The sequence below is a fragment of the Megalobrama amblycephala genome, linkage group LG3, assembly GCF_018812025.1.
Source record: "Megalobrama amblycephala isolate DHTTF-2021 linkage group LG3, ASM1881202v1, whole genome shotgun sequence".
Taxonomy (NCBI): domain Eukaryota; kingdom Metazoa; phylum Chordata; class Actinopteri; order Cypriniformes; family Xenocyprididae; genus Megalobrama; species Megalobrama amblycephala.
The window spans coordinates 59,693,764-59,803,212 of record NC_063046.1 but is presented as its reverse complement, the minus strand read 5'-3'; the positions used below and the strand labels follow the sequence as shown (position 1 = coordinate 59,803,212).

The 109,449-nt window shown below is 36.9% G+C and overlaps 8 protein-coding genes across 15 annotated transcripts; 4 read left to right on the top strand and 4 right to left on the bottom strand.

Annotated features, from left to right (window-relative positions):
• Positions 1-1,449: 1,449 nt before the first annotated feature.
• sirt3 (sirtuin 3) lies at positions 1,450-10,682 on the bottom strand. 4 transcript variants are annotated; one of them, XM_048186322.1, is made up of 8 exons: positions 10,545-10,682; positions 10,119-10,215; positions 9,867-10,025; positions 7,472-7,704; positions 7,291-7,391; positions 4,078-4,239; positions 2,087-2,299; positions 1,450-1,747 (listed from the first exon to the last, which is right to left on the bottom strand). In XM_048186322.1, exons 3-8 carry the CDS (start codon positions 9,911-9,913, stop codon positions 1,727-1,729), a joined length of 777 nt encoding a protein of 258 aa, XP_048042279.1. In that variant the 5' UTR covers positions 9,914-10,025; positions 10,119-10,215; positions 10,545-10,682; the 3' UTR covers positions 1,450-1,726. The 4 variants fall into 4 exon arrangements, with proteins under 4 accessions (XP_048042279.1, XP_048042277.1, XP_048042278.1 ...); XM_048186320.1 differs by having other exon boundaries at positions 10,429-10,666; XM_048186321.1 differs by having other exon boundaries at positions 10,119-10,241; positions 10,429-10,637.
• Positions 10,683-11,391: 709 nt separating this feature from the next.
• LOC125265820 (gastrula zinc finger protein XlCGF8.2DB-like) lies at positions 11,392-23,946 on the top strand. 3 transcript variants are annotated; one of them, XM_048186326.1, is made up of 3 exons: positions 11,392-11,607; positions 15,815-16,079; positions 17,024-23,946. In XM_048186326.1, exons 2-3 carry the CDS (start codon positions 15,998-16,000, stop codon positions 17,905-17,907), a joined length of 966 nt encoding a protein of 321 aa, XP_048042283.1. In that variant the 5' UTR covers positions 11,392-11,607; positions 15,815-15,997; the 3' UTR covers positions 17,908-23,946. The 3 variants fall into 3 exon arrangements, with proteins under 3 accessions (XP_048042283.1, XP_048042282.1, XP_048042281.1); XM_048186325.1 differs by having other exon boundaries at positions 14,704-16,079; XM_048186324.1 differs by lacking the exon at positions 11,392-11,607 and adding an exon at positions 14,516-15,674.
• A 1,483-nt stretch (positions 23,947-25,429) lies between these two features.
• Positions 25,430-38,230, top strand: jph3a (junctophilin 3a). Its single transcript, XM_048186319.1, has 5 exons — positions 25,430-26,860; positions 31,182-31,944; positions 32,123-32,247; positions 33,890-35,175; positions 36,708-38,230. Exons 1-5 carry the CDS (start codon positions 26,479-26,481, stop codon positions 36,786-36,788), a joined length of 2,637 nt encoding a protein of 878 aa, XP_048042276.1. The 5' UTR covers positions 25,430-26,478; the 3' UTR covers positions 36,789-38,230.
• Positions 38,231-42,913: 4,683 nt separating this feature from the next.
• LOC125265815 (zinc finger protein 319) lies at positions 42,914-50,880 on the top strand. 2 transcript variants are annotated; one of them, XM_048186314.1, is made up of 2 exons: positions 42,914-43,250; positions 47,302-50,880. In XM_048186314.1, the coding sequence occupies exon 2, from the start codon at positions 47,545-47,547 to the stop codon at positions 49,315-49,317; it is 1,773 nt and encodes a 590-aa protein (XP_048042271.1). In that variant the 5' UTR covers positions 42,914-43,250; positions 47,302-47,544; the 3' UTR covers positions 49,318-50,880. The 2 variants fall into 2 exon arrangements, with proteins under 2 accessions (XP_048042271.1, XP_048042270.1); XM_048186313.1 differs by having other exon boundaries at positions 42,914-43,276.
• Positions 50,881-52,164: 1,284 nt separating this feature from the next.
• csnk2a2a (casein kinase 2, alpha prime polypeptide a) lies at positions 52,165-67,719 on the top strand. The gene is made up of 13 exons (XM_048186317.1): positions 52,165-52,590; positions 52,993-53,171; positions 54,702-54,813; positions 58,408-58,509; positions 58,686-58,736; positions 60,413-60,472; positions 60,555-60,638; positions 63,148-63,258; positions 63,413-63,514; positions 63,601-63,701; positions 64,235-64,383; positions 67,036-67,123; positions 67,227-67,719. The coding sequence occupies exons 2-12, from the start codon at positions 53,071-53,073 to the stop codon at positions 67,107-67,109; spliced, it is 1,047 nt and encodes a 348-aa protein (XP_048042274.1). The 5' UTR covers positions 52,165-52,590; positions 52,993-53,070; the 3' UTR covers positions 67,110-67,123; positions 67,227-67,719.
• Positions 67,720-70,290: 2,571 nt separating this feature from the next.
• Positions 70,291-85,835, bottom strand: kiaa0895l (uncharacterized protein KIAA0895-like). 2 transcript variants are annotated; one of them, XM_048186315.1, is made up of 7 exons: positions 85,647-85,835; positions 81,389-82,151; positions 78,427-78,570; positions 78,209-78,341; positions 75,474-75,779; positions 72,619-72,716; positions 70,291-72,525 (listed from the first exon to the last, which is right to left on the bottom strand). In XM_048186315.1, the coding sequence occupies exons 2-7, from the start codon at positions 82,112-82,114 to the stop codon at positions 72,364-72,366; spliced, it is 1,569 nt and encodes a 522-aa protein (XP_048042272.1). In that variant the 5' UTR covers positions 82,115-82,151; positions 85,647-85,835; the 3' UTR covers positions 70,291-72,363. The 2 variants fall into 2 exon arrangements, with proteins under 2 accessions (XP_048042272.1, XP_048042273.1); XM_048186316.1 differs by lacking the exon at positions 85,647-85,835 and having other exon boundaries at positions 81,389-82,305.
• A 6,386-nt stretch (positions 85,836-92,221) lies between these two features.
• On the bottom strand, positions 92,222-101,180 carry nqo1 (NAD(P)H dehydrogenase, quinone 1). Its single transcript, XM_048186312.1, has 7 exons — positions 100,934-101,180; positions 99,086-99,238; positions 96,719-96,886; positions 95,147-95,277; positions 94,955-95,068; positions 94,705-94,806; positions 92,222-92,733 (listed from the first exon to the last, which is right to left on the bottom strand). Exons 2-7 carry the CDS (start codon positions 99,099-99,101, stop codon positions 92,425-92,427), a joined length of 840 nt encoding a protein of 279 aa, XP_048042269.1. The 5' UTR covers positions 99,102-99,238; positions 100,934-101,180; the 3' UTR covers positions 92,222-92,424.
• A 5,332-nt stretch (positions 101,181-106,512) lies between these two features.
• On the bottom strand, positions 106,513-108,584 carry LOC125265813 (beta-1,3-galactosyltransferase 2). The gene is made up of 2 exons (XM_048186311.1): positions 108,373-108,584; positions 106,513-108,032 (listed from the first exon to the last, which is right to left on the bottom strand). The coding sequence occupies exons 1-2, from the start codon at positions 108,396-108,398 to the stop codon at positions 106,970-106,972; spliced, it is 1,089 nt and encodes a 362-aa protein (XP_048042268.1). The 5' UTR covers positions 108,399-108,584; the 3' UTR covers positions 106,513-106,969.
• Between the last annotated feature and the right edge of the window lie 865 nt (positions 108,585-109,449).

Here is a 109,449-nt window from a genome sequence, read left to right as displayed (position 1 = left end):
AAAGGGGTCATGCATCAACAGCGTTTTTTTTTTTTTGTTTGTTTGTTTTATAATGTTTCCTGTAGTGCACTTTTACATCAAAAATTGTCATAATTTAGAAATACAGGGCATTTTGCCTACCCTGATTTTAGCCCTCTGGTTTGAACGCTCTGTTTTAAGGGGCGTGTCTGCTGTGACTTCAGTGTAAACACCCACTGCTGTGATTGGCTAACATGTTCACATATGAAATAGATAAGTATTACATGTGGAACTCTCTCGAAAACTTTTAGCAAGTTTTTCCTATTACAGCTCTCAAGGTTAACTAATCATGAAAAGTGTTTATTATATTTAGATCGTGGCATGAAAGGTTGCAGTGATGAACATTGTAGTCAATCACAGACATGTTGTTGAGCTCATGAAAGCAGTGATCTCGTCATTGCAACTCAATTTCTGCACACTAATGAATGCTTTCATCATAACTAACAGTGCAAACATGATGTGACTAAGAGATTCGTTAAATAAAACGTGAGTTTTGGTGCAAGTCCAGAACTCGCTGTTTGATTGACAGCTCCAGCGATTGTAAAGGGAGCGTTCTTTGATCACTTTCTATATATAATTTAATCACTGTTTAAATAACAGATTATTTTCATCCTCCTAAGAGAAACAATGTGAAGTTGAGCGTTTAGTCGCTGGTTTGATTTACTGACACATAGACAAAGAACATCTGACTGTACATGAATCATTAATATCAGATCAGGCATTAGAATGAACACAGTTACTGACATGTTGTTGCATTACTGTCGAGTCCATATCGTAAAAGTCTGTTTGCAAAGCCTGCGCTGAAATGCAATTGATTTCCTGTATCACTCTTCTCATCTCACTAACACGCCAGTGGGTGGGGCTAATGCTGCAATGATGAAGTAGGCATTGATTTCTTCTGCGGAGGCGGGGTTTCACCTATCTATGGCATAGATAGGCACATTCCAGGATCAGTTATTCGCTTGACCTGGTGTCAATAAAAGCTTTTATTGGACTGACAAGGAAGTTTTCAGAAATTTACAAGATAATCTTATAGTATGACCTCTTATATATCAAAAGCTCAAGGAAAAGTTGATTTTCTCAATTCATGACCCCTTTAAACAGTGCTTGTGAATTCTTACATTGTAGAGCACAGTATGTACTTAACCCTTAAATGCATATTTCGGGTCTTTATCGACCCGGGACATCATTCAGTACTCTCCTAAAGTTAGATATCAACTTTCTTAGTTTTCCTCAATCAAATCATTATAAACAGTATGATAAGAAAAAAATAATAAAATTTAAAAAGAATGTCTGTTTCCTAATTTTTGGTAAATAATGACCCAAGGTATGTGATAGTGTAAGTATATATATATATATATATATATATATATATATATATATATATATATATGTATTTTTTTTTTTTTTGCGCAACAATAATTGACTCAATAAGTGCAATTCACCTTTATTCCTCAAGGTGGCAATGTCTGATACACAATGATGAGCCAGATGCTGAATGTCAGATACACATACAGTATCTTGCATATTTATGAAACATTCGTGCATTTACAGTTTAATTAGTACACCTTATCAACAAAGGAAGCTCACTCCCACTTGTGCATGCTCACTACTGAGAAAGAGCTCAATGATTGGGCCAGCGGGGGGTAACCAACAATCAATCCCATTCTGGGTCTCCAGATCTCATGTCAAGATGAAATTGGGTTGTTCACTCCTTGTTAATTGAAGCCTGTAGAGAAGGACAGAAAAAACTTTAAATGTCTCAAGTTTTTGGGGCTTTGAAGCGAGATTAAAAATGTATGACTGTTTCCTAACAAAGAAAGAAACAGTTAAAGTTAAGCTTCAAGCTGTTTTGTCAACTGGACTAGTCTTTAAAATAAAGGTCATGAAGAACATTCTGGCAAATGAGATATATGAAAAATGATAGATGCTGCTGTAAGAGGAGCATAAAAAATGTATTTCTCCATAACTCTTATAGAATACAAAATTTCATGAGTACAGCAGACTAATCTGCATGCATCTACTGTATGATTTATATATGTAAGAACAGAGATTGATTATAACTCACCTCGTCTCCGCCAGCATTCATCAGGGCTTCTAATTCCTGCTTCCAGCCAAGAAGCTCCACCAGCTTTTTTACCCCACTAACTACGTCACCCAGCTCAGCCACGTCATTGTGACGTTGGGACCCCCAGGCGAACGGCCCCACAAGGTCTCGATTTATCAGGAGCCGTGACACAGAGCCACGCACGGCACCGGCCAGGCTGGCGAACGGCTCCACCTGACAATTCAAATACACAGGCCTGTGTAAAAGCAGTAACCAGAAGACTCAACAGTGACATCTGCTGGTCATATGGCTCCTTAAAACAATGACTATTTCTGAAAATGGTCTGCAGATGGTATACTGCTAGACGTAGAACAAATATAGTGAATGTATCTATGCTATGCATTGTGTAAAAAAGGGTTAGAATATATAGATAAGGATACGACCATAAAAACATGTTGAATGCATTAAACAGCACACACGGGCATGTCTGTCAAAGCTTTAAACTATGTGCATTTGTTTGAAGTGCTTAATGTAAAAGATCCTCACGTTTAGGACAACTTGTCCTGCAGCAGCTCAGTCTGCGTCCTCTGCTTTTTTCCAGAAGCGTTTTGTCCATAGAAATGGGTTAAAGTGACATGATTGGCAGAGGTTTTCTGCGCACGGCGCGCAGACACAATTCAACGATACTCAAATTTGCTGTTGATTATTTTCTTCTATCAATTATTAATGATTTTATCGATTAGTGGTTGCAATACTGTTAACTACCCAAGGACTACGTCAATACAGGCAAACCTACGGAAGCCCATTTCTGCCACATAAGGAGGAAAAAAAAAACATGCTCTCCTAATTATAACATAAAAAGTCAGATTGTGACATACTAAATTGAAATTATTAGATTAAAAAATCAAAATTGTGAGATTAAAGAGCTAAAATTACAATTTAAAAAAAAAGTCGAAATAATGACATAAATCGAAATTATGATATACTAGGTAAATTATGAGATTATGACATACTAGGTCATAATTATGAGATGAAAAGTCAAGATTATGACTTAAAAAGACAAAATTTTGACTTAAAACAAAACTATGACTTAAAAAGTCAAAATTATAAAATGAAAAGTGAAAATTATGGTGTAAATTATGATGAAAAGTCGAGATTATGACTTCAGACAAAATTTTGACTTAAAAAAGTCAAAAATTAAAAAGTCAAAATTATAAGATTAAAAAATTAAAATTATGAATTTTGACAAACTAAGTCAATTGTGAGATGAAAAGTCAAAATTATGACTTAAAAAGTGAAAATTAGGACCCAAGACAAAATTATGACTTAAAAAGCCATTATTATCAAATGAAAAGTGAAAATTATGACATACTATGTCAATTATGATATGAAAAGTTATGAATTTAAAATCAAATTTATGACTTAAGACAAAATTATGACAAAACATAAAAATAAGATTTAAAATGAAAATTATGACTTAAAAAGAAATCAAAATTATGACATACTAAGTCAGTTGTGACTTAAACAGAAATTAGGACATACTAAGTCAATTAAGAGATGAAAAGTCATAATTATGACTTAAAAAGTGAAAATTATGACCCAAGACAAAATTATGACTTAAAATTTCAAAATTATGACATATTAAGTCAATTATGAGATGAAAAGTCATAATTATGAGATTTAAAAAAATTGAAATCATGACTTAAAATTCTGTAAAATGATGACAGAATTTTCATTTTTGGGTGAATTATCCTTTTAAAAAGTCAAAATTGTGACAAAAAGTCATGATTATGAGATAAAAGTCAAAACTGGCATGTAATGATTTTAACTTTTATTTCATAATTATGACTTAGCAGAACATGATTTTTTCTTATGTGGCAGAAACGGGCTTCCATGCGAACCAGACACGGCCCGCAGACACATGAAATACGGAGAGTTAAAATGTAGAATATGGTCTTGTCTGACACTGTTCATTGAGCACAGATCTTCACAACGCAGCAGCTTTTCCTCACCTCTAGAGATGTTCCCATGACAATGAGTAAGTCGGCTACAGGGAAGTCTGTGAGGTAGCTGAAGAACTGCTGAGGAAGCTCCTCACCAAAGAACACGATGTCAGGCTTGACGATTCCTTTACAAGTCGGGCATTTGGGTATTTTTCCTTCCATGATATCATTCTGTTGGGAGACAAACACTTCATGAGCTTCACTCATTCACAGCCATACCATAATCAAAGATCCACGATCACATCACAGCGAAATATTTAAGAAGTATTTAACCTACATCCACTATCTATCTATCTATCTATCTATCTATCTATCTATCTATCTATCTATCTATCTATCTACATGCAGAAATATGCTTGCAATGTGCTGCTAGCAACATGTTAAAATGTTAGCAATGTGTTAAATCATGTTACCAACATGCTAGCAACATGCTAAATCATGTTAGCAAAACATGTTAAAACATGAGCAATAATTTAAATAATGTAAGAAACATGGTAGCAATGTGTTAAATAATGCTAGCAACATGCTAAAACAGCAAATGTGCTAATTCATGCTAGAAACATGCTAGCAATGTGCTAATCATGTTAAATCATGTTAACAACATGTTAAAACATGATCAATGAGCTAAACTATGATAGAAACATGGTAGCAATTAGTTAAATCATGCTAGCAACATGTTAAAACATGTTAGAAAACATGCTAACATTTTAACAAGTTGATGGCATTGTTTTAACACATTGCTAACATAACAATGTGTTAAAATGTTATCAACTTTTTGCTAAAACATGGTAGCAATGTGTTAAATCATGTTAGCAAAATGATAAAACATGTTAGAAACATGGAAGAAATGTGTTAATGCTTGCAACTAGAAAACATGCTAGCAACATGTTAAAACATGCTAGCAATGTGCAAATAATGCTAAATCATGTTAGCAATATATGCTGAAACATGAGCAATGAGCTAAATCATGATAGGAACATGGTAGTAATTTGTTAAATCATGCTAGAAACATGCTACCAAAGTGTGTTAAATCATGCTAACATGTTAAAAAATGCTAACAATGTTTTAAATTATACTAAAACATGCTAACAATGTGTTAATTATGCTAAATCATGTTAACAACATGCTACAACATGAGCAATGAGCTAAATCATGATAGAAACATGATAGTAATTAGTTAAATCATGCTAGCAACAAATGCTAAACCACCAAAGTTCTAATCATGCTAAATCAGGTTAGCAAAATGCTAAAACATGAGCTAAATCATGATAGGAACATGTTTTGCTAAATCATGCTATCAACTTGTAAAACATGTTAACAATGTGCTAAATCATGATAGAAACATGCTATCAGAATGCAAGAACATGCCTACAATATGTTAAATCATTTTAGAAACATGGTAACAATGTGTTAAATAATGCAAGCAACATGATAAAACATTCCATTAATGTGCTAAAACATACTAACAACATGTTAAATTATGCTACCAACATGCTAAAACAGCAATGTGTGCTAATTCATGCTATAAAAATGCTAACAATGTGTTAAATCATGGTAACATGTTAAAACACGATAGCAATGTGCTAAATAATGCTAAAACATTGTAGCAATGTGCTAATAATGCTAAATCATGTTGGCAACATGTTAAAACATGATCAATGAGCTAAACTATGATAGAAACACGATAACAATTTGTTAAATCATGCTAGCAAAATGCTAAAACATGTTAGCAACATGCTTACATTTTAACAAGTTGATGGCATATTTTAACATAATGTTAACGTAACATGTCAAAATGCTATCAACTTGCTAAAACGTGTTAGCATGTGCTAATGTTTTAACAAGTTGATGGCATATTTTAACACATTGCTAATGTAACAATGTGTTAAAATGTTATCAACCATTTGCTAAAACATGGTAGCAATGTGTTAAATCATGCTATAAACGTGCTATCAAAAATGATAAAATGTTAGCAATGAGCTAAATCATAATAGAAACATGACAGTAATTTGTTAAATAATGCTAAAAACATGCTAGCAATGTGCTAAATCATGATAACATGTTAAAACATGAGCAATGAGCTAAATCATGAAAGGAACATGGTAGTAATTTGCTACATCATGCTATCAACTTGTAAAACATGTTAAAAATGTGTTAAATCGTGCTAGAAACATGCTAGCAAACATGTTAAAACAGCAATGTGCTAAATCATGCTAGAAACATGCTAGCATTGTGATAAATCATGCTAACATTTTAAAACATGCTAGTAATGTTTTAAATAATGCTAAACATGCTAGCAATGTGCTAATAATGCTAAATCATGTTAGCAACATGTTAAAACATGATCAATGAGCTAAACTATGATAGAAACATGGTAGCAATTTGTTAAATCATGCTAGAAAAATGCTAGCAATGAGCTAAATCATGAAAGGAACATGTTAGTAATTTGTTAAATAATGCTAAAAATATGCTAGCAATGTGCTAAATCATGCTAACATGTTAAAACATGAGCAATGAGCTAATTGTAATTTGTTAAATCATGCTATCAACTTGTAAAACATGTTAGAAATGCGTTAAATCATGCTAGAAACATGCTAGCAAAATGATAAAACATGTTAGATACATGGTAGGAATGTGTTAAATAATGCTAGCAAAAAACTAAAACAGCAATGTGCTAAATCAAGCTAGAAACATGCTAGCATTGTGATAAATCATGCTAACATTTTAAAACATGCTAGTAATGCTTTAAATTATGCTAAAACATGCTAATCATGCTAGAAACATGTTAACAAACATGCTAAAAACGTGCTAAAAATGTAACGTGTTAAAAAATATGCTAGCAACTAGCTGAGATGTTAGCAACGTGCTAGAACATTTGAGTAAAATCTTCAAACTTAAAGCTTTTTAAACTTAGTTCAAACTTTCAGACAAGGCTTTGTCAAGCCAACATCACAATTAGTCATCAACAGGCTTCTCTTTGTGTGTGCGATGTAAGATTATTTTGTTTTTTGAAAGTCTTCTGCTCACCAAGGCTGCATTTATTAAAAATACATTAAACGCAATAATATTCTGGAGTATTTCAATTTAAAATAACTGTTTTCCATGTGAATATATAATAAAAAGGAATTTATTCCTGTGATTAAAAGTTGAATTTTCAGCATCATTACTCCAGTCTTCAGTGTGTCACATGATCCTTCAGAAATCATTTGCTGCCATAATTACCCTGAGTTCCTCTCCCTGGTAATCCCTCCGGCAAACCGTGCATGTGGCCGTGGCAAATGTTCCATGTGCCTCCACCAGCCTTTCTGGAGGAATGCCAGCCACTGAAATCAATGAAAGGTAAATGACATTTATAAATGATTTACACAGACGCCCGGCATGTGCATGTGGAGAGCGGACTCACTTCGTTCCAGTCCGTCAATGTTTTGGGTGTACATCCTGAGCAGCTGCCCCTTATCGTGAAGCAGGCGAATGAAGTAGTGTGTCAGATTGGGTCGGTAATTACCAGGATAAAGTTCTTTGGCGAGAGCGAAAAAGGGGTTTGGATTGTGATGGAAGTAATTTATTTCAAATATGGCCTCGGCGTAGGGCAGATTGTACTGTTGAAGGTTGTCATAAAGACCGCTGCCAGGTGATCTGTGGGAGAAATCAGATTGGAGGAAAGTCTCACAGCAGTGGCGAGGCTACAGAAGGGCCAGGGCGGCACTGGCCCACCCAATCAAAGGTGCCCGAATATTTTGTTTTATTTCCAGACACTACTTTGGTCTGGAAATAACTCTCCAAACACTAAATAGCTTTGAAGAGCTCTGCTTTCAACACAAGCTTTTCCAGTAAAAAGCTACTATTCCCCAAAGATTAGCTGTGAAAAATCAGATTCATTCTAGCGAATCGGTTCATCTAAACGGTCCTGTCTCTCATATGTAGCTTTGGAAAGTCTGATTCATTCTAGTGAATCATTCCAGTTAAATATTTAATCTAAATGTTTCTTGTTTAGGCTTAATCAAAATATAAATCAATAAAATCACAGAAAGTCTTTTCAACATTATTTCTGTCTAACAAACATTCAAATTATTGGGTATAATATAGAACAATATATTGGATAAAAGTTTATATTTCAGATATAAACTGATGTCTGCAGTAACACTGAGTAGGCCTCAATCTTTTGAAAGTAACGCTTCAAATAAAGACTGTATCAATTATATTGTTACCCAGTTGGTGGCGACAAGTGACTGTTACATTTTTTTTATTTAATTTAATCATTTATTCAAGAGATTCATTCAAAAATGCTTATTCGTCCAGTAATTAAACAATAAAAGTCTTTATGAGTGAATCCTTGAATCGTTCATTCTAACATATTTTTATTTTACAAATTTTATATTTTTAAATAGACTGCAGCAATTATCATTATATATATATATATATATATATATATATATATATATATATATATATATATATATAGTTAGTTGCAAGAAAAAGTATGTGAACCACTTGCAGAATCTGTGAAAATGTGCAAAATTTTAACAAAATAAGAGAGATCATACAAAATGCATGATATTTTTTATTTAGTACTGTCCTGAGTAAGATATTTTACATAAAAGATGTTTGCATTTAGTTCACAAGACAAAAAATAGCTGAATTTATTAAAATAACCCCATTCATAAGTATGTGAACCATTGATTCTCAATACTGTGTGTGGTTACCTGATGATCCACGACTGTTTTTATGTTTTGTGATGGTTGTTCATGAGTCTCTTGTTTGTCCTGAACAGTTAAACTGAGCTCTGTTCTTCAGAAAAATCCTCCAGGTCCTGCAGATTCTTCAGTTTTCCAGCATCTTTTGCATATTTGAACCCTTTCCAGCAGTGACTGTGGGATTTTCAGATCCATCTTTTCATACTGAGGACAACTGAGGGATTCAAACACAACGATTAAAAAAAGGTTCAAACATTCACTGATGCTCCAAAAGGAAACATGATGCATTAAGAGTCGAGGGGTGAAAAGTTTTGAACAGGATGAAGATGTCCAAATTTTTCTTATTTTGTTTAAATATACATTTTTTTTCATTTAGTACTGCCCTTCTGAAGCAACAGAAGATACTTGCATGTTTCCTGGCAGAAAAAATAAATACAATTTACCTTGAACTTCAAATTCCAAATGTTTTAACCTCAGTCTATTAATGCATCGTGTTTCCTACTGGAGCATCGGTGAATGTTTGAACCTTTTTTAATAGTTGTGTTTGAGTCCCTCAGTTATCCTCAGTGTGAAAAGACGGATCTCAAAATCCCACAGTCACTGCTGGAAAGGGTTCAAATATGCAAAAGATGCTGGAAAACTGAAGAATCTGCAGGAGCTGGAGGATTTTTCTGAATAACAGAGCTCAGTATAACTGCTCAGGACAAACAAGAGACTCATGAACAACCATCACAAAACACACAAACAGTCGTAGATCATCAGGTAACCACACACAGTATTGAGAATCAATGGTTCACATACTTATGAATGGGGTCATTTTAATAAATTCAGCTATTTTTTTGTCTTGTGGATTATATGTAAACATCTTTTATGTAAAATATCTTACTCAGGACAGTACTAAATAAAAAATATCATGCATTTTGTATGATCTCTCTTATTTTGTTAACATTTTCACAGATTCTGCAAGTGGTTCACATACTTTTTCTGACAACTGTATATATATATATATATATATATATTAGACAAAAAATAAAGGTCCACCCACTTAAAGATTTCTGGCCTCGCCACTGTCTCACAGGTGCATTAGAGGACAACAGTGTTTACCTGAAGTCTGGGATTCCACTGGGAGTGCTGATGCCGGCTCCGGCCATCACCACGATCCTTCTGAACTTGCGTTCTCTGATGTTTTCTGCAATGTCCTTCAGGGTGTGCTGGTGAACACTGCCACGGCCTCCTCCAAACAGCCCTCTTGTGAATGCAGCTCTATCAGGTCAAAATGTTTCAAAAATTCACTTTCACTGAGAAATTTCTGTAAAACAAGGAAGAAAGAAAAAAAGAAAGAAAAACAATACTCACGGACAGTAAACAAATTGTGAAAGAAATACAGCATTCTTCTTTGCATGAGGGAAATGTGACAAAATGTTTTGATGGGAAAGGTTTGTCCATGATAGATCTGAGGAAAAGCATCATTGTGAGATTCTGGGTAAAAAAAATAACAGCATTAAATACTGTGTACACTTCAAAAACAGCTGGTAAATGTAACTCGTTTTAATGATGTTTTTACTCCAAGACAAAGACAGAAACAGTCATTAATCACAATATTTGCTATCAGTGTGCAGAACGACATGTGTAACATGATTGTACAGCAGAAATAACAAGAAAATACTTTGTGTAGTAGACAGTCCTCTTCTCCATAATAATTTATCTGTGAAACAGCGTCTGCACACAGTTAGCATGGAGGTTTTTATGTACAGCATAATGGACTCTCGGCGAAGCTCGTACTTTGTCAAAAGGCGTACATTATTTCGGCGACTTTGTAGTAGTAAATAAAAACATGCCGGAATGGATGGTTGCCAGGTCTGCACAATAAAATCCCCCCTCCGCCTAGGGCAGCAGACGAGCTCAAAGTAGCTGAATTCCCCGGGACTAGGCAACATTGAGCGTCAGACTGGTGACACACTTATTACCGTAACTGATATATCGCGTTTCCATAAAATATTGTGGCGGTTTAATAACACCTAATGTGTATTCATTGTCATTTATGTTCGCACTAAATAAATTATATCGATAATTGGCCGTTACTGCAGCCATTTAAATAAGCTTAATGTTTGACTGATTTAGGTAAATATTTAAAATTCGTAATTACTACAGTACTTACGGTTAGAAGTCGTTCGTTTTTTTTTTAATTCTTATATATATATATATATATATATATATATATATATATATATATATATATATATATATATATATCAAATAAAATTTAAATAGATGACTGGTCAGTAATTTGTCGAAAAAATGCATTTGTAGACTAGTATGTTTTTTTTTCCACATGAAAAAATAATAATTTTAAACCATACAATAATAAAGTAATTGAATTGAATTCTAGTTGCTGTGGTAAAATAACAACTATAATAATATAAACAAATTACTTTACCTTAAACTGTACTACTTTTTCTACAAACAGTTTACTGTAATAAAAACTAAAGTATAACGTTACCATACTATTACAGTTTGTCAGTTTACTATAGTTAATACTACAGTATGCTGAAGCATTCATTAACAAAGTGCTGTAAATACTATAATATATACATTATGGTTCAAAAACACTAGTGTTTACATAGTAGTAGGTCATGGTCCATAATAGTTAAATATTTGTTTTTTATCCAAAACATACGCCTTTTGGTGACTTTGTCGTTGTAGATTGTAGATAATTATGATTTTGGCTATATTATAAGATGAGTGAAAGCGGGACTTTAATTTTGCTTTTTGGGCCGATCGTGATGTGACGTCACTACGGATGCTCCGCGGACGGTTGGTTCATCAGTCTGAGGAAGAAAGCGAGGTGAGTGTTTTGCATTGTTTTCATGTGAATAAATCGATAGAAAACGTTTAAACGTGGTTTATTTATTTATTTATTTATTTTTTTTACAAATGTGCGCCAGTATCATGGCACTATTATTAAAGCTGTTTTTCGTTAGTAATGTATAATGAATGTGTAAGTAATATTGTATTGCTCTTTGTGCAGTGCTTATAGTTGTTCCTTTTTTAAATCGCTTAAACTTTGATAATATAGTAAAGTACATTCATACATAAGGGACAGAGATAGCTACTTTGTAATTATCATTTCGGTGCATTTTCTAAAAGTTTTTAATGTTGTGAGTTTATTCTACATGTTTTTAAATGTTCTCACAGCGCATTTTCCTTAGAATGGCAATTCTTAAACGCAGGCTGTTAAAAAAGACAATACTATGAACGTAGTCCATGCGAGTCATCTCGTTAATTTAAGAAACAGTCTGAATTTATAGCAAGGGTGCCGCCATCTTGCAGTACTACAACCTGGTTGGCTCTATTGGTTTAATGGAGATTATTATTTTGATTCATGCCGTTGATTTTGCATGGTGTGGTGCACAAGTTGTATGGACTACTTTTAACTTTTTTATGGCTTGTTTCCACCTGGTGTTAAAGGGTTAGTTCACCCAAAAATGAAAATTCTGTAATTTATTACTTACCCTCATGCCGTTCCACACCCGTAAGACCTTCGTTAATCTTCGGAACACAAATTAAGATATTTTAGTTGAAATCTGATGGCTCAGTGAGGCCTGCATAGCCAGCGATGACATTTCCTCTCTCAAGATCAATAAAGGTACTAAAAACATATTTAAATCAGTTCATGTGAGTACAGTGGTTCAATATTAATATTATGAAGCTACAAGAATATTTTTGGTGCGCCAAAAAACAAAATAATGACTTATTTAGTGATGGCCGATTTCAAAACACTGCTTCAGGAAGCTTCGGAGCGATATGTATCAGTGTATCGAATCATGATTCGAATCGCATGTCAAACTGCCAACGGCTGAAATCATGTGACTTTGGCGCTTCAAACAGCAGATTCTATACACTGATTCATTTATGATCCGAAGCTTCATGAAGCAGTGTTTTGAAATCGGCCATCACTAAATAAGTCTTTTTTTTTTTTTTTTGGCACACCAAAAATATTCTCATCGCTTTATAATATTAATACTGAACCACTGTACTCACATGAACTGATTTAAATATGTTTTTAGTACATTAATGGATCTTGATAGAGGAAATGTCATTGCTGGCTATGCAGGCCTCACTGAGCCATCAGATTACGAAGATAACGAAGGTCTTATGGGTGTGGAACGGCATGAGCGTGAGTAATAAATGACAGAATTTTCAGTTTTGGGTGAACTAACCCTTTAATTTGACTCGAACACATACACAGCCGTTCGATGCATTCGCAGTTACAAGAAATCTTTCGCCACATGTTACAACCCATGTAAACATCTTTGTACTCTTTCATGCTAGAGTGAGTGGGCAGCAAGAAGGCAGTGCTTTACTGTGGTTTAGGATGTATTCAGGACGGATAAAGTTTCCACTACAAAAATTTGAAGTGGTCACATGCATTTTTGACTTCCTCCGTAGATGGTTTCAGTGATCCAATCACAATACTTTTTAGATCCCTTTCCATCTGTATTTAGCGCTGACCACTTGTAACCAGATCACCTAAAAGCATCTTAATACCAGGTTGAAACATGGCCTTAATGTTCTACAAGTACAAGTGAAAAATTACATTAAACCCACATACAGTTGAGCTCAAAAGTTTACATACCCCTTGCAGAATCTGCAAAAATGTTAATCATTTTAACAAAATAAGAAGGATCATGAACATTGCATGTTATTTTTTATTTAGTACTGTCCTGAATAAACTATTTCACGTAACAGTTGTTTACATAAAGTCCACAAGAGAAAAAAAATAGCAGAATTTATAAAAATGACCCCATTCAAAAGTTACATACCCTTGATTCTCAATACTGTGTGTGGTTACCTGATGATCCACAACTGTTTTTAGTCTCTTGTTTGTCCTGAACAGTTAAACTGAGCTCTGTTCTTCAGAAAAATCCTCCAGATCCTGCAGATTCTTTGGTTTTCCAGCATCTTATGCATATTTAAACCCTTTACAGCAGTGACTGTATGATTTTGAGATCCATCTTTTCACACTGAGGACAATTGAGGGACTCAAACACAACTATTACAAAAGCTGCAAACATTCACTGATGCTCCAGAAGGAAACACTATGCGTTAAGAGTTGGGGGTGAAAAGTTTTGAATAAGAAGTTGAGTTTTTTAAAAAATTTTGTTTAAAGAACATATTTTTTCATTTAGTTCTGCCCTACTAAAGTATCTAAAGATACTTGCATGTTTCCCAGAAGACAAAAAAAGTACAATTTATTCTGTTCATCCAATTCAAAAAGTTTACATCCCCGTCTCTTAATGCGCCGTGTTTCCTTCTGGAGCATCAGTGAATGTTTTTTAATAGTTGTTAATAGTTAATAGTGTTTGAGTCCCTCAATTGTCCTCAGTGTGAAAAGATGGATATCAGAATTATACAGTCACTGCTGGAAAGGGTTCAAATATGCAAAAGATGCTGGAAAACCAAAGAATCTGCAGGACCTGGAGGATTTTTCTGAAGAACAGAGCTCAGTTTAACTGCTCAGAACAAACAAGAGACTCATGAACAACCATCTCAAAACAAAAAAACAGTTGTGGATCACCAGGTAACCACACAGTATTAAGAATCAAGGGTATGTAAACTTTTGAACGGGGTCATTTTTATAAATTCAGCTATTTTTTTGTCTTGTGGACTTTATGTAAACAACTGTTATGTGAAATAGTTTATTCAGGACAGTACTAAAAAAATATAATGCAATTTTCATGATCCTTCTTATTTTGTTAAAATGATTAACATTTTTCTAGATTCTGCAAGGGGTATGTAAACTTTTGAGCTCAACTGTAAACAACACATTTTAATATAATGCCCTTTTTAAAATTTATTTTGGTATTCATGATGTAATATGGTCAAGTTCAATTTTGACTAAAACACTTTCTCTTCTGACCATTTCCCCCCACCGCCACAGAAATTTTATTTCCTATTGCCATATTACATTTTTTTTTAAATAATACTTGCTCTGCAGCTTGGTGCTGATGCAGGAAAGTTGGGTGCGACTGCACCAAATGCAAATTTGAAAATGGGAGTAACATACTCACAAATTTACATTACCAACTGCTGTTAGACCTCTGAATGATGAGAAGCACAAGTGCTTGGATTTCATGTCATTGGTCGATTTTCTACCATCATGCCAAATGGTTCTTATTGCAAAACTACATTGAGCTGGCCCAGCTAGTGTTGTGAAATCAGAATAAAGGGGCAGTCGCACTACACTTTTCGATCCATTGACTTAAGCTTTGAATTTCGGTCTCAAATCCCACGGAGGACCTTCGGAAGTATTAAAGGAGGAGTGATGATGAGAGGACCAGGGTCTCGTATCCTTCTACCTTGAACTTAAACCTTGTAAAAGTGGTGCCGAAACCCAGAAAGATTGAGGTGGGTACCGGCGAACGTTCAACATAATTTTAATCACAAAATAACATAAACAATAAAATGAAAGTAAAGTGGAAGCTCCTCACGGACAACTGCCGCATGTACTAAAACAAAAGGACAACATAAAGATCAAGCATGGTCCTCTCTTGTCTTCCACTGTCATCAGTCCTCCTTTTATCCTTCCGGAGCTCCTTCGTGGGACTCGAGACCGGTGTGGAGCACAGGTGATGCTCATTAACACTCGCGCCACCGAACTCGCTCCATTCCCACTGCTCTCGGCCCTGCCCTGCTTGCCACAATTTCTATGACATACAAGCTGGCAAGGACGCTACCTGCAGACGTGGACCAAGGAGATGCAAGTGTAAAGACAGTAACATCTGCGCTCCCTCTGAATAACACAATGCTAGGCCTCATAAACACAGATAACTTCCTCAGGTGGGGAGAATCCACCCACAGGTATTGCAGCAGATCTGGGAGAAATTAGGAAGGATTGACGAAGTTGGTAAGGTAAGGGTACGGTACATCCATTAGTGATTCATGAGGGGGGTACACAGCATTCACCCTAAGTGCCATAAGTAACAATGTCATTTGGCTGCATGTTAACAGGTGGCGGAATAAAAAAAGGATTTGGTTATTTATTTTTACAGGTTTGGTCCTGTAGTCCTCCATGCCACACAGCAAATCATACAACACAATATGGAGTGAAGCCACTCCCACAGCAGTTCACCAATAATTGTTGGAAGCATTCCCATCAAAGGGGCCAATTTGGTTCAAGCCAGCAAGAATCAAGTCTGCTGTAACAACACATTCTACGTGACACTGTCGTAAAGATGGAATTTGTCGAAGAGAGTGGAGACATCAGTGATGCTGAATCATGCAGAATGAATGATGAAGATGTGGAAGAACAAAGAGGTTGGTGTCAATTTATAATTGCTTGGTAATCACTACTGAGAAACCATTAAGGCACAATTTCTGGAGGGCCACTGCTCTGCACAGTTTAGCTCCAATCAGTTCCAACCTCACACCTGCTTGGAAGTTTCTAGTAATCCTAAAGACCTTGATTAGCTGGAACAGGTGTGTTTGATTAGGGTTGGAGCAAAACTGTGCAGAGCACAATTCCTGGCCCTCCAGGAAATTAGTTTGAGACCACTGCATTAGGGTAACAAAGTTTCTGGCAGTTTACCAGATTTGCTGGCTTTAGTTATACAACTTTAGAACCGTAGAATAACATAAAGACTTGAACTGCATCTGTTGAATTTGTGTATTTAGCCACATTTTCACCCCAGGACCTTTCTCCAGAAACTAGGGACTTTTGGGTGGTATTCGGTGTGTTTCGACTGCAGGCACCTGGGTCTAAGCTCAGCATAAAAATTTCCCCCTCAGAAAGTCCCTGCTCACAAGGTAGTACTTCTTCAAAGTTCAGGAACCTGCTGAACATGCTGATTGGTTGAGTTCACATAGCATTTCATTTCAACCACCATTTTTAAAAGTTTATTGCGGTGCGTGCAGTAAGAGATGTTTGCTATTTGAATCAGCACTGGAGTTTTAAAATATAATCGATGGACCAACGATGAGGTTCAGACTTTAATAAGCTTATATGTAGAGGACTAAATCCAGCAGGAACAGGAAAGTCGCACACAGTCCTACGTCACCGGACTAACCTTTGTGGTACTTTAGACCGCAATGGAAATGCAGATGGCAACAGGTCTGAGGGGGAAAAAGTATGCATGGGACAAATTGTTCCGGGTAATTTCAGTGGAAACGCGGCTTTTGTTTATTTTTTAATAAACTTTGTCTTTAATTTAGCATTTGTCCTTATTGAATTGATTATTAATATGCTACTATGTTTATTTTAGAACTGATGGAATCGAATGAGGAAAATCAAACACAGAATGAAATGGAGAATCAGGAATCGCCCAATTTCAAATATGGAAAAATCACTATTTCTTTACAAACAGATGGGGGTTTCAATCAAGAAGCCACAAATTCTTTCACATGCCACCATTGTGGAAAGACTTTCTCCCGAAAAGGACACCTGAAGTATCACATAAGAGTCCACACCGGTGAGAGGCCTTACAAATGTTCTCGGTGTGAGAAGACTTTCACACAAAAAGGTCACCTTGGGGCTCATATAATAACTCACACTGGTGAGAGGCCATTCACGTGCCCTCAGTGTGGAAAGGGTTTCACAAGTAAAGGAAACCTCAACGTTCACATTAAAATTCACACCCAAGATAGGCCTTTTACGTGCCCGCAGTGTGGAAAGACTTACACGTGTAATGGACACCTTAAGGACCACTTACGAAGTCACAATGGTGAGAGGCCTTTTACATGCCCTCAATGTGGAAAGAGTTTCGCACGGAAAGGAAACCTTAATATTCACATTAGAAGTCACACCAAAGAGAGGCTTTACACATGCCCCCAGTGTGGAAAGAGTTTCATATATAAAGGTCACCTTAAGGAACACATAGGAATTCACACTGGTGAGAGGCCTTTTGCATGTCCTCAATGTGGAAAGTGTTTCACACGTAAAGGAAGTCTTAATGTTCACATGAAAGTTCACACTAGAGATAGTCTTTACAATTGCCCTCAGTGTGAAAAGACTTTCCAAACTAAAGGACATCTTGATGGTCACATAAGAATTCACACTGGAGAGAAGCCGTTCACATGCCCTCAATGTGAGAGAAGCTTCACTCAACGAAGACTTCTGAAGCATCACATAAGAATTCACACAGGTTGAGAGGCCTTTCTCATGCCATCTTTGTGGTAAAGGTTTCACACAGGCGCAAATTCTCAAATTTCACCTGCAGTTTCACTCTGGAGAAAAGCCATTTGGCTGTGATGAGTGTCGTAAAACGTTTGTTTTGGAGTCACTGCTGAAAAAGCACCTGAAAAGGCATTCAAATTAGCAGCCTTATTCATGCTCTGTTTGCGGGAAAAGTTTCCTATTTCTTGACTATTGTAAACAGCACCAGAAAATTCATAGCGATGTGAAGTCCCGTGTGTGCTATGAGTGTGGAAATTCCATCATAAGAACAAGAGACTTGAAGCGGCACAAAAGAATCCATACTGGAGAAAAACCTTTTCAAGTGCTCACATTGTGGAAAGGGGTTCACTGAGTCTGGAAACCTGACAAGTCCACAATGGAGAGAAGCCGTACCACTGCCATTCATGTGGGAGGAGATTTAGACAATCACGTATCTACATCTACTGGCTGATATAGAAAAGCGCTGTCCGCAAGTGGTCACAGTGACCAACCTTCAGGATTCAGTTGCAAGCACATTGTGTAAGATTTAGATGTACCCGACAATGGAATCCGTCAAACAGTAGGATTAAGGCCTGTTCACACCAATTCAGATGTTTGGTGCGATAAACATTTTAATTAGAATGAACGGCTGTTAATGCATCTGTTCAGACCAACATGAACATTCCCAAGCTGTCAATGCAACATTTTTTTTATGGAGAGGTGTTCTTATTCTTTTTCATTGTACTGCAAAGAAGCTGGTGAAGAAACCTCCCTTTATTGCTTCACCCCCAAAATAACAAGCACGCTACGGAACACATGTAGTATCAGCTGAGATTCAACAACAGCATATCTTGGTTCTGTGAAACAGCAAAAACCAATGTTACTACCGTATCGAGTAGAAACAAAGCAACCTCAGCATTTCCCACTCTCTAACGTCTCTCCAGAACTGGAACGCTTTTCCAATATTAACATGGGTCCTAGCTCTTGCCTGATCGAAACCCTTCTTTTTCAAATTATATTCCTCTGACCTTTACTCTTTGGTAATATCTCCGCCATCTCTCTTTCTAAAGTTTTTCTACATATGTCCTGCTTGCTCACTCTTTCTCCTCCCCCATCATGAATGGACACAACCCCTATTTAAGCATCATGAGCGTTTACGTCCCCTATTTGAGCATAATGAACATATACGCCCCATTTGAGCATAATGAGCGTGTACACACCCACAATTTGAGTATCATGAATTGATATAACCCCTATTTGATTTGAGCATCATGAGTGTTTGTCCCATATTTGAGCATCATGAGCGTATACACCCCCTATTTGAGCATCATGAGCGAATATGCCCCTATTTGAGCACCATGATTGCATGCACGCCCCGATTTGACCATCATGAGTAGATACGTCTCCTATTTGAGCATCATGCGCATATACACACCCCTATTTGAGGATCATGTGTGTATACGCCCCCTATTTGAGCATCATGAGCGCATACACACTCCTATTTGAGCATCATGAGTGGATACACCCCAATTTGAGCATCATGAGCATTTACATCGCCTATTTGAGCATAATGAACATATACGCCCCATTTGAGCATAATGAGCGCGTAAACACCCACAATTTGAGTATCATGAATTGATATAACCCCTATTTGATTTGAGCATCATGAGTGTTTGTCCCATATTTGAGCATCATGAGCGAATACACCCCCTATTTGACCATCATGAGTAGATACGCCTCCTATTTGAGCATGATGAGCATATACACACCCCTATTTGAGCATCACGAGTGTATACGCCCCCTATTTGAACATCATGAGCAGATACACCCCCTATTTAAGCATCATGAGCTGATACGCCGCTATTTGAGTATCATGAGCGAATATGCCCCTATTTGAGCACCATGATCGCATACACGCCCCGATTTGACCATCATGAGTAGATACGTCTCCTATTTGAGCATCATGAGCATATACACACCCCTATTTGAGCATCATGAGCATATACACACCCCTATTTGAGCATCATGAGTGGATACGCCCCCTATTTGAGCACCATGAGCGCATACACACTCCTATTTGAGCATCATGAGCGCATACACACTCCTATTTGAGCATCATGAGTGGATACGCCCCTATTTGAGCATCATGAGTGGATACGCCCCTATTTGAGCATCATGAGCGCATACACACTCCTATTTGAGCATCATGAGTGGATACGCCCCTATTTGAGCATCATGAGTGGATACGCCCCTATTTGAGCATCATGAGCGTTTACACACTCCTATTTGAGCATCATGAGTGGATACGCCCCTATTTGAGCATCATGAGCGCATACACACTCCTATTTGAGCATCATGAGTGGATACGCCCCTATTTGAGCATCATGAGCGCATACACACTCCTATTTGAGCATCATGAGTGGATACGTCTCCTATTTGAGCATCATGAGCATATACACACCCCTATTTGAGCATCATGAGTGTATACGCCCCCTATTTGAGCACCATGAGCGCATACACACTCCTATTTGAGCATCATGAGTGGATACGCCCCTATTTGAGCATCATGAGTGGATACGCCCCTATTTGAGCATCATGAGCGCATACACACTCCTATTTGAGCATCATGAGTGGATACGCCCCTATTTGAGCATCATGAGCGCATACACACTCCTATTTGAGCATCATGAGTGGATACGCCCCTATGTGAGCATCATGAGCGCATACACACTCCTATTTGAGCATCATGACTGGATACGCCCCTATTTGAGCATCATGAGCGCATACACACTCCTATTTGAGCATCATGAGTGGATACGCCCCTATTTGAGCATCATGAGCGCATACACACTCCTATTTGAGCATCATGAGTGGATACGCCCCTATTTGAGCATAATGAGCGCGTACACACCCACTATTTGAGCATCATGAATTGATATAACCCCTGTTTGATTTGAGCATCATGAGTGTTTGTCCCATATTTGAATATCATGAGCGTATACACCCCCTATTTAAGCATCATGAGCTGATACGCCCCTATTTGAGTATCATGAGCGAATATGCCCCTATTTGAGCACCATGATCGCATACACGCCCCATTTGACCATCATGAGTAGATACGCCTCCTATTTGAGCATCATGAGCGCATATAGGCCCACTATTTGAGCACCATGAGTGCATATGGCAAGCCGTTTTAACATTTAACAGCTAGACTGGATATGCGTTGCGGATATCTGCATTTCAGTTTTGCCTCGTCGAAAAGAGCATTTCGGATGTCCGCAACTACGTTCTTCCTATCCGTAATTGTCATTTCAGATATCCACAAAGACATTCTTCCTAGGACAAATGATGTCACTTTTGCCATTCATTTGTATGGGGTTTATCATTACAGATATCTACAATTCAGTTGCAGATATCCACTATGTGAATTACGGATATCTGTAACTGGATTGTAGATATCTGTAATTCCAGTTTGAGATATCTACAATTTGATTCTGACTAGTCACAACTCCAGTTCAAGATATCTTTAATTCAACTCAATTCAAGATATCTACATGTTCCTTTTCAGATATCTCAAATTAAGTTTTGACTAGGCGAAATGACGTTGTAGATATCTGTAACCGGAGTTACGACTAGTCAAAATGACGTTGTAGATATCTCGAACTGGAGTTAGGGATAGTCATAATTTAACTGTAGATATCTATTATCAAGTTATGGATATCTTGAAATGAATTTTGATTAGAGATATCTGAAATTTGAGATATCTGTAACTTTCGTTCCGCCTAGTCAAAATGTAATTGCAGATATCTCGAATTAGAGTTTTGACTAGGCGAAATGACGTTGCAGATATCTTTATGCAAATCAGGCCGGCACTTTTAGGCGGGAGCAGAGCGTGTTGTTGTTCTAATCATTCAAATCGCACCCGTTAACTGGTAATTAGCACTGATTGGCACCATGCCATAATCACTAGTCATAATGACGTTTGAGATATCTTTAACCTTCATTCTGCCTAGGCAAAACTGAATTACGGATATCTGCAATTGTCATTTAAGATGTGTGACGAGTTGAATGTCGTTTTCAATGACGTCATTGCAGATATCTGTAATTCAGTTTTGCCTAGTCAAAACTGCATTACAGATATCTCTATCTGTCGTTTCGACTAGTCACAATTACGTTACAGATATCTCGAATGACAATTCCAACTATCCAAAATGTAATTACGACTAGTCAGAAAGACGTTGGTGATATCTACAACGTTAATTCCGAATAGTCGAACTTAACTTTTAAATGTTAAAACGGCTTGCCATACGCATACACACTCCTATTTGAGCATCATGAGCATATACACACCCCTATTTGAGCATCATGAGTGGATACGCCCCCTATTTGAGCACCATGAGCGCATACACACTCCTATTTGAGCATCATGAGTGGATACACCCCAATTTGAGCATCATGAGCGCATACACACTCCTATTTGAGCATCATGAGTGGATACGCCCCTATTTGAGCATCATGAGCGCATACACACTCCTATTTGAGCATCATGAGTGGATACGTCTCCTATTTGAGCATCATGAGCATATACACACCCCTATTTGAGCATCATGAGTGTATACGCCCCCTATTTGAGCACCATGAGCGCATACACACTCCTATTTGAGCATCATGAGTGGATACACCCCAATTTGAGCATCATGAGCGCATACACACTCCTATTTGAGCATCATGAGTGGATACGTCTCCTATTTGAGCATCATGAGTGGATACGCCCCCTATTTGAGCACCATGAGCGCATACACACTCCTATTTGAGCATCATGAGTGGATACACCCCAATTTGAGCATCATGAGCGCATACACACTCCTATTTGAGCATCATGAGTGGATACGTCTCCTATTTGAGCATCATGAGCGCATACACACTCCTATTTGAGCATCATGAGTGGATACGTCTCCTATTTGAGCATCATGAGCATATACACACCCCTATTTGAGCATCATGAGTGTATACGCCCCCTATTTGAGCACCATGAGCGCATACACACTCCTATTTGAGCATCATGAGTGGATACACCCCAATTTGAGCATCATGAGCGCATACACACTCCTATTTGAGCATCATGAGTGGATACGCCCCTATTTGAGCATCATGAGCGCATACACACTCCTATTTGAGCATCATGAGTGGATACGCCCCTATTTGAGCATCATGAGCGTTTACATCCCCTATTTGAGCATAATGAGCGCGTACACACCCACTATTTGAGCATCATGAATTGATATAACCCCTGTTTGATTTGAGCATCATGAGTGTTTGTCCCATATTTGAATATCATGAGCGTATACACCCCCTATTTAAGCATCATGAGCTGATACGCCCCTATTTGAGTATCATGAGCGAATATGCCCCTATTTGAGCACCATGATCGCATGCACGCCCCATTTGACCATCATGAGTAGATACGCCTCCTATTTGAGCATCATGAGCGCATATAGGCCCACTATTTGAGCACCATGAGTGCATACACACTCCTATTTGAGCATCACAAGTGGATACACCTCTATTTGAGCATCATGAGTGCATACGCCCCCTATTTGAGCATCATGAGTGCATACGCCCCCTATTTGAGCATCATGAGCGGATACATCCCCTTTTGATGATTAGCTACAAGAATGTTTTAGTGCTATGTGGATCATTCCGATCCAATTAGTTTTTTCTCCGATTTACACTGCCAGGACAATGTACAAACACAATATTTTTTTCAGCACACACACACACACACACACACACACACACACACACACACAACAGACATCTAGCAAATATTCACAAAATTATTTGTTTAAGTGTTGATTTAAATGTTCAGTTTCTTGGAAATTGTTTTCTGCATATTTAAAATATCTGCATTTTTGGTCACAGTTCCAGAGCAACTGCTGTTACATAAATGAATTTATTTATTTTTTATTGATGTATTTGTTTCAGTGCCGTGTACACATTTGTCCAAATAAAACACAATCCTTGAAATGTGAATGGTTGTGCTGGAAATTTTAAGTTTCTTTTTGAGTAGTTTCTGAGTCTGTGATGTATTTCATTATTGAGAAATATGTGATAAATATTTAATTATTTCACCCAACCCCCATTAGTGGCCTTAAAACCAAGGCCACTAATGTGTAGTATCAATTTACTGAGTGCAGAGAGCAAATATTTTCAATGGAGAGTTTCAATAGTATATAAACATAGTATTCAGCATGGTTGATGTAATATAGTAATATTCTTGAGGATTTCAGGGCAGTATCAAATGCTGTTCCTATTTAATCTGTACAGCATTGCAAACTGGAGCCTGAATGTTCCCTTCTACAACACCAGATGGAGCAGCTACAGATTTTCATTGTGTTTTTGCTTAAAGGGATAGATCACCTAAATTCTGTCATCATTTACTCACCCTCATGTCCATACAGTTGAAGTCAATAGTCAACCAAACTGTGTGGACATTCTTTAAGATATGTTTGAAGTCATGGAACTACATGCAGGTGAGAAAATGCTGCCATTTTAATAAACCAGATTCAAATTTGGTCTGGAAGCCTAATCCATTACAAATCAAGACTGAAAAACCATTTGTTTATTCATGTAAGGATGCAGTTGTTTTTACTTTTTTTATATATTAGCATCTTGCCAATGGCGAGACAATGGTGTAATTGGATCCAATTCTTTGTGTTGTTCACAGTGATGCTTCCAAAGCAGTAGACTGCCACTTATCAAACTACTAACAACATAAATTACCAAGCTACATAATGATATTTTCAGTTTCTAATGACAAAGGTTACTGCCAAGCCCTCTGCGTCCATCTGTCTGCATGTCAGACATTTTACTGTCAGTCATGTATATCACAGTTTCAATTGTTGGGTGTTTATTGCAAAGTCTCATCCATGTGGGAGCTCTCCCAACCATACAGAGGTCAAGTGGGGCAGGAATACATTGATTGAAAGCTCAATGTCAAATAATCCGATATTTTTTCTCACGCAAACGGTACACTCTCCGACAGTGCCAGTGAACAACAGCGTTCAGGCAGGACCCAAAATGCCATTTTAGAGGCTGTTTAATAAACTTATTTTTAGTGCTGTTTCTGCATATGCATATTGTATAACCTCTAAAGAAGGAGGTCCTTTCAACATCGGTTCCCATGAGCATAAATTTGAAACTGATCCAAGAATACATCTCATCTTTTTTGTCTGATGAAGGTGAACGTATCTTCAAAACAAAAAAGTTATCTGTCTACATCACTTAATTTGTATATATTAATTTTTCTTTTACACCCTAGAATGCATTAATACTAGTAAATGAGGTGTAAGTTATGTCACAGTTATTAGCAGTTCAGATATAAATCAGATAAAAAACAAAACAAAATTAAAAAATACGCATCTCTCTCTCTTTTGGGGTTTACTTTAACTCATGCATGTTATAACAGATCTGTTTATGCAAATTATACACTGGTTATTGCATTTTAAATGCCATGAGATTCTATAATATACTTACATGTCCAATCTAATATTTGGTGTAGGACTGAAAAACAAATTGCATTATGCTGTTATGCAGATATCATTAGAGAGTGTCATGAGGGAAGGGGTTATATGGAAATGGATAATTAGGGAAGCCATTGTATGCATATGACTTTCTTTGCCTCTATCCCTTTAAGAACAACAAGGAGAGCATGAGTGGGGGAGGGGAATGGGTTGGGGTGGAACAGTCCTGTAATGAGCATATTCTACAGACACTCAGCATCATATGGCTTCAGACCATCATGGATACACACCTTCAAATATGCACATAAACATGAAGGAGGAGAGGACCAAAGAGCAGGAATAAACTGATTTTGACCATTTTAACCAGTCTTCCAGGAGAGAAGCTTCACCTCTACACCACAGCAGGAGCGCAGAAGGGAAAAGAGAGCGAGAGGGAGCAGCGTTAGGAATGCTGTGCCAGATTGATCTTATTTAACACGTTTTTAAGCGAGGAAATGCTGTCGAAAACGTGATCTAGAGGGAGGCCGTGACGCCATCCACGCTTCGAGGCTTCAGATGCCCTCCTGTACACCTGTATTTTTGTGGTACGTTTGGGGGCCGTGTAATGTCTGATTGAGTGTATCAATGCTGCTGCTGTGTGGATCTCTTCGGCTGTGGAAAAAAACTAGGCCTTGTTTGCCTGCTGATCTCCACGCAGGGAAGGCGGAACGCGGCTGTGTGCCTCAGCCTGTTGGGACCGTGCAGAGAGGAAGGGAGAAGCTCACCATCTGCATGCCCGTTGGAAGTAGCATGCACAATAAAGACATCCATGACCAAAGGCCGTGCACAAACCGGCAGGAGCTATAACACCAGGATGGTAGCCTGGTAAATTATTTTTCACCCCTTTAAACGGCCTGGACTGCTTTTTTTTTTTTTCTATACAAACGAAATCTACTTGAAGGAATATTGCTGCAACACTTCCTGCCTAGTTTATCACAGTCTTCCTTTTTTTGCATTTTTTCCCACTTGACATTCTGAAGATTTGCCAAAACCTGTTTCATGCATGTCCACTGGAGGCAGGTTTGACTTTGATGATGGGGGGTCGTACTGTGGAGGGTGGGAACAGGGCAAGGCTCATGGCCGAGGGGTCTGCACGGGGCCCCAGGGCCAGGGGGAATACGCGGGGGCCTGGAGCCATGGATTTGAAGTTCTTGGAGTTTACACTTGGCCCAGTGGGAACAGTTATAGAGGAACCTGGGCGCAGGGCAAGAGGCATGGCATCGGTGTGGAGAGCAAAGGGAGGTGGGAGTACAAGGGGGAATGGACACAAGGGTTCAAGGGAAGGTATGGGAAGTTGGAAAGCACTAGCAGTGGCTCCCGTTATGAAGGCACCTGGAGCAATGGCTTACAGGATGGATATGGCTCGGAGACCTACTCGGATGGAGGTGAGAATCGAATGATATCCTCTATAGCAGTGGGTTAATTCACTAACTAGATATATATTTGTGCAAATAAGGGTAGCAAGGTAAATAGGCGAATACACTATGATTCCCATAAGTTGTACTTCCAATCATTCCTACAGTATTTTGGCACACAAAAACAACCCAAGTTGGGTTGAAAATGGACAAATCCAGCAATTGGGTTGTTTTAACCAATTGGTTGGGTTAAATGTTTGCCCAACCTGCTGGGTAATTTTATTTAACTCAACTATTGTTTAAGAATTACTGTATTGCTTGCTTAAAATGAACCCAAAGTATGTTAAAGTATATTAATAAATGTTCACCTTTTGACTATTATTGTTGCCCCTAGTAATTTCCAACCTATTTTGGGTTCATTTTAAGCCAGCCATATGGTAATGTTTGAACAATAGTTGGGTTAAATAAAACTGCCCGGCAGGTTTGTCAAACATTTAACCCAACCAATGGGTTAAAACAACCCAAGTTGGGATGAAAATGGATAAATCCAATGATTGGATTGTTTTAACCCATTGGTTGGGTTAAATGTTTGACAAACCTGCCGGGCAGTTTTATTTAACTATTTTTCAAAAATTATTATATGGCTGTCTTAAAATAAACCCAAATTAAGATGGAAATTAAAAATCAGACACAAAATTACTAGAGGCAACAATATTAATCAAAAGGTGAACATTTATTAATATACTTTAACATACTTTGGATTCATTTTAAGCAAGCAATTTTTAAACAATAGTTCAGTTAAATAAAACTGCCTAGCAGGTTTGTCAAACATTTAACCCAACCAATGGGTTAAAACAACCCAATCATTGGATTTGTCCATTTTCAACCCAACTTGGGTTGTTTTAACCCATTGGTTGGGTTAAATATTTGCCCAACCTACTAGGTAATTTTATTTATTGTACTCTAGATTATTATTATTGGGTTAAATAAAACTGCCTGGCAGGTTGGGCAAACATTTAACCCAACCACTGGGTTAAAACAGCCCAATCATTGGGTTTGTCCATTTTAAACCCAACTGGTGTTGTTTTTAACCCAAATTAGGCCGATGTCTGAAGCAAAACCAATGGAAAACCATTGATCTTTGCAAGTGCATGAGCAACAACACATATTACGTGATCTGTGAGTTGACAAGAAACACTTACAAAGTCAGAGGAGACAACAGCAGTTCAGTATTAGTCTATTAAATTACAGAAATAGAAAACAGAAAGCTCTCTTTCTAATTGTGTAACACTGAGTGATTCTACAACTGCTCTGCTTCAGTAATATTCTACAGCAGATTTAATTATTAGCACAGTAACATGCTCTGCAGGATAACATTTCACCATATGAACTATAATTTACAGCACAGACGCCTCTGTACAGTAAATTACCATGGAAACCGACCGACAGCAGGTCATGGTGTCACTAGAGACTCTTCGCTGTGCTCGCTGATTGGCTGTTTCACATTCTTGTGTAATCCGCTTCCTGACGTGCCACCGAGATTAATGCGGAACATAGTGGTGCTGTGATCTGGGCATGAATCACACGCGAACGGAAACATGAATAAACCTTTATGTTCGGATCACACGACAGGCGTCCTCTTTATTTGAAAGATCGGGTCAGACTTGAATCCAAAGCTGAATGAGATCGATGCTGTCCTTAACCACTCGCTCGTTAACTAACCAGGACTGTAATATTTTGCCAAAGCAGAGAACGAGTTTTTCAGCATTCGTGCATTCATTCATTTCAGCACCCTGGACAGTTACTGTCGCTGCGCAGAGTCCTTTACCTTTAAACCGTCTTTGTAACAACATACAACTTCACATTTGTTCGAAAAGACTACCTATTTCCTGCTAATAGTAATAACTTTTGCCATTTAACACACATATTTTCCTCTGATTTTAGATAGCTGTGCAATGTATATATCAAGAATGTAAATTTGCAACATTGTAACCCTCTATGGTGTGTCGTCCTTTCATTTATTAATAACACAGAGAAAATTGCATTTAAAATACAATAATAATATTTAACCAAAAAACTTAAAATTTACATTTTAGTATTATCATATGACATCTGCTTCAGCCAATAAAATTAAAATCTATGTGCCATGTGCTTGACATTTTTGGTAACCAGAGACATGTTAGGTGACATGCTGTCAAGGCACCATTGTGAGACTAGGAAATACATTTAAATTCAATTTTAAAAAATGTCATTGTACATCCAAATGTGGACATTTTTAATGCACATTTTGTAAAATCAATAACTCAAAGACCAAAAAATCTGCATAAATGACAAAGTCCTTTTAGGGGATACATATTTTCTGTGTATCTGCACTATTGTCTGCAGTGTAATAGCCTTTGTTTTAGGTTGATGTTATTAAGTTTTATAGAAGACAGAGAGGTTTTCCAGATAGTATTGACGATAGTGACGGCAGTGCATTAGAAAATACGGTTGTCATAAGAAAGGAAGAAGTTGAAGATCAAGGAGGATAGAAGCAGTGAGGATGATGGCAGAGATGAAGAATATAAGTCATATATTGTTGTGGAAGTCAGGTATTTTGGTACAATATTTGCCAGATTGGAAGATGTGATCCATACTACAGCCAGAGGTCAGGAAACATGCCACTGCCTGTTGGCCTCATGACACTGACAAACAAATGCTCCAAAATTGATGACTAAACCAGTCAAAATCGAGTTACATGTGGAAAGTGTGGACTGAAAAAGAAGAGTCTTGTTGATTTTCACTTGTGCTACAATCATTCACTCTTTTCAGCCCAATGGCTGGGTAAATATAGGACAGAACACATGTTTGGTTAATTTTACCCAGCAAATTGGGTTGTTGATTTAACCCAGCATAATGGGTTGATTAATTTTTACTCTTTTTTTTTTTTTTTTTTTTACTTTATACATAAATTAATGTTTACAGATTAAAACCTCTAAACTTTTTTAAATACTCCACACAACCACATATTGCCAGCATTTAAGCTCATTTAACAAATATTATAAGTAAAAATTAAACATTTATAAGTAACTCGAGTGTAATCAACCAGTCTCTGTTGTCCTGTTTCCACCGTAACGGCGCTGGATCTCGTGCCGGAGATGACTCGCGTTCGGCGGGGGAACTGATAACTTCAGACCGCCGCCTGTGTTTCAATCGTAGCTGAAAAATGCTGTGACTGACTCCATAACCTGTCCATAAATAATCAGTGTACAATTCTGAGAACATATTTTAACATCCTAAGTATTTATATTCTGTATCTTTTTTAATAAAATCATAAAATTTTATGCAAGGCACCAGGCATGTCCATCACACGAAAAGACAGTCGCGACACTCGTTTAGGTGACTCACATCACACCCCTTTATGTAGCTTTGCATACAATTAAATTATATAAAGCTCAATAACGAATTCATAGATACAATAAATCATACACAAATCTGTATTTTACCGAGGACATGCACCAATTTGACAGAGCTGCAATGCTCTCTCCTGAAGAGGGCGCTAAAAGCCCACGATAAATAACTCAACCCCTGGGTTGTTACGTCTATCCAGGATTTGGGTAACACAAAAACTACCCATAATTAGTCGCATAAGCCGCTTTTCCATTGAATTTACCTGGAACAGTTTGTTCCAGGACATTTTTCCCCCCGGATCTGCTGCTGTCTGCGTTTCCATTCCGGTCTGGCATATTGATGTAGGACTGCGCGCAACTTTCCAATTCCCGCTGGATTTTGTCCTCCACATATAAGCTTAATAAAGCCCGAACCTCATCATCGGTCCATCGGTCGTATTTTTTGAACTCCATTGTTGATTCGAATAATAAACAACTCTTACTGCATGCACCCCAACAGACTTTTAAAAATGGTGGTTTAAATAAAATGCTGCGTGGAGTCAACCAATCAAAATGCTGCATGAACTCAACCAATCAGCATGTTCAGCGCCCAAGTCCCACCCCCAAAAGTTCCTGAACTTTGAAAAAGTACTACCTCATGAGCAGGGACTTTCTGAGGGGAAGATTTTATCCCGGAACTTCATTTAGACCCTGGTCCCTGCGGTCGAAACACACCGAGTGCCACCCTAAAGTCCCTAGTTCCTGGGAAAAGTCCCTGCAAAGGAAACGAGGCAATAGAGGGTTAAACATGATTGCATCATTTTAGCTTTTTGCCATTGCACACAATGACCTCATGAATAAGGAAGATTTTGCATAAGTGTTTAGAAAAACTTTTTTTGTCATTTAGTGTTTTAGGATGAAACCCCCATTGTACAAGTGATACGAATAATATGATCTTTGCTCTATCCCTGTTCCTTTCGCAGGCACATACCAGGGCCAGTGGTTGAGTGGTATGCGTCACGGCTATGGAGTGCGACAGAGTGTGCCTTATGGCATGGCAGCCATCATCTTCTCCCCTATGTGCACCTCCATAAACTCCCTACGATCCGATCACAGCGAAGGGGCCCCCACTCCAGAAGATGGCTCTGGTGTCAGTGGGGTATCTGGCAGTCCGGTGGGGCGTAGCGGCTTTGTACTTTGTGCTCACAGTGAAGCGGACAGGCACAGGAAGAGGAAAGGCCGCTTCCGACAGTCCATACTGAGTGGTTTAAAGTTGCGGAGGTCTGAGTCCAAGAGCTCTCTGGCCAGCCAGTTAAGCAAGCAGAGTTCCTTCTGCAGCGAGGCAGGTATGAGCACAGTCAGCTCAGCCGCCTCAGACATCAACTCCAACGTCAGCTTAGGTGAAGCGGAGGCAGGGGGCAGCGTGGACGCCACTGTCACCGAAACATATGCTGGCGAATGGAGGAATGACATGCGATCAGGGTGGGGTGTTAGTCACCGCTCGGATGGGCTTCACTATGAAGGTGAGTGGTTTGGGAACAAGCGGCACGGCTATGGCTGCACCACCTTTCCAGATGGAACCAAGGAAGAGGGAAAATACAAGCAGAATGTTCTGGTGAGTGGCAAGCGGAAAAACCTAATACCACTCCGTACCAGCAAAATCCGTGAAAAGGTGGATCGTGCTGTGGAGGCTGCTGAGAAAGCTGCAGACATAGCCAAGCAGAAGGCAGAAATTGCATTGTCCAGGTAAGATATAAAGATTCTCTAACATGAAAGCGAAATTCTATTCAACATTTGAGAGTTGATCATTTGAGCAAGACACCACTGAATGAAACCCAGCTTGCTTATGGGTAAAAAATGTTGCTTTGGAGCATCAAAATGAAATGAAATGCTATTGAACCAAACTTTCTTCCTCTCTTTGCAGGATGAGCCATGCCAGAGGAAAGGCAGATGCTGGAGAGGGAGTCGCACAGAGAGCCCTGGAGGAGTGTCGTCTGGCCAGGGCTATAGCCAAAGAACTTTCCCCCTCTTTCCATCACTATGGGAATGGTCAGTCAAAAAATAAATAAATAAAAATAAAAGAAGAAATAATTCTGTAACATACAGTACTGCCACAGAATCATTGAGCACTATATCTGTAATGCATAGGCCTATAAGAATGTAACTCTTACTATATTACATTTATTTATATACTGAGGGCCTAAAATTAAAGGATTAGTTCACTTCAGAATTCCAATTTCCTGATAATTTACTCACCCCCATGTCCTCCAAGATGTTTATGTCTTCAGTGCAAAAGAAATGAAGGTTTTTGAGGAAAACATTCCAGGATTTTTCTCCATATAGTGGACTTCACTGGGTTCAAGAGGTTGAAGGTCCAAATGTCAGTTTCAGTGCAGCTTCAAAGAGCTCTACATGATCCCAGATGAGGAATAAGGGTCTTATCTAGTGAAATGATCAATAATTTTCAAAAAAAAATTTATACTAATACTTTTTAACCACAAATGCTCATCTTGCACTACTCTGCGATGTGCCACGCATTACGTAATCATGTTGGAAAGGTCACTCAAGATGTAGGCGGAAGTACTGCATTAGGGCGAAAAACTCCATCTCATTTTCTCCTCCAACTTCAAAATTATCCGACATCGTTGTTTTACCTTTTTTTTGTAAAGGGCGTTTGACTTAGTCTTTGCACGTTCGCTTTGTAGACACTGGGTCGGTACTTCCGCCTACGTCAAGCATGACCTTTCCAACGTGATTACGTAATGCGTGCGTGGACCTTGAACCCGTTGAACCCCAGTGAAGTTCACTATATGGAGAAAAATCCTGGAATGTTTTCCTTAAAAACCTTAATTTCTTTTCGACTGAAGAAAGAAAGAAAGAAATCAGCATTGGCGAGTATATGAAACATTGTCAATTGCCAGTCAATTTTTATGATTTCTAACAACACAATGTTGTGAGAATGTGAACGTGAACAAACATGAATGATGCTTGGGACAGTTGACGGGCCAGTTCTGCATCATCACGAAAGTTTAAACCTTGCCAATTTGAATAGTGCAAGAAGACGTGAAAGGGAACTCACTTCATTCAATTCGCAGAATGTGTGGGAAGTTTCAACATCTGAAGCGTGCACCCACAAAGCCACGTCTCAGACGTGGGAATACTAAATTGAGCTCTCTTTCATGTCTTCCTGCACTTGAATGGACAAATGCACAGAAATTATGTCAAAAATGCCCCTCTCGGCGAGTATCCTAGTAAACATAGTCGGTTATGTATTAAACGAACGTAAACAGTTGAGAAAGAAAACACACATGCATCAGTATATTGGATCCGTGCATTAGCTTTAAAGTGACAGCAGTCTAATATAGTTAAAAAAACACTCACTGCTCTTGACTGAATAACTTTTGTAACTTTAATAAGGATTAATCTATGTTCCATTTATACAGTGAAGACTATGCAGTGTTATTTAACATTTGATTAGCTTACTTTATTCAATTTCTGTACCTGAAAACTACTGTTAGACCTACCTGGAAAGCACGGCTTATTTCATTTGTATCATTGTTCTATTTTATTTATTTGTGCTATTGCTTATAATTTGACTATTTGTTCGTATTCGTCAAAACACCCTTGATTATGATAGTATTTTAGAATGCATTAACTAATATGACTATGTCTCGATATTTCCGTTTACTAGGACTGGAGTGCCAGAGACCAAAGCATCAGGATAGGAAAGAGAAAGACCTGGAGGTGGTCTCCACTGGCACAGACAGCCCTGAGCTCTGCACACCAGACACAACACCTCCAGCCCAGACGCCTGACCTGAGCCCAGTTCTGAGCATCCCCCCCTCACCCCCCTGCAGCCCACCTACTCATCGCACTAGGAACGCTTGTTTCATGCGACAGAGTGCTGTGGACGAACAAGGAGGGGCAGAGATTCAGGTACTGGTGGAAGGTAGAGGCATGGACAACATGAGAGCTGGGGCCAACAACTGGACTGCGGAGATGTATCCTCACAGAAGAGGAAGCAAAGGGGAGAGCAGTCGCTCCACAACGCCATCCCTGCTGGAAGAGGAGATTGGCCACATTAATGGCCATGAGAACTCCTCAACTCACCACCCATGGGAGAACGGCTCCTCTAATCACAAGCCCATTGAGCATATGGCTCCTGAGAAGGTGTGGGATCAAAAGCCCTGGAAACATCAAAAATCCAAGGAACATACAATTTCCAGGGAACGAGAACGTGAGCATAAACCATCCAATCACAACTCTGTTGATTGCGACTCTTCCAAGTTCAAACCACAGGTGCACATATATTCCAATCACAAGTCCACGGGTCATAATTTATCCAATCACAAGACCAATCAGCATGCTTCCTCCAATCACAAACCAAAGGACTTTATTTCTGCACATGAAAAACCACACGTTTCTTACCATTATAACCCCCAAGAGCATGTTTCCTCCTATCACAAACAACATGAGCATGTCCACTTCAACCACAAGCCAAGAAAGTCCTTTACCAATCATACGATTGGTGAGTCTAGCTTAAATGCATACCAGCTGTCAGACCGTGGAGCCAACAACTCCACTCTGGAATGGACTGTTGAAAACAATCCCCAGTGGATCCCTTCCCATTCACATCTGCAGGAGAAAGAAGGGGAAAATGATTATCGGGTTGAAATGAGGTTCCAGCCCCTAGACTCCGTTTCCCAACAGAACTTTGGCTCTGGCATGAAAGGCTCGGGTCTCCAAGGGCACAATTTGCAGAGACTACGTCAGCGAAACCACGAAGGCAAAGAATGGGGTCTTGCAGCTAGGGAAGGTTCCATGGACTCTGTGCAGATGCTCGACACCTTGAATGTTGGGGTTGACGTGGAGGAATGGCCTTTGCACAGGGACATTACTCTTTCACCCCCTTTAACGTCTTCTCCAGAACCACTGGACCAAGAAGTAGAGCATCTGAACCTGATAAAGGCAAACTCAGTAAGTAAACAGTGTGACAAGGTGACAATGTTCTGTATGTCAGCGGTCTCAAACTAATCTACCCCGCAGAGTTTTGCTCCAACTCTAAATAAACACCTGATCCAGATAATCAAGGACTTCACAAGGAAGCCACAAGGAAATGTGACTTAAAGGGTTAGTTCTGCCAAAAATGAAAATTATGCAATTATTTACTCACCCTCAAGCCATTCTAGTTGTATCTTCTTTCAGATGAACACAGTTGGAGATATTTTTATAAATATCCTGGCTCTTCCAAGCTTTATAATGATAGTGAATGGGGGTTGAGATTTTGAAGCCCCAAAAAATGCATCTATCCATCATAAAAGTAATCCATACAGCTCCAGGGGGTTAATAAAGGCCTTCTGAAGTGAAGCGATGGGTTTTTGTAAGAAAAATATCCATATTTAAAGCTTTATTAACTATAATAACTAGCTTCCGGCAGATGACAATAGCGCATGGAGCTGTATGGATTACTTTTATGATGGATGGATGCATTTTTTTGGGCTTCAAAATCTCGACCCCTATTCACTACCATTATAAAGCTTGGAAGAGGTAGGATATTTATAAATATATCTCTGATTGTGTTCGTCTGAAAGAAGATAGTCATATACACCTAGGATGGCTTGAGGGTAAGTAAATCATGGGATCATTTTCATTTTTGGGTGAACATCAGTTCCTGGTGCAGGACTACACTACCCATAATGAAGAGAGAGCTCCACCAATCAGAGTCCATATTAGAAACGTAGTCACTCACAAGTGACTGTTCACGCCCTGGGTATACTTCGTTTTTTAGTGTGTACGCTAGTGTACGCGCACAGTCATAGTCATTTAACTCATACACGTACACAGACTTTCAAGGCATGCATAGTTTAGAGCAATCTCTAGCCACGAGTTACAACCCATGTAAACATCTTTGTATTCTTTCATGCTAGAGTTGTCCAAATGAAGGCACTTTCTAACCTCTTCACACAATCTCTCGTCTATGTAGGCCTCCATCGTCGCTGTTGCTTGCATGCGTTCCGCTCTGTTCTGTTTATGCAGTTTTTCTTTGATTACCTTGTGAATCGATGCCTTCAGGGCACGGTTGCCACCTTGTGGATAAACTAACTACTGTAAAAAAAAAAAATTAAATGCGCATGTGCCACCTGTGCGTAAAAAATCTAGCGGTGCACATACAGTACCCGCGTACTCTTCTGATGACGAAATTCGCATCATCGCGTACACATAAAAAGTGAAGTATACTTTGGGCTTTACTCCCCTTTTCAGAGCTGGGTGATTTCATTCAAAGCTTAGAACTCTGTATTTTTTATTTTAATTCCTATGGAGAAAATGAATTGGAAAAATACTGAAAAAAGGGTGCTCTTGGTGTCAATGTTGGGTACTATTTGCAGTATATATTTAGTGGTACAAGGAATAAATATTAATACGATACCTTTTATTGGTTGAAATACATTTAAGCTTGTGATCCGATTGAAAGCCATTTCTAATGGCAATATTTTGCTCTCTTTCTACAGGGCTCCAGCTCTATCCTGGTGGTCTTGGTGATACTACTCAACATCGGTGTAGCCATTTTGTTCATTCATTTCTTTATTTAATCATACGGCCTCTAGAATGTCAATAACAGCATTGATCATCATCAAGAGTAAGATATGCACACTTAGCACCACTTCTTAATATAAGGAACCCAAAAATTACAGTAGTAAATGTCTGTGTAAGTTGGGCAAGTCCATGTAAATTGTAAACTTCTTTTATGGTTCAATTTATTATATAAATCCATTAGTTAACTTTGCTTACTTTTTTCCTCCATTCACAATAAAGGTCCATTTACAATATTCTGTAGATCTGAAGTATTACGCACATTTAGGTTTTTAAATATACGGCTCGTCTGATATGTTTTACCACATCTTTAACAGTTACAAATTTCACTTCTTTTCTTTTCGAATGCACATCAGGACTCTGAAGATTAAAGATGGTCTTGTGGTTTTATGTACTATGATATAGTTGACGTAAGGTGCAGTTCACACTAATATATATATATATATATATAAAACCAACCAGTCTGAGACCACACATCCTCCCACTGTATTCCAGGGTACAGCCCTATATGATCGCTGCAGACACTCATTGCATCATCCATAGAAAACAACTGATTCCAACTCTTCCAACTCATCTACATACCCAGATTTGACACAACTATAGGTCTGTGGTAACAGCTATCTTCAAGGGCTTCATCATTCTCATACCGTTTTAACCAGAAAAGCCTGCAGAATTCTTTCCACACTTCTAATAATCACTGAATTTCAGCACAATCCAGTCGTGTAGTTCGTTTTGATTCACCGAATACACCATTGACACACTGCTATGCCAGAGTCACCGCTAAAGCAACTTCTGTGTTTTCTCGTACACCACATCACATCTGCTATGTGACATGAAAGTACAACAGAGGTGCAGCAGTGGTTGAGTATTCCGGCTCATACTCGATGATAAAGTTTGAGACTGTTTTCAATATATATTATTCTATACTACTGAACATATTTTAACAAGTTTGCAAGATATCATTGATATGCTGAGTGCCTTTTTTAATTGAGAAACCTTCCCAGCGAGCAGGTTATGTACAGGTGACCGCTCATACAGAGGTCACGTGAAACGGTTTGTCTCTTATCCCACCCAACCTTTGAACAAATCAAGTTGGCTTAAGAACTGAGCCTAAGCCTGTGGAGATTTTTACAGCATGTTTGTTAGCCTGTTCTCTTCCGCTGTTACTCTGTGTGATTTTCTGCCTGTCTCTCTGTCCAGCAACTTACATAACAATTGGGACTGAAAGCAGTGTAAAAAATACCAGCTTATGTTTCTCAGTGGGACCTGACTGACATTATCTAAATTAATGAATGATAAACTGCTATTGTATATTTTATACTACTCATCCAGTGATATCATGTTGTGAGATCATTGCATGCCTAAGCATGCCCTTTCTTACGCAATGATTTATGAGATTGTTTCCAAGTTATGTGGAAAATTAATAAAATGTTTGAGGTTATGTTTTGGCTCGTGGTTTTCACATAAAATGCTCATGTAAAAAAACACAATCAGCAGGTTTTCAGTTTTTATACCAACCCCACCGAAAAAAAAAAAAAAATTATATGAGGAGACGAGCCACTCGTGAGTAGCCTATATGGTCAACATGGAAGCTTCCACAATCATTAAAACTCATCTTTGATAGCCAAAATGACATAAATGTTTTTTTCCCTGTGAAAATAATTTCTTCATGACTTAAAATAGCTTGAGTGTAACTGTACACCCTTCTTCATTTAGTATACGCTGACTCATGAATATGCAAATTAGCCCCCACCTCCAGAGATCCACTTGGTCAACTGGAGTAAATGCTTCACGATGGTAAATGGAAATATTGGTTTAATGCAGCCATATTTGTTTGAACCAGAAACCGAAGAAGTGGAAGAGTGAGACAGGATCGTCTACAAGTTGATGTATCAGAATGGTAATGCATTTTATGTATCGCTCTCTACAACATCAGACGCATAACTTAATTAATATGATTAGCCTTTTTATGATTAAACAGCTGATAATGTGTTGCTGATGTCACACAAACCTTGTTACCGTTCGCCCTCTCAGAGTCGGACAGATGCCTTCTAAAAATCATTTTTAGAAAAATGTAACAGTAGGAAAGGGCGGTTTTAAACAGCATTTTTAGACGGTCTTTGGTTCACTGCAATTTTAAGGAGAAAATACTGTTGAATTTGCACATGGTTTGAATTAAAGCACTTAAAAAACAATTTTCACCACAGGGCGTCTTTAAAAGAGCCAGTCTCATGTTTGTTTATTTCATGTGCATTTGACACAATCTTGACCAACAGTTCTGGAGATTTAAATCCCTCCAACTTCAAGCAGATGAAGCTCTGACTGGAAATGTTCCAGGGGAATAATCAATACGGTCACCAAGAGGACTGACTGTATTTAACCCTTTCATGCATAGAGTTCACTACAGTGGAGAGCTATTCAAAAAGCATTTTCTTGCATATGCATGGCTTTTGATGGCATAGTTACACATCAGCCTCTACAGTAGATGCTAGTGCATCATCCTATACATTGCCACCAAGTGGCAAACCGTTGTATGTTGATTTTTTCCCCCTCAAAATCAAGATGGCTGATGGCCAGTCAGAAATGCCAAGTTGCTCCGGAATTTTCATCCATTACTTCTATCCTAGGAGACTCTTGCAGGTAAAAAAAAAAGCATTGTAGCATCAAGCAATATCTAATATGTCATATCACAGTTACATTTTCCAAGTATTGATTTTAGATTGGTGGAAAATTCTGATTAATCATTTGTCCACTTTAGTGGACATCATGCATCAATAGCTATATTTCAGATACAGTTTATACTATTACTGTGACTGTTGTTCGTGTATTTGTGTTATTAGAAAGTAATTTGCATTAACATCAAAAAGTAATCTGATTACGTAATGCACATTACTTTTAATGCCTTTACTCGTAACATCAAAACGTAATCTCATTACATAATGCACATTACTTGTGATGTATTACTTTACCTGTAACATCAAAAGGTAATCTGATTACATAATGCACATTGTTTTAATGCATTACTTTACTCGTAACATCAAAAAGTAATCTGATAACATAATGCACATTACTTGTAATGCATAACTTTACTTGTTAGATCAAAATGTAATCTGATTATGCATTGCACATTACTTGTTATGCATTACTTTACTCCTAACATCAAAAAGTAATCTGATTATGTAATGCACATTACTTTTAATGCATTACTTTACTCCTAACATCAAAAAGTAATCTGATTACATAATGCACTTTACTTGTGATGTGTTACTTTACCTGTAACATCAAAAGGTAATCTGATTACATAATGCACATTGTTTTAATGCATTACTTTACTCGTAACATCAAAAAGTAATCTGATTACATAATGCACATTACTTGTGATGTGTTACTTTACCTGTAACAACAAAAGGTAATCTGATTACATAATGCACATTGTTTTAATGCATTACTTTATTTGTTAGATCAAAAAGTAATCTGATTAAGTAATGCACATTACTTTTAATGCCTTTACTCATAACATCAAAAGGTAATCTCATTACATAATGCAGATTACTTGTGATGTGTTACTTTGCCTGTAACATCAAAAGGTAATCTGATTACGTAATGCACATTGTTTTAATGCATTACTTTACTCGTAACATCAAAAAGTAATCTGATAACATAATGCACATTACTTGTAATGCATTACTTTACTTGTTAGATCAAAATGTAATCTGATTATGTATTGCACATTACTTGTTATGCATTACTCCTAACATCAAAAAGTAATCTGATTATGTAATGCACATTACTTTTAATGCATTACTTTACTCGTAACATCAAAAAGTAATCTGATTACATAATGCACTTTACTTGTGATGTGTTACTTTACCTGTAACATCAAAAGGTAATCTGATTACATAATGCACATTGTTTTAATGCATTACTTTACTCGTAACATCAAAAAGTAATCTGATAACATAATGCACATTACTTGTAATGCATTACTTTACTTGTTAGATCAAAATGTAATCTGATTATGCATTGCACATTACTTGTTATGCATTACTTTACTCCTAACATCAAAAAGTAATCTGATTATGTAATGCACATTACTTTTAATGCATTACTTTACTCCTAACATCAAAAAGTAATCTGATTACATAATGCACTTTACTTGTGATGTGTTACTTTACCTGTAACATCAAAAGGTAATCTGATTACATAATGCACATTGTTTTAATGCATTACTTTACTCGTAACATCAAAAAGTAATCTGATTACATAATGCACATTACTTGTGATGTGTTACTTTACCTGTAACAACAAAAGGTAATCTGATTACATAATGCACATTGTTTTAATGCATTACTTTATTTGTTAGATCAAAAAGTAATCTGATTAAGTAATGCACATTACTTTTAATGCCTTTACTCATAACATCAAAAGGTAATCTCATTACATAATGCAGATTACTTGTGATGTGTTACTTTGCCTGTAACATCAAAAGGTAATCTGATTACGTAATGCACATTGTTTTAATGCATTACTTTACTCGTAACATCAAAAAGTAATCTGATAACATAATGCACATTACTTGTAATGCATTACTTTACTTGTTAGATCAAAATGTAATCTGATTATGTATTGCACATTACTTGTTATGCATTACTCCTAACATCAAAAAGTAATCTGATTATGTAATGCACATTACTTTTAATGCATTACTTTACTCGTAACATCAAAAAGTAATCTGATTACATAATGCACTTTACTTGTGATGTGTTACTTTACCTGTAACATCAAAAGGTAATCTGATTACATAATGCACATTGTTTTAATGCATTACTTTACTCGTAACATCAAAAAGTAATCTGATAACATAATGCACATAACTTGTAATGCATTACTTTACTTGTTAGATCAAAATGTAATCTGATTATGTATTGCACATTACTTGTTATGCATTACTCCTAATATCAAAAAGTAATCTGATTACATAATGCACTTTACTTGTGATGTGTTACTTTACCTGTAACATCAAAAGGTAATCTGATTACATAATGCACATTGTTTTAATGCATTACCTTACTCGTAACATCAAAAAGTAATCTGATGACATAATGCATGTTACTTGTAATGCATTACTTTGCCTGTAACATCAAAAAGTAATCTGATTGTGTTATGCATGTGACTTGTAATGCGTTACTTTACCTGTAACAACAAAAAGTAATCTGATTACATAATGCATGTTATTTGTAATGCATTACTTTACTTGTAACTTCTAAAGGTAATCTGATTATGTAATGCACATTACTTGTAAAGGTAAACTGACATACTCCGATTACCTTGGCAGGTTATAGAGATCTCTGAAATCAGAACATGAGGATGTGATTCCATCAAACATACGCAAATATTTTTTTTGCATATATTTTATAGTTTTCACATGATTTTATATAATTGTATTGATTGGTTTTGTTAAATACACGCAATATTGCTGTGTTATTACTGTATTATGTTTAATACACTATCTCTTCAGTTTAAACCATAAACGCATGCTGGACATCTGGAAATCTCTGTGAAAAATATGTAAATAATTACATTTCAAATCTTGCTTTTCATGCCCTAAGAACAATAAAAACATATAGTGGAAAAAATGACTGAGGTTATCATAATTCATGCATGAAATTCACACAGCTAACAAAAATACGATTTAAGAATGTTTTGCTAACATTCTCATTAAGTTATGAAAATGTTATTTCTGAATGTTCTCAAAACGTCTACTTTTTTAATGTTTTAAAAACGTTTTTTCTTGGTTATGTGAACGTTAAAGAAAACATTAATGGAATGTTTTCTCTAATTTATCCTTTTGTAAATGTTATGGGAACTTTTGAATGTTCTCTGAACCATCTGAAAAAGTATTAGTCTATGTAGTAACATTTAAAAAACATCCAGCATAGATAGATAGATAGATAGATAGATAGATAGATAGCTCCTCAAGGGCATATAAGAATCCAATTCCTTTAGGAGTAACACACATGTAACGCTAATATAGATACAAGTATAATGGGAGTCGAACAAAAATATTTCATGTGTTTTCAGAATACACAATATCTAAATTGCACATGCTGGTGACTCTAAACCAGTCCATGTCTGCACGTTGCAACGCCATTGTGAGGACGCACACTTACTTCATTATTTGATCATTTTTAACATTATTACTTTGCATGGTCGGACAGAACGAGCTGTTTGACAGTTTCGCTCACATATATAAGAAAATCAGTGATTTTCCATCGCCTTGATTCCGCCCATATCATCGGGGTGTCCGCCTTGTTCGAGGGGCTGGTCGTAGAGGTCCGATGCGTCACGTTTATTTGGGCCTTCTGCATCCCACTGGCAGGGAAGCGCCCGATTTTTTTTCCTCCCTGCCTTAAAACGTCCTGCATACATTTATTACAAGCGTGGATCTTCGGGATAACAAGGTATCGAAGGGAAAACGCGACGCAAAGTAGGTTAAAGCCAGTGAGGTGGCGGCTGCTGCCTCTTTTAACGCTATAGCTACAGTTTAGCGCACTGGTAAACACACTTGCATGGGGCTTTGCGTATCATTTGCATGCAGATCTGCAGACGCGTTATGAATTGTTGCAGATTATGTCTTTATTGCATGTGTTGTTTGTGAGTCACATGAAATGTAGCGATTGCAGAAGGGCAGATTGATAGAGGAGGGCATTAGCAGCGCTGGCTAGCTCTGGCTGCAAGTGTGCATCGGTCAAAAGCTAGCTGAAGTTTTCTTGAACACAAACTGCGAATAAAAAGCGAGGATAGTGTTTAATGGCATGCCTTACGATATGGCTTTGCATATGGATCTCTGATATGCAAAGCATGGCTTATATTCTGCACCGGGCAAAAGATTAAGACGATCAAAGGAAATTCCGGATTTCTCCCATTTTATTTCCAGGCTAGCATGCAGTCGGCTCTACTATTCGTGTATTTTAACTTCAGATTCACATTGCATGGCATGATTATTTGTGTTGTATTAATAATGCTTTTCCAAACCACACATCAGTTGTTCTTGTTTTGTGTGTGTGTGAGCATGTTGTAACGGGAATGCTGGTTTTCTGTTTGAAGTCAATTACAGATTGAGTCATATCAGTGATGTGCATGTGATTGGTGTAGTAAATACTAGTAAGGGCGCCTTTCCTCCTGAGTTTACTCCAGAATCATTATTAACGGTATTCAGGGTTCCCAGAGTCACGAAAAAACCTGGAAATGTCATAGAAATGACTACAAACGTAAAAAGTAATGGAAAATGTCTCTTTCTAGTTGTGCTTGGCTCATAATTTTATCAGCTAGAATGATAAAAAAGGGGGAGAGGTGGGAGAAAGCACACACACATATATATGTATATGTGTTTATATATATATATATATATATATATATATATATATATATATATATATATATATATATATATATATATATATATTGCAATTGACAGCAAACTGCATGCTGCTATTTCAATGTTAAGTTGTGGATATTTTCAGCAAACACTTTGCTTGGTAATTTCGGTTCAGTTGCATTAAAGAGGACAAATGTTATCATTCAGCTGAACTGTATGCATTTTTAACGCATTATGTTCTTCGTCCATGCAATAAATGCACGTCTCTGAGCGTATTTAAAGGAATGGTTCACCCCAAAATGGAAATTCTGTCATTTACTCACCCTCAAGTTGTTCCAAACCTGTATGAGTTTCTTTTTTCTGCTGAACACAAAAGAAGATATTTTGAAGAATATGAGTAACCAAAAAGTTGATGGGGAACCCATTGACTTCCATAGTATACAACTTGAGTGTGTGTGTATATATATATATATATATATATATATGTGTGTGTGTAATATATATATATATATATATATATATATATATATATATATATATATATATATATATATATATATATTTCTTAAAAAAAATTCATCCAGGTTTGGAACAACTTGAGGGTGAGTAAATGACAGAGTTTCCATTTTTAGGTGAACTATCCCTTTAAAGGTGCAATATGTAAGAATTTTGCAGTAAAATATCCAAAAACCACTAGGCCAGTGTTATATATTTTGTTCACTTGAGTACTTATAATATCCCAAATGTTTCCAACTATTTGTAAATCGTGAGAAAATTGCAGTTTTATCCAAGGCTCCGGGACATGTGAGGAGTCGCCTGTCAATGGCGTCATACCCGCGTTACCCTCGGTTTCCGGTTTGATTTTGTAGAAACCATGGAAACACCAAAGACGCTTTAATATATTACATGTTTTAATAGACAAGAGAACAACTGTTTTGATATATTTATAGACAGAAAACTAATTGTTGTTATATAGCTCAACACTTTTAGTCTTATTGTTTAAATCAATTTTCTTTGGCAACCATTTTCTGTTTCTACCATGCTTTACCATGTCTCAGAGAAAAACACTATTTTGTCAAGTAGCTAACATAGCATAATCAGATGCAGCTTTATTTTTAGTAACAGTAATACAGCATTTTCTCCATCATACAATACGTTTTAAAAATTAATTGCATGCCATTTATCAACAGAAGCCATCCAGCATTTAATATGATATTGTAAAATCGATCTATCTTACTGCAGTGTGTAACAGTGTCTCACAACAGCTGCCGAGCAAACGCACAGAATAACGTTATAACAATTTTCAACACACTCAAATGTATCTAATATGATAAACAGAGCTGCGTTACCTCATACTCATGACCGAAAAAGCGGAAATGGCACCGGCGACTGGCATAATAAAAGTCCCGCTGCTCGTGAGGCGTGTGTTGCTCAATCGCTCCAGCTCCTCGTTCAGCTCCACAACACTCGCTCCTGCTCTGCTTCATACTACAGTAACGTTAATATTCGCATTCTTGAGCATGATTTCTTCCAGAGTCCTATCCCTATTCTTTTGCACTGTCCGTTGAGGTGAAGACCACATGTCCTAAGTTTCCGCACTCAAACTTGCCGTTGTCAAGCTATGCCTTTGTTTTGAATAGGCCTCTAGCGACCTCTAGCGGACAGAAAATATTACATATTGCACCTTTAATTCAGCTGCTTAGGTAATGGTATGACCCATTTTATGGTGGCCAAAATTACAATTTAAAATCGGCAGGTAAAGCTTCATATTATGGGTAGATTATTTTTTGAGCCTCCCCTTTTTCATCTTCAGTGAAGTCAGTTTTAATTCATTTTTGAAAAGATTTTATTTCAAATTCACCTTTGGCGTTTTCCACTGCATGGTACGGCTCTGTACGGCTCACTTTTGGAGGTTTTTCCACTGTGTGCAGTACCTAGTACTTGGTACTTCTTTTTAGTACCACCTCGGTTGAGGTTCCAAGCGAGCCGTACCAATACTAAAATGTGATGTGTAAACACTGCAGGTCACTGATTGGTCAGAGAGAATCGTCACTACCAGTGTTATTGGATTTTACACCATGAGCCACCAAACCCACTAGATTTAAATGGTCAGCAACAGCCATCATTTGTATCATTTGTTCGCACAACTTTTTTAAATGACTTGCTTTAAACGAACTTTGAAAAAAGAAATGGCTGTATCATGGTCAGTAGACAAGGTGGTGGTGCAAGTATAACGTCAGTCTATAATCCCACCCACTTTGAAGCAGTACTAAACTGCAGTGGAAAAGCAAACCGAGCCAATTGCCCAGTCCAAATACCCACACTTGCGGTCTTTGCACTTGACCACTTGTCTACTTACATGACATATTTCCTGTATTTGGCCCAAGTGTTCAAGTGAGCGTGAAGACTGCAAGTGGGTGTAGAACTTTTGATTACCTGATGGGACACAATTATCTTGCAAAAAATGCAAGTTTACAGAGCTTTTTTATTTTCAATAATTTGCATTTTAAATGTCTATTCAGTAGTCGCTATGTAACTAACAGAAGTATAACAGTTCTAATTAAGTGATAAATGCAGTTGCAAATGTACAAAATACACATACCCTGCCCATATTTGCACCAATAAAAATGTGCAACACTTTGTTTTACTACCAAATTATATGTAAAATATAATTAATTTAACTTAAAGATTTTGATTTTGGAGCTCTTGAGGTCCCGAACACAATGCATGATGGGATATGCTTAGCCTTGAATACTGCTCCGAAGTGGTATTCAAGAGAGTGTGGGTTTAGTGTGCATTAAGGGCACTGCACTTGGGCATTTTTAAGACATGGGACAGTCTTGTGCACTTACTTCCTGTCGCGTGCACAAGCTCTCAAGTGGCCAAGATCGCAAGTGGGGGTATTTGGACAGGGCAAAAGTAAAGGAAGCCAAGTCATACCACACAGTTGAAAAGGGCCCCTTGGAAGTTTGCTGAGGCCCACTGGTTGATAACCACTGATGTTACGATTTATAAAATTCTCATCCAGTAATTGAACAATGCATGGAAATTCAAAGATATGGGAGCCCTGAGTAATTCTTGCTTGAATGAGCTGCTTTTGTGTAATGACACACTGTTTTTTTTCTCATTTGCAGGTATGCATTTGGAGACAATTCTGTGTAGTTTGCTGGAGAAAATTACAGACGTTCCCCCTGGATTGGTATTTACCATAAAACAATCACCTTGTCAAACTTTCACACGATGAACAAGTCTTGAATCCCTCCACAAGACTATTTTAGCATCATTCATGACTTTTCCAATGAACTGACCATCACTCGTTGGAACATTTTTGCGCAATCAGGTCCCAAAGTGCTGATTCCTGAAAGCAGAATTCATACATGTACAGTGGAAGAATGACAGAAGCATGGCAACAGCAACATGCAGTGGCCCCTCCTCCCGTTGGGCACCCCCTTCTTCAAGGTGCTGAGAATGCTTTGGGAACTGCCGCGTATGGCATTGTCCTACAGGCAGACCCTGCTTTGCAACAGGCTCAGCATGGCCAACATGCACAGCAGCACCCGCTGCCGGCTCAGCAGCCTCAGCTGCAGGTGGGGAGCGAAGGTGGCCACAAATGTGGCGCATGTGGCCACGATATTTCGCACTTGGCCAATCCCCACGAGCACCAGTGCATGGTTAACCAGGACCGTTCGTTCCAATGCACACAGTGCATGAAGATCTTCAACCAAGCCACGGATCTTCTAGAGCATCAGTGTGTCCAGGTCGAGCAGAAGCCGTTTGTGTGTGGCGTGTGCAAAATGGGCTTCTCGCTTCTCACGTCTTTGGCGCAACATCACAACGAGCACAGCACTGGAAACAATCCAATGAAGTGCTCTATTTGTGAAAAAACATACCGCCCAGATTCCACGTCTTCTAACCCTCAGCAGCCTTCTACTGCCGAGACATCCAGTGATGGAGCAGCCATGGGTTCCTCTTCCACTACGGCTTTTCAGAGCTCCGACCGTCCGTATAAGTGCTCCGTGTGCAATAAGGCGTTCCGTCACCTTTCGGAACTCTCGCGTCACGAAAGAGTGCACACGGGTGAGAAACCCTACAAGTGCGACACGTGCGAGAAGAGCTTTAGCCAGGCTTCCCACCTGGCACACCACCAGCGCACTCACAGCGCCGATCGCCCTTATAAATGCGCCGTCTGCGAGAAGACCTTCAAGCACCGGCAGCACCTCGTACGGCACATGTACGCTCACTCCGGCGAGCACCTTTTCAAGTGCAATCTGTGCGAGCTGCATTTCAAGGAGTCATCCGAACTGCTGCACCACCAGTGCCAGCCAGCAGGAGAGCGTCCGTTTCGCTGCGCAGCCTGCGGGAAGAGCTTCAAACGGCCCTCGGACCTCAGGCAGCACGAGCGGACCCACTCGGAAGAGCGGCCTTTCCAGTGCGAGGAGTGTCAGATGAGCTTCAAACAGCAGTACGCGCTCGTTCGCCACCGCCGTACGCACAAAAACCCGGCCGATCGGCCTTTCAAGTGCAATCAGTGCGACAAGGGTTTCCTGCAACCTTCCCACCTGCTGTACCACCAGCACGTCCACGGCATCGAGAGCCTGTTCAAATGTGCCGCTTGCCAAAAGGGCTTCAGACAATCCGGGGAGCTGCTAAGGCACAAGTGCACGGAATCGAACTCCGGATCGAACGCCGTAGAGAAGCCCTACAAGTGCGACGTGTGCGGGAAGGGCTACAAAAAGTCGTCGACGCTACAGCGGCACCAGAACTCGCATTGCACCGAAAAGCCGCTCAAGTGCTCGCTCTGCGGCCGCCGCTTCCAGTCCTCGTCGGATTTCGTGCAGCACCGCTGCGACCCGGCTCGAGAGAAGCCGATGAAGTGCGCGGACTGCGAGAGGCGCTTTAAATATTCGTCCGAGTTGCAGAGACACCGGAGAGTCCATACAGGAGAGAAACCCTTCAAGTGTCCCACCTGCGACAAGGGATTCAAACAGCGCGAACACTTGGCCAAACATGGCATCGTGCACTCCCGTGAAGCCCAGTTCAAGTGCGTCTGGTGTGGGGAGTGTTTTGGAGAGCTTGGGGCTCTTCAAGAACATACAGTTCAACACACTGCAGAAGGAGGGGGTTATCCAGCGTCCTCGTGCATAGAGTAGTCACCGTCTGCTGTTGCTCCTTGCCAAGCGAAAATACCCTCTGCGCGCAATAGTAACACTGCGATTTTTCTAACATATATTTAGTGAAAGTGTACGTTTTACATATCCCCAAAAGTTTCCTATTGGAACTGCGTGAAGTGTCAGCTTGTAAAAGTCTTGACGTACCTCTGGGTAGATATTGTCAACATTGCATCTTCTCCACTTGCCTCAGTTCTTCATAAATGGTCTCTATTCAAAAATAAGCTTGTAAATTCATGTGCAACTCATTATACTTGAGACTGGTGTTTCCAACAAAGAAATGCTGAAGCTAAAGGTTTAGTTTGAGTTCTGCTTAGTATCTAAAATTAAAAGTAAACCAAGAAGAGAATGCAGTGCTCTTAAATTGGTACGCCACCCTGGATCTGCTTTTTGGTCTTCATACGATTGACCACAACTAGATGTTTCATTGCATTGGTTTTCTTTCTAATTATTTGGCCTTGTAACTCTCAAATTAACTGCCTTTCTTCCAGTGCTCTCCATTTCGTGTTAGTTATGGAACACTGTATGGCCATCCGGACAATATACAGTAGTGATTGTATGTATTCGTAATGTATAACTCCCATCACCTAACCCATGATGTAACAGGGTATATGTATGCATGATTAGCCTAAATAATTTATAGAGTTTGTTGTAATCTGTCATGTTAACTTTGTAGGCAAATGACTACACACACAAAAAAAAAAAAAAAAAAAAAAATAGCCATTCTTTTTTCTCTAGTGCATTTCGATTCATCTCTAACAATAGGTTGCAAGCAGTTAAATTTACAGTAGCACAAAGATTTACAGTTACTTATTAACTGCCAGGCAACAGAGAACAACGACAAAGTATTTTTGTTTGCAGATTGCAAACGGATGGTGTTGCGTTAGATAAACAATGCTGTAGAATTTGTAAAGTTATCTGTACATGGATGTTTTGTATCGCTTCGACATGAGTACAGTGCTAGGATTTAGTATATGTTTGTGTTTCATCATACTGTGCATATGTGATTGTTTCCTCTTGTGAGGATACACTGTTTCTGTTTTAGTGGATTATTGTTTTGCCACAGATAACTTGTTCAGTTTCTCTGCCACAAATTCTGTGTTTGCTTTCTGCTTTAGAAACAATATTGCCATAAATCAGTTAGCGTTTCGTTTTATAATTGCCTAATTGGATCAGCACCTCTTTTTTTTGTTTTAAACCACAGATAGATGTTCAGATTTGGATGCAAAATTGCACTGCAGGCAATCAGAAGCAACTTCAAGAGTATATAATATGTCGCAGTATTAACTACTAGTAGTAGAGTGTTTTTAAAACGTCAAAAACCTCTTACAATGCAGTGTCTAAATAGTGAATCCATATTAATGATACGTTGTATGATGATCCTAACAGCTTGAATGTAAACATTGCAGACATTTCTGTTTCCCTTTCGATGCCTCTGAAAGCCTTATTAACATTAACGGCTTATGTGTCAGTATTGTTTGTTCTGTTACAGATTTGTGTACTCTTATGTTCATGTGCATTAAATGCAGAGACTGAATGTTGTCATTGCTTGTGAAGCAATATTCTTGATTTTGAATCAAATAATTTATTTCTTTTTTTGTATTGGAGCAAAAACAGGTTTTCCCACCACCATCTAGCACCTCCTGTGTGTCCCTTCAAACGTCTGTTTCTAGTTAACAAGTTGTAAATATGCCATAATGTGTTGGTTTTTTTCACCCCATAATCGCAAAGGTGTGGCATGCCATAACTACGAGGCATTTACAAATTAAATGTTTGTAAACATAGATAATCGTTGTAATTATTTCTGAACCAAACGATGGAATTTACTACAGGCCATGTTGAAAATGATAGTGAGAATAATAATAATAATACAGCTTAATTTCTAATATACTCTTGTTATTGTTACACCAATAATATAATTTAAAGTATTAGTTCACTTTCAAATTAAAATTTCCTGATAATTTCCTCACCTCCATGTCATCCAAGATGTCCATGTCTTTCTTTCTTCAGTCGAAAAGAAATTAAGGTTTTTGATGAAAACATTACAGGATTATTCTCCTTATAGTGGACTTCAATGGACTCCAAACGGTTAAAGGGCAAAATTACAGTTTCAGTGCAGCTTCAAAGGACTTTAAACGATACCAGGCGAGGAATAAGGGTCTCATCTAGCGAAACGATCGGAAAAATGATATACTGTATTATTAAATTATAACTAATTGTTATATACTTGCACTAGCATATTGTATAATGCAATTTAGTTCAAACTTTGACCTGTGGAGGGCAGTAATAGCAGCGTCTACACTGCTGGAATTCTAATAGAGAAGAAGAAGAAGAGAGCTAGTTCAAGATGAGCATTTATGGTTAAAACGTATATACTTTTTAATTTTTTTTTTAGAAAATGACTGATCATTTCGCTAGATAAGACTCTTATTCCTCATCTGGGATCGTGTAGAGCTCTTTGAACCGTTTGGAGTCCATTGAAGTCCACTATAAGGAGAATAATCCTGGAATGTTTTCATCAAAAACCTTAATTTCTTTTCGACTGAAGAAAGAAAGACATGGACATCTTGGATGACATGGGGGTGAGTAAATTATCAGGAATTTTTTATTTGAAATTGAACTAATCCTTTAAACTTTCTGGTATCCAATGACATACAGTACAATATGTAGTATAACTGGTGTAATATTTGGCACAATCAATACAAACAAATTATAGAAATAAAATATAATTGTTAAAGCAAAACTGCTGTTTAGAATTCCACATTTAAAACATCCACTCGCATGTCAAGCGCCACCGCTAGCTACAATTCGGGGGCTTTTATTTTGAAAAAGACACCGGAAGTCCACACTGTATTTCCTGTGACTCCATCTAAGCGATAGCAAAAATCGACAGGACTGCTATCCTAGGGGTGATATCCGCCTACCTGTCAGCGGATCCCTCGATCACTTACTAGATGTAATTGGTGGATATCTGGGAGGAATTGAAACACTCCATTTGATGATTAATCGGAAGTCTGGAGACGTGCGTGTCGAGTTTGTAGCGGCCAATGAAACCCTTCCATCGACATCGCTAGCTTAGCACCGTTATCCAGAGGAAACGATATTAAAGTGAAACTGCTGTAATGAATATTTTAATAAACAGTGATGATCAAACGCTGTTCGCTCCTCGAGACAATCGATCAACTCGACATTTCGTCTGCTTCACGTTGTTTATGTTCCGTTTTACCGCGTAGCTACATTCAGCGGGCTTGACAGGTCTGTGCTTCAATTAAATATTTTCTTAATTTCTCCATCTGTTTATTTATATGCAAAACACAAGGAGTGTGTGCACACGCATATTACGATCCTTTTAAAACCGTTTATTTTTTATAAATATTTTTATTAACAATCGCGCACATCTGATTAGGTTTGTCATGAAATCCTCACTTATGTTTTTTTAATAAACTGGCGGTCCATCAGAAAATAAACTATTTTCTGCACCGTTTCGGACACTCTCTGCTCTTAGCTTTGGCTTTTAGTGGCGCGAGCGTCAGCGCGAGGTCATGCGCGCCGCTGCTGAGCAGCTGTCAATCACAATTGCTCGTGAGAGAACGCATTGAAGCGGCTTGCTACAGTGTTTTACGCTTCCACAATACTTTCTGCGGTATTTCACAACAGAGGCGGTCGACTTGCTGTCGCTTGGAGAGTCTCGTAGTAGTAGGTGGAGGGAAGGCGGATCGACTGGCCAAGCCCGCCATGCCCGGTCCGGTGAGCAGCAAAGCACGGGTGTATGCTGATGCCAACACTGTGAAGAGCAAGGAGTACTGGGACTATGAAGCACATGTGCCTAGCTGGAGGTATAAAGATGTCAGGATGAATGCCGTTTTGAAAAAGTACTGTGGAAATTGCATGGTGTTTGTGTACCATAGTACATAAATATAGCCAAGGCTGTCATTTGAATGTATTTAGTGCATACTCTAACAAATATTTAGTCCAATGCATTAGTCCATTGCCACCTGTTCAAAAAAACAAACAAAAAAAACAAGGTAGTTCTATATGTCCAAAACACAATGGTACTATGTCAAAAAACATGGTAGACAAAAACATGAATGTGGTAATTGTACTGGTGTAATGTGTTTATATATATATATATATATATATATATATATATATATATATATATATTTATATAGTATTAGGGCTGGGTATCAACACAATTTTCACGATTCGATTACTATTCACATGCTTTTGATTCAATTACGATTTCGATTCGATATCGATTATTTTGGATGTAGTATTTCAGTTACAGTACATGGCAAATTTTCTAGAGGGGAAAAAATCTCTCAACTGATGCTGTAAACTACACATGTAAGTCTATAATAATATTGAAGGTTAACCTTATTTATATTCAAACACTTAAATTACACTCAATGTTTTTATTATAAACAAAGTTCAGAATTACATAATCATATTTCTACTCCAGTTCGTTTTTTTGTAATATAAACATTTAAATCGCTGCTGTCATAACTGATTTATTCAAACATGCATTAAATATTGAAGAACATTAAAAATGATAATGAATATGTAACGGTGCATAGCTATATTTATCAGAATGTTGCTTTCTAGAGTTCACTTTTCTAGCTGACTAATGAGTTTACGGTCACTGAATATGTTTTTCTGAGGTAAATGTGACGTTACGTGACATTGTTTGCAAGCTTTTATTGACGTCTTTCCGAGTTTGAAACACTGATTGAGCGATTACACGAGACATAATACGGATTTCAGTAAGTTGTACTGTATATTTTAACATACCTTCAGATGTTCATGCATGTTATTTCGTGCTGTAACTGGTATTAAAGCGGAGGAGAGGATGATCACATGCTTCTCTTTAACTGAGGCGCTAAAGCGATCTGTCACGCCACATTAAACAGCGCCAAAACGGTATTTATTTTTTGAATCTCATAATAAGATGGACGTCATTTGAAATCTGAGACTTTGCTTCATATCAAAAGTAACAAAGCACAAAGATTATTGTGATTTATTGGATGGGAGGCGCTACATATTCTGCTCATTCATCAACTGAAAACAGACTAGACTAATCGATTTGTGGGATTTAAGAATCGATATCGGTTCATAAAAATGAGAATCTATTAAAATCGAGAAATCGATTATATATATATATATATTTTTTTTTTTTTTACCCAGCCCTACAAAACACCATTGTAGTTCCATGTTGACAAAAACATGAATACTTGTGTAATGTTTATATATATATATATATATATATATATATATATATATATATATATATATATATATATATATATATATATATATATAAAATATGTTTGCATAGTTTTACTTACTACTTTCTTACTCCGATTCAGCAATCAGGATGACTACCAGCTTGTACGAAAGCTCGGAAGAGGCAAATACAGTGAAGTGTTTGAGGCCATCAACATCAACAGCAATGACCGAGTAGTTGTTAAAATACTGAAGGTAAGAATGCCTGCTCTCTCGTTATGTCTGGAAGAAGCTTTTTCTTAAAGGATTAGTTCACTTTCAAATGAAAATGACAAAATCCCCAGAGTTAAATTGACTCTGCTCAGAGTACATATGGTCCCTCTTTACATAGTTAAAATAACACTGAAGCAGAGTTAATGAGATAACATGCTGTTTGTGGAGTTGTTTAATCAGATCTTGAGAGAGTTTATGTCTTTTATCTTCAGTTGATTTAATCTAAGGCTGTGGTTGATGTCAGTTGTAGTTCTTGTGTTTCTCTTCAGTGATTCTGCTTGTTCACAGCAGGTGTTCATCACTAATGCTCAATCTTAACTTAATTATCTCATTATCTTTAACTCTGCTTCAGAGTTACTTTAACACTAAGTAGAGGGGGACCATAAGTACTCTGAGCCGAGTTGATTTAACTCTGGGGATTTTGCTGTGCAAGCTTTACTAACCCTTAAGCCATCCGAGGTGTATATGACTTTCTTCTTTCTGATGAACACAATCTGAGATATATTAATAAATATTCTGACGCATCCGAGTTTTATAATGGCAGTGAGCGAGGATCAACAAGTATGAGCTGAAGAAAGTGCTTCCATCCACATCCATCCATTATAAACGTACTCCACACGGCTCCGGGGGGTTAATAAAGGCCTTCTGAAGTGAAGCGATGCGTTTGTGTAAAAAGACTCATGAAGAAAGCATAACACCTCACACAGTTCAAAAAGTTTACGCTACATCCTATGCCTTCCCTATTCAACTTACGGAAAAAGCTTAACTGACGGGACACCAGTTCCCTTTTTTTCCGTAATTTTGAATACGGGTGGCAGTCTGGTGGAAGATAGATATTTTACTTCATAACTTGTTAAATATGGATTTTTTTTTTTTTTTTTTTTTACACAAATGCATCACTTCGCTTCAAAAGGCTTTTATTAACCCCCTGGAGACGTGTGGAGTGTGTTTATGATGAATGTGGATGGATGGAGGCATGCATAGCCGAGTTTACCCTGTTTGGTGTACTTTATGTATGTTTATGGCCCTGTTTTTGGTCAATTGGATCACAAGTTGATGATGCTTAATAAAGGTGTAAACAGGGTGTAAAACGTTTTGAGCTTGTCCACTTTCGGCAACTTTCAGCGGTAATCGAAAACGCATTTGACCGGTTTGCTTTCATAGTGTAAACACTCATGTGTTTCAATGTGTTCAAACAGCCATTAAAGACTGCCTACTCTCCTCCTACTGACCTAACGGGTAAACCTTTTGGGAAACGCGCTAGTCAGACAGGATTTAAACTCTGGAGTGTCTATATGCATTGTCTTTAATGTACCTTTTGAAGCTTAAAGATAGTGTAGGGTGATATGGCAACAAATATGGTCGCAATATTTTTTTCCATATTAATCAATATCGTTATTAATCACAATATGTAATTTGATAATATTGACAGCTTGGAGAGTATCCTAAAAAATGACTGAACAGGGTTCCCACGGGTCATGGAATTTCTGGAATATCATGGAATTTCAAAAGGTCTATTCCAGACATTGAAAGTCAGGGAATTTTATATATTTTTTGTTCAAGTCATGGAATATCAGGGATTTTTGTTTGTCCCTTTAAATTTTACTTTCCATTTATCAAAATGTAATCTTACTATACCGTTTTTTTTTATTTATTTTTTTATCACGTTGTCACGCATTTTGCATATTGTATAAGTTTCAAGAGCTTTGGCTACAAAATGACCACTTTAAAGACTGTCCTAACCAGCCGTGACATGACAAAGGATTCTATTTTTGAAATGATTTTTAATATTTCTGGTATTTTGCAGCTAATAGTTCAGGTCATAGAGAGGGAACAAGGACACAAATGCACAATGAAAAGTATTTATTGCTTACAGTTTGAACGTTCATTTCCTTTAATTTAAATGATCCATTGTTGCTCACACAGTGGCTATTAAAGTCATGCAAAATTATATTCAAGCTCAAACAAGTGTGTTTCATGACAAAGATTGTCAGTCACTGAGTATGTATTTTGAATAATGTTTTATGGTTTAATTTTGTTTGATTTTCATGTTTAGCTGCAAAAATCTGTTATGCACCCGCACTCTGTTATGATTGGCTGTGATTTATGATTGACTTTGTCGTCTTGTAGCTTTGTCATGTCTGGTTAGGACCTTAGGACACGATAAGCTAAAAAAATTGTAAAAAATTTTAAAAAGCCGCCTTTTCACTGCACACGACATTAGGATACGACTATCGCATTTGGCCATTAGTGTTGTTTATTTACCATAGTAGAATGAATAAATATGAATAAATTAATATATACACGTTGGATAAATTATCAACATTACTTCTGAAGGAAAAATATTATGGGTTTTCCAGGACTTAATTAATAATTATTAAATAATTATTTCAGATTATTTCATTTATAATCATAACCATTTTACAGAAATAGCCTAGTGTCAAACAGTATAAGACAGTCTGCAAAAACTAAATGTGAAGAAATAAAAAGACTGAATGATGAACTTGATGACAAACATAAAATCTTCTTGAGCATTTAACCCCTGAAAGCATAACTATAAATTAATTTCTGTAGAAATAGTACAGAAAAATATCAGAATGCATTTAACAGGTAAAAGCACCAAAAAAAAAGGAAAACAGCGGCCAGTTTTTCCATTCATTATAGGTCATGGAAATTCAGCTTTTTAGTCAGTGAAAGTCAGGGAAAAGTCAAGGACATTTGGCTTAGAGTGGGAACCCTGACTGAAGCCTGGAGAAACCAAATGATTCATTAAATTTAATTTTTGAATATAGTTTATTAACAAAAGAAACAAACAAAAAAAAAAATAGAAAAATGTTAAGTACACTTTTAACTGAAGGAGAAGAAACAATAGAAGTTAGGTTTCTTGTAATGTATTAATATTTGACACATTTTGCAGAATATCTGGGCAAAATTTGTTTTTCATTCCACTGTGCTACTTTTACATTGTTTGTGTCAAGATGCACACCAGTAATGTTTTTTTCTTTTTTCCAGTCTGTTTATAAAAGCTACTTATCTTAAAAGATGTTCAACTTTGAAAGAATGCATCTCAAGAGTTTTTTTTTTTTCTTTTCAACTGAACTTTGTCTGGCGTTTTTAACCGCAAAAACATATTCTGTTTGAACCAGCCCTTGATCTTCACTTCGTCGCTTTTAAGAAACCCAAACCACTTCCATATGATTGATGTTACCTTTTTTTTTTTTTTTTTTTTATAAACAATTTCACTTTCGTTTCACTCTCCGGCTCCCTGCAGACTGACTGGTGGTTGTCGCGTGTATTTCTGCTGTGTAATAAAATGGTTTCACATCGAGTGAAAATGTCCAAAGCTTATCATCGTTATTAACATAGATTGTATCGCAATCTCGATATGATATCGTCGAAAATGTTGAATACATAGAATTTCAATGGATCGACAAAAATGATGAGAGAACATTAATAATAACTTAATTTGTGTTTTATAGATTAGTAAAAGTCTTAAGGGTTTGGAACAACTTTTTTTTTTTTAATCTTCATTTTCAGGTGAACTAACCCTTAAATTTGTTTTCTTTCTCTTTGCAGCCTGTTAAGAAGAAGAAGATTAAGCGTGAGATCAAAATTCTGGAGAACTTACGAGGAGGAACCAACATCATTCGTCTTGTAGACACAGTCAAGGACCCTGTGGTAAATCTTGCTCTTTTAGTATATGCCACCATTTTCTACAGAGTTCTGTTTTTACTAAATTAGTGCATACTGTTTCCATCTTAAATTTGTATTGGTTATTATTTTTTATTTTTTATCTTGTTATAATAGAATATAATATAATATATATAATATCTTCCTTTTATTGTATTCCACAGTCTAGAACGCCAGCCCTTGTGTTTGAATACATCAATAACACGGATTTCAAGGTACCAATTTTTATTACTAAAACTATATGACTTGTTAAACTGAGGATTTCTAATTTGTTTTGGCCAGCTGAACCCCTTTGACCTAAAATAGGTACTTAAAATAGAAAGAGATTTTAGGTTAATATTGCGAGAATTTTACGGCACATTCACGGATCCCTGATGTCAGTTAAAAGTCACATGACATGCAGGTAAACAAATAAAATATTAAGTTTGATAGTTTTTATTTAAAAAAAAAAAAAAAGCATATTTATTGTAATTTTTTTTTTTTAATGGTTTAATTAATTTCCGTATTTTCTGGAAAATAAGTCAGACTAGTACAGAGCCCCTAAAGGGACCTTTGCAAAAATAAAAAATATACAGAGTTTTGCGTGCACACGCATTACAATTTCCGGTTTGTGTATACTTTCATTTGTGCATCACTGCCTATGAAGAAAGCAAGAGTATGGATGCACATGAACTAATAAAAATCTATTTGCTCATCATTATGCAGAAAATGGAAGTATGGATGTGCATGAATGAATAAAGATCTTGCTTAAAATTATAAAGAAAAGGGGAGTATGGATGCACATTAATAAATAAAGATCTATTTACTTAAAATTATGAAGAAAATGTGAGTATGGATGAATTAATAAAGATATATTTGCTCAACATTATGCAGAAAATGCAAGTATGGATGTGCATTAATTAATAACGATCTGTTTGCTGAAAATGTGGCTTTCGTAGGGCAGTGTATATCACGACCTTAAGTCTGTTTTGCTGCAATGTGAAAAAAATCCTGCAAAACGCGCCGGCGCATTACCCGACTCCAGAGAGTTAAAGCATTCTCTGTGACGGCCGGAAAAACGCGACATGAATGGCTGTGTGCATTGTTCTTTTTGCCAAGTTAAAAAAAGTCTGATACAGTAAGAAGTGCTCAAACGTTAGGGCAGTGCGTCATATTTCAAGGACTTATGTCAATTTTAACGAATTTAAATTTGTGGTGGCCAAGAAATTGTGCTGGGAAATGGGCTTAGTGTGCATTGTCATAATGCCACATTTAAAGGTTCATGAAAAAACATTGGTACAGTAAAAATTATAATTTATTGCATGCGTTACAATTTCCGGTTTGTGTATACTATTTCATTATGTTTCTCGTGCACATGTGAAAGTCTGTATATTTTTATTTTTGCAAAGGTCCCTTTAGGGGTCCGTACACCAGGGCAAAATTGCTTGTTTTGAGGAAAAGAGAAACATAAGTTGCATTTTATTATTGCATTCTGAAATAATGTATAATAAACACAGCTGATGTTGTGACACTAGTGGCACCAATGCTAGGACTGATTTGTTTTTTTGCACATTTTTGTGCATACTCTCTTTTGTGTGCTTTTTTATATTATGCTTATATCCGCTCCTTTCGTTGTTTATTTTATGATCAAAGTTTTATGATTACTGTTACTACAAATAATGCTCTTTCTGATTATGCTATGTTAGCCACTTGACAAAATAGTGTTGCGTCTGAGGCATTGTACAAACATGTTACTCACGGTAAATCCTGAAAACGGGATTCGAATAATAAGACTAACCGTGTTGAGCTATATAACAATGACTAGTTTTCTGTCTGTAAAGGTATGCAAACAGTTGCTCACCTGTCTGAATGGGCCATCTAATGTCTCACATGATGTTGTTCTGATTTGTAGGATCTCTACCAGAGACTAACAGACTTTGATATCCGGTTTTACTTGTATGAACTTCTTAAGGTGAGCATGCTGAAATAAGATTACACTTTCATGTATTTTCAACAGGAGAGTGTGTTTATGCATGTGCTTTGTCTCTTTGCAGGCACTGGATTACTCTCATAGCATGGGCATCATGCATCGGGACGTCAAACCTCACAATGTCATGATAGACCACCAAATGAGAAAGGTGAAGTCCGTTACCAGCATTGTGCATTTGTTAGGGGTGTAGCGCTGAAACCTTATTGTAATCGTTAAAATTTCCAAGGATCAGCATTCTCTCCTAAATGTGATCAGGCAGACCAAACCGTAAGTCGTAGACACCTAATTTTAGTACTCACACCATCTACAACATCACCAAGGCTTGCCCCGATCGGCCTGATGGTGGCGCTACAGCGGTCAAAATGGCTCATAACTCCTAAACCGTTAGGCGTACACTCAAATGTCTTATATTGTTGGAATCCTTGGCTTTGTTATTCTGACGAAATTTTGACGAAAAACCTATGTTTACGAACTAGCTGTAGGTTTTTTTTGTTTTTTGTTTTTGTCTGATTGGAACCAAATCAGGAGTCTCTGGAGCAGTGTTAATTTCGTTGACGAATAATTTTCGTCATAATTTTTGTAAACGACTTTTTTTCACGGACGAAGAGACGATGACTAAATAAAAATGCGTATTGAATGACTAAAACTATGACTAAAATCTACTATAATTTTCGTCAACGAATAAAAATGTAACGAAACTGATAAAGAGGGACGATTTGGGAAGATATCCAGTCAGGACTGCTGTCCTGTTTGGAAGATGCGCACATTTGAAGTGTAACGTGCTGATCTAACCACGGGAAAAACGGCGCTGTTGCGCGCTCTACAGGCTCGCCCAGCAGACTACTTCACAATTAATGAATAGCGCACGTTTATGCCAAGCGATTGCTTATAAGCTAATGTTGATCAATTATGACAATGTTTACTACACAATGTTTATATGGTAGTATGTTTTAGACGGTTGTAAGAATGCATATTTTATCTCCCTCATGAGCAGCCTGCTACAGTGCAGACTGCAGACATTTCAGAATAAGAGTCACGGTGTATTTCGGTATGGTTTATAATTATAATTTTTTTCATTATTGTTATTTTGTTTACATAATAAACTGTATTTAATTTAATTTCTATTTAATTCATAGTAAACTACAGTATCTTCTGTCACAGAAAGGAAAGACTAAGAACATTGTTTGACACATTATTCAATATATTTAACCATAAAAAAATCTTCACTGCTATATATAAAAATGTAAACGTATTTTCTTCCATCTAGTTTCCAAGCTTTAGCTTAACCTCATGTATTAAACTTAAAAAAAAAAAAAAAAAAAAAACTATATTGACATTTAAAAGCAAAAACTAAAAAACATAAACAACAAAAATTACTAAAACTTTTAACTAAACTTGCTATGGCGAGTAAAGTACAGTTGGTTGTCTTAAGTGAACAGAAACAGTTTGGAGAATATCAGATTTATATCAGTGTATTGGATCTGTGTATTGTTAGAGAAATGCTTACTTAATGCATTACAGTTTAACTAAATTAGAATTTAGTCGACTAAATCTACTGTTGATTTAGTCGACTAAAATCTTTTGATATTTAGTCGACTAAAACTAGACTAAAACAATTTCCGATGACTAAAATATGACTAAAACTAAATGGCATTTTAGTCAAAAGTCTGACTAAAACTAAATAAAAATTTGCTGTCCAAATTAACACTGCTATGGAGTCAATAAATATAAAAAAAAAGTTTCGATTCACGGTCTCTAAGGGCAGCCAAACTGTTCAAGTGGGTGAAGCCATTTTTACTAAAATGGTTATAACTCGTGAACGGAATGAGATAATTTTACCAAACTTGGTACACGTATGTAAGATCTCATTCTGTGGTCGCGTAAAAAAGGATGTGGTGACTGGCCACTTGGTGGTGCTATAACAGGAAAAAAACTTGAAAATGGCTATAACTACTTCACTGTTAGTCCGATTGACTTGAAAGTTGGCATGCAGTGTCTTTGTCCAAGGTACCATGACTGTTTATGAGGACATTGCGTGTATCAAAAAACATATCCGCCATCAGCCAATGAAGTTTAACCAGCTATCAGACAAGGTTAGTGGAGAGTGATCTGAATGAAACTCGCTGTGCCTGTTTGACTCACGGCCGTAGAGGCCTGTGAGAAATTAGAAAGAAATCGGTGGGCGCCCCCATGCGTAAAAGATTATGTATCAGTTTTTTTTGCATACGCCCACGACGTTCTTACCACAACTCCTCATTCTGAGCAACTTTGCCTCTAGGACCACTGCTGTCCATCTAATCGATTGTTAAATATTGGAGATTATTTTAAAAACCAACTTTGGCGATCTAGTCATAGGTTTTTGGCTCAATCTTGATGACTGTTATAATCCATATATTTATATATTTAAGCTTTATAAACCATATATTTCCTGTGGTAAATTGGCTGTAATTGGTCTTTTCTATCTATGAGCAAAATGGTTAGAGGCTTGCTAATTAAAGCATAATACCTTTTTACGCATGTGCTTATAGGCTTTAAAGCGCTTGAACCCCAATAATTGCTGCTCGCAGCTATATTTTTGGATGTGCTGATTGTGAATGACTGCTAATCAATGTTGGTGAACTGATGCAAATTTGTGTCTTTATTTGTACACGATGTAGTTGCGACTTATAGATTGGGGTCTTGCTGAGTTCTACCACCCTGCACAGGAATACAACGTAAGGGTCGCCTCAAGGTCATATAAGGGACCAGAGCTGCTGGTTGACTATCAGGTATGTTGTGCGTTTCGCTATGTTAAATCAAAGACTTTAGATATACAAAGATGGTGCACTCATATTACCATGAATGGGAGAAAGTGTGGCGTGGGTTAACTTATTCCCACATTACCACCAGACATTGCAGTTAAATCTCCAAAATGATTTGCAGATGTATGACTACAGTCTGGACATGTGGAGCTTGGGCTGCATGTTAGCCAGTATGATCTTCCAGAAAGAGCCATTTTTCCATGGTCAAGACAACTATGACCAGGTATGACTTGTCATTCTTCTATGAAAACTATTGCAATATGTAGTCTTAAAACATGCAGCATGCTAACAGAAGAATCTTTGCTACAGTTGGTCAGAATTGCCAAGGTTCTTGGAACAGAAGAGCTATTCAGCTACCTGAACAAGTATCACATCGAGCTGGACACACGTTTCAAAGATCTGCTTGGCCAGTGAGTCTGTTAGTTATTGACAGCGATTTTCACATCAGCCTCATTTTGAGGTTCTTCGAATTTTTAGTGTTGCACATAGAAATTTTGATTTCTGCAATGACCACTAGTTTCGTTATGATGGTCGGCAATCAGTCAGATGGCTGATATTATAAACAATCTTGTTTTGCTTGCTTTAGAAAAAAATCTGTTTACGCTAAAGCTTCAATCTAGAATTTGATTAAGTGAGCTACACATAATGTTTAATGAAGTTTTGTTCATGTATCAACTGAAAACAGCATGGACTAAAAGATCTTGATTCATCAAAAGATCGAGTATAAATAGTTATATGTTGTAGCTTATCCACGTTGTGTGCTAGTTTTGACCCTTACACTGTCAAAACGTCACCATTTTGGTCAGTGATTTCACCCCTCCAAGTATTTATTTAGCTGAATATTTTTGGATGCCATCACTAATGGCAGACTGAGATACACACAGCTATATATTGACCTTTAATCGCTGGACTGTTTTAATTTTGAAATCGCCACCATCTTCAGGCAGACGCGCAAGCGCTGGGAGAACTTTGTTCAGCCAGAGAATCAGCACTTGGTGAGTCCAGAAGCTCTGGATTTGCTGGATAAACTCCTGCGTTATGATCATCAACAGAGACTGACTGCCCAAGAGGCCATGGAGCACCCCTACTTTTGTGAGCCATCTTTCTTTCTTGACTGTTATTTATTCATTTCTCAAGTTATTTCTAATTGGAGATTAAATGTGATTAATCGGTTAGTTTTTTTAATCGATTGACAGCACTAATATACATGTATCCCACAATAAGTAAAATCACACACACTAGGAAATTGTTTTTCTGCATTCATTACAGTCATATTAATCATACTGAGACCATTTTTTTTTTTTTTTTTTTTTTTTTTAAAGAAAAAGACATTTTTAAAAATGCTACCAAAATACAGGGGTTGGACAATGAAAGTAAAACACCTGGCTCTATTCGTATGGTGTAAGGCCTCCTTTTGCGGCCAATACGGCATCAATTCATCTTGGTGAATGACAGATACAAGTCACAGCGGCCAGAGGGATTCTGAGTCATTCCTCTTCCAGAACAGTTTCCAGGTCACTATGATGCTGGTGGAGGAAAACGTTTTCTAACTCACTCCTCCAAAAGTGGCTCAAAAATATTTATATCTAGTGACTGTGCAGGCCATGGGAGATGTTCAACTTCACTTTCATGATCATCAAACCATTCTGTTACAAGTCTTGCTGTGTGTATTGGTGCATTATCATGCTGATACACGACACCCCTTCAGGGTACAATGTTTGAACAATTAGGTCCTCCAGAATGGTTCGGTAGCCCTTGGCAGTGATGTGCCCGTTAAGCACAGTAGGGAATGCCATGATATTTCAGCCCAAAACCATCACTGATCCACCCTGTGCTTCACACTGGGCAGCAACTGTCCCACTGTTAAGCCTCTTTGGGGCTTCTCCACACCGTAACTCCCAAAGACAGTGAAGGTGGACTCATCAGAGAACAATACATGTTTCACATTGTCTACAGCCTAAGCACTGTCGGCAGACTCGCCACCAACATTTGGCGTGGCACGAGTGACCAAAGGTTTGGCTCTTGCAGCCCAACCATGAATATTGACTCCCGACGAACAGTTTTGGTGGAAATGTGAGAGTCGAGGTGTGTTTAATTCTGCACTGATTTGGGCAGTTGTGGTTTTTTGGATATGATCCGGGTTAGTACCTGGTCATCCCTTCAAGACAGCTTCCTCTTGCCTCGACAGTTGCAAGCTTCCTCTTGCCTCGACAGTTACACACTGTTGGAGAGATTTATAAAGAATGAAGTTGTGTTTATGAATTATACAGACTGCAAGTGTTTAAAAATGAAAATAGCGACAGCTCTTGTCTCCGTGAATACAGTAATAAACGATGGTAACTTTAACCACATTTAACAGTACATTAGCAACATGCTAACGAAACCTTTAGAAAGACAATTTACAAATATCACTAAAAATAACATGTTATCATGGATCATGTCAGTTATTATTGCTCCATCTGCCATTTTTTGCTATTGTTCTTGCTTGCTTACCTAGTCTGATGATTCAGCTGTGCACAGATCCAGACGTTAATACTGGCTGCCCTTGTCTAATGCCTTGAACATGGGCTGGCATATGCAAATATTGGGGGCGTACATATTAATGATCCCGACTGTTACGTAATAGTCGGTGTTATTTTGAGATTCGCCTGTTCTTCGGAGGTCTTTTAAACAAATGAGATTTACATAAGAAGGAGGAAACAATGGAGTTTGAGACTCACTGTTTGTCATTTCCATGTACGGAACTCTTGTTATTCAACTATGCCAAGATAAATTCAATTTTCAATTCGATGGCACCTTTAAGGCCCGTTCACCCCAAGAACAATAACTAAAACGATAACTATATTTGCATCCACACCAACGAATGATAACGGTGTGTTTATTCTAAGCTCACACGCTGCGGTTTCCAAGTGTGGACAGCATGTTTTTGCTGTTCTTGTTGCATTTACACGGCTTTAACCAGCAGATGTCCTCAGCATGCTATGTTTGGAGTGAATAGCTAGTGTAATCGATCTAATCTAACAGAGAATTTAGCCGACAAAGTCAATATAGTGGAATAAAAACAACACCTAGTCTTTTTCACTGCAACTTCAAAGGAGGCAAGACAATGTTGAAACTAGCGCTGGATACCTGAGGTAATTTTATTTTACACTGTTTGCTAGCCTGACACAATAATCTCATTGTTAATACTTCTCAAAATTTATACCGAGGGTATGACCGATTGTTTTCCATATATCCATTTTCTTTAAAGTATCTTTGAAAAGGGGGTTTGATTGTCAAACAGTGGTGGCTTTTTCTGGACCTTGGCGATTTAACTTCTCCGCAATGTCATCTGCCATTTTAAATGCATGAGCCTTTAAATTCGAATGGATTGTAATGGGCTGTCAGTGTTTTATCATTAAACAGCTGGAAAAAATTGTTCTGAAAGTGATCCCAACAATATCGTTTCTCTATATTGTTACAGCTGTGGTGTGGACAGTGCTATTCTTTTATATTTAGAACGATTTTTAGAACTATTTCTTTCTCGTTATCTTTATAGTTATATTGTTCTTGGTGTGAACGGGCCTTTACTTAACTTTACTAATCAGTGAAGACTGGCCACTAGGCCGAGCATATATAGGCGTGAAACCTCCAACACTATATTGGCCAGTGTTTCAGTTTCATCGTCCAACCCCTGTATATCACCTATATATATCCCTAGTTTTAGTATTCTAGTCTCATAAAGACGTTGACATTCTTCTATAGATCCTGTACTGAAGGGACAACCTCTGTCAAACTCAGAAGGCGCTCTGGCAATAAGCAGCTCAACCACAACATGATGGGCTAAAAGCAGGTAAGAATGATGTCACATCCAGTACGTTGTATTTTGGTACACGTTTTTTTTTTTTTATTTTATTATATAAATATCATTCATTAATTTCAAATCTTTCTTCTAGGAAAACCTTTTTACCTCAACATGTCGTGCAGAGACATGCTGCCTTTCAGGTGTGAAGCTTCAGTTTACTGGAGCAAGAAGTTATTAAGCAACACAAGACTTGTACAGAATGAACACAACGGGCTGTAGTCCTTCTCCTACATTCACTTTGTATTAGTGCTGCTTGCCATCGTTATCTAGGTACCAAACTGGTGTTTTTTCCCCCCATCTCCCCCCTTTTAAGTTGGACATCTCCATTTCATTTTTGGAACGACACTGAATTAAGCTATAATATTATGAGAGGGAAAGAATGCCTGCTCTTTCCCCATGATTCTCAGGCTGTAGATGATTGATGGAGGCTCCCGATCCTGGTTGCATTATGTACTGGAAGATTGTGTTGTTCAATGACTTGCCCTGCTGATATGAGCTCAGATTATAAACTATAGTATTGTCAGGTATGGAGGCTTTACTGCAATTTATTGAAAATAAGATATATTAAATGAAACTGTTTTTAATCAGTCTGACATGTTTTTACCCACCATTTTCATAGTATGTTTGAATTAGTGATCATCAGCTGTGAATGATTACCTGAAAGGCAATTATGCTTTTCTTCCGGGAATGAACACATCACAATATTCCTCATTTAATTGACCATATGCACGGTTAGGTTACTTCCTGGTTTTCTTAAGCCAGCTTGGGCATTTCCGGTGAACTGTTAGCTGTCATTCTGCACTCGCTGTACATTGACACAAAACCATCAATGGTTGACTTTTTAATGTTGTACTTGCCTAATTTGCCAATAATCCAGTTTTATTGATTGCAATAAAGACGAAGCTAATGGGAACGTTTGAATAAGAAACGCAGTGTCTGTAATTAGACATGCACATGCAACATTTTTCCAGCACTTCAAATGTTATTTTTAATGAATGACCAAAAACATTATTTGTTCATCCTTCTGAGACTGTCCCCATTTGTAAAACCGAATGTTTCAAGATGAAGGAAATCCAACATTTGATAGAAAATACTTTTATTTAAAAATTAAAAAGACATTAATTACCACTATAACCATCAGATGGTGGCAGAGGAGCTTTTATTGGTTCATATTAGCCATTTCCTGTAATATTTTTTCACTCAGTTTCACTTTTGAATAAATATAAAATCGCTATGTTTAAAAATACATTTTGTCAAGGTGAAGTATGAAGTACTCACAAAACATTTTATTCAATGAATCTAACTAAAGTGCACAATAAATCTTTAATTTACACTGTTGATGCTTTTTTCACACGAATGTGTGAAAACTGATGGTCAATTGAATTTTGCTGAGGAGGAACACTGAGACTCGTCATTTTTTTTAATGTCATCTTATGTTTTAATAACTACGTTAATGTTAGGCCTGACTATTTAAGTGACTATTCTGATTATAAACTAAGTATTAAACTATTGATGTTGTTAAAGCTACCTCAGGATACTCAAGATGCCAACACAACAAGTGACATTTCACCCCAAGTTTTTCAGCTGGCTTATATTATTGTGGAAGTTCTAAAGAACGTTCTGTGCATATGGTCAATTCCCGCCTAAGGCATACGCAAAATAAAAGGGGCGGGGTTTTAGTTGAAACTTGTGGTTATGGTAAGGGGCATGGCATTTTGCAAACATGCTCAAAGCACATCATGACACACTGGTCCAGCCGACCAATCAAAACACATGACAGGAACTAAACAGGGGTGTGTTTCCTAAAAGCAACTAAGGTCTTGCCAACTATGGTCGCTAGTTCCATCGTTATTTGCATAGTTCAACGAGTCTGTGTTTCCCGAAACCATAGTCCCAACAAACATTCTCAAACAGCGTCACAAAGTTGTGTGCTTGCAACTACAGCTCTCAACTTGTGGTAAGAAGCATAGTTTCTTGTTTGCATGACGTGGACTTGATGCATCTTGAGCAAAATGAGTGAGCTGACATTCAGAATTTCGAAAACATAATTTTATTTTTCTTTTAGTTTGTCAAGAGATTTAAAGCACCATTTTTGAAGAGTGTGCATGTGTAGAACGAGCCTATGATTGAATCTGGAAATAACTATGAAAAATGAGAAATAGTCCTAGGATGCCATGTTCATAATTCATAGCAAATAACTGGCATTAATTTGATCTCAGACGGATTCATTAAAAGACGTTATTACTCCAACACCTGCGTGACATCATTAACCAACATGGTTGAATGACAATTTTGCGACCAGTGTTGGGCAAAGTTACTTTTTAAAAGTAATGCATTACAATATTGAATTACTCCCTAAAAAAAAAAGTAACTAATTGCGTTACTTTTTATGGAAAGTAATGTGTTACATTACTTTTATGTTACTATCTGGGCTGTTTGTTTGTTTGTTTGTTTTAGAACAACAAAAAAGTTCTATTTTGTGGCAAATGTAAAGGCTCTTTCACTCCAAAAGTGAAGCGCATAAGCCTCAGGCTGAAGGAAATGCAAATTCACACCTGTACAGTAGAGGGCGCACCTCAAACAAACAAGCCTTTCAGGTGTGCTGCCATTCTGGAATACAGAAAAATAGGACTCAGGAAAGGTAAACGAGTAAATGTTTGCTCACATTTAGTCTAGAATAACCATCATATTTACACAGCGCACACAATGCCTCCGTACTTATTCCTGATTCTCAACATGGGGACAGAAGAGTGTCAATCAAAAAGTTTGAAAAGTAACATGTTGTAAATTTAAAAGTAATGTGTTACTACTTACTTGAAACAAGTAATCTGATTATGTAACTTGCATTACTTGTAATGCGCTACCCCCAACACTTTGCGACAATACAGTTTCGGGAAACTTGTTGATTTCTTCAATAATGCATCGTACTATGGTAGTTAAATAGCAAGTTACGTCTTTGTATGGGAAACGCAACCGTGAGCTTTACTGACACACTGGGAAGAGCTGCAACAATGTCAATTATGTGAAAAGTGTTTTTTTTTTTTTTTACATTTAAGCATGAATACCTATTCTAATAGACCTCAAAATCAAGACCTGATGAGATGGTCAAATGGAATTTTGGAATTTTTTGGAAATTTAGCACTCATAGACAATGATTCTAGGGACTTCAGTGTATAATTTTAATAACATAACAGCAACTTATTGTGAAATGTGCAATATTCGTGCAGTACTGACAATGATGATAAATACAAATGGATATGTAATTTCAAGCATAAAACATGTAGCTATGACATGACACATGAGTTTTGAACCCATATAAGGCACATCCACATGACCTCCCATTTTTCTTCCTGAGTCCGTCGCAATCTTAATATGCACAGTGAGGAAGCTGGCCAGCTGGACTGCTTTAAACAGGTACGAAAGGCAGAGTCTCCTACAAAGGTGTCACATCACATTAGCACAGGTAATGAAGACCACCAAGGGTGCTCTCAGAAGAACACTGATTATCTCTAGATACAATAGTAGCATTTCATTAGCCCTGATTAGAAATAATAACTGCCAAAGGAGGCAGTTGTGTTCGTTAATGCCATTTTTATTCAAAAGAGATTTCTAATGAAAGTTTTGTGGAACTGAGTCAGCCTTGGTGTCTTATTGCATTGCTTGCTATAGGCCTACTAAGTTGAAAAAAAAAAGAAAAAAAAAGGCATTTGCTACTGTGTATAAAGCTAATACCACAGAACATTCAGTGCTTAACGTGAATACAAGAGGTAAACAAATAATAAATACATAAATAAGAGAAATTCACTGGTAGAACCCAACAGGCTTGTAGGTTCATGTGTGAATTCCCATATAAATACTGTCGGGGAGTTTTAATTGATTTAGTGCTGATATAGTTATGCCTTGTGTGTAATAGTATCTAGCTAGCATGATAGAATGTGTCCATTACATTATGAGTGCAGTTAAAATGCTACATGACCATCTTTTAGCTTCTCACGAGTATGGCGGCGTTCGGAATGGAATACTAGTGTACTGCATACCATGTAGTATATTAAAACTGTATGCAATGCAATAGTATACTACTAGGTGTTTTGTATGACAGTCTCAACATTGTATGTTTAAATCAGCACATAACATCCCATTGACAACTCTGAAATTGATTACTTTTTTGCATTTGCATTATCCTATTTTGTTCAGTTTGATCAACTTGTGAATCAAGAACAAAATGACGGTTTAGTCATAACACTGAAAACTGAGGGTGAAGTCAAGCCCATTGCATTACAGTACTTCACACGGTGTACTATGACTGTATACTGCACATTTTGGCATAACATCCTTCATGTACTCCATGCATTCAGAAAATTTGTATACTGTGCACAGTAGAGCTGCGCAATTAATTGTCAAAAGATCTAGATTCAATTAGGCTGTGTCCATTAAACCTTTGACAACAGTCTTTTCAACCACACAGTATCATTATTTCTGTCTTACAGTAATTAAAAATATCACAGAAGTACTGGGATAAAAGTTTATAGGTCAGATATAAACACTGATGTATACGGAAGCGATCAAAATCACTTTTTGAAAGTACTGTGACTTGATTCATATAAAGATTGTATCAATTACATCATTACACCAGTAGGTGGCGATACGTGACTGTTAAAAAATGCATTTGTCATTGAATTATTCATTCAAGAGATTTGTTCAAAAACACTGATTCGTCCAGTAATGAAACAGGTCTTTATGAGCGAGTCGTTGAATCATTCATTCAACCCGATTAAAAAAATTATTTTTTTTAGTTGTCTTTTTAGAATCGTGATTATCAATTTTTTCAGAATCATGCAGGTCTAGTGCACAGTATACTACAAAAATAGTATGAGTACGGTAGTATGCTATTCCGAACATACCTTAGGTTTGCAAGAATCCAAACATGTCTTTCATGCCTGAGATTCATATGTTTTTACAAAACAGACAATCATTGTATTTGTAAACAGACTTACTGAGTAATATGGCACTTGATGTAGCAAATTACTACATCAATCATTGGACACAACCATGCTGTATGTTTTTATGGATGATGATCATCATGGATCACGTTTTCATGATGTACCATCCAAGATTATATCAATCGTTTTTTAAAAATCCCAGTTTTGCAGACACTTTTTTTTGGCTGGGAAAACCTGAAAAAAAATGATTTTGGAACAATGCGTTTAAATGGTAGCCAACCCATGTCTTCATGGAATGAGCTCTTGCAGCTCCGCGTCGCTCAGTTCATTCACCGTGACAATGTGGTCGAGGTGTTGAAGATAACGTTCTTCATCCTGCATGAAGTGAGGAATCCTGGTTCTACGTAGAACAGCCAAATGCCGAAGTCTCTCCACATCTTCATATGAAACCTAAAAAAAGAAATTACATAAAGTGGTATGTATATACATTCTTAAAAGGATAGTTTCACCAATATTCCATTAAAACGCATAAATAGGACCTGCCTTTCCAAGAGCGGTTAATGTCTTAAAATCAATGTTCCTCCTGTGGCGTAAAATCCTTAAAATTCCATCAAGGTAGACCTGATCTTTACTAAAGCAACCTGTACACACACATATGCAAAAACATAAACATTACAAATATATAGAGGCAATATGAAACTAGACGACAAGAGAAAACATTGCTATCATATTTTAGCACATTGTTAGCATGTCTCGAGCATGTTTTAACACATTGATAGCATTATGTTAATAGCATGTTTTACACATAGCTAAAATGTTTCCAACATGGTTTATCACATTGCTACGATGTTGCAGCACAATGCTAACATGTTTAATGTGTTGTTAGCATGTTGCTAACATGTTATAACACATTTTTTAGGATGTTTTAACATGTTGATAGCAAGTTTTACCAAGTTAACATGCTGCTAACATGTTTTAGCATGTTACTAGCCTGTTTTGTTACTTTGCTAACACCATTTTTAACATGTTATCATGCTGCCATAATCACATTGCATTGCACATTGCAATAAACATATTTTAACACATTGTTAGCAAATCTCTAGCATATTTTGGCACATTGATAGCATGTTTTAACATATTAATGGCATGTTTTACACATTGCTGAAAAGTTTCTACATGGTTTATCACATTGCTACATGTTTCTAACATGTTTCAGCACAATGCTAACATGTTTAATGTGTTGTCAGCATATTGCACATTGTTAACATGTTTTAACATATTTGCTAGGATGTTTTAAAACAGTGCTATCATGTATTAACATGCTGATAGCGAGTTTTACCATGTTAACACACTGCTAACATGTTTTATCAACCTACTTTGCTAACTCCAGTGTTGACATGTTTTAACATGTTATCATGTTGCTAGAATCTTTTAACGCATTGTTAGCAAGTCTCTAGAATATTTTGGCACATCGATAGCATGTTTTAACATGTTAATAGCATGTTTTACTCATTGTTAAAATGTTTTTAACATGGTTCACATGTTACAAACATGTTTTAGCACATTTGCTAGGATGTTTTAACCATGTTGTTAAAACACTGCTAACATGTTTTAACATGTTACTAGCATGTTTTATTACTTTGTTAACATTATTGTTAACGTGTTATGTTAAAATCTAACACATTGCTACCATGTTTTAACATGTTAATAGCATGTTTTACACATTATTAAAATGTTTTAACATGGTTTATCACATTGCTACCATGTTGCAGCACATTGCTAACAAGTTTAATGTGTTGTTAGCATGTTGCTAACATGTTATAACACATTTGTTTGGATGTTTTAACAGTGTTTTTATGTTTTAACATGTTGATAGCAAGTTTTACCATGTTAACATGCTGCTAACATGTTTTAGCATTTTACTAGCCTGTTTTATTACTTTGCTAACACCATTTTTAACATGTTATCATGCTGCCATAATCACATTGCTAACATATTTTAACACATTGTTAGCAAGTCTCTAGCATATTTTGGCACATTGATAGCATGTTTTAACATATTAATGGCATGTTTTACACATTGCTAAAAAGTTTCTACATGGTTTATCACATTGCTACATGTTTCTAACATGTTTCAGCACAATGCTAACATGTTTAATATGTTGTTGGGATATTGCACATTGTTAACATGTTTTAACATTTGCTAGGATGTTTTAAAACAGTGCTATCATGTATTAACATGCTGATAGTGAGTTTTACCATGTTAACACACTGCTAACATGTTTTATTAACCTACTTTGCTTACACAACTGTTGACATGTTTTAACATGTTATCATGTTGCTAGAATCTTTTAACACATTGTTAGCAAGTCTCTAGAATATTTTGGCACATCGATAGCATGTTTTAACATGTTAATAGCATGTTTTACTCATTGTTAAAATGTTTCTAACATGGTTCGCAATGCTAACATGTTTAATGTGTTGTTAACATGTTACTAACATGTTTTAGCACATTTGCTAGGATGTTTTAACATGTTACTAGTATGTTTTATTACTTTCTTAACATCATTAACATGTTGTTAGAATCTTTTAACACATTGCTACCATGTTTTAACATGTTAATAGCATGTTTACACATTGCTAAAATGTTTTTAACATGGTTTATTCACAATTTTACCATGTTTCTAATATTGCAGCACAATGCTAACATGTTTAACGTGTTGTTAGAATGTTGCTAACATGTTTTAGCACATTTGCTAAGATGTTTTAACATGATTGATAGCAAGTTTTACCATGTTGTTAAAATGTTGCTAACATGTTTTAACATGTTACTAGCATGTTTTATTAACCTACTTTGCTAGCACCATTGTTAACATGATTTAACGTTATCATGCTGCTAGAATATTTTAACACATTGCTAGCTTATTTTAGCACATTGTTAGCATGTCTCTAACATATTTTGGCACATTAATAGCATGTTTTAGCATGTTACTAGCATGTTTTATTACTTTGTTAGCACCATTGTTAACATCTTTTAATGTTATGCTGCTAGAATCTTTTAACATGTTTTAACATGTTAATACCTAACCTTAACATGTTGAACATATCGCTAATGCACAGTTTTATTGTTGCTAGCATATTTTAACACATTGCCACAATGCGTTTTGCATGTTCCTATCATGTTTCAACATGTTATTAGCATGTCTTGGCACATTGCTGGCATATGTTGCTGACATGTTTTAGCAGTTGCTAGTATGTTTCAGACAGGGTGCGCCTCAGTCAGCTCTCTAGTTCATTAGTCGATGCTATAGTTTGGTAGGCTTTGTTAGTGATGGATATATAGGTAGTAGATCAGCCAACATAATAATATTGCATTTCTATTCTTAGCGATTAGCTCACCTGGTTTTGAGGTATCTGTTTGTCCTCGTTTGGCGCGCAGGCAGTATTCCCAACGAACAGCAGGATCTTGGACAAAGCGAGCAATATGGCTGAACAGTTGGCTGAAGCTCATGTTTGTGGCATGGTATACAGTATAGTATAGCAGAGCGGCTCGCCACAGGAAGGGCTGTTTCCGTAGCAACACACTGTGAAGACTAGCAAGCCCCTCTTCAGTAGGATTAGCTGGTTTCAGTCCAAATTGCTTTCTCCCAACAGAAGTGGCCCATGGCTGCATGCTGTTGTTCACACCCCGTAAGTAATGTGTGCCTGGGAGTGAAAGTCAAAAAATTGTTGGAATGGCAGGTTTTGTAGACAAAAGACTATAAGATTGACACTGAAAAATCACTGATTACCAACTAGATCCAACCAGAAGAATGTCAATGCAGTATTTCTTGTCTAGCATGATCATCAGCTTTAGACTGTGTCCAAACTGTATGTGACCCAACAGAAACAAGAGCTTTATCTGTCTAGACTGAAGGCAAATATGCTGCTCAATGTGACACAATGACAGCCAATCAGAATATAACTGATATTTAATATACTATAGGGTGCAGCAGGTATTTTTGTAGGCCAAAAACTGGAAATGCATTTTAGCACTTCTGGTTCCATCGTCCTGAAAGTCAATGGGTTTTTACTGAAATAAGATCTGCAGTTAATACATGCCCAATATATTTTCATGTTTTATTCTACAACATAAAATACATCAGTGATACTCCCTTGCAGTGTTGCCAAGTGGGCTACTTTTACACTGTTGCCGCAGGTTGTTTTTTATGTCCGCGGGTTGAATCGACCCCAAATAACGTGATATTTACTATGGGACCCCCCCTGAAATGCGATTGGACTAGTTTTGGACTAGTTTTGAGGAGCAATTGGGCAGGTTTTGTTGTGAAAACCTGGCAACCCTGCTTCCTTGTGAGCTTTTACTTGTTTTGAACAAGGCGTTAACTACAGGTTTTGATAAAATATTAATTGCTGCAGTCTATTAAAAATGTTTAATTTATTAGAATGAAATAAATAATGAAATGATTCAATGACTCGCGTATAAAGACTTCACTTGTTTCCTTACCGGATGAATCAGTGTATTTGAATGAATCTCTTGAATCAAGGATTCAATGACTCGCTCAGAAAGATGTCACTTGTTTCGTTACTGGATGAATCAATGTTTCTGAATGAATCTCTTGAATCAATGATTCAATGACTCACTAATAAAGACGTCACTAGTTTCGTTACTAGAAGAATTAGCGTTTTTGAACAAATCTCTTGAATCAGTGATTCAATGACTCACTCCTAAAGACTTCACTTGTTTCATTACTAGATGAATCAATGTTTCTGAATGAATCTCTTAAATCAATGATTCAATGACTCACTAATAAATATGTCACTAGTTTCATTACTGAAAGAATTAGCGTTTTTGAACAAATCTCTTGAATCAATGATTCAATGACTCACTCCTAAAGACGCCACTTGTTTCATTACTGGATGAATCAATGTTTCTGAATGAATCTCTTGAATCAATGATTCAATGACTCACTAATAAAAATGTCACTAGTTTCGTTACTAGAAGAATTAGCGTTTTTGAACAAATCTCTTGAATCAATGATTCAATGACTCACTCCTAAAGACGTCACTTGTTTCATTACTGGATGAATCAATGTTTCTGAATGAATCTCTTGAATCAATGATTCAATGACTCACTAATAAAGACGTCACTAGTTTCGTTACTAGAAGAATTAGCGTTTTTGAACAAATCTCTTGAATCAATGATTCAATGACTCACTCCTAAAGACGTCACTTGTTTCATTACTGGATGAATCAATGTTTCTGAATGAATCTCTTGAATCAATGATTCAATGACTCACTAATAAAGACGTCACTTGTTTCGTAACTGGATGAATCTGCATTTTTAAACGAATCTCTTGAATCAATGATTCAATGACATACATTTTTTTAACAGTCACTTGTCGCCACCTACTGGTGTAATGATGTAATTGATACAGTATTTAACGCGTCAAGTTAAACTTTGATTTACTCTATTTTGATTGATACCATAGACATCAGTGTTTATATCCGAACTATAAACGTTTATCCCAATACTTCTGTGATAATTTGAATTATTGTAAGACAGAAATAATGATACTGTGTGGTTGAAAAGACTTTGTGAAGCTATTTCATACCTATACATGACAACTGCTCTGTCTGGGTCAAAACGCAGATCTCAGTGTTTGTGGTGATAGTCCTTGTCAAAGGTTTAATAGACAAATGAATTGTTGTCTTTTAGGAATAAGAACATGTGGGTGTTTGAATCAAGATTACGATCTTTTAAGGATTAATTGTGCAGCTCTACTTCTGCCGATTGAATTTAGGGTTCAAAATATAAAAAGGTCATGTTCATATGTGAAGATTATAATGATAAACACAACATGTAAGAATCCTGAACTTTTGTCGGTAGCAGAGTTTTTTTATTGCAATAATCCAAAACCGAGTTGAAAAGCCCAATTAGTATTTTCTCAAGGGAACCAAGATGATGCTAAATTCTGGGTTGGCCTACGAAAATACATCAAAATAGCCCTCTATTGTGTCAAGCAGGATTTTGGACCAATTATATTTCACTGTGGACGGGACTACCTATCACAACATAACAACAATATAAGTGAGAAATGACTGAAAAAATTTCCTGTTTCGGTTAAAGTTCATACCAATCTCATGTCTAAGCATGCCCTCAAGCCAGTGTTGGCGTGCTCCTGACAAGTTAATAGTTAGTGTTGGTCGACAACTCTCCACCATCATTACTGCCTGGGACAGAAGCTCATCGGAGAGACTTACAACCACCTGTTGACAGAATCCGAAATTACTATTCCTTTGTTATTTGGCAGGATGCTAATACACAAGCACTTAAACTCAGATATCCACACACCTCACCGACACAGCCCTCCTTCTGTAGGTACTTGCGTGTTGCTGCCCACACTTGACTCTTCGGTAGCAAGTTGCCTCCAGTGACCTCTTCAAAGTTTTCATAAGTCTCATATTTTCTCAACACACACTCCATAATTCCAACTGCCTAGAAAAAGGGATGAGGTAAGACAAATTGCAATAAAGACTTAACCAGCATTATGGATGTGTTCCAAAACCTAGCAAGCTGCCAACGTAAGCAACATTTCAAGCCATCGTAATTGTGCTCACAACGTGAGGAGGAAAGGGGAAAAATGCATATTTTGCACAGTAAGCAACTGCTGTTAATTTACAGCCTATTTTCAACACTAATCTACTGTATTTATTGGTGCATTCAAATCATCCTAGGAAGTTGGGAAGTCATGTTTACAACATCAAGTAAGTCACTTTCATCGGAATAAGATGGCGGTGTACCTTCTCTTAATTAACTACCCAAAAATACAACAAGATTTTTAAACTCTACTTCCAGAAAATGAAGAACAAGTAATGCGCATCAGGTGTGTTTTGCTTTTTAATTAATTTATGAAGCCACAGTAAACTTTATTCTTACATATTATATTGTTATATTAGAATACTATTATATTTTGCACAGGCAATTAGATTATATTGTTGTAAATAAAAAAGCCTGACAATGTCACTGTTAAATAACTATAGTATTGTGGTTTTCCACCACGTTTCTCACTGACATGCCCCCAACTCGTAAAAATCGGGGCTTAATGAAAATCTCGAGCTTCCCACTTGTATTTACGACTTTGTGGTGGTGTTCATGTGCGTTTAGCTCGTAACCATATGTATTACAGTTTAATACTGAAGTATGTAATGCATTGTGGGCTAGTGTAGTGCATTTGAAGCAATAGCACAATGGCGCTGAACTGGTGTTTCACAGGAGTTTGAGTACAAAGACTTCGTCTATCCGTGTTTGCGGCGCTCATGAGGAATATGAGTGGAAAATAGAAGAAAACTAATCAAAGCGGAGAGGAGAGAGAACTTTGTCTGTAGCGAGGAGTGCAACTGAAACTGAAAAAGCTGCACCTGAAACAGACTTGTTCGCGGCACTAAGGATGCTTGTTTTCACTACTGAATAATATGCGGCACCCGCATCTCTTGATTCAATGACTCACTTATTAAAGACTTCACTTGTTTTGTTACTGGATGAATCAGTGTTTTTGAACAAATCTCTTGAATCAATGACTCACTTATAAAGACGTAAGTTGTTTCATTACTGGATGAATTCGCGTTTTTGAACGAATCTCTTGAATCGATTCAATGACAAATACATTTTTAACAGTCACTTGTTGCCACCTACTGGTGTATCTATGTAATTGAAACAATATCTATTTATTTATCGTGGCAATGTGGAAGCTTGTTTTCACCACTGAATAAAAAATAAAAAAGGTAATTGAGACTTTATCTCGCAATTGCAAGTTTACATCTCGCAATTCTGACTTTTTTTCTCAGAATTGAAAGTTTTTTAGCGTCCTTGTTAGCGCACCCGCCTCCCGTGCCGGAGATGCCGGGTTGAATCCCGCTCTGGGGTGCGTTTCCCAAAAGCATCGTTAGCCAACTAACTTCGCAAGTTCCATCTTTACTTGCATAGTTCTACGATTTGGTGTTTCCCGAAACCATCGTTCAAACGGACATTCGCAAACTGCATCGCAAACTTGTGTGGTTGGAACGACAGCTCTCGAGCTGTGGTTAGAAGCATAGTTTCTTGTTTTTATGACATGTGGACTTAATAAATCGTTATCTTGAGCAAAATAAGCAAGCTGACATCTTTTATTTCGAATATATACAAATGTCATCTATATATTTCAGTTTATCAAGAGATTTAAAGAACCTTTTTTGGAGAGTGCGCATGTGCGTACGTGCTCTAGTACGTAAGAACAAGCATTTGATTTAATCTGGAAATAAAGCAAAATAACTGAGGAAAATGAGAATTAGTCTTCTAATGCCATGTCCGTACTTTATAGCAGAAATTCTAGCATTAATTCAATCTCAAACGGATTTATTTAAAGAAGTTATTACTCCACTACCTGCATGACGTCATTCACGACAATATGGTTTCGGGAAACAGATGTGACTAGCTAGTTGATTTGTTCAACGATGCATCATACTATGGTAGTTCAGCAGCAAGTTACATCGTTGTTCGGGAAACGCACCCCAGAACGGCTCGAGTAGGACTGGTTACATTTGGTGCCGTGACCCGGATGGGAGTGAGGTTTCGGGGGGCGAGTGTAACGGAAGCAAGCTAGTAAGAGCTGTGCGTGTAAACCTCACTCCCCTGGCCTCAAGAGGTGCACTGGCGGCTGCGGTCTTTAGTGCCCTTGTTAACTTGTTAAATTCGTTCTTAAACATTATTGATTCTTAAACTTTTAAAATGCAATTTTGTTTGACTGTATAAGTTATGTAACAGAGTTTGAATTTGTTTTCTTTTCAGCACTTTTTCTTACTCGCATACATATGTACACATTGTTTTTACTCTTACCTATATTTTTGTCCATTTTAGGTCACTTTGGCCTATTACTTTTACTGTAGTAATTTCCTGTGTGATTTCAATTCCCAACCTATTTTGGGGTTCCCTTTTTGACCCAGAGCTGTGTTGCCAAATGACTCAAATTGGGTTGTTTTTAACTCACCGTTTTTTAGAGTGTATTGTAAACTGAAATAATTCCAAGTGTAGTGAATCTAGTGATATATGAAGCTCTGAATCACTTTCAAACCAAGCAGCTCTCTTGGTCAGCGCTGCAGGTTCATGTGATCAACTTGAGCGAAATCTGCATGGGGAACATTTTCATCCTCACGCAAAACACCTATTGGAATGAATAGCATTCGCAGAGCAACGATAATTGAGACCGCACCTTTAGAAGGTAGTTGCCTACGGAGGCGGTTCACTAGATTTTGGAACAGAGCCAATATGTGTTATATACCTGGGACAGAAAGAGACCAGAGCCCTCTCTGTACTTCTCCAAAACACTGATGGGCTCTGGGGAGGCGTACTCAAACTGGGGCTCATACTGATAGTTAGACTGAAAAAAGGCCTGACGCTCCTGTTCCAGGTTTGTGGGACGAAGAGCCACAAGCAGGCACGGCCCACGAGGTGTTGAAGGCGAAGGAAGGGGTGCGATACCTCTGGCAATATGTGGCAAGGAGGTTGCAGGTCTCATTTGACCCCTGCCAGCACGTGGGGGCGTCGTGGAGTTCATCGTGCATGTGCTCTCACTCCGTCGAAGCCAATTTCCTGGCCCTAAACTAAGACTCGTCAGGCTTCGCATGGGCGGAGAAGGGCCACCGCTACGCCACGGTGGCTTCTGCACTGGCTGCGTTGCTCTAATTCGCTGTGGTTTTATTTCCAGACTAAGAGGCCTTCGACATGGTGGCTGTTTGGAAGGTTCCCCTGGCTGCGCAGTTTCTCCTTTATTACTACCTTCCGTCTTCTGGAGCCTTCGCTGAACCTGGGAGCCGCCATCCCATGTGCTACAAGGCTGTGGCCCATTGTGGGTGGATCTGTCTCTTTGGGTGATGCTGCTGGTCCTGGCTCTGACTGGTTTGGGTTTCTCTGTGCTGGGCTCTGGTTCTAACATTTCTGAGACGTTCTTTGCGAGCCCTCCTCCATTAGCCTGCTCCATGCAGTTCTCACCCAGATCCAGCACCATTGCCACATCCACGCCTCTGTCCACCAATGCTGCACACCTGAAGAGAAAAACATACCTCCTGTGACCGCCATAGACTCTAAAAAATGCTGGGTTATTTCAACCCATGATTGGGTCAAATATGGACAAACCCACACTCTTAAAAAATGTTGGGTTGAAAATGGACAAACCCAGCAGTTGGGTTAAATGTTTGCCCAACCTGGGGTGCGTTTCCCAAAAGCATCGTTAGCTAACCCCAACCTGGGGTGTGTTTCCCAAAAGCATCGTTAGCTAACCAAACTAACATTGCAAGTTCCGTCGTTACTTACATAGTTCAGCGATTTGGTGTTTCCCGAAACCACATTCGCAAACTGCATCGCAAACTAGTGTGGCTGGAACGACAGCTCTCGAGCTGTGGTTAGAAGCATAGTTTCTTGTTTTTATGACATGTGGACTTAATAAATCGTTATCTTGAGCAAAATAAGCAAGCTGACATTAAGTACAATGTATATCTTTTATTTCGAATATATAAAAAAAGTAATTTATATATTTTAGTTTGTCAAGAGATTTAAAGCACCGTTTTTGGAGAGTGTGCATGTGCGTACGTGCTCTAGTAAGAACAAGCATTTGATTTAATCTGGAAATAAAGCAAAATAACTGAGGAAAATGAGAATTAGTCCTCTAATTTCTCAAAAAATCTAGCATTAATTCAATCTCAAATGCATTAATTTAAAGAAGTTATTATTCACCACCTGCGTGACGTCATTCACCAACGTGGCTGAACGCAGGGGCGTAGTTTGTGGGGGGGATGGGGGGGGGAGGTAACCCCCCCAATATTCAAAGCCATCAGTTACAACCCCCCCCAATACAATACAACCATACCAACGTTCAACCCCCCCCAAAGTTGAAACCAAATCTACGCCATTGGCTGAACGACAAGTTTGCGACGATACGGTTTCAGGAAACGGTCGTTACTAGCTAGTTGATTTGTTCAACGATGCATCATACTATAGTAGTTCAGCAGCGAGTTACATCGTTGTTTGGGAAACGCACCCCTGCTGGGTAGTTTTATTTAACTCAACTATTGTTTAAAATTACTGCATTGCTTGCCTATGAACCCAAAATATGTTGGAAAATAGCATTAATTAATATGTTTAATAAATGAACATTTATTAATGTTTAACGAATAATAATTAATCAATAACATTTATTAAATTACTTATTAATAAATGTTCACCTTTTGATAATTATTGTTGCGTCTAGTAATTATGTGTCTGATTTTTAATTTCCAACCTATTTTGGGTTCATTTTAAGCCAGCCATATAGTCATTAAACAATAGTTGAGTTAAATAAAACTGCCCAGCACGCTGGGTTTGTCCATTTTCAACCCAACTTGGGTTGTTTTTAACCCAGCATTTTTGTAGAGTGCAACAGATGGGTATAAAAATTTAAAGCAATGGTTGGGTTTGTCCATATTTGACCCAAACATGGGTTGAAACAACCCAGCATCTAAAAAATGTACACAACTGCCAAATTTTCTATAAATTGTAATCATTATGATCACAACTTATAATAACTGCTTTAATGAGTTCATTGTTTCTGCCTAAATGAATACATGATGTTAGCTAACTGCATGATTTGTATTGTTCATTTCTGGACATATGGATATTACTTAGACACAGTCAACTCTAAATTGTAATGTACAAACATGCATTTTCTCTAATGCTGCTTTGAAAAGATATATATTGTAAAAGCGATATACAAATAAATGTGAACTGAATTTAATATTTGATATTCTTGCTGCACTCTATTATGCACTTCTCTGTTTATTTTTAGGATGACAAAAAAGTTTAAAAGTTACATTTTTAGGCTAGTCAATGTCAAAATGATTGAGATCCAATCAAATCAAAGAAGGAAGTTTTTAAAAGTTGCAGTCAAAACTCAGTTACCACATGCACATCTTATTATACCACGTGGGTGAAAGTACAACCTATGAAAGCTTGTTTCCACCATGGAATAAAACTATTTAAAAGATATTTGCGACTCATCTCACAATTTTGACCTTTTTTTCCTCACAATTGTGCGTATACATCACGCAATTCTGACTTTTCTCAGAATTGATATAAATTCGCAATTATGAGAAAAAAAAAGTCAGAATTGTGAGGAAAAAGTTAGATATAAAATCCAAAACAAAAAGATTGTATCTCCCAATTCTGACTTTATAACTCACAATTGTGAGTTTGGTAACACTTTAGTTTAGGGTCCAATTCTCACTTTTAACTAGTTGCTTATTAGCTTGCATATTACTAAGATATTGGCTGTTTATTAGCACATATTAATGCCTTATTCTGAATAACCATATTCTACATCCCATAATCCTACCCAATACCTAAACTTAACAACTATCTTACTAACTATTAATAAGCAGTATTTAGGAGTTTATTGAGGCAAAAGTTGTAGTTAATAGTTAGTTAGCGAGAATTGAACCCAAAACTAAAGTGTGACTATGAGTTTTAAAAAGTTGCAATTACCTTTTTTAGTTTTTATCCAGTGACGGAATTTCCATAACAACCCAATATGTATTAATAATAATAATAAAAAAATAATAAACTAAACATTTTCAACAATTACATATGCAGAAAGCTCATACTTTGTGCTTAAAATGAGCCTAAAATGCAAAACAATGAACCTTATTAGGGATTAATGATTAAACCTTATTACGCATTCAGTTTGTGGAAATAAAATTGTTAAATACAATTAGACATTTAAATGTTGTTTTTTGTTTATTTACTATTTTTCATAGTGTTATTTTTGGTGACTTGTATTAAAACTAATGAATTAAATCAATATAGGCGTCATAATAATTGCTAATTATAATAATTGTATAATAATTAATAACTGTTAAACTTGTATTGTATTGTCCCTGTTTTTTAACTCACAGATAATAACTGCTTATTAGAAACTTCAGAAATCTGGTCACTGTATGCTATACTCCATCTAAAAGAGCATTTGGCTGATTTTTACGTATACATGCAGTTTTTATAACCTCATAATAAAATAGAGACTGCATTGAAAATTTGTACTTTTACTCAAAGAATCCTATAAAGGAGTGAAATTAACTGTTTTCCCCCTTCAAGTCAAATTTTAAAAAGTCTGATTTGACACTGTGTAATCTTTCTCAAGTGCTGGGATACTTTCTTGCTATTGGACAATTAAAATAAATTATACAGGGAACTTTATGCATTTTAAAATTCTATTTTCTTTACATTTATTTTGTTGGCATGCACGAGAATGTATTCCGTTAGCACTGATTTATGCACTGTGTTTTAAAAGCTCTGGTTTAGTGCATGTTGGAAACAAAACAATAATAAACGTACCTTATGATAGAGATTCTATTTCTGGCTATAGTTTTAAAATGAATACATCGAAGTCTATTGCTTAACGAATATTATTTCAGTGCATAATAGATGCATGACATCAACAGCTCTGACAATAACACTGTCGATTCACAGCGAAAGAGGCATTTAAAGCAGTATAAAAGACACAACACACATACCACGCAGCGCTTCTTTACAGGCAAATAAATAAACTTCAGTTCATATTGAAATTCCGCCCATAATATCAGCTTCAGCTCTTCAACTTCAGTTCAGTAGTTCAAACCACTGATATGGAGGAATAACGGAACAGGACGCCGGGAATATGGGAGTTTGGGATGGCTGGGATTACGTTGCAGCAAATGACGCGCTGGCGCATCTGAATGACCTGTTCACGTCGCGACGCTGCGCGGCGCTGTCAGTGAGCGTGAGCACGTAGGGGAGACTTGATTTGTGTGTTGTTTGTCGGTAAATGTTTCTCAGAGTTGATTTATTGTCAGAAGTCAGTTTCTGTGAAACATACACATATATCTGTTGAACATTTACAAAGGCATTGACCAAGAAGAAACCAGCTAATAAACAAGCTGACTCAAAAGGGGAGCATGTTGGCACCAGATGATTTATGAAAATCTTTGTGAGGTGCGAGATACTATCTTAAGTTCTTTCAAACAATAATGAAACACAAAGACATAGAACCATTGTAAATGAACACAGTTCAGCCTTTCGGTTTAAAATTTACCTTCATTTATAGTTGATTCTAGCCTGAATGTAACATGTTTTTATTGTTCATTTATTTACCCAACATGTTACATCAATTACTTCCAAAAAAATACAATATACAAAGAATGAATAAAACATCTTGAGATTGAGATTCTGTGAGCAAGGGGGAAAAAACATCCAAAACAAAATAGTAGTTTCAGATAGTTATTTATTTTTTGTATTTGTAACCAGAATCTGAAACTGCAGCTTATAAGCATGAGTAAAATAACATTAGTATATCATAAGTCAAGTCATCTTCATTTATACATATTGTCTCAAAGCAGCTTCACAGTGACAGGAACATTATTATCAAGCTAAAGTTGGGTTTTGAATTAATCACTTTCATTGTAAAAATTGTTAATTATTTTTTTAATGGACGCTTAAATGACACTTTTACTACTGAAAAAAGAATACCTTTAATGCATTCTTGCCGTTCATTTACATGTTTAGTCTATAAGTTTGCGTGTTTGATCTATGCGAACTGGAATAATTTGATATATGTTTTATCTATACATAGGGAAAGGAAAGGGAAGGAGGCCTTCGCAGGGGATAGATAACACAACAGATGCGTCAACTCATTAAAATGCCCAGATTTAAATATCTATTTTCTATGGAGCCCCAGACATGACATGCAAGAAAAAAATAGTAGGCTAAAACATGCAAACGATTTACTATTTCATTCCCTCGATTTACTAAAACGTGCACGATTTATTATTTCGCTCCCTCGATTTACTAAAACATGCACGATTTACTATTTCGCTCCCTCGATTTACTAAAACGTGCACGATTTACTATTTCGCTCCCTCGATTTACTAAAACGTGCACGATTTACTATTTCGCTCCCTCGATTTACTAAAACGTGCACACGATTTACTATTTCGCTCCCTCGATTTACTAAAACGTGCACGATTTACTATTTCGTTCCCTCGATTTACTAAAACGTGCACACGATTTACTATTTCGCTCCCTCGATTTACTAAAACGTGCACGATTTACTATTTCGTTCCCTCGATTTACTAAAACGTGCACGATTTATTATTTCGCTCCCTCGATTTACTAAAACGTGCACGATTTACTATTTCGCTCCCTCGATTTACTAAAACGTGCACGATTTACTATTTCGTTCCCTCGATTTACTAAAACGTGCACACGATTTACTATTTCGCTCCCTCGATTTACTAAAACGTGCACGATTTACTATTTCGTTCCCTCGATTTACTAAAACGTGCACGATTTATTATTTCGCTCCCTCGATTTACTAAAACGTGCACACGATTTACTATTTCGCTCCCTCGATTTACTAAAACGTGCACGATTTACTATTTCGCTCCCTCGATTTACTAAAACGTGCACACGATTTACTATTTCGCTCCCTCGATTTACTAAAACGTGCACGATTTACTATTTCGTTCCCTCTATTTACTAAACCGTGCACACGATTTACTATTTCGTTCCCTCGATTTACTAAAACGTGCACGATTTACTATTTCGTTCCCTCGATTTACTAAAACGTGCACGATTTATTATTTCGCTCCCTCGATTTACTAAAACGTGCACGATTTACTATTTCGTTCCCTCGATTTACTAAAACGTGCACGATTTATTATTTCGCTCCCTCGATTTACTAAAACGTGCACGATTTACTATTTCGTTCCCTCGATTTACTAAAACGTGCACACGATTTACTATTTCGCTCCCTCGATTTACTAAAACGTGCACGATTTACTATTTCGTTCCCTCGATTTACTAAAACGTGCACGATTTATTATTTCGCTCCCTCGATTTACTAAAACGTGCACACGATTTACTATTTCGCTCCCTCGATTTACTAAAACGTGCACGATTTACTATTTCGCTCCCTCGATTTACTAAAACGTGCACACGATTTACTATTTCGTTCCCTCGATTTACTAAAACGTGCACACGATTTACTATTTCGCTCCCTCGATTTACTAAAACGTGCACACGATTTACTATTTCGCTCCCTCGATTTACTAAAACGTGCACGATTTACTATTTCGTTCCCTCTATTTACTAAACCGTGCACACGATTTACTATTTCGTTCCCTCGATTTACTAAAACGTGCACACGATTTACTATTTCGTTCCCTCGATTTACTAAAACGTGCACGATTTACTATTTCGTTCCCTCGATTTACTAAAACGTGCACGATTTATTATTTCGCTCCCTCGATTTACTAAAACGTGCACGATTTACTATTTCGTTCCCTCGATTTACTAAAACGTGCACGATTTATTATTTCGCTCCCTCGATTTACTAAAACGTGCACGATTTACTATTTCGTTCCCTCGATTTACTAAAACGTGCACGATTTATTATTTCGCTCCCTCGATTTACTAAAACGTGCACGATTTACTATTTCGTTCCCTCGATTTACTAAAACGTGCACGATTTATTATTTCGCTCCCTCGATTTACTAAAACGTGCACACGATTTACTATTTCGCTCCCTCGATTTACTAAAACGTGCACGATTTACTATTTCGTTCCCTCGATTTACTAAAACGTGCACGATTTATTATTTCGCTCCCTCGATTTACTAAAACGTGCACACGATTTACTATTTCGCTCCCTCGATTTACTAAAACGTGCACGATTTACTATTTCGCTCCCTCGATTTACTAAAACGTGCACACGATTTACTATTTCGCTCCCTCGATTTACTAAAACGTGCACGATTTACTATTTCGTTCCCTCGATTTACTAAAACGTGCACGATTTACTATTTCGCTCCCTCGATTTACTAAAACGTGCACACGATTTACTATTTCGCTCCCTCGATTTACTAAAACGTGCACACGATTTACTATTTCGCTCCCTCGATTTACTAAAACGTGCACGATTTACTATTTCGTTCCCTCGATTTACTAAAACGTGCGCGATTTACTATTTCGTTCCCTCGATTTACTAAAACGTGCACGATTTACTATTTCGCTCCCTCGATTTACTAAAACGTGCACGATTTACTATTTCGTTCCCTCGATTTACTAAAACGTGCACGATTTATTATTTCGCTCCCTCGATTTACTAAAACGTGCACACGATTTACTATTTCGCTCCCTCGATTTACTAAAACGTGCACGATTTACTATTTCGCTCCCTCGATTTACTAAAACGTGCACACGATTTACTATTTCGCTCCCTCGATTTACTAAAACGTGCACGATTTACTATTTCGTTCCCTCGATTTACTAAAACGTGCACGATTTACTATTTCGCTCCCTCGATTTACTAAAACGTGCACACGATTTACTATTTCGCTCCCTCGATTTACTAAAACGTGCACACGATTTACTATTTCGCTCCCTCGATTTACTAAAACGTGCACGATTTACTATTTCGTTCCCTCGATTTACTAAAACGTGCACGATTTACTATTTCGTTCCCTCGATTTACTAAAACGTGCACGATTTACTATTTCGCTCCCTCGATTTACTAAAACGTGCACGATTTACTATTTCGCTCCCTCGATTTACTAAAACGTGCACACGATTTACTATTTCGCTCCCTCGATTTACTAAAACGTGCACGATTTACTATTTCGCTCCCTCGATTTACTAAAACGTGCACACGATTTACTATTTCGCTCCCTCGATTTACTAAAACGTGCACGATTTACTATTTCGCTCCCTCGATTTACTAAAACGTGCACGATTTACTATTTCGTTCCCTCGATTTACTAAAACGTGCACGATTTACTATTTCGCTCCCTCGATTTACTAAAACGTGCACGATTTACTATTTCGCTCCCTCGATTTACTAAAACGTGCACACGATTTACTATTTCGCTCCCTCGATTTACTAAAACGTGCACGATTTACTATTTCGCTCCCTCGATTTACTAAAACGTGCACACGATTTACTATTTCGCTCCCTCGATTTACTAAAACGTGCACGATTTACTATTTCGCTCCCTCGATTTACTAAAACGTGCACACGATTTACTATTTCGCTCCCTCGATTTACTAAAACGTGCACGATTTACTATTTCGCTCCCTCGATTTACTAAAACGTGCACACGATTTACTATTTCGCTCCCTCGATTTACTAAAACGTGCACGATTTACTATTTCGTTCCCTCGATTTACTAAAACGTGCACGATTTACTATTTCGCTCCCTCGATTTACTAAAACGTGCACGATTTACTATTTCGTTCCCTCGATTTACTAAAACGTGCACGATTTACTATTTCGTTCCCTCGATTTACTAAAACGTGCACGATTTACTATTTCGCTCCCTCGATTTACTAAAACGTGCACGATTTACTATTTCGCTCCCTCGATTTACTAAAACGTGCACACGATTTACTATTTCGCTCCCTCGATTTACTAAAACGTGCACGATTTACTATTTCGCTCCCTCGATTTACTAAAACGTGCACACGATTTACTATTTCGCTCCCTCGATTTACTAAAACGTGCACGATTTACTATTTCGCTCCCTCGATTTACTAAAACGTGCACACGATTTACTATTTCGCTCCCTCGATTTACTAAAACGTGCACGATTTACTATTTCGCTCCCTCGATTTACTAAAACGTGCACACGATTTACTATTTCGCTCCCTCGATTTACTAAAACGTGCACGATTTACTATTTCGCTCCCTCGATTTACTAAAACGTGCACACGATTTACTATTTCGTTCCCTCGATTTACTAAAACGTGCACGATTTACTATTTCGCTCCCTCGATTTACTAAAACGTGCACGATTTACTATTTCGCTCCCTCGATTTACTAAAACGTGCACGATTTACTATTTCGCTCCCTCGATTTACTAAAACGTGCACACGATTTACTATTTCGTTCCCTCGATTTACTAAAACGTGCACGATTTACTATTTCGCTCCCTCGATTTACTAAAACGTGCACACGATTTACTATTTCGTTCCCTCGATTTACTAAAACGTGCACACGATTTACTATTTCGTTCCCTCGATTTACTAAAACGTGCACACGATTTACTATTTCGTTCCCTCGATTTTTCTAAAACGTGCGCACGATTTACTATTTCGCTCCCTCGATTTACTAAAACGTGCACACGATTTACTATTTCGTTCCCTCGATTTACTAAAACGTGCACACGATTTACTATTTCGTTCCCTCGATTTACTAAAACGTGCACACGATTTACTATTTCGTTCCCTCGATTTACTAAAACGTGCACACGATTTACTATTTCGTTCCCTCGATTTACTAAAACGTGCACACGATTTACTATTTCGTTCCCTCGATTTACTAAAACGTGCACACGATTTACTATTTCGTTCCCTCGATTTTTCTAAAACGTGTGCACGATTTACTATTTCGTTCCCTCGATTTTTCTAAAACGTGTGCACGATTTACTATTTCGCTCCCTCGATTTACTAAAACGTGCACACGATTTACTATTTCGTTCCCTCGATTTACTAAAACGTGCACACGATTTACTATTTCGTTCCCTCGATTTTTCTAAAACGTGTGCACGATTTACTATTTCGCTCCCTCGATTTACTAAAACGTGCACAATTTACTATTTCGCTCCCTCGATTTACTAAAACGTGCACGATTTACTATTTCGTTCCCTCGATTTACTAAAATGTGCGCACGATTTACTATTTCGTTCCCTCGATTTACTAAAACGTGCACGATTTACTATTTCGTTCCCTCGATTTACTAAAACGTGCGCACGATTTACTATTTCGTTCCCTCGATTTACTAAAACGTGCACGATTTACTATTTCGTTCCCTCGATTTACTAAAACGTGCACGATTTATAAATCGAGGGAATGAAATAGTAACCGTGCGCAAGTTATAATAAAACGAGGGAACGAATTAGTAAATCGTGCACACTTTTTAATTTTTTTTCTTGCATGTTATGTGCGGGGTTCTGTAATTTTCTAATAGGACTTAAAAATTATATTGAAAAAAAAAAATAGTCTAATTAAAAGAATCTATATTTATTTCTTCATTAAGACACCACGATTTTACCAAGAGATATCAGTAAAATAAGTTTTATTGATTTTTTCAATAGTAACAGTTGCTTATTGCTGGTAATGTTGGTTATATAAGGCATAAATGACAGGCTGATATTATAATTAGACAAATCTCAAGCACATTTCACTTCAAAAACTCCCTCATTCTGTTAACGATTCTTTGAATGAGACATTGGTCAATAATAGCTTCGTTTTGCTGGATCCTTCAGCTTTCTTTAGCTTTGGTCTGGTTGTCTGGAGGAAGTGGTTTGCCTAAATGATGTGCAGTGGTGATGCCATGAGTGAGAGAAGCACACTTCTCTTTCACGTCCGGCCGAAGACGGAATCCTCCTTGGAAGCTCATGTCGAAGTATTCGGTCGGAGCAAAGGACAGAGGCTTTTCGGCGAACACACCATGCAGCCTTTCCCGCCATGAATCTAACATTTCATTCCTCGCAACTGGTGGTGCGTAAGCCGGGCACCAGAAGATCTGAGGGGCGAGCACCTGAAACCCGCAGAAACGTAGAAATCCATTCTGTGTGAAAGAAAAGCACATACACTGTCTGTAATCTACATTTCAGCTGGTTTTCTTAATTAATATTAAAAAATGTATTTCTCAATGATGTCATATAAGAATTAAATAACTAGTACTACAATGTATGAAAAATGTATTAACTGAAACCACACCTATGCAAAAATCACATACTCTGGGTGTCCTTATAAATGTGTTAAGATTAAATTCTAAATGTAGATATTTTACTGAGAGGCCCCGATGAATACGTAAACATCAATAACAAAATGAACAAAACAAAAATGACAGCAGTTAAAAACAACATCTGATTGTAGTGATCTGCATGTTTGTACCAGCTCTGCAATTCAGTAAAATCGTAACGTTTTTTTATATAAAGCACTTTATACAACAGATTGCTTCAGAATCAGAATCTCTTTCAATTAGAATTACAACTTAATTTTCTACTATAAAGCGGCTCTCCAGTGTGTTCATGTTTTTACTCGCATCTGACCTCGATGGACTGAACAGAAGAAATGAACCAGAGAAGATTTACACCTCAAAGAAGGCGGGGCCTCAGAGCCACACCCACTTATTACATCATCACCACGGACCAATGATAGTTTGAAGAGTGAGTGAACTTTTCTAGAAAGTACGCTTTGGCAAGCAGTTTCAAACTCCTGAAACGAACTCCAAACAGACTTCATTTCTTGAAGTTTATCAGGGCTTTAAAGGGCAGGTTTTGCTGAAAGCCCTTATATGGACATGGTCTGGGTGTGTTTTATGCAAATAGCTTTTGTCTTTTTAAGTGTTTTTAATTATAATTTTAAAATTACAATCAAAAGATATCTTTTTTTATTATAAAAACTATTAAAATACAAAGCTTTTCATGAGTTTGACAGAGCATTTGTACCTAGAGTCACACCAGTTGTTTTTCCATTATAAAGAACGTCCACTCCACATAAACGGTTGGTTCCCTGTCTCCCATTCTTATTAATATTTCTGTAAATATTTTTTTTTACAGGATGAGCTATCAGTTGCTATGATGACATCTATAGCCAGAGGATATTTGCAAGTGCAAATAGAATTAAATGTTTTTTTTTTGCACTGTGTAAATAGAAGTTAGATTTCCCTATTTATTCTTAGTGCAAATAATGGCAGATGCTATTTGACACTCAGTGTATTGTAGTACAGTATGCAATAATACCATATTAAGTGGATATGATTGATTATATTTATTCAAATCATAAATTGACGCTGCCTTATTGTTGCCCCTACGCCTGCCCTAACCCTAACCATACTGAACCTGCTGATCAGTAAAGCTGTCCTCGAAGGTCTGGGAAGGGAGACATGTTTTTGAGCATGGTAACACAAGCTGCACAGATACCGGTCGATGTCCCAGCCCATCCGATCAACGTGAGGACACCGCATTCAATTTCTATTACAACCATTAAAACACTTTATTCCCACTATTAAATACCTGTTAGGCAGCTTATTTCGATTTTTATTTTATTTTAAATAAATGCCTCTTCAAACCGATATGCGATGTGAAAAAGGAAGGAAAATGAGTTTGGATAAAGTATGTATCACACGCTTACACCTCCTGCCTTACTCTCCACTCCACTGATCCTGTTATCAGACAGGTTTCTTTTGGAACTTTGTCTGGATCAATCAGACAATGGTGGGCGGAGTTACTGTAAATAGCCTCTGCCAACAAGCAGGGCGTTGTAAAAAGATTCTCTGGGTGTGAAAGTCTAAAACATAACAAACCACATTCCATATGGATTTAATACACAATGCAACTCTGATCCAGGATGATTCCATATCAAATGGGATGGTTGCTCAGAAAAACGGCCACATGCATCTTTTTGCAAAAAGAGTTGTTTTTGCTGTTTGGAAGGGACGTATTTAAGCTGTGAAACTAGTACACTGAACTGAAACATCACACAAAAAAAGTGCTTTCTGATGATACAGACTCCTTTACCATTTTTATCTCACCTGTAAAGGCCAAAGGATAACATTGATATCTCCATGGACGGCATCAGCCTGATACATGGACTCTGTTCCACCAGTGGTGAATGAAAGCATGGCCTTCTTATCCTGGTGTGAAAGTTGGATGACATTTGAACTAAATATTATCACCATTAGAATGACAAAAACACAGTCTTTCCTCAGAATCAACCATGTTGAGTGCAAAAAACAAGCTTTTTTGAAATACTATCTAATAATAAATACTAAAGATTCAGACCTTAAAAACGCCGTTGTCATACATCTTCTGCATGGTGAAGGCGAATCCTTGAATTAAGACTCGGTCTACCCAGCCCTTCAGGATGGCAGGTATACTAAACCAGTAGAGAGGGAACTGTAAATATATTGCAAATCATATTATTCTTCTGAGATCAAGGTGAAATGTATCATTTGAAATCAGAAGCATTATTACCTGAAAGATAACCAGCTCTGCCTGCTCCAACTTGTGCTGTTCTTCTGCAATGTCATCACTTAATCGCCCGTCCTGCCATGCAGTCATCATCTCCTCATTGTACACAAAGTGCTCAGGGTTCTTCAGATCACCTGTGATAGGTACAGTAAAATAATGATCCTTTATATACCATGGTCTGAATACTTAATTCTGATTGGCTGGAAGGTGTGCATTAAAATCGTTTAATGCACAGCAAGGCGTGGATTATCCATTACGTGTTCACTAATAATTACAATTGCAATGTATTTTTTAAGCACCTATAACATGGATGTAGCATTTTAATTAGGGCTGTTAAGCAATTAAAATTTTAATTCAAGAAATTCAAGTCATTATTGTGTTAAATGACAAAAAAAGCATCAAATGGACATTAAAAAAAAATTAATTTGATTCAACATTTAATTTTCTCACAATTTCAACCTTTAATGTTTTTTTTTTTTTTTAGTAATTTGGAAATATGAAATCATTTTTTTAATGAAATTATACTCTAAATAAGAAACTAAAACTGCCAGTAGGTGGAGGCAAATGTGTAAATGAATCATTCATTTGATTCATTCAAACAGCTGATTCATTCAGCAATTAAGTAAATGACTCTCTTTAAGAATGAATCATTGAATCATTTGTTCACCCGATTGATTCGCTCAAAAACGGATTCAATCAGAAAAGAAACACCGCTGTGTGTTGCTCGGAGACGCACAACAGTTCTGCTAGTCTTTATAGGTAATATTTTCATTGGCAAAACTGAGCAAAAGCAGACAGTATTGTGTCTAAAATATAACACAATATTAACTTCTTATTTATTGAACTGTTGTTTAAAATCGTGCTATTCGAGACAAAAAACGGCACTTGTCGTGTGATATTGCTAAGTATATAAGTCTTAATATTATATTAATATTAATATTACTTAATATTATAAGTCCCCCTGTGGTGAAAATCAAGTTTTTAATGTTGTTTATATGTCTATCTGGTGTTTTTATTAATATGCTTTAAGACAAACCATGTATACTATATACCATATACTAAGTGAAGCAAGGGTTACATTCAAGCTATTTTAAGGCATGAAGTTCATTTTTTCACAGGAAAAAACGTTTAAATATGTCGTTTTAGTGATCAAAGATGAGTTTTAAGGGATATAATTATACTACAAGGGACTTTACCTATATCACATGATATAAATTTGAGACAAAAACTCATACAGGGGCATTTTTGCCCTGATATCTTGAATTTTAGGGGCACATAACTGCATTCTATAGGCTCCATCACACAGTGAGTTTTGTCCCGCTTTATGTTCGTACCAGTCAACTTTATTAAATGTAAGATGAACTACAGAGCTCTGGGGCAGGGCGAATGAGTTAAATGCGTTAATAATTTTAATGCATTATTTTTTCCCATAACTAATTAAGTTAACGCGTTCAATCGACAGCCCTAATTTTAGTACGCAGTAAATGCAGCAAATATTTTCCTTACATCCGCACATGAAGTACAAGTGTACAGTTGTAAGATATTTGAGGATGTTGCATGACAGTAAATTCGTACCCTTAATATCATCTGCAGTAGCTGAGGCTTTGAAGTTCATAGCATAGAGATCCGACACTAGGACTTTATAGCCTTGCTTTGTCAAAGCCTCAACAGCGACATCCCGTGCAGCAGCGTTGAATGAGGCGGGACTCTGGTGGGCATAAACAATCAGTGCTGTCTTCTGTGCTGTTCACATCGACACACACACAAGAGAAGAGAGAAAGAGTTCATCATCTCTGATTTAAGATCATTTACCCACAGGATGGCAGACAATAGCTTTTCCACAAGAGTAAAAAACAGTAACAACAATCAGTTTCCCCTTCCCTTATCAACTGACCAGCCAGATTACACAAAATATTCTGGCAAAAGCACAAGTTTCACATACTATTTTTAAATTGATTTTAGGTGAAAGGGGTTTTCAAGCATCAAAACAATAAGTGTAATACAGCTTTGAATTGCTGTTGTTGTTTTTCAATATTTTGTTTGTTTTTTTCTGAGCAAAAATTAAATATCACATATTTTTACCATGATTTACAGAAGACACCCACTAAAATGTCAGGGATATTTACAACAAAAAATCTTTTTATGTCATATTAAGACTAATTACTTTTACCTCAAATCCTAATATACATTTTTTTAATCTTTGCCACTATCCTAGGTTTTGCCCATTTGTCAGCAAGAAGTTTTTTACTCATTTAAAATGCAATAAAATTTAGTATGCTCACTTATTCTTTTATATATTTAATATGCACAGGTCAAAATAATTATTTTTATCTAAATATAAGTGTTAATGACAATAGAACATTATTTCCCCCACATTTTGACATTTTATTCTCCCAAAACTTATTTGAAACCTTAAAAGTAGACGTTTTACTCACATTTAATGTGCTTCCTATGTATACAGTACAGTCCAAAAGTTTGGAACCACTAAGATTTTTAATGTTTTTAAAATAAGTTTCGTCTGCTCACCAAGGCTACATTTATTTAATTAAAAATACAGTAAAAAACAGTAATATTGTGAAATATTATTACAATTTAAAATAACTGTGTACTATTTAAATATATTTGACAAAGTAATTTATTCCTGTGATGCAAAGCTGAATTTTCAGCATCGTTACTCCAGTCTTCAGTGTCACATGATCCTTCAGAAATCATTCTAATATGCTGATTTGCTGCTCAATAAACATTTATGATTATTTTCAATGTTGAAAACCGTTGTGTACTTTTTTTTTCAGGATTCCTTGATGAATAGAAAGTTCAAAAGAACAGCATTTATCTGAAATACAAAGCTTCTGTAGCATTATACACTACCGTTCAAAAGTTTGGGGTCAGTAAGAATTTTTATTTTTATTTTTTTGAAAAGAAATGAAAGAAATGAATACTTTTATTCAGCAAGGATGCATTAAATCAATCAAAAGTGGCAGTAAAGACATTTATAATGTTACAAAAGATTAGATTTCAGATAAACACTGTTCTTTTGAACTTTCTATTCATCAAAGAATCCTGAAAAAAAATATTGTACACAAATATTTTGTACAATTGTACACATTAAATGTTTCTTGAGCAGCAGATCAGCATATTAGAATGATTTCTGAAGGATCATGTGACACTGAAGACTGGAGTAACGATGCTGAAAATTCAGCTTTGATCACAGGAATAAATTACTTTGTGAAATATATTCAAATAGAAAACAGTTATTTTAAATTGTAATAATATTTCACAATATTACTGTTTTTTACTGTATTTTTAATTAAATAAATGTAGCCTTGGTGAGCAGACGAAACTTCTTTTAAAAACATTAAAAATATTAGTGGTTCCAAACTTTTGGACTGTACTGTATATATAGGAACATCTAAATGTCTTTGACCCTCATATAGTATTTAGCTTAGTGCACAATATAGATACTAGTATTTCATTCCAAACAGCCAGAGAATGTTGAAAACTTGGGGGAAAATATGGCAATCAGAGACTTTCCTTTGATTTTTTTTTTCTTTTTCCAATTACTTGGGATTTGCATTGTAGTTGAGATTATCACTGACCTAGTTACTTAGCTGAAAATTCTCTCTCTCCAAACCCTGTGACTTTCTTTCTTTAATGAAAAGATATTTTAAGAATTGACTGGGTTTTTTCCCCAATACAATGGAAGTCAATGCTCACCAAAACTGTCTGTTTGCCAACATTAATCAAAAAGTCTTCTTTCGTATAGAAGAAAGTCATGCAGGTTTGTTTGAGAAAATGACAGAATTTTCATTTTTGTGTGAACTATATCCATTTAACAGATGAATACAGCTGACACAAAATGCTACAATGAATTCTTTAGGGTCAAACACTAAGCAATCTAAAATAAAATGCAATAATGCATATATAAGTGTACAGATTTCTCACCCATTTCTCGTTGCATGCAATGTCCAGTTCTGCACCAGGAAGAAAAGTCTTTGGCTTTTGAATGAGCTGCTCTTTTAACCCTTGTGTGCCAAAGCTTGCGTGCGAAGCGGAGTCTTATTCCGTCTCAGGTTTCAGTCTCTGTTATTGTATAACCTGTAAGGGGGTAGAGTGACTGATTGGCCAAATAAACAGACATCTTGGTGACAATCTAGTTAAACGTGCGTTAATGGAATGCTTCAGGATGTCATGCACATATTTTTATTGTGTTCTTACGTGCTGCTCAATATATGAAATATGACACGACTAAATTAAATAAAACTAACACTTAGTAGGGTTAAATAAACTATATACATAAATATAATGTAATGCTTTTTTAAAGTTTTTCTTCCTGCTGGACAGACAAGCCCATAATCATGCAATAGGATGGAAGGTGGAGCCTTCTCTTATCAAAGAGATAAACCTCCACACACTGACATTTATATTTTATAAAGCCTTCATTTGCAGGGCAGGGCTACATATAATAATCATGCAATGTTGAAGTCCACTTGGCTCAAGAACCTGAGGCAAGACATTTCGGCTTTGCATTTGATATATTGATATTTAAATTGCTGAGAAGGACCATCATGCATAATGAGTTTCAGCTGAGAATAAAAGCATTAGGAACTGTCGAATATATTCCTGGAAGGAGTGAAAATAAGGCATACTTAGAATTAGATGTTATACTCAAAACACCAAACTGGTTTGTCAAGAGGATTGGTGTCTTGAGTGCAGCGAGAGCTGAAGATCAGGTAGAGCAGGACAGATGCCAGAGACCCAGAGCTGAGGCAGAGTCACACTGTAATTGACCCTCAAGTGTAAATAAATGCTTTTGAAACCAATCCCAAAGGGGGGAACAATAAGTGTCACATGAGCCAGAGCCTTATTGTCATGACTATCTCTTTGGCTACAGGTTTACACCTTTATACCAAAGAGAGATTGCATCTTTAGACTTTCATATCTCTTCACTGGCTTCCATTTCCTGAGAGAACACGTTTTATATTTGTCTTACACAGCTGTCAATGCAAGAGCCACACAAAAAATAAATAAGCTTCTGGTTATGTGAAAAGACAAGTAAAAACTAAAGTATACTACAGTACTTAATACAGTTTATCAGTTCACTATAGTTAATACTTCAGTATGCTGTTGTAAATAAATACTATAATATATACAGTATACTACAATTTACAAGAGTATTTAGTATTATTACTATAGTATTACTATAAATTACTATAGTATTTTTTCATATGAATGCAGGCTAAAATGGAGAAGAAACAAGGACAATAAAGGGCAAATTATCTGATATATTCCAAAATATTTGAAAATGTCTCCCTTTACCTGTTTCTCAAATTAAATGTATTATTATTTTTCAGTTTATTAAAAAATAAATTATTGGCAACAATTTTATCGTTTGATTTATGATTATGTCGTACAATACTAAGGCGTGGTAATTTTCTATTAATGCAAAGCGAATTGTTTATAATAATCACATGAAATAAGCATTCAAACTGTCAATAAATCAAAAGAGAAGTCATTTGAGAATTAAATGTAGGCTGTTTGACGTTTGAATCTGGCTTGGACTGTGAGCATGCGCAAACCATGTTGTTTACTTGAGCCATAAAGTTAGTTTTCATAAACTCCCGACGATAGAAATATGGCATACATATGAACGATAACATTATGATAAAAAACATTAGCACAAACAGGTAGACTATAGTATATATAAACATCGATTCCATGCACACCGCATGCTTAAACATCACGAATAAATACATGCAAATATTAGCCTAAAGACAAGGATTTAACACTTACTGTACATATGCAAAACACACGAAAGCTGTCTGTGTTGTCAGCTCTGTGACCGCGGGGCAGAAAGCGTGCGACAGTCTCCATGCAGCTGATTGGTGTAAACAGGGTCAGTGGGGAGTTCCTCAGCAAACGCCAGCTGTGGCCTTTTTAACAGGTCGGGATTTATCTCATATTGTGACATAGGCAAATATATTTTTGGGCCCCCTCAAACACTTTCGGTCAGAAACTTCATATGACCAAAACTACTTTTCAGAAAATGGAAAAACACTGTCAGACAGGGTTTAGTTTAAAGGGATAGTTCACCCAAGAATGAAAATTTTCCCATGATTTACTCACCCTCAAGCCATCTTTGGTGTATATGACTTCCTTCTTTCAGACGAACACATAAGAATAAACTCGTTAAACTACGAGAAAAAACTCGTTAAATTTCGAGAAAAAACTCGTTAAATTTCGAGAAAAAAGTCGAGATAAAATGTTGAGAATAAAGTCATTAAATTATGAGAAAAAAGTCATCGTTAAATTGTTAAATTACGAATTTGTTCTCATAATTTAACGACTTTTTTCTCGTAATTTAATGACTTTATTCTAATAATTAAATGAATTTAACGAATTTGTTCTCGTAATTTAACGACTTTTTTTCTCATAATTTAATGACTTTATTCTCATAATTTAATGAATTTAACGAATTCGTTCTCGTAATTTAACGACTTTTTTCTCGTAATTTAATGACTTTATTCTCATAATTTAATGAATTTAACGAATTCGTTCTCGTAATTTAACAACTTTTTTCTCGTAATTTAATGAATTTAACGAATTTGTTCTCGTAATTTAACAACTTTATTCTCATAATTTAATGAATTTAACGAATTTGTTCTCGTAATTTAACAACTTCATTCTCATAATTTAATTAATTTAACGAATTTGTTCTCGTAATTTAACGACTTCATTCTCATAATTTAATTAATTTAACGAATTTGTTCTCGTAATTTAACAACTTTATTCTCATAATTTAATGAATTTAACGAATTTGTTCTCGTAATTTAACGACTTCATTCTCATAATTTAATTAATTTAACGAATTTGTTCTCGTAATTTAACGACTTTATTCTCATAATTTAATGAATTTAACGAATTTGTTCTCGAAATTTAACAAGTTTTTTCTCGTAATTTAATGACTTTATTCTCAACATTTTATTTCGACTTTATTCTCGAAATTTAATGACTTTTTTCTCATAATTTAATGACTTTATTCTCAACAATTTAACGAGTTTTTTCTCGTAATTTAATGATTTTATTCTCATAATTTAATTAATTTAACGAATTTGTTCTCGTAATTTAACGACTTTATTCTCATAATTTAATGACTTTATTCTCAACATTTTATTTCGACTTTATTCTCGAAATTTAACGAGTTTTTTCTTGTAATTTAATGACTTTATTCTCAACATTTTATCTCGACTTTTTTCTCGAAATTTTACAATTTTTTTCTCGTAATTTAACGAGTTTGTTCTCAACATTTTATCTCGACTTTTTTCTTGAAATTTAACAAGCTTTTTCTCACGTATCAAACCGCCAAACGGCTGAGATCACGTGACTTTGGCGCTCCGAACCGCTGATTCGACACGCTGATTCATAACGATCCGATGCTTCCTGAAGCAGTGTTTTGAAATCGGCCATCAATATATAAGTCATTATTTTGTTTTGTTTTTTTGGCGCTCCAAAAATATTAATATATTAATATTGAACCACTGTACTCACAAGAACTGATTTACATATGTTTTTAGTACATTAATGGATCTTGAGAGAGGAAATGTCATTGCTGGCTATGGAGGCCTCACTGAGCCATCAGATTTCAAAAAAATATCTTAATTTGCATTCCGAAGTTTAAAGAAGGTCTTACGGGTGTGGAACGATATGAGGGTGAGTAATAAATTACATTATTTTCATTTTTGGGTGAACTAACACTTTAAGGGCTTGCACATTTAAAATGGCGGACAACGTTGCGGAGAAGTTAATAGCAGAGGTCCAGAACTGTTTGACAATCAAACCCCCTTTTCAAAGAAAATGGATATATGGAAAAGAATCGGTCATACCCTCGGTATAAACGGTGAGAAGTATTAATGATGAGATCATTATGCCAGGCTAGCAAACAGAGTAACATAAAATTACCTCAGGTATCCAGTGCTAGTTTTGACAACATTATCTAGCTTCCTATGAAGTCGCAGTGAAAAAGACAACATGTTCTCCAACCAATACGCCTATATAGGTTATTTGTCACTTCCCTGAAATATGACCCATAGGAGCGTTTGCTAAATTTGCGCCCCTATCGACAACAGGACACTTTCATTTTAATGCATTGTTCCCTTTTATCTGCGTCATGTTTTGGGTTTTCGCATAGCTCAATTGGCAGAGCATTGCAATATATAACAATATGCAATCATGTGATCGTGGGTTCGATCCCAGGGAACGCAAATCACTAAGGGTAGGTTTAGGGCGGCTGTAGTTGTTAATAAAAAAATTATTTTTTTTCCTAAAGGGAGAAATGGTGTAAAAATTCCACACATTGCATTTAAATGAACACGCATTTTTATTGGTAACGACAGTCATACGTCATTTCATGACGACAGACGTAACACGACACTGTCATTATTTTTACGTCAGCTAGAGGGCGCATGACTTCAAAACGTAAATATAGGTTGTAATAAGGTGCTTGAAAAACGACCCATAGGATCATTTTTTTTTGGAGGACAGTCTCGAAAAAGACTCGCTGTTGATTTTATTCCACTATATTGACTTCGTCAGGTAAATTCACTGTTAGATTAGATCGATTACACTAGCTATTCACTCCAAACATAGCATGCTGAGGACATCTGCTGGTTAAAGCTGTGTAAATGCAACAAGAACAGCAAAAGCATGTTGTTCACAAACCACAGCACATGAGCTTAGAATAAACAGACCGTTATCGTTCATTGGTGTGGACGCTAATATAGTTATCTATATAGTTATCGTTCTTGCCTTAAATGTAATTCGTATGACTCCAGGGGGTTAATAAAGGCCTTCTGAAGTGAAGCGATGGGGTTTCGTAAGAAAGATATCCATATTTGAAACTTTATAAACTATAATAACTAGCTTCAGAGTGACCTCTGACGTTCTGACCCGACATTTAACGCAGGACGTAGGAGTATCGTAAGCTTAGACGCCTCTCACGGTTTGAACAAATAGGGCTGTGCAGCAAACTCAGGCTCCTCTTATATCAAAATCCTCCGACATTTCTCATTAAAAATTCTTGTTTTAGACTTTGAATTCGGGACCTGTGTTTTGTTTTGCTCTATCCTCTGTGCTTCTGTGTTAGTCAATACATCATGCGTTGGGTCAGAGGTCACTCTTCTGCCGGATCTAGACTCACATACGGCCGCTGCCGGAAACCAGTGATTATAGTTTATAAAGTTTTAAATATGGATATTTTTCTTACAAAAACCCATTGCTTCACTTTAGAAGGCCTTTATTAACCCACTGGAGTCGTATGGATTATTTTTATGATGGATTTATGCATTTTTTGGAACTGGGCACCATTCACTACCATTATAAAGCTTGGAAGAGCCAGGATATTTTGTAATATATCTCCGATTGTGTTCATCTGAAAGAAGATGGTCATATACACCTAGGATTGCTTGAGGGTGAGTGAATCATGGGATAATTTTGGGTGAGCTATTCCTTTAAGCCAGGATTAGGCCTTAGTTCAATTAGGACATTTAAGTAGCTTTATAAATGTGTCTTAGAAAACAACATTACTGATGTGCATCTTGAGACAAAACTGGCAATGACATATATCAAAAATGGCACTGACATATATCAGCAGTGTTGGCATGTGTTGGTTAACGCATTACAAGTAACTTGTGTTACGTAATCAGATTACTTTTTCAAGTAACTAGTAAAGTAACGCATTACTTTTTCAATTTACAACAAAATATCTAAGTTACTTTTTCAAATAAGTAACGCAAGTTACTTTTTCACATTTATTGACTGACATGTTGTCCCCATGTTGAGAGAAATAAAGTGCAGAGATATTGTGTGCGCTGTGTAAGCAATGATGGTTATTGTAGTTCTAGACTAAATGTGAACATGCATTTACTCATCTCACTTGCACGAAATCATTCAGTATTCCTCAAAATGAATAAAAACAGTGAAATGCAATCTCAGAATTTTTGCAAACCTGTAATAATTCACTATATTAAATTACACAAATATACTTTATGTATTTAATCTCAATTATTAACCATTGTCTTTGCTGCTGACCTTCAATATATCTAATTCAGCCATACTAATAAGCAGAAATACTTTAGATTAGATTTAGAAATAAGAACTAGAACTTCCTTCTCCTGCATCCTATTCTTCTTAAATCCAGAACGGCAGCACATCTGAAAGGTTTGTTTGAGCTGCGCCCTCTACTGTACAGGTGTAAATATGCTTTTCCTTCACCCTGAGGCTTATTGATTTCATTTTTGGTGTGAAAGGGCCTTTTTTGCCAAAAATAGAACTTTTTTGTTGTTATTAAAAAACAAACAAACAACCAACCCCAGCCCCGGTGAGAAAAAGTAACGCAAAAGTAAAGTAACGCATTACTTTTCATAAAAAGTAACGAAGTAACGCAATTAGTTACTTTTTTAGGGCGTAACGCAATATTGTAATGCATTACTTTTAAAAGTAACTTTCCCCAACGCTGTATATCAGTGTAAGTTGCTTTCAGGTAAAACAGCTCATTTTAGTCTGGGACTAGGCCTAAGCCTTGTCTGTGAAAGTGTGTTGTCAAAGTTGACTTTGTGGCTTTATATATGATCATATACTTGCATGTGTCAAATGGAGTTATTAAGTTTTGACCAGGCAGCGAAAGACGTGTTTTTTTTTCCGTCATTAGAACGACCGCATCTGAGGTACAAAGTACATCGCATTACGTTTTCTTCAACTTACATGTCATTACGCTTACTGTAGCTATGTGGGTGCTCAGTTTTTTCTGTCATTTGGCCAAAATAAGAGTGCTGTGCATAGGCCATTTAAGACAGTACTGGCTATGACTCGACTGCATATGCTAGACTAAGACACAAAACAATCATAAAGGGATGGTTCACCCAAAAATGAAAATTCTGGAAATGAAAACATTGATCAGCGAACATAAAGAGAAGCTCAACCGTACTTGCTTGACTCGCAAGAATGAACCTCACCGCTGCGTAACACGAGAATGAACCTCATTGTTTCTCGCATGCATCAAGCAAACATGCATGAGCTTCCATTTACCACAACTGCTGTGTGTTGATGAATATTTAAAATGTCCGAAATTCAGTCTGTTCATCATATAAAGCGATCGTGTCTCTTCAGAAAATTTGGACTAAACCACTCAATTCTTCAATGTTTTATGAACTTTCTGAAGCGCAAACAGGTTTAGGAAGCGCAACAACCTATAACACAAAAAACAACTAGGAAGTGTGAGAATACAAAAAAAGGAAACCAGGAACTGAGGAAATACAAATTAAAAGTCCATGAACTGCGTTAAACTGAACATAACAGTGACAGAGGGTATGACAGGATTTTCACTTTTGGGTAAACTATCCCTTTAACACACGGTTTAAAGACTACAGCCATTGAAAGCTTTATAAATACCATCACTTTCTTTTCAAAACCATAGCAATAAATTTTGTTTAACAAATATCTTAGCCTTTCTATGGCCTCTTCTTTGCATATTGATTTTTTAAAAATTTTTTTGAAGAGCTGACCTTGATTCGGAAATAACGTGCAGAAACAATGAGCTATTGTTTATGCCAAAACACTGAAAAATGTCTTTTACTAAAACGGACATGCATTAACAGTTTATTATATACAAATAAATGTGTAACAGCACAGTAAAAAAATAACTTTTGTTAGTCCAGTTATTTACTTTCTTTTTTAAAATGATTTAAATCCTTTTTACTTCATCTTGGTCTTAAATAGTTTATTTGGCTGTTCCATTTAATCGTGTGACCATTACACAAATTCAGCTTTTTGTTGTTAGCAATACGGACCAGGTGTCTGTAAATTCCTCCAAAACTCAACTTGGTTTGTCAAGCTTCGTGTCGTTGTGGCGATGAGTTTCGAATAGCGACAGCGGTTATAATCAACAGGGAAGACATTGAATAGGCTTCCATCAGGTGGATCAGTCAGAGGGATACCTAAATGCTCCATGCACAGACCTAAAAAAACATCCTCTATGTAAACCGGTTTGACAAGTTGGGCTGCTTCAACGAGTTTGACTGTCAGGTCAAGAGAGAACACATATCCTAAGCCAAGTGCGTAGGGTGGATATTGAGCCCGGGCATAAACCGTTTCTGGTAGGTACCATTTCGATTCGGGGTTTCTCAATACCATTGCACCCCTGGCCACAAGTCCAGACATATAGTTCTGCTTTGGTGCTGACAGAAGCAAATTCACCAAGTTTTTCACATTGAGAAATATATCCGAGTCGACTTTCATTGCGTAGGACGCGTTCTGACAATTAGCAGACAGCCATTCTAGCATTACTATTGTCTTGATGGTGAGATTGAAGTAACTGTCCCAGAAATCACTTTGTAAAAGGTCATGATACTTCTCGCTTTCCTTCAACAGATCTGCTTGAAGCTTTTCGCTGTCTTGTGACGTGGGCAGACCTAACAGAAATAACAAGCTCACTATTTTGTCCCCTACTAACCTCTCTGAACCCCACGTTGAACGGATGGCCTCCCGAGCAGCCGTATCACTTGGAGCTACTGGTATAATCAATATTACAAAAACATTTTCCTTCTGGCACTTCTGTGGCTCATTGATGATGAAATTATACTCGTTTGGGTAAGCCACACAATAAGGTTCTGGAGGCTTCCACGGTTTAGCAGAAGTCCCTGCTGATGCTGTAGTCAGCGGAGCGTTGGTTGTCTTATTGATGAAAGTCTTTGGATGAAATAATCCAATGTTTGGCATCCAGCTTTTCGAATTTTCATAGGTGGGGATGTAGTAACACAGGAACAGGATCAGCACAATGGTGAACATGACAAACAGACGAAGAGATCTGCTTCCTCCATTTGATTGCACTTGCACTAGACTAAAAAGAGAAAACAGGTCTTTTGGCACGTCTATGTAATGATGCATTCAGATAAATCGTTTGTTATCATTAATACACACAGCAATGCTGTACAAGGTGCTCCTCATAAGGTGCAACAATTAAACTTTAATGTTAATGTTTTATCAACAAGGTGGAAAAAAACAAATTGTTCTTATCTAAATCTATATGAAAATATTTCTTATTTTGCGCATTGAATCAAACAGTAGTTAACTATACGGTTTCTGAAAGTATTTTATGCCTTCACAATTTCAATACATAAATTAAAACAAATGAGATCAATTACACACATCAAGCAAATAATGTTGTATTGGTACTTTACCATCGTTCTTCGCTGTCTTGCTTCATGTTTTGTTTCTGCTGTTACTAGAATTTCAGTGGCATTGTCAAGCACTGCTTTGCCATGACAAACTCGAAGGGCAAGTGCGTTGGACGAGAGGTGTGTGTGTGAGACAAACCTTTTATTTTGCATAACCAGTTCCACCCCTTTGCTATAGGCAATACACAACAAACAGTGACCATTCTGAGATTCAGTGCCCTTCACTAATATTGGCACCCTTGGTAAATATGAACAAAGGCAGCTGTGAAAATAAATCTGAATTTATTATCCCTTCGATCTTTTATTTAAAAAAAAAAAAAAAAAAAAAAATCTAACCTTTTATTGAAGTAAAAGTGGGAGGGGGGATCTCATTATGAAATAAATGCATGTTGGCAATCCTAGAAATTCTTATGAGTAAAATATTTTGGAAGACTATTCCTATTCATAATTATGTTTTTTTAAGCAGGGTAACCAGGAACATGAAATCATCCAGCCATGACTTCTTGTTCCACAGAAGTACAAATATGATGAAATACAAAGATCAAATTACCTTAATCATTCATCTATTATTCCCTTTATCATTCATGAGCAAAACCAAAGAATGTTGAGCTTCACGAAATAGAAAGTAAAAATTACATTAAATCTCTCTTATTACATACAGACTGGCTTTATTTCTGTCATTTGCCTACAGTTTAGATTAAATTAACAGGTTTAGATGTTGAAGTTTATCGAAAAATGATTGGTTGCCATTATGGTGATCAGTGTTTCCGTTAGTTGGGCAGTTTGACTTGTTTTTTTTTCTATTATTTACCATCCTGTTTGCAAAAATGGGTATAAAAAGGGAACTGTTCTTAGTAATCAATACATATTCTATTTATCAATAATTGTTTGGTTATTGTTTCAAGAATAAAAAAATACTATGATGGCATAAGGGACATATACTATCCAAGAAAAGCTCATTGTTGTTTAAAGGTGTTTCCGTGGTTTTTTGAAGCTTTGATTGTGTTTATAGTGTGCAATATAACATGTGTTCATGTTTCGCGTGTAAAAAAACACAGTATTTTTCACATAATTTACTTA

Coding starts and splice junctions, on each gene's coding strand:
- sirt3 (XM_048186320.1), bottom strand. CDS start 10,519: ATGCTGTACATAAAAACCTCCATGCTAACTGTGTGCAGACGCTGTTTC. Junction 10,216..10,428: donor AGGACTGTCTACTACACAAA/GTATTTTCTTGT, acceptor GCTTTTCCTCAG/ATCTATCATGGACAAACCTT. Junction 1,748..2,086: donor TGAATGCTGGCGGAGACGAG/GTGAGTTATAAT, acceptor CCTTCTCTACAG/GCTTCAATTAACAAGGAGTG.
- LOC125265820 (XM_048186326.1), top strand. CDS start 15,998: ATGGAATTTGTCGAAGAGAGTGGAGACATCAGTGATGCTGAATCATGC. Junction 16,080..17,023: donor AGATGTGGAAGAACAAAGAG/GTTGGTGTCAAT, acceptor TGTTTATTTTAG/AACTGATGGAATCGAATGAG.
- jph3a (XM_048186319.1), top strand. CDS start 26,479: ATGTCCACTGGAGGCAGGTTTGACTTTGATGATGGGGGGTCGTACTGT. Junction 31,945..32,122: donor GCAGAAATTGCATTGTCCAG/GTAAGATATAAA, acceptor CTCTCTTTGCAG/GATGAGCCATGCCAGAGGAA. Junction 35,176..36,707: donor ACCTGATAAAGGCAAACTCA/GTAAGTAAACAG, acceptor CTCTTTCTACAG/GGCTCCAGCTCTATCCTGGT.
- LOC125265815 (XM_048186314.1), top strand. CDS start 47,545: ATGTACAGTGGAAGAATGACAGAAGCATGGCAACAGCAACATGCAGTG.
- csnk2a2a (XM_048186317.1), top strand. CDS start 53,071: ATGCCCGGTCCGGTGAGCAGCAAAGCACGGGTGTATGCTGATGCCAAC. Junction 53,172..54,701: donor GCACATGTGCCTAGCTGGAG/GTATAAAGATGT, acceptor ACTCCGATTCAG/CAATCAGGATGACTACCAGC. Junction 63,515..63,600: donor GTCAAGACAACTATGACCAG/GTATGACTTGTC, acceptor TCTTTGCTACAG/TTGGTCAGAATTGCCAAGGT.
- kiaa0895l (XM_048186315.1), bottom strand. CDS start 82,114: ATGGTGCTGGATCTGGGTGAGAACTGCATGGAGCAGGCTAATGGAGGA. Junction 78,571..81,388: donor CTGGTCTCTTTCTGTCCCAG/GTATATAACACA, acceptor CCCTTTTTCTAG/GCAGTTGGAATTATGGAGTG. Junction 72,717..75,473: donor AACAGATACCTCAAAACCAG/GTGAGCTAATCG, acceptor GTGTGTGTACAG/GTTGCTTTAGTAAAGATCAG.
- nqo1 (XM_048186312.1), bottom strand. Junction 95,069..95,146: donor CAGAGCTGGTTATCTTTCAG/GTAATAATGCTT, acceptor ATATATTTACAG/TTCCCTCTCTACTGGTTTAG. Junction 92,734..94,704: donor TTATCCTTTGGCCTTTACAG/GTGAGATAAAAA, acceptor TCTTTCACACAG/AATGGATTTCTACGTTTCTG.
- LOC125265813 (XM_048186311.1), bottom strand. CDS start 108,398: ATGAAGCAAGACAGCGAAGAACGATG. Junction 108,033..108,372: donor CAAGACAGCGAAGAACGATG/GTAAAGTACCAA, acceptor TTCTCTTTTTAG/TCTAGTGCAAGTGCAATCAA.